We start from the raw sequence: 143789 nt of genomic DNA, 5'->3' as shown, positions 1-143789 counted from the left end.
TTTTAGAAGCCTCGTTCCGTAAAGGATTACCTACAAAAATGTAATTTACAGAGGATATCCGAAGGATGGATAACCCTTGTCTCCTTGATCGAAGGAATATCATAAAGTCACTTGACTTAAACTTGTTACAAAGTCATTTACTTAGAGGAATCTTTCCTCGAGAACCAAAGTTATAATTGACTTTAAACGGATGAGAGGTTGTACGTGTGTTGCTCTGTTATTGTCGTGGAGTGGAGGCGCAGGTTATGACCGTTGGGCGAATTAACCTTTGGCTATTTAAGGGGAAGGTTAGGGCAAAAATCCCTAATTCGATTTTTTCTTTTGTCATTAATTCGTCGAAATTTTTCCTGCAACTTTCTCCTTTTTCTTTGAAGTTTATTCTTTGTTGTTCTTGAGAAAATAAAGAAGGGACTTGTGATTGGAGTTAAAAATCTTCAGAAAAAGATATATGTGGATCTGTTGCTTACGTTAGTCGATGATGTGTAATGTCAATGCATTAAAGTACAAGCATACACGTGGTTATCAAACAAAAGAAGTGTCGAGTATTAATCTCACGATGACTAAGTTACCCTATTAAGAACAACTACTGCACTAAGTCAATAACAATGATAGAATGAAATGATGAACATTGTGATAGGAAATAATAGAGAAATAAGCACACAATCAATGTCACGCCAATGAATTGAAGGAAAAAGGATAATAAGAATTGATGAAATCTATGAACCAGTGTGGGCGAAGAATGGCAGAACGAGAGGTAGTACTCAGATGATTCAAAGCACTAGTATCTCTACATATTTCTTAGCATCCGACAACCATGAAAACACTGAAGACTCGCGTTATTAGAAATATGTAATGAAATGTGATGACAACCATGAATATATACACCTAAACTACCCAAGTCTAAGCAATTTCTTAAGTCAAAAGGCATCTAAAATAACACCTTTGAGGGAGTCATCTGGCAATATAAAACTTCTTATCATACCTATGTCTCGATTTTTCAGAATGCAATTCCTTTTCAATTCATGGCTGCTTATATTTCTTTGAAACTTAAGAGGATAAAGTGGACAAAAACAACAAAGCAATGCTTAATAGATTACAATGAAGAATACTTAGCTACAAAACCAAAGGAAACACAAACTTCTAATTAGTTAATCTTCCAATCTTAGTTCACTTAATGAAGAATACAATAGAAATGTCCTCACTTTATTAATGCTTTTATACTCTTAATTAATCAGCTTTGTTAATGAACATCATAATGAGCAGGCAAACCACTCATTATCTAAATTAATATCGAAGTGTATTTTATTTCTACTTAACTATGACTTTATCTCGACAATTATAAGTTCACTAAGACATAAAGATAAGCAACTTTTCAGTTTGTAGAACCCTTAATCATATGGGGGGGATGTTCAAAGTATTGGGCTACTCAAAATTTTGCTAACTCACCTGAATTAGACATTGTAAGACTTATATCATTATCGAAAATCATGAAAGTTCAGTGCATTCTTCTAAGTTAGACATTGTCTAGGCGATTCGGTTCAACTGGAATAATATATAAATGGTCTGAGTGATATCTCCTCATCATTGATACATAAAACGAATTATATGGATGCGGTTTGTCTTGAGTAACAACGTTAATCAGTAAGCCAGTAGTTCAATCCTTTCAAACACCTCATACGACTCAATAAATTGCAGATCAAGTTTTGCGTTTAAAGTAGAATACTTTCTTCCAATGTGACGCATTAAAAAAAAGACTTAACCTCCCATTATAAACTCAATGTTCCCAGCTTTAAATCTGTATAAGATTTATGTTGATGGAAAGCTATTTTCAATATATCTCAAGTTAATTGAATATTTTCTTCGATCTCTCTAAGTAAATCGGATCCAACTAATTTTTCCACCCTAAATTTGATCCAATACAAAAGTATCCTTCACTTATTAGGATTGTAAACAAGTCGAGTCGAGCTCGAATATTGCTCAGCTCGATTTAATTCAAAAACTTTAAAACTAATTAAGCTCGATTCGGCTCAAAAAACTAAGCTTGACTCGATTCGAAAACTAATGAGCTTAAAATTGTCAAGTTTGACTCGAACTCGAAATAAAAAATTAAAACTTGACTCGACTCGAAAGCTCACAAGCTCAAAATTTTGAAGCTCCACTTGAAATCAAAAATTGAAGCTCGATTCGAACTCGAACCTTAGATACATGAAAACCTTATATTATATTTTTTAAAAGTAACATATAAATATTAATATTATTAATAATTTAATTTAAAAAATTAAAATTTGAATATATTATTTTTTAGAGTAGTTAGCAAACTTTTTAAGTTTAGTATCAACTTGTTCATTTCAACTCGTTAAAAATTCGAACCGAGTCCGATCGAGTCCATTTGATTCAAGTGTTGATCAAATTTTGACCGGATCGATCTCGTCGAATGTTGTTTTGAATCATTTATTGAACTATCTTGTTTTTGTAGGCGTGAATTAGTATGGCTCGAGTTAGATCAGCTTCTATGTGATGAAGATGATATGAAACTGTTTCTACCCCATACACAATTGTCGTTTTGGAATACCATGTTGTATTTAATGCTCATCTGCATCAAATTCCACATCGACCTCTGCTCGAATCTCATCACGTTCATATTTGCTCAAGGAACTCCCCCTCCACCTTTAATGAAGTCGGGGAATCATCTTCAAGCTGCAAAGTTACAGCCTCAGACGTAACGGCGTCGTTGGAATCCTTCCTCGTTTTGAACTATTTCTTGGATGTTTGATTGAGCTTCAGTTTCCTTACATCAGGTTTTTGCTTCTGAAATTTCTTTGAAGAATCTCCCGCCATTTTCCTTCAAATAAAAGAGAAGAACCCAAAAGAACAAACGTCAATTACGAGAAGCAAAGGTACAGAGTAAAGTGCAGGTTTGTGTGGAGGAGTGAAGTGAAGTGTAGTGGAGAATAACGACCATAGTCGTTGAAGTCGAAATGAGACAGGATGGCTGTGAGTTTGGTGAGCAGCGAATGGGCGGTGGAGAATGAAGACAAATGAGTGGATAAAATGCAAATGGGTGGTGGAAGATACCATATCATCACTCACAAAGTTAAAGTAAAAAACATTAGAATGGCTAAAAAGTTTAATGTATAATTAAATTAATTTTTTAAATACAGTAAATAAAATAGGAGTAATAAAAAAATTCAGTTATTAAATAAAAAAGTAAATGAACTTTCTTTTTGATATTATTATTTTTTTCATTTTTCATTTGTAATTTTATGTTGAATGCATGAATAACACAACTAAAAATCACTACTTGAAAATTGACCATAAAATAGCTAGATTTTTATATAAATCTTTTTTTTACTGTATTTGTGATTACTTATTAAATACATTTTTCATAAATATTTGGGCGGAGTTAATCAAGGAAGTTATTCAAAGGACTGGAAACGAACAATTTAAAATGCTTAATAAAAACATAAGTATCTAAACTATATTTTGTTCAATTTAAGTGTCTAAAATATGTTCAACATTATTATTTTAAGTGTCTATATTGTAATGGTCATTAAAAAAATTATTATCTAACCTATATTATGTTTATATTTTTTAAATTTATTTAAAAATATTTAAAAAATTATTACTTTTAAAAATTGTTTTTTTAAATGTAATAATACCCCCCAAATCCCTAATTTAGAAACCCATATTAATGTCGGTCATTTTCAATCATCGCTGTTGTCATCGAGCTGTCACTCATATGTTGTTGTCCATCTGCTGGCCGACCATTACTTTATCGTTATTATAAACCCTTAAATTGCTAAACTTAAATCTTTAAATTTTCCTAAAATTAATAATATTTAATTTAGTTCCTAACTGCTTATGAGAATTTCGGCCACCAAAATCCACAATCAATTTATGCGAGATTTTGGTGGATTCCCCCAAAGTTACATTCAATTTCAAGTGGCGGCGCAATGTATGCAAGCGACCGACGATGGTTATTGATTAGGGTTATAGTTTTGAATATTTAAAAATTTAAAGATTTAAAAATTTAGGAGTTTAAAATGATGATAATGGTGATGACCGGTCAATAATAGACGATGACGAGTGGGTGGATGTTTGACGATAGTAGCAGAAATGGTCAGCAATGTCAGTAAGGAGATTGAAATTTTTTTAGGAATTCGAGTTTTTTCTCATATTTTAGAAAAATTTTATTTTTAAAAAATATTTTTAAAATTTTAAATAATTTTAAAATATAAAACACAACACATGTCAATAATACCGGAAACGTTAGACATTTAGTTCAAACGAAAATACTTTAGACACCTAAAATAAGCAAAAAGTATAATTCGAACACTGATCATTAAACCTTTAAAAAAATAGAGGGACAAGTTTTATGCAAATAAAAGTAGAGGGACTGAATCTTCAGATATTGATAAGTTTATGGATTACTTTTAAAAAATATCTATATATTTAAACCTAAACCAATAATATTAATCCATAGCCCAAATTAATTATCCAAGACTGAACTAAAACTAAAAACAACTCAACCCAAACCCAATTAACATTATTAAAATTAAATACAAAATAAAAATTAAATAAAAAATAGATAAGAAAAAAGAATAAAAGATCAAATGCCTAAAACCCAAACCCTAATTCTTTGCACTCAGCGCATAAAACCTCACTCAGTATGTCACACGTTTAGAAAACTAATACCCATCGTTTCATCTTCCGTTTCTTAGCTTTTGTGAGCCTTTCATAGTCGGAACTCTCAGCCTCTCATCGTAGAAAGATCTCACTTTGGGCTCATCGTCAAAGCTATCAATCGTAAGTACTAACCAATGAGTTTTTTTTATTGTATTGATTAACTCGAGGTTTATTAACATATGAATTGTTGTTGGTTTCTATTTAAGTATTTGGATTCCGTTTTAATTTCGTTTGTAAGGCTACTGCTGTTTTATTTGTGTAAAATGTTTTCGAGTTACTGTTCATTTATTTTTTTGGTAATTTCTTTGGTTTTGTTTTTAGTGTAATTCTGTTAGTTTAGCTAATGTTTCATTTTTTTGTTCTTGTTTTCATTATCATATAGATTTTCAGATTCCTGTGTGAACTTTAATTCCTTGTTTATAACCTTAGGAATTGCGAAATTCTCAGTAATATCTTCTTACTATAGAAGTTAATTAAGCTTCTGTGGTGTTGATAGGTAGAAAATGCCGAAGGTGAAGACGAACAGTGTAAAATATCCAGAAGGATGGGAATTGATTGAGCCAACGCTTCGTGAGCTACAAGCAAAGATGAGAGAAGGTAGAGTTTTTCTGCATCATGTATGTGTTCTACTTTGATTATCGAAACTCTTATCATCATTGTTATAAACTAATTTGTTAACTAATGGGATAGCTGAGAATGATCCTCATGATGGTAAGAGAAAATGTGAGACGTTGTGGCCCATTTTCAAAATTGCCCATCAGAAGAGCCGCTATATTTCGACCTTTACCACCACAGGAAGGAAATATCCAAGGAATTGTATGAGTTCTGCTTGGACCAAGGATATGCTGACCGCAATCTTATTGCAAAATGGAAGAAGGTTTGTCATTTTATCTATGCACCATCTTCTTATATGGGAATTACATGGATATTGTATGCGAGTGTATTTTATTGTTGAGCAAACAAACAGATATTAACATATGTTTTGGGAATATTTCATTTCATTCTTTTTCTGGAACTGATGGGGTCACAAATAATTAGACAAATCGGTTTAGGGTTTCAATGTTTCATATCAAATACTAGTTCAAATTTCTAGTACTGTTAAGCAAATCCATCTAGCATTTCATTGAATTGTAGTATTTGAATATTGATCAATTATTTATTTCATATCAAGGGTTGGTTTTTCTGTTTGAAATCTCAGAGATCATTTTATGCGTTGAATGCGAGCTTATGTATAGATGGACATATATATGTGCATTACATACATTCATATATCAGACACATTTGTGTAGTCCCTTTGTTTTCTTCTCTCCTGTGCTTGGTCTTTTCGAGTTTTAAATTTCTTCTTGTTGTGGCAGCTTTTTATTGTTTCTGTGTTTTATTTATTGCAGCCGGGATATGAACGTTTGTGTTGCTTACCTTGCATGAAACCAAGGGATCACAACTTCGCTACAACTTGTGTCTGCCGTGTTCCAAAGCACTTGAGGGAAGAAAAGGTTATTGAATGCGTTCATTGTGGATGCAAAGGCTGTGCAAGTGGAGATTAGGTTTGCCTTTTATTTCAGCTTCTTCTTCTTTGATTTTAAAAGGAGGAGTTTTAATGTATTACTGCTGTCTCCCTGCTATTAAATTTCTGCAAACTTGCCTTTCCCTGTTGTTGCTCTGAACCTGAAACTTCGCCGTTAAACCTGTGTCCTGGCTTTGTATATGTTTTTGTGTGGCTATTAATGGTTTATAAGATTGTGGATTAACTAACTTGTAGCTCTGCAATGATGAGTCAAAATGACTGTTTAACTGATTGATGCAAGGTGAGTGATTTTTTCCTATTAGGAAGAGTAAACCTTGTTATAAATCTTGATTGGTCAAATTTTGATGTTTGGTGTTTCGGTTGATTTGGACAAGTCATATCATGAATTTGGTATGTTTAACTTGTTAGAATAGATAAGAAGCCTAAAATGTCAAACATGACTATAGAAGTTATTAAAAAGCAACTAAAATAGTATAATTAGAATTTTGATGATCAAAGCATGTTGAAATGTTAAATTGATGTTATGAAGCATGTGATGTGATGGTTGAAGTATGTTCATGTATGTTCATTAATTAAGTAAACAATTAGGTGTTGGATTGCAACTTAATCATGCATGTTCATGCTGAAATCTGCAATTTTCCAAAAAAAGAGGGAACGATCTCTTTGGGGAAAAAATCGATCCCCGGCTACTGGAATGAAAAGAACTGATCCCTTTTCAAAAGGATTGATCCCTCAGGTTTGGATTCATGGAAAGAGGTTTGACATTGCTTTTAAAAGCCCAAAAGTCATGGGCAAGCAAGGGCCTTGCTATCACTGTGGAGTTACAAGTTGGTTCTTGTTTCTCCAGCTATATATAAAGTTTCAAGCAAAATGAAAAATGCATTTGAGTCCTTAAATCTTCAAACTTTTTTTCTTTTGTAAAATCAATATTTTTTTCTATATGATTTATATGCTTACATGAATTATGATATCATGGGAATAACAGTATGCTTATATGATTTTAGAACGACATACTATGTCCAACAGATTGAGTTCTATTGGATACTGGGGAATTGCAGAGCCTATGTTGTTGAATTATGTCCAGTTTCAGATTCAACATTAAATTGGTATTGATTTCCCATTGCTCCATAGATGTTATAAGCCTAAATATCAAGCCAAACTGCAACCCTCTATTCAATTCATACAAATGTATTTCCTTGTAGCAACATTGTTTGGCTCCTATATAGTTGCACTTTCCATTGAGTTCTTGATAGATTTCCTGCTCATTTTCTTTTCTCGTAAATAAGCCAGTGTTTAAATTCCAATGCGTATGAGCATGTTCTCTCATGCTTGCTCTGGACATTTATGTTACACTCTTCTTTGCTCTGAGCAAGTTCTTGATCGTTTTGACTCATCTCAAAAGGGTAATCTCCCATGTAAATTTAAGAATTTATGTTTTACACTCTTTGCAAATTTAGGTAGCTAATATTTCCAATGTTAAAATTCATCAACCAATCAAAATGTTAAATGTGACATCTTTATTAATTTTTGGTAATTTGTAGAATTGATCACTTTTGTTTAAGTTTTGTATTATTCTTCGTTAAATTCAAAAAATATAATATTTGACATTTCGTTTTTATTTAGGGTAAACTATAATAATGTTGTTTAATAGTTTATCCATTTTATTTTAATCACTGATATTTCAATTTTATCAATTAGACTAATTAAGTATTTAATTATTGTCAATCAAATACATGTTATTAACTGTTGACGAAAATGTTGATGTAATAGTTGATAAAATTGACATTATTATACATTTGGTATTTAATATTTATAATTTTACCAATTTAAATAATATGATTACTTTATCAAAAAGGAAAAGTAATATAATTACAGGTGTTAATGGTGACATGTGTCATAACATGATTGAAGGAATTTTTTTTTATTTAGTTTATACATGTCACCGTATGATATAAGGAAAATATATTGAAATGAAAGGGTTACTTGGGGTTTTGAAACTAGAGTTACAAGGAGAATATGGCAAGCTTCAACCTCAAGACCAACCCTTATTTTTGGTTTAAGTCCTGAAACATATGTTATTTACCTTGTATTATTACTAAAAACAAAAGTAATGATAAAAGAAATCAAACCTTGATTTTTTAGAGAATATATAAGCCCTAAAACCATTTAAACAAATTTAATTATTGGTTTATAAATAAATATATTTCATGTATATTTTAAAATGCAGTTAATATAAGATTTAAAATAATGATAAATTTAATAGTTTAAAATTCAATTCAATTGTATAAAAATAAGTTTAATATTTTAAAGCTAACTTTAATATTATAATAATTAAATATTTTTAAATTAAATTTAATATTATAATATTCTTTGCAAAATGGAATTTAATTTAAAATATATTGAATTAATTTAAAATTATGAACAATTTGATAGAATGTGTAAGTAATGAGGACTAAATGTGTAATTATATTAATTTTATTAACTGTCACGTCAACACTTCCATTAATGGTTAACGACTAGTGGTTTGATTGAATGTATTTAAATAGTTGGGAGACTTGATTGATAAAATTGAAGATCGATGGTTAAAATGAAAAGGGGTAATAGTTAGATATTCAATGGTATAATTTTTAAAATAATTATATATATAAATGGTTGTTAACTTTATCAAACAATTTAAGTTAACAAATATATAAAATTATTAATAAATTTTTAAATTTATTACTTAAATTAAAAAGATTTAATTAGATGATTATATATATAAATTATTATTAACTTTATCAAACAATTGAAGTTTTTAAATAATTTCATATATATTTTTTAATAAAAATAAAATAATATATATATATATATATATATATATATATGAAATTATTTGTAAAAGATTAAAAATATTACTTAAGTTAAAAAAATTAATTTAACGATTATATATATTAGTTGCTGTTAATTTTATCAAATAGTTTCTTATATCTTTAATAAAAATAAATTGAGTTATATATATATATATATATATATATATATATATATATATATATATATATATATATATATAATTATTAATAAAATTGTTACAACAACAACAATAATAATAGCAATAATTTGCATAGTTAAAGGTTTGTCTAAGTTGTTTAGTCTCTAGAATTTAATAATTAAATAGCTAAACTTAAATCTTTTGATTTTCCTAAAATTTTTAATATTTAAATTAGTTCCCGATTGTCTATGAGAATTTCGTCCACCAAAATCCATGTGAACAATCAATTTATGCGGGATTTTGGTGGGTTCCCCCAAAGTTGCATTCAATTTCAAGGGGCGACGCAGTATATGCTGGCGATCGAGGATGGTATCGATTAGAGTTAGGGATTTGAATATTTGAAAATTTAAAGATTTAGAAATTTAAGAGTTTAAAAAGATGATAAGGGTGATGGTCAATAAGTGGATGGATGATGACAGGTGGGTGGATGTTTGACGACGATAGCAGAAATAGTCATCAATGTCAGTAAGGAGATTGAAATAAAATAAATTAGGAATTCGAGTTTTTTCTCTCTCCATATTTTCGAAAAGTTTTATTTTTTTAAAATATTTTTTTATTTTAAATAAAAAATTCAAAAAATATAAAACACAACACATGTCAATAATGTCGAAAATGTTAGATATTTATTTAAAATCTAAAATACTTTAGACACCTAAAATAAGCAAAAACTATAATTCGAATACTGGTCATTAAACCTTTAAAAAATAGAGGGACAAGTTTTATGCAAATAAAAGTAGAGGGACTGAATCTTCAGATATTGATAAGTTTATGGTTTACTTTAAAAAATTATCTATATATTTAAACCTAAACCCAATAATATTAATCCATAGCCCAAATCAATTATCCAAGACTGAACTAAACTAAAAACAACTCAACCCAAACCCAATTAACATTATTAAAATTAAATACAAAATAAAAATTAAATAAAAAAATAGATAAGAAAAAAGAATAAAAGATCAAATGCCTAAAACCCAAACCCTAATTCTTTGCACTCAGCGCATAAAACCTCACTCAGTATGTCGCACGTTTAGAAAACTAATACCCATCGTTTCATCTTCCGGTTCTTAGCTTTTGTGAACCTTTCATCGTCGGAGCTCTCAGCCTCTCATCGTCGGAGCTCTCAGCCTCTCATCGTCGACAGATCTCACTTTGGGCTCATCGTCAAAGCTATCATTCGTATGCACTAACCAATGAGTTCTTTTTTTTATTGTATTGATTAACTCGAGGTTTATTATCATATTAATTGTTGTTGGTTTCTATTTATGTATTTGGATTCTGTTTTTTATTTCGTTTGTAAGGCTACTATTGTTTTCTTTGTGTAAATTATACAAATGTTCTCGAGTTACTGTTCATTTTTTTGGTAATTTCTTTGGTTTTGTTTTAGTGTAATTATGTTAGTTAGCTTCTGTTTCATTTGTTCTTGTTCATGTTTTCATTATTATATAGAATTTCAGATTTATTTATATGATGTGTGTGTTGTTTGTTTTTTGTTGCTTTAATAATTATTTTTCTTCTTTTTTTTCCAAAGCTTGTCGGCTCTACTCTTAGGATGTTTTCAATTAAGAATAAATTGTTGCTGTTTAGGGATTGGCTCGTAAACCTTTGCTCAATGGGTGTTTGATTCTTTTTCTTTTTCAGAATTTCAAACGAGAGGAAAATGAGTATGATATCTCAAAATGCAGTGTCTAGAAACAGAGTGAAGGCTAAAAGGGATGATGAAGTGCTCTCAAATCATGGAGATAGCAAAGATCCGGAGAATGGGTTGGAATCTGATTCCAAAATCTTAAAGTTGAAAAAGAGAAAGAAAGAAAAAGAAAACCAGATTGAGCATGAGCAGGAGAAAGAAATGAAAAAGCTTGAGAATTTCCTTTTTGGATCTATTTATTCCCCTGTTGAATTTGGGAAAGAGGCTGAGGAAAACGCACAAGCTGTCATTGCTGAAGATGGTTCTGCCTTGTTCTTTTTGGACAATTCTCCGAACGATGTGGAATTGTCCAAGGAAAGTGATAACGAGGAGAAGATTGGTAACAGGAGGAAAGTGGTTTGGGTGGATGAGGAGGAGGAAAGAACTGCGATAAACATAGCTAAGGTTAATAGGTTGAGGAAGCTGAGGAAGGAAGACGGTGAGAGTGTGATTTCTGGTTCTGAGTATGTTTCGCGATTGAGGGCTCAACATGCTAAGCTGAACCCTGGAACAGAGTGGGCCGATCTAGATTCAGGGTTAAGGAATGATCGTAGTTATGATAACGAATCATCTGATGAAGAAAAGGGTGTAGTGCCTGCCTCTGGTTATGGAAATGGTGAAGTTGTTGATGATATTCTTAGAACAAATGAAGATCTGGTGGTTAAGAGTAGGGTTAAATTGTTGCCAGGGCTTCTTGAGTACTCAAGACTAGTGGATGCAAATGTTGAGGAATCTTCCAACGGTCCAATAAATTCAGTTCAGTTCCATAGGAATGCTCAGTTACTTCTTGCTGCTGGATTGGATCGGAGGATCAGGTTTTTCCAGATTGATGGTAAACGGAATACCAAAATACAAAGTGTTTTTCTTGAAGATTGTCCTGTTCGTAAAGCATCTTTCTTACCTGATGGTTCCAAGGTCATTATAGCAGGAAGGAGGAAGTTCTTCTACTGTTTTGATTTGGTGAAAGCAAAAGTCGATAAGATAGGGCCATTGGTTGGTAGGGAGGAAAAAAGCTTGGAAGTTTTTGAGATTTCCCGGGATTCTAGTACGATTGCATTTTTGGGGAATGAAGGCTATATATTGTTGGTTTCATCCAAAACAAAGGAACTGATTGGAACACTTAAGATGAATGGAACAGTCCGCTCTCTAGCTTTCGCTGATGATGGGAATCAATTATTGAGCTCCGGTGGCGATGGAGAGGTCTACCATTGGGACTTGAGAACAAGAACATGCTTCCATAAGGCTGTCGATGAAGGCTGCATTAATGGTACGGCTCTTTGTACATCACCAAATGGAAGAATGTTTGCAGCTGGTTCCGACAGTGGGATAGTGAACATATACAACAGGGATGAATTTTTGGGAGGCAAAAGAAAACCGATCAAGACTGTTGAGAATTTGACCACCAAAGTCGATTTTATGAAGTTCAATAGTGATGCTCAAATACTGGCCATCTGTTCTACCATGAAGAAAAACAGTTTAAAACTGATGCATGTACCATCATTTACAGTATACTCTAATTGGCCTCCACTGAATAAGAACTTACATTATCCTCGCTGTCTGGATTTCAGTCCTGGTGGCGGTTTCATGGCAGTTGGAAATGCTGCTGGCAAAGTGCTATTATACAAGTTGCATCATTACAATCATGCCTAGAGTGGATCTTCACCTCTCTAATTCATTTGAAGCATCGTGTAGTCTTGTAAGGTGAGTGCATTCTGCTGCAATATTAGTTTCACCCTTTCGCGATATCATTCAAAAGGTACCGCCATATCCGATGGCTGAACAACATTTTCCTTTTTTGATGTTTTGGTTTTTTCCATTTAGCTTCGATTTTGGATACAATAGCTTAAAACAGGTTCTTATAGTGTGTGAACTTATTGGTATTTTCTAGTTTTTTTTCCTTCTCTGATGTAATGTCGCTTAATGGTATCTTCTTTTAACAATTTTGGCATGCATCATTGAATAATTTGGAAACTTCTTTTTTCGCATCATCTCCCCCATAATTTTGTCGTTGTTAACCGACTGAGGTTGATAAAAGGATTGGCAGGTTGTTTATGATTTCTGATTAAAATTTGTGAAATATAATTGTATCCAGTCAACCGGATATCTGGGCGAGAACCCGGCGAATGTTCAATGAACAAGCTTGAGTCTGTTCTTTGCCTAATGGAATCATGGGTGCTCAAATGCTTGGCCCATGCTAAGCAGTGCTGGAATACTGCCGTTTTGCTTTGGCCATTGTCTGTAAATACAAAAGATCATTTCTTCATCGGTAATGGTATCTAATAAGGAGGCATTGTAATCTAGATGAAAAAGTGGACGAAAAGTTTACAATGCCATTACCTTGTAAGTTCAAAAGCTCTAAATTACTTCTCAATCAACTCGTTGTTCTCTTTTTCCTTCAAGTTTCTCCAATTTCTATGACTTAAGGATTTGGGAAGAATCTTTTAAAGTCATTGATCACGCGCAAATACTATCATGCACGGTTATTTAAACAAAATTTTCAAGGAAAATAATAGTTCTTTAATAGTCAAATTCTCAAACCTTCAAAGGAAATAAGAAGAAAGAAGAGGGAGGAGAAAGTTGAAGGAGATGACAATATTAGCTCACTCTTTTTATCTCTTGAAACTACGTCTAAGGATGAATCTCGAACAAAACGTCGTACACTGAAATATGTTTGAAATACATCACTAATGTGATATATTTAAATACGTTATTAAATAAATTATATTTATTTAAAAAATATTAAAAATGTTTATTCATTTCTATTAAAAATCATGATTAATATAAGAGCTTAATTTTATTTTAAAATTAAACTAAAAATCATTTATCGTCAAATTCCATCCCCAAATTAGTGATCGTAAAGAATTTATATAAGGTATGCGATCAATTATAGGAACAAACGTAAGAATTTATGATAAGGGTACGAACTTAAAAAATTATATTAAAAATTTAGGTATTTCTTACATAGATTAAGCATGCTTCTAACATTTTGAATTTTATACACGAATTCTTCTATCTCAAGCTTAGATTGGTATCAAATATAATTACATTAGGATTAAAATTAAATTTTTATAGGGAATTAATCACGGAGACGTCCTTAAAATTTTTAATATTTTTTTAATAAAAACAAGTTATTTAATAATTTATTTTATTATATCACATTAGTAGTGTATTTAGACGTGCGGCGTTCACCTTAAAATTTTATACGAGCAGATGTCATTCCTACCAAGATTATCGGGGAAAATTTGAGCGACAGGAATATTTTCATGAAGCTTGGTTTCGAAACACTAAAGTGATCGCCACCATCCATTAAGGCAATCAATCTCTCATCAGTCATCACAATCGATGGCTATCGATTACATAAACTTCCTTAATGCACCAAAGATGTTGAATTGTTCAAACAGCTTCCATTTTCTCTCATTTTTCCCCAGCAGAAATTCCTGCATTGCTTTCCCTTTTGGATGATCCCAGGTGTTCTTTGCCTGTTCTGTGTTTTTGTTTCTGCATGAAACATATATAGAACTATATAAGCAGTAAAACGTTAATGGAGAAGCCGATGACTGGAAAATGTCCTTGCAGAAGCCAATCCTGGTACATTGTTTTCATCTCTTTTTTCATATGGTTCACACTGTTTTACCTGTATTCTTCGTCTATAACATTTGTGAGAAGGGGAGATAGTTTCCTAGACAACAATCGAACCGGTTTTATCGGTTCATCCGAGTCTTTACATGATAAGGCCATTGATGAAAGAAAGCCTATTAAGTTTTATATCGACAGGGATATTGATATCGATCGGTTAATTGCTTCGTTGATGTCTGACAATAATGAAACTGAAACGTTCGAGACAATCACTGGCAAACTGCTTGAAGAAGAATTGAGAAATGCAAAGAATGACAACCGAGGCAGGAGGGAAAGAGCCAGGCCCAGGCGTATCAGGAGACGAAACAGGATTAAACCTGCTGCTGCTGCTGCTGCCGCAGCTGCTGCTTTAGCCAAAATCATTGGACAAAAGATAAACAAAGTTGTTCCAGAACCAAAGAAACATAATGTGGTAAAATCCGAACCTCTGCCATCGTCGTGTTCAGGTCGATACATATTCATTCATGATATCCCCAGGAAATTTAACCAAGACTTGCTGGATAACTGCAAGTCACTTAGTGTATGGACAAATATGTGTGAGTCTGCATTAAACTTAGGTCTAGGCTCCCCTCTTCCAAGAAACGAAAAGATTTTTTGAAAACGGGCTGGTTTTCGACGAACCAGTTCTTATTAGAAGTCATTTTCCACAACAGGATGAAGCAGTACAAGTGTTTAACTAACGATCCATCATTGGCTTCGGCAATCTACGTTCCATACTATGCAGGCCTTGATGTTGGTCATTACCTTTGGGACCGTATTGGTTTTAGGAGAGACCATGATGCGGCGGAGCTTGTCAAGTGGCTTGCAGGTAGACCTGAATGGGAAAAAATGTCGGGTCGAGATCATTTCCTGGTTGCTGGAAGAATCAGTTGGGATTTCAGGAGGGACCCCAAAAATGTGTCTGATTGGGGCAACGGATTCCTGAATTTCCCCGAATCGAAGAACATGACAATGCTGGTGATCGAGTCAAGTCCTTGGAAAAACAATGACTTTGCGATACCTCATCCTACGTATTTCCACCCTTTGAAATATGATGATGTGTTTCAATGGCAGAACAAAATGAGAAGACTGAAGAGGCCGTTGTTGTTTTCTTTCGCAGGTGCACGAAGGCCCAATCGAGACAAGTCTATCCACAACGAAATTATCAATCAGTGCCTAGCTTCAAGGAAGAAATGCAGGTTCCTAGAATGTGATGATCAAAGCCAGAGGTGCCACAAGGAAAAAACTTTGATGAAGTTGTATCAAAGTTCCATCTTTATTCGATTCGATATTGTCTGGTTGCATTCCAGTTTTCTTCCATCCAGGTTCAGCATATGTTCAATATATATGGCATTTCCCCAAGGATTATACGCAATACTCGGTGTTGATACCATCCAATGCAGTTAAATCCGGCAACGCCAACATCGAAAAACTATCGCAAAGAATCCCAAGAGAGAAAAGAGAAGCAATGAGGGACGAGGTCGTACAGCTGATTCCGAGTGTGATCTAAGCAGATCTTGCATCGAAATTGGAAACAATCGAAGATGCATTCGATCTCACAGTTAAGGGAGTTGTTGACAGAGTCGAAATGATTAGGAAGCAAAAGAAAGATGGGAAAGAAGTGAACTCCGAATTCCCTGAACAAGAGTCTTGGAAGTACTTCACATTCGTGAAACTAGGAGGCCATGAATGGGATCATTTCTTCTCAAAAAAACTTGGGAAACACGGCACATGAATCCGGAAAGAAATGAGGTAAAACTTGAAGGGCCTCCTATGAATGAGATGCAGCTTTTCCTTTCAGTTCTAGCTCCTGAATATCCATGTATTAGCATAACAAACTTGAAGTAGAAGCAACTGTGAATCTTTTCTTCTGCTTATTGTAAATAGCAGTGATAGAAACCCAGATTTGCTACGTACCACTTGTTGAAAGTGGCTACAACGACCAACTACATTCCATTTTTCTTTGTTTTCTTCAAACTGTCTTTTTCATTTTGTTTGATTGGTTGCTATTTTCAATGAATGGTGACTCTTTCAATAGATTTATGTTTTTGATTGATGCATGGTTGCTAATGTGTCTTTAGACATGATCTTACCACAAATCTTGTTAAATGGTATGAGAAATTGGGTAATAAAATTAAGGGCGTAAATCAACGATAGATTCAATGAACTGTTATGTTCTCTTATTAAGCTAAATAAACGAGTATGATTTTTTTTATATTCATTTAATTAACAAAAGAACACGAACAAATGTATGTTCGTTTCATTTATGTTCACAAACAAGCTTATTTATTGGCTCGTTTATTGACTCATTCATAAGTTTGTATACTTGGTTTTCCCTTTCCTTTGTATTTTTACATTTTAAATATTAATGAATGTATAGACTAAATTGAACACGGATTGAACTTTAGAGTTCAAATTGTAAAGCTTAAGGAGATAACGACTAGTGGTGTAATTTCACTATTTTTTGAACATATAAACAAATGGACGAAACGAACATTTTTGCAAATATTAAATAAATATATTAGTGAACCTTAATGGAACGTGCTGAAGAATGTTAAATGAACATTCACGAACACTAAACAAGCTAAGCACGAAATCATCAAAATTAAATAAACAAACACGAGTATGATATTAAAAATTTAAACAAACTGATCATAAACACCTTTAAAAATAAATAAATTAATACAAACACATCGTTCAAAACCAGTTTATTTACACTAATGAATAAAATAGGCGAAAGAAGTTGATAAAAGGAACCAACATCATTGTTTCTTTTAATTTTGCTTTCGACAAAACAATCAGTCTTCATTACTCGATCATTCAAGACCTCCAATGAAATTGCAATCTGAAGTCTAAATCAAACCTATATTGAAATACTAAAGTGGTTTTATTTTTATGGATTTTACCTATTTATTTTTGGGTAAACTACGCATTAACTACCCATCTTTCATTTCGTTTGTACTTTGATTATCTAACTTTCAAAAATTTAATTTTATTACTTAACTTTTGAATTCATTTTTTTGTTACCCAACCATTAATTGAGTAACAACAGTAACAAAGCACAACTATCGAATTCAGCTTGTGGTGGTTCGAATGTAGAGTGTCTTTGAAGAGTTTGTCACATGGGTGGAGTCCCCATCGGTCATTTTGACTAAATATGATTGAATACTCATAAGTTTGATATGCGTCTAAATTAAGATCATGGTAGAATTTGCTTATATATGGAGAATGTTGAAACACCCGAAGATGTCTAAAGTTGGTACCTAAAAGGGTAATATTGTCTCTAAAAAATGCTATGGCATTATGGTTAGTTATTTAGGGTCTGTTTGTTTGGCTGTAATTAGTTTTTTGGAAAATGAATTACATTTAAAAATGTTGTATGATGTTTGGAAGATGTTGTTTAAATCTTTTAATATTAAATATTATTCATTATTAATAATTTAATAATATTATTTCTATGAAATTAATAAATAATATAGATTTTATTAATAATTTATTATATATTATTAAAATAAAAATATAATATCTTATATTATTATAATATAATTAATTATTTTATTATAATATTAAATATATATTATATTATTAAAAATATTAATAAATATATTTTAATATTTTAATAATTAATATTTTGATTAAAATGATATTAAAATATTTTATCTGTTGACCAGAAAAATGTTTTACGTTGACCAACCAGTTTTCCTCCAACCAAACACAGGAAAACATTTTTCGAAAAACGAATTACGTGAAACAAACACGGGATACATAAGACAATAAACAAATGATGACATGGAAACAAAAATAATGCAAAATAAACAATCAAGCAATGAAATGGATTACGAATGGTTTATGCTTGTGGTTTGAAATTTTCTAAGAAGCTAAATTAGAGCCAAATTGAAATTAAGTAAATAATTAAAGTCAAATTTTTAATCAATTTCAATTTTGAGGACCTAAGTGAAAGTGTTCTCAAAATATAGGGCCAAAATGTGAAATCTAAAACTTTAAAATAGACCTAATTGAAACCAATTGTGAAGTTAAGGCCAAGACCAAATTAAACTAATATGAATGAAGGACCTAATCGCAAGTTCCCTAAATGTGACATGACTAAAATGAAATAAATAAGAAATCATGTAAATAGGGACTAAATTGAATTAAATGCAAATGAAGGGGTGTTGAATGCAATTAAACAAAAAAATTATAAATCAATTTAACTCTCGAACTCAACTTAAAAACAAATTAAATCATTTATAACGTTATCAGTCACCATGGACCGTCACATCAACACTATTAATATTTAAAATAAAATTATAAATTATGATATTAATATTATAGCGGTGAACGACAAAAATTATTAATTAAAGATTCATATGAATTTTTTTAAAAATTTAAAAATCACATTAAATAAAAAATAATTCGAAGGTCAGGTCGATTCCCTAACAATTTTTTTTAACCATTAAATTTCTTTTTTCTTGGACATAGACGGTGGTAACAAAATCCAGAAGCAATGAGCAAAGAGGGAGGAATATATAATATGAGCCAGTGAAGCAGATATTTAAGCTCCACAAAACAATCACCATTCACAGCTTCTGAAGCCATAAAAATTTCCCCTCAAATCCCCAATACCAATAATTCCCTTTTCGTGGTCTCAAAACCATTTCCAGCTTCCCGTTTCCACACGCCAAATGTTCGCCTTGCCACGGCAGTTGTAATATACCCGCTACTGTTTCATGGCCAGCATGTCCCATTCCATTAGACCTCGCTTCATCGGAGGTTCCTCCGTTGTAAACCTACCCTTAGCCCGGACCAAACAACATCCGTTCTCGGTTCGCGTCTGGGGTTTCTCCGCCAGCGAGAGCCAAGGTTTCACCACCGCCAAGGAGGAAGGACCTTCTTGCCTATTCGTTGGCCCCATCGAAACCGCCAGTCAAGAAACCTTAGAAGCCCTTTATCGCCAAGTAAGAAACCTTATTTAATTTCTCTAATTTCAACAATTAAGAAATTGTTTACTGAAGTAATTAAAAACTGTTCTTGGAAATTATTAGGCACGAGATGCATATTACAGTGGACAGCCTTTGATTGTCGATGACATGTTTGATAGAGTAGAGGTAACTAACTTTGTGTAAATTTTGAATCTTTTATCAGCAAGCTATTTTTTTCTTAATTTAATTTTGACTGATACATAGTAAAGGTTTTTGCTTTTATATACAGTTAAAGCTACGTAGGTATGGTTCTAAATCTGTTGTTAAGTACCCTCGGTGCAGTATAAGGCGACATTCTACTTATGCAGATGCAGAGGTAATTCTTTTATGGATCATGTGTTTGTTCTATACATCATTGTTGTCTGGTTCTTATGCATATTCAATGCTTTTGGTTCATCTTATACGTATATCTGCTTAAGCCTAATACAAGTAAAACTAAAAACAAAACCCACTTATATTATATAGAACCCTGATTTGTTAATCTTATACTTATATATAATGCGTTAAAGGTCTTATATGATACGTCTGTATATGCTGAATGAGTTGCCGAAGTGGATTTTCAATAAGTTGTATTGTTATGTTGTTGGCAAATGGTGGTTAGGATCAGTGGTATGTTTTCTTTTCATTTTTGCTTGTTCTGGTTGAATATTGAGCTTTTTCTTGGATGTAGGGCAGGAAGATTTGTCGCAAAGTTTGGCATTAGCGAGCATATGGATCCTGATTTTTGCATTTGGCTGTACTTTGTGCCTTGTTCCTATCATTTACACAATTAGTTTAGCATATCAAGATCCATTCAGTTCAGATATGCCCTATGACAGCCAAGCAGCCAACTTCGAGTTTCTTTCCACTGTTAATGGCATTCTCTTTATGGGCATTGGGTTCGTGACTGGCTATCCACTTGCATCAGCTGCTGGTAAGAGTTCTAACATATTGATATTTATTTGGCTTTTGACGCTACTTTGGAGTCACTCTAATTCGTTCTTTCTCCAGTTCGGGTGCTTCAAAGATTGCGGAGAAATGATTTGGTAGCTCTGAAGGGGGCATGCCCTAATTGCGGGGAGGAGGTGAATCCTAACAATTTTTTTATCTTGCGTTTATTTTATGTTTCAGAAATCAGAAAGCACCATATCCTTTTTTGTCTTGACCTAGTCATTAGTAGCTTCTCCTAGAAGCCTAACCACTGTGAGGATTCCTGTTTGTCTTAACTGATTTATCATTTTCATGTAGGTATTTGCATTTGTGAAATCAGAAAAATTCGATGGTTCCCCCCACAGAGAGCAGAGTGTCATGTCTGTGATAGCACTCTAGAGTTTGGTGCTAAGACTGAGGTAATGTAGCCTGCTTACATTTGATACCTGAATGGTATTTTCTAGTCATGTTCTTTAACTCATTTAAATAGGGCCTAAGAAGGTAGTCAAGCTTTAGCAATAGAATACGGGTGAGTTTTCATGTATGTGTATTCAGACCTCTTCATGTTTTTTCTTAGAAATGCCTTGATAGAACTGCTTATATATCATCACATTTTAAGTTTTACAGGATTTATTTATATGTTTCCTAGTTTTTTTTTAGTGTTTAAATCACTTGAATCAGCATTCAGTTTTAGTCCTTGTTTTCATAATATTTTGTATGATCACATAGGGAATACCAAATGGTGAAACTATTCAGCTATTTTGATTGGGTTGTTGACCAGTACATTGTGGTTTTGCAGCAATCTGTGTCTAGACTTGGGAGAAAATGGGTATATGGTCGTATTTATCTCGTTTCACGAAGAGGTAGAAGTCGGAGATGGATGTGAGCCATCCATCTGCAATGCGTACACAAACATAACTGTTAATAGAAGCATGATTCTTCTCTTCAATTTTCAGTTTCTTTTTGCAGGAAATAAATCGACTACTGGACTTGTTATACTGCAGAATGAAGTATAATGAGACTCTTGAAAGTTATTTGTGTAGAAGACTTCACTATCTTAATATGAAAAATAAATGGTTATATTTTGCTGTTGGAGAATGTTATTGTAGTACGAAACAGCGATCCCCAGCTTAAGACGTTACCATCATTCAAACCTAGCTTTGATGATCTGCAAAATCAAAATCGTACAAGATGAATGTAAACGGTAATGGCTATCGACATTTTCTCGAGATATTGAGAGATGTATATATACATCTAGATTAAAAATAAATGTAATAAAACACGTAAAAAATAAAATTTAATCAAATACATACATAATAAATGTTTAAAATAAAACAAAATTTTGACATATTTCTTTAATTTTTATTTTGTATTTATCATATTATTCCGTAGTAAGTATTAAAAAAATTAAAATCGTAATAAAAAAAATTAAATTTATACTAATGTAATTATGCATAAAAGGGAACAACATTTTTAAAATAACTTGGTTGTTTAGAAAATATTTCTGTGAAAACGTTATCATAGAGTTTTGTTCTCTTATTTTAAATGTATGAAATTTGGACATTGTGTTAAATTTTAGGGCAATGTTCATTATTGTGAATGTATTAATTAAGATAATAAATTGCAAAATATAATAATCATGTATTATTAATTGGGATAGTACTAACATTTTCATTTTCTAATAGTACTTTCCTACGCCAGCATACTTTTCCAGTTTATACAAAAGCTTAAGTAGATCATCGTTCAAGCTAAGTATTGACATTTAACTTTTAATATGAGTCCCCAAGGAAATTTTGTTTTTGCCACAAAAAGAATGCATATCAAGGAGATGAGGCTTGCATTAGTTATATTGTGTAGAATGAGGTGAAAATCTAAAAAATTTCGTCTAATTTAACATTAAAAATCGACGAAAATGAGTGCGATTGAAAATGTTATAAAAACTATAATATTTTAAGTTGAAAACAACCTAAATTTATTAGGTTTTTTGATAACATTTTTTATCGCACTCATTTCCGCTATTTTTCAGCCATAAATTATTAAATTGTACCACAAAATCTGAATGAGTATTCAATCAAATGCTCCTTTAACATGATATGGTGCAAGCATTATCAGTTTATCCAAAATTCATTGCCTTGGTTTTTAAAATTAGGGATGGACGTAGAATCTTATATTAGAGAATAAATTTATAAACTTCTAAGAGATGACACTTATAAAATTTTAATGAATAAAAATAAATTTTCAATCGAAAATAAAAAATATGAATTTATAATTTTTAAAAAATATATGAATACTCATATCCTTAAACATTCCATATAAAAAAATATATGTATAGAAAATGTGGATTATAAAATATATTATTTTTAAATCTATTAAGTGACCTCAGTGATAAAAGATTATGTTGTTATTCCTAAAGATCATAGGTTCGAACAGTTGCGTCAGGGTGTGTGCGTGTTGTTAATTGGTTAAAATATTTTTAACAGATCATACCTTATAATCATGTTAGACTATTAAAAAAATCAAATCAAAGAATTGTAATTTTTATGATTTTTTTAAGGATCATTTTGCTTGTTTTTTTTCTACAAAAGGAAGGTTATTTTATTTTTTGAGCATGCCAAAGCATATATTAATTGAGTTCTATTTTTTAACTCGAGTGTATGAATATGGAAGTAATATGTTTTTTTGAAGATGACATTCATTTCAGGATTGCACTAATGTAATCAGGATAAATTATTTTTAAGATAATAATTTTTACTATAATATAACAAATTAATTTGTTAATTATTTTTCATTTAATTATTTTTAAGTCACTTCTAATATTTTATCTTACATAATATAATTTTACCAATATTTAAAAATAATTTACTGTTGTTAAAACTTGAATTTCAGAATTCAATCTGTCATGGAGCATGTAGGAGAAAAATAAAGGAGGTGCATGTTAATGGTCAACCAGTGTTTCTAGAGATCACATGGAGGAGATCATGGTTTTCAGAACTGGATCGGTCTGCGAACTGGTCGTGCTACTGGTTCAACCAGTCGTAAGAATCGGAAGACGTCATAATTATTTAAAGAATTAATTAAAAAAATTTAGGTTGAACCGGTTCACGGTCCGGTTCGACCGATTCAAAGCCGGTTCGAACGATTCCTTGCGATTCACTAGAACTGATTCAACCGGGGTATAATGGATCGGACCAGGCAGCGGTTCTCGGTTGAACCGGCCGGTCCGGTCCGGTTTTGAAAACAATGCTTTGGCATGCTCAAAAAATAAAATAACCTTCCTTTTGTAGAAAATCAGGTGACAAATCACGGAATAATATATATATATATATATATATATTTATTTATATAGGGTAAGTACAAAATAATATTTGTTGATAGATTCAACTTTTGTATACGTAGTGTTCGAACTCAAGACACCAAAAAATTAACAACAATTCCTTCTAACCATAAACTATTAACTTCAATAATAATCGACAAAGGCCATATTCAATCATCTCATCAATAATATATAACATTTCTCGATCTCATCTAACATCGAATATATATATATGTATCATTATTAACACCACATAAATATACACTTTATTTATCTTGCTACTAAGTTCATTTAAATAAATATTTAAAGTCGAGTAGTTAAATATATCGTATATGTATATAAGCGATCGCCACTAAGACCATACAAGCAATCACACTTATTTCACTAAGGTATACAAGTAATTTCCACTTACACTACTAAAGATAACTACAACATCCTTACGCCACCAAGGTCGATATGCAAATTATTCATTCTATGCGTTTGAACCATCGGTTCTAGTCAACTAATCTTATAGAGATATTTTTTAACTTTACTCTTTTAAACGTATTTAACTTTACTCTTTTAAACGTATTTTAACTTTAACCAATTTTGAGTATCATTAACCAAACTTTATTGACAGTAACGATACCCTCGCTCAGATATCAATATCTAACCTTTGAATATCGACAATTTTATTGGGTATCAATATAAATTAAGCCTCGAAATGAAACTAATACCACATGGTATCAATATCCTCATATGAGTATCAATATCAAGCCTAAGAGTATCCACTGTCCACATGGTATCAATATCCTCATATGAGTATCAATATCAAGCCTAAGAGTATCGATAATCATCTTGAATATCGATAATGATTTCAGGTTTAAAATGAATTTAATTATCATGAGTATCGGTACTCCCATATAAATATTGATACTTAACCCTTGAATATCGATACTAATTTCAGCCTCGATGTTCAAATAAATTTACCATTATCGGCACCATATAACTCAATATTGAAAGAATAATATTGATAACCTTTGAACGTAATATCTATGCTCCTCTCTAAAAAATATTCATATTTCTACTCTCATTCAAAGAGTAATGATAACACCTAAATGATATCAATACTATAATAAAAAATAATATCTTTTTATGCTCGGAAAGCACTCATAAATCTCCTCTACACATTATCATTAAGGTCATACTTCATATTTATGGTACAAGGAGATTCTATGTATTCATTTAACAGTAGGAAAATTTATATTTAACAATAAATTTATCATTCAGATCACGAAACATGCATATCACAGACATACTTTACTACCACAACACTCTCTATGTTTCCCAACTTACCTAGCACAATATGAATTGATTTTCATCGAATCTGATTTATATATATGGTGTTTGAACTCGTATTAAATTGTGTCAATATAAATACGACATCTTAAACTACCATATCATGATAAATATTGATATCATAGTTGAATAATAAAAGAAGAAAAAAACTCATCATTGATAAAGAATATTCTTTGATGTTTTTCTTTTTCATATTTTGATGGGACAAAATTCGTTTTTTTTAACTAAAAAATTATCGCTTCGATGACAATATCAAGAACATGTTGAAGGTGAAAGAAAATTGTTGAAATGTCATAGTTCAATGCCTTGTAATGAAAGATCACGTAACCTGAAAAATGGAAGAATTGGATCATGTTGAACTCAATTTCTCATCTCAATAAATAAAATATTATATAACAGTTTTATCTTACAATTTTTTGTGTATACGAGAGTTTGATTAGACATGTTCAGACGTTCAATGAACATCATAAATAATTTCATCTCATCTAATTAGAGATAATATACATATCTTCTGTAGATGTAATTGTTCGAATTCATAGCCTCAAGAGAAAATAATACTTCATTTTGAAACTGACACTTCATAAATCTTAATGTTAAATAAATTTACATTCTAAATGACTTCAAATTATTTTTCCAAGCTTAAGCATGATATTCTTTGAATAAATCTCTTATAGAATAACGTATACTATCTTATAGCGGTAATTGAATCTAATCTTTTAAGAAGAATAATATTTTTTTTATTATTGAAACTACTCAATGGATTAGATTAATTTGATTTTTACTTTTCGATTAATATAAGATGATTATAAGATAATATACGTTCAAAATTCTCTTAATCAATTGACAATGAACGTAAACACACTCTACAAACGTCATTGTTCAAACTCATAATCTCTAAAGAGATCGATACTCCCTTTTATCGTTAAGAATTTTGAATACATGTCTGGTTGAAAGTCAGACTGACGTGGACTTTGGACGTGCACTACCCAATAAACCACGTGCTGGACAATCTGATGCTTGTTAGTACGAGAAAGGTTATCTTTGGGCTCTTTCTGAACCAGGCAATGCAGAAAAGAAAAAACTGAGCGAAAATATCTGGTAATATTGATAACTACTTCATCCAAGATGGAAGCCACACAGATTTGATCTTCAAATGCACCAATGCAGACACATTTCTTTCATTTTGCTTGTTTTCTTATACACCATACATTTACTTTTACCCAAATAAACCATGACCAATTAGAAAAGACGACGAATTTTACAAGCAAAAAAAAATAATAAAGCAAGAGAAAAGGGGTTTATTTTTTGTAGGGGGTAACCTTTACAGGTAAGCCCCGTTTAGGCACTGGAAAGGGACCATACTGGATCCCATCTTCTTCTCCCACAACTTGCCACCTGCAGACAAACATTCAAGGGTTTTAAGAACAAGTGCTCAAATTTTCAATGAAAATGGCAGCACCAACATCTCTGTATTTGTCAAAACAAATATGTACTGAAAACAACATTGATGGCAACATTTACTAAATATTCACAGTTATCCTCAAGCAGCCTCCATTTCAAAGAAACTGGGACCTATATATATATATATTAATCGGTAAAGTACACAAATGGTCCTCCAACTATAAGACATTATTCTGTTGAGTCCACCGACTATAGACGTTGCTTTGTTTAGTCCTCCAACTATTGAAAATTACAAATTGATCATCCGACTATTAATATATTCCAAACTCATCATTTTTCGTTAAAAAATTGACGTCGGTATGAGTTAAACGTTAACATGCATACTGTGATATAATAAAATTTGATCTTAGAATCTCAAACGACTATCATATTCCAGTTAGCATGTTAACGTCCAGCTCAAACGACCGTCAATTTTTTAATGAAAAAAAACAAGTTTGAAATATATGAACAGTCATGTGATCATTTTGTAACTTTCAATATAGTTGAGGGACTCAATAAAATAATGTCTTGTACTCGAAATATCATGTTGTAACTTTTAATAGTTAGAAAATCAATAAAACAATATCTTATAGTCGAGGGACCATTTGTGTATTTACTCTTTTTTTTTAAAATTTCCAAGTTTAGCGGATAATCAATTGAGAATAAACAAGTTTTCAAATCTATGATATTTCAGACAAATGAAGAATAGACGACAAAGAAGCAAATGGTGTGGCGTAGAACTTGCAGAACAAAGCTGTGGTTTCAAATGAGATCCATGTTCTGTATAGCTTGGGAAACCTACATGAATGTCTTGAAGCCATTCGATCCAAACCTAACAGCTGGCTAAAATCCGTCATCCTTTCATAATTAAATCTACGGACGAACGAATGCAGGATTTTATATTAAGAAAACTCGTTATCTTAATCTGTTGATTAGATTAGAGATACGAGGAAGGACAAGATCAGAGGATTCAATGGTTTTGAATCCTGATGTGGACATCAGATTGTCTCAGAAACATATGTCTCAAAACCATGGACGAGTCCCATTCTGTTTTGTAATAGTAGTTCATGATTAATAGAGGGTCCCGCCCATGTTTTCCAGGTTGTCAACTAAGCAAATTTGGTTTGGCATTTCTAGTTCCTCTATATCTTCATTTAACCTCGTTGAAAATCTTAAATTACTAACTTTTTAAAAGTAGAAATATTATATTTTTATAACAATTCAGTTAAATTTTATAATTATTTCGATTGCAATTTAAAAAATTATCGTTAAAAGATTTTCCATTATAATTGAAATTATTATCAACAATATATTTGAAAATAGACATGTAATATTTTAAATTAAAAATCCGTCATTGTGTAAATTCGTAGTTATAACTAAAACTATAATAAAATGTATAACATCTTTAGTTAAAATCTATAGTAAGTTAACCTTAAGTTAAACTACGATACAACAGTACTAACCTAAATTTTATCTGTCAGACTTTTTTACTATCTGTGTAAATTTTTAGTTATAACTAAAACTATTATAAAATATATAACATCTTTAATTGAAATCTATCGTAAATTAACCCTAAGTTAAACTGTAATACAACAGCACTAACCTAAATTTTATCTATCAGACTTTTCTATTATATAATCCAGCATTGTTTTTCTTTGTTAAACACGTATACACATACAACTGAGTTTGGATAAAAGTCTTAAAACGCTGCTTTTTTTTTCTTTCCAAAGGGTTTGGTATTGTCTTTCATGGAAAATGGTCAGATAATGTTGCGCATGTTAGCCACCTGTAAGGGTTACATACCTACCACTGTGGAAAACGTATCTTGAAATCGGATTCAAATATCCAATTTGATTTACAAAACTCGATGTGAAATAAAATTCGGGTCACCCTGTCGTGACTCGTGTGTGACCATTAATTTAAGGTTTTTAATTTAGAATTTTATTTTGTTATATAATTTTATAATAATTTTGATTTGATTTAAAATATTGTTTTGTTTAATCTAAAAAAATTAGATTGTTAATAATATCTCAATTATAATCGATTTTGTCTTTTTCTAACCTTATATTAATGAATTATATTTTAGATTTAAATGGGTGTCCCTTTTTCCCATATGTATGGGGTAAGTGGAGGTAAGATAATAGGCTACCCCCAACACTAGGTTGAGAGCAGCTTCCGTAAGAGACTTCCGAATTATGAAATGCCCTCCGTGGGACTCGATCCCACGACCTCAAGATTAAGAACCTTGTGCTCTATTAATAATTAAAAAGGGGTATTTTATAAGGACCACTTACATAGCCTAAAGAATGGGAGTGATTAAAAAGATTTCGAAAACGATGAGTTTTGATATGATTTATAGTATTAAAATTTTAAATAGGATTTTAAAGTAGGATAAATAGGATTTTAAAGTAGGATATTTAATCTTTTAAGGTTAAATTAAGATTAGATTTAAATAAAATTTATTTTTTCGTTCGAATATAATTACTGGATTATTATTCTTTAATTTTTTATACCATATATTTAGATTCTTATTAAAAAAAATATAGATGAAATATGATGGAACCAAATTGAGTTTATTTATTTTTAAAATTAAATTTAAAAAAATTGTATTAAAATTAAAATAAAATTACACTTCTATAATATGGAGATCGAAATCAAATAGACCAATCCAACGATTCCACTGCCTTCTATGCTAAGGAACACAAAGCAAGAGGACCGCTCTAAGTTACCCTATTTTGGTTAAGTGTTAAAATTAGTCCATAATATTTATTAAAAATAATCATTTTAATTTATATATATTTTTTAAAATATTTTAACTAACCAACATTTTATTTCAAGGTAAACAAATATTTAATATTTGACTTAATAATCACTTGACCCTCAATTTTTTCTAGAGTATTTTAACTCTCTACGTTCCATTTTTAGGATAGAAGAGTCCTTATTTTGGAGAGTTAATTGTTCGGTTTTCATGCACATAGGAGACTTTTTATCTCAAAGTAAAATGTTGTGATGAAATATTCCAAAAAAATAAAGATCAAAATGATTATTTAATAAATTATTAGGGGTTTTTTTGACATTATACCTTTTAGTTAACTACGAGTAGACAAAACACTTTAAACAAAATCTTTTATTTACACCAACCTACGTGGCTTAGTTTTTCATCTTACGTTTTCAAGAAGAAGAAATAATGACGATATTGTTGAGTTGGAGGATTAAAAACAAAAATAAATGGTGAAAAATGGGAACCTGTAAGTAGTGGTGAGATGGTGGAGAAGAACCAGCATCTCAAGCTTTGCCAGCTCACTACCTGGACAAGAGTGAACTCCATTGCCGAATGGAATAAAGGTGTTGGGTCTCGGTGCCACCTGCAAAACATCACCAAAACCAACAAAACTTCATCATATTTTCTTTTTCTGGTTTCGACCATCATTGTTTGAATAGTAAAAGTAAATATTATTATTCTTATAAGATTCGAATTCGAAAAATTACATTTATAAGTTTGTAAGGAGTGTATAAGGATAATTAGATAATGTTATTAAACTAAATTGCAGTGTTACTAGCCTACAAGATGAGCTCACGTGCTTCTGAAACTTGAAAGATTTCACGAACCGCTAGAGAAGACAAATGAAAAGGACGGAACAGGAAGAGCAAAAATCAGAGAAACCATTGATAACCTTATATTTGTGTCAAAACCGGATAGTGGATGACCCACTTCACGAATCTTGGTAAGGGATTCCAAGTGTTTCAATTTATAGATATGTCTTGTATGGAAAGTCAACAAATATTGGTGAGTAAAAATACCGTCTTTATAATCTTAAAATATCAGTTTTATTTTTGATAATTTATTTATTTTAATGCAAGGCCTCACCTCGAATCTTGAAGGGTCGAATTTTTCAGGTTGAGGAAAGAAATCTGCAGAATGATGAATGGTTCTGAAGAGAGGAAGAACTTTCCAACCTTTTGGGATATGATAGCCTTCAAGCTCAACATCTTTCACTGCTTCTCTGAACGTGAATGACAGAATACTTGCTCTTCTTAGTGTCTCTTGAATCACCTGTATTTCAGTTTAGTTAATTCAGATATTTCGGTTTAAACTTGTAGGAACCAAGTCACCTCAATAGTTAAAGAAATAATTGTTATCTTTAGAGGTCTCAAGTTCAATCAAAACATCTATTGGATGTTTAAACGTTCATTGTCAAGATGATAATGTACCCTGGTAGTCAATGGCATGTGCCTTGTATCATCCCACGCAAGCCTGCGGTTTTCTTCAATTATTTGCGTTGAATATCTTCTTGTTCTCTCTGAAACATATTATTGAAATTGAATATATATATGACTGCATTCTTTTCTATTTTTCTGGTGAAATGATCAAACATGAGCAAGCTGATGAGGAGAAAAAAATTACTGTGACGGCTTCTAGTAAATCTCCATTGTCATGCAAGTACTTTAAAACCCAGGTTAAAACGCTTGCAGTGGTGTCATGAGCAGCAAAGATAACTCCAATAACATTATCAGCAATCTGGGAATCACTGAGTTGATCAACCTTGTGGATTTTGGCCCCCAACAGATTTCCCAGTAACCCGCCTCCTGGTTTATCATTTTCTCTTCTTTCTTGTATCAATCTTCTCAGGGTCTCATTCAGCTGCTTCCTAGCCTTTTTTTTAAAAAAAAAACAGAAAGATTCATTGAGCAAGTTCATCTTGAAAGAATCTGAATGAAGAAAGAAAAAAAATTACCTTCATTGCTTTATGGAAAGGAGTTCCTGGAAGATCTATAGGCATGGAATTGTAACCCTTTTCCAGGCATTGATAGAGCTGCTTGATTCCATTGATCTCATTGTCTCGTTTATGACCAAAGGCAGAAATCATTGCCACATCAAAAGCGTACTAAACATACAAAAAAGAAAAACTAATGATGCTCCTCCATGCGGTGATTAAAAGACAAAAATAGTTAAAGAAACCGACATACTCTCTTCATTTCTTGCAAGGTGTTAATGGTGGTGTTCTCCCAAGTGGGTAAAAATCTGAAAACAATCTGTTCAATCTCTGAAACCGAGCCTCTAATCGCAGAGGGTAAAAGAGAAGCCTGGACCAACTTCTTCAACCTTGAATGATAAGCACCTTGGTGAAAGAATAGTGCCTCAGGCCCTATCATTTTCTCTTTGCTCGGTGGATACGTCGGCTTGAAAAGATGAGCCTGTGTCACCAGAACAATCCTCGCTGCCTCGGGGCTTGAAATCATCACACAAGGACACCCCAATATGTGAGTTTTGAATATATCCCCGTACCTAATAAAACAAATCAAAGCAAAAAGTTGGACTTGTTTCTTTCTTATTTCTATTAAGTTCCAATTACAAGTAAGGGTGGTATTTGTTTTTATGTATACCTTTTTTGCCTGTTGGCAAAGAAGGAATTTGGATTCTGAGTGTAAAGCTTGAGAGTCTCGCCAATATAAGGCCAACCCATTGAACCAGGAGGAAGAAGTTTACCCTTGAGGTGGTGGCGCCATTGATGAGTGGACAACAACAGCAGCAGCACCAACGACAACAACAAGAAGAAAGAGGGGAATAGAATTGTAGTAATAATGGGAAATGGGAAGAGAAGGAGTTGCATCTTAACTGCGGATGTATAAAATAGAATGGAAATAAGAAAGAGGACAAAGTTAAAGTGTGTATAGGGAGGGAAAGGTAGGGACTTATATAAGCTGTTCAACGCTTGAGCTGTCTTTCTATTGCTGGGGCTCTTGCATCACACACGTCACCACATTTCTGGAACACTTCCCTATACCTCTTATATTTTTCTTTCCCATTTTTTAACCAAAATAATTATTTATCATATCCAATTTCATATTTTTTTAAATAATCTAATATAAGTACAGTACTGTATTTTTCCCGAATTTTTTAACCTACTAATAATATATATACCCTGCAAAATTAATAGTCAACCTTTTCTTTTATCATTGAATCATTTAATAATTTCATTTAATCTCATAATTTAAGAGAGGAGGTTAACAAATTATGATAACAAATACCTTTTTGAAAGCTAAAGTTGTAATGGAGGTAATTACTTTTTTAATAATTTTAGAGTGATTAAAAGATAATATTTATTTAAATTTCTTTTTTAATTATTTACAACACACATCCGCATACATAATTGTTTAAACATATAATTTCTTGAGAACAACGCTTATTTAACAACTAAAATAATTTGATGAGTTTATTTTCTCTCTATTTTTCGTAACATATATAAATGCAATATATATATATATATATATTATGATGTTCCTTTCGCATTCTTAAATTAAATTGTAATATGATATTAACAGATGTTAGATTTGGCGGAAGAGGATACACAAAAATTTCCAAAATACTTTTATATTGGTTGAGTTCACTGTAATTTTTAGTTCTGATATGTTTATATTATTTAAAAAAATAGTTTAGGACAATTATAAGATGATATTTAGTCATAATTTATTTTAGTCATTAATAACGTACGCATATCATGTAGATACAACTGCTCGAACATAGGATCTCTAAAAAAATAATATTTTATTTAATCACTAAAACCACTTAATGAACTCGATAGATTTATATTAAAAATTAAATTCGTTAGTCATCTAATATGTGATATGAAGATGTTTAGAGGTTATTTTTGTTTGTTTTTATCATAGTCTATCAATATTAAACCCTGTAAAACTTTAATTTATAATTCTGAATATTTTTAAAAAGAAATTTTTATTTTGAAAATTAAATACGAAAAATAAACTTTGATGCACAAAACCTTAATAATGTTATTAAAGAATGAAACAAAAATCTAGTGAAGATAATGTTGCAACGGTACTTTGGGTGTTCCGGGATCGCGTCTTGGATTAAAGTGAATAATTTTATCTTTTGGAGACACTATCAACTTTTTTGGATTAGGTGAGGTTAGATACCTAAATTTTACCTTTTGTTGAATCTGTCTTAACCAAAGATTCACTTGGAAGTGTTCTGTTGGGATTTTACGAATCTCAAATTGGACAACCGAAAATGTACGAGGGGGTGAATTGGCAAAATTTGTTTAGGGAGTAAGGAGAAAGAAAAGATAAACAATTTTGCACTGCAATTTATAGTGGTTCGACTTCTCAACTAAGTATATCTCCACTACCTTAACTCCTCACTAAGGATTTTCCAACAAATCCACTAATTTGTTCTTTCTTTTTCAATGACAAAGAGATAACCTTTACAAGACTCCCTAGCTTTTAACAAACTCAGCTAGAACCAAAACCCCTTTACAAGGAAAAAGATGTAAACAAAGAAAACCTCTAAAAAGAAAGTTATTTACAAAAAATAAAAGCTCACAAGAACAAAATATTTATAAGATAATAGGAATAAAGAGTGAAAAGTTCTTCTCTTGTGCTTGATTGCTTGGATATGTGTTCTAACTCTTCTTCAAGTGTCTTGAACTTGTATTTATATGTTGGAATGCGTTTGTGGCCGTTTCTAGCCATTGAAAGTGTTTTGGAGCCGTTGGGGATGTTTTTCTTTGCAAAATAAAACTGCCCAATGATAGGGTATCGGTACTCCTATAGGGAGTATTGGTACTTCCTTTGTAATATTTAAATGAAACTAGCCGTTGGGCCTGACGGTATCGATACTAAGCCTATGGTATCGGTACTACTATGTAAAATAGTATCAGTACCCCTTTAGGTATCGGTACCATTTTTGCATTCTGAAATTTGACCAATTATGGTAGTATCGATACTACCATATCACTTTTCTGGACAGGTCGAATATAACCATATCACTTTATTTTGATTTACTTGGGATCCAACTTTATCATTTGCAGAATTCATATATTGTTTGTGACAAGGTAATAAATGGTGGTTGAAGATAGGAATCATATAGTGGATTTCTCATTTTGTTTTCGCGTGTAACATGGACATTAATGGTACCGGTAACTCTCTATTGTTACCCAAACTCTTCAATTTCTCCATCGACACACTTACTATCATCGTCTTTATAGTAGCTTCAACACCTGCTTTCTTTTTATCATCATCTTTATAGTAGCTTGAACACCTGCTTTCTTTTAACCGGTAAAGTTTTATCTTGATTCGTTTTGTATTTCTTCGATTAGTATTGGAAAAGTAGAAAAGAAATGCAAACCTTGTTGCCTCCGCACAATGTTTCACGGTGGTCGTCGTTGTCAGCTGCTATCGTGGCTGTTAGCAATCTTTTAATGTCCTTGAGTTACCACTATTTCTCCAGACTAGCTCGCATGCATCGTCTCTAGTGGTGTGGGCATCAGCATCGGCCGCATGTATTTCAAGCATAGTATTAGGTTGTCGTCGCATCGTAATATTTTTCAAAGTCATTGGAACACCGCAACTGTATTCATAATACAAAAATACAGTTACTTTTAGGAAACAAATTATATCGTAATATTTTTAATATTTACAACTTTGATATTATAACTGCAATCGTGATCTAAATCATAATTTAGTACTGTAATTTCAAAGTAGTATATTGTTAATCCGAGACTCAACTTTCACCGGTGAGATTTTGTGCCATCGGTTTAGTTTTTTGGCATTGCAGTTTAGCTGTTCGTCGTTGGGCAGGGAAGGTGGTGGTGGCTGGTTAACCGCTGGTGTGGAAGAGTTGTAGACAGTGTCCCCAGTACCCTTGAGGTCGTTTGGATTCCAATCTCTTGCTGGGCTGCTCTTGAACGTAATAATAATGGGGTAAACTACACATTTAGTATCCCAATTATTTTTTTGTTTCAAAATCATATACCTAATATTACATTTTGGTTTATTTTGTACACCCACCGATCTTCATTGGCAATCAGTTGAAAACGAAAATTAAAACAATTTTTGCTGATGCCTTAAATCAATAGACAACCGACTTAAATAATAAATAAAATTAATCATATATTATTATAATTGAAAAGGAGTAGAATTTATATCTTATATAATAAATAATATCATTTATTATTGAAACAATAAAATTATTGACAAATAATTATATATTTAAAAAATAGTAACTTATTTTCCTATTGAAACCATATATCACGAGCAACTATTTTATGTGAATGTACTTAGGGTATAAATAAACATAAAACTCGATAAATTGTTCGTGTATTATTCGTATAACGTTCGTCCATGTTTTTTTTATTAAGTTAAATAAATGAGTTTGATTTTTTATGTTCATTTAAAAACAAACAACGTGAACAAAAGTGTGTTTGATTCATTATATTCACAAATAAACTCGTTTATTGACTTGTTTATAAGCTCGTTTATCGACTTGTTTATAAGCAAACAAGGTTCCCCTTTTTTACATTTTAAATATGGTGAAGGCATGGACTAAATTGAATTTAAGGTAAGTTTTGGAGTTCAAATTATAAAGCATAAGATAATTAAGAACTAATAATGTAATTTCACCATTTTTCTTTGACTTGCAAATAAAAGAGTAAAAAGAGAGTTTTAATTGTCGAACAATAAACGAATGTAAAATGGGAATGTTCGTAAACATTAAATGAATATATTCGCAAACGTTAAATGAACATTTTGTGAATGTTAATATGAACACGAGCACCTTCAAAAATAAACAAACAAACACGATATTGAAATTTTAAATGAACACGAACGAACATAAATACATTAAAAAACAAACAAAAAAACATAAATACAATTTAAATGAACACGAACGAACATAAACACCTTTAAAAATAAACAAACAAACATAAATACAATTTGTATGTCAATGAATAAATTAGTTTGTGAGAAATACCGATTTTTTTTACTAACCTAAATTTAAATAAATACTTTTATGAGTTTTTCGTTTTATGTAGGAGTATAAATGAATTAGACTTGAATAAATAAAGTTGTTTTCTCATTTGTTTGTTTATTTTTGAACGAGTTCATGTTCTTTTAAAATTTTAATATTGTATTTGTGTTCATTTGTTTATTTTTAAAGGTTTTTGTATTGAGTTCACTTAACATTCGTGAATATGTTCATTACACACTCAATTTTTACCATTTGATTTGCAAGAAGAAACAGTGAAATTATGCCTTAGTCCTTAAACTCTTTAGAATTCACAATTTAAATTCCAAAATTCGTCACATGTTTAATTTAATCTCTACTTTTACCAACATTTAATATATATATAAAAGAACCGAAAAAAAGAACTTATAAGTGAGTCGATAAACAAGTATTCAACCATTCCACCCATTCAATTTATAGTTACAACATTTTTTTATCAAGTTGTAACCCTTTCCACCCATCCGTATGGGTGCCGAGTGATACAGGTGCGCAACCTTTGTTTTGCTTATCTTTTGTGCTTCACAACTGTTCTATGTTATTGGTCGATGCGTATCCTGTATAATTTTTTTCTGATACTCCAGAGGATACTGGAGCACTGCATGGACCCAAAAACACAGAATAAGGTTATGGATGAGATCTTAGGGTCTGTTAGCATGTTGGCACAAGACCAGTATGGCAATTATGTTGTCCAGGTTTGTCGTTCTTTTTGGAAACTTATAAGTAATTAACCAAATCTGCTTAGTGGTCTTCAGTCATTTTTTGCTGTTACAAATGCTGATAAAAATTGTTGTATTTGTTTATTTTACAGTGTATATTTAAAATGTGCTTGTACTTATCATTTGGCATCGCTGTAGTATTTCTTATACTGCTCAATTGATGGAAGAACTGACCTCTTTCATTCACTTAACAGCACGTACTGGAGCACGGAAAGCCTCATGAGCAGTCAATTATAATAAAGGAGTTAGCTGGAAAGATTGTCCAGATAAGGCAGCAGAAGTTTGCCTCTAATGTTGTTGAGAAGTGCTTGACTTTTGCTGGTCCTTTCGATCGTCTGTTAGTGGTGAATGAAATGCTTGGTTCTACGGATGAGAACGAGCCTCTGCAGGTTTGTGCTGATATTTTTTTTTGGATAAATTTGAATTTATTACCCAAGAGCAGAATCTGCTCAATTTTACATAGTTCTTAGATCATCAGGACAATTTTATACAAAAGAATCAGAATCAAACAATGTCCCAATGCTTACAAAGATTACAATTAGCACTATCAATGGTATTTAAATTTCTACCTCTGAGTTGGATACCAACTATGTACTTAATGGCTTGAAGCAGTTCATGTGCACTTCTGGAACGTCCTTGAAACAATTTCTTGTTTCTTTCTTCCCAAAGAATGTAAATCAGGGCATTAAGAGCAATTTTCATTATGAAAGTAAGCAAAGATTTTCCTTTCCAAGTAGCGGAAGCCCATGCCAGAAAAGAATCCCAAGAGCGAGCTTTATAAGGGAGACCAGAAAGGGAGAAGATTGAATTCCACAAGTAATCAACCATAGGACAATGAAGAAATAAATGGTCCCTATTTTCCAAAGGATCATCACGGAACATGCATTGGCAATCATTGATAAGCCCTATACAAAGTAGTCTATCCTTGGTAGGAAGTCGATCAAGTAAAGCCATCCATGAAATCAACCTATGTTTTGGTATATGAAGGGGAAACCAAACAAGTTTCTGCCAAAAAACAAGGGGTCTCTTTACTCGAATATTATCCCATATACTCCTTACTGTTGTTGAAGCAGTGGACATAATGGAGTACGCTTCAGGCCTTAGATTGAAAATTTTCCTTAAACTCCAGCTGGTACAAGGTCGGATTTCTGCATTCCAAAAGTCGTTATCTTTAAGAACATAACTGTTAATCCAGGCCACCCAGAGTGAGCCTTCTCCTGCAAGGATTTTTTTTGATATGAAAGATCATACAAGCTCAGTTCCATGTCTTAAGGTCTTTAATATCGAGTCCTCCCTCAGCTTTAAGGCAGCAGACATTTTGCCAGCTTACACGAGCTCCAGTTGTTGTTCTGTCAGCTCCTTTCCAGAAAAGCGAGAGCTAACTGTTCAATCTTTTAAGAGCAGAGTGAGGGAGGAATAATTGCCTACACCAGTAATTGGTGATGCTAAATAAAACTGCTCTTATTAATTCCAATCTGCCTGTATAGGAAAGAGATTTAGTAGACCAGTGGATTAACCGAGCTTTAATGTTATCAATGAGGACCAAACAGTCATTGTCTAATAATTTCCTTGTAACTAAAGGAATACCTAGGTATCTCACCTGGAAAGACCCAATTTTAAAATCAGTTAGCAAATGGATTTCCTCAAGAACAGAGAGGGACATACCAGCAGTAAAAAGTTCACATTTAGAGGAATTAAGTTTAAGGCTAGACATTTCATAGAACATGTCTAAAACACTTGTAACCCCAAGAACAGATTTTACAGAAAATAAAGAGGTCGTCAACAAAGGAAAGATGAGTAAGACCAATTCTTTTGCACTTTGGATTGTAATCAAAGATATTTTTAGCAGCTGCCTAAGTTAAGAGTTTAGAAATAACATTCATGGAGAGAACAATAACAAAGGAGATAGAGGGTCACCTGTTATACCTTTAGCCCCTTTAAAGTACCAATTAAACTCCCATTGAAAGCAACAGAATATCTAGCAGAAGAGAAACATAATTCAATCCAGGTTATAAGGTGCTAGGAAGACCAATGGCTTCAAAGTTAACACCCCAACCCGTACCTGACCCGAATACGAGTCCGAGGGTGTCAACATTGACTTTTAAAACCTTGACACTTAAAGAAAATTCTTGGGAAATTTAAAACTTTATTTAAAACAAAATACTTTAATTTACATAGAAGAGACTACAAAATACAAACTCGATTAGAGTGTCATATTAACGACTTATTGCATGCCACACTCTATACACAACAAATACATACTTTGTCGATTACTTCTGATCTGATCTTCTAGTAAAAATACTATCCTTGCCACTCTATTCTGCTATTCATGTTTTGGTATACGTGTAAATCACTTACACGCTAAGTCATAGACTTAGTGAGGCATAAATAAACATTTAACAATAGTTTCATGAATATGCATCTTACCATTTGATCATATTTCAATATGCATGGATATATTTCCTATGACATATAACCAAGTCATGCACACATGAAACTTACCTTTATGCATCACTTTCACTTTAATTAATATTTCAACTGTCGTTGTTGTTGCCCATGTATATTATTGAGAATAGAGGTATGTGAGTATTGAGGTTGTGCACCAATGCTGCCACCACAGCTCGTATAAATTCCCTCGGCACCGAACATTTGTTCAGTATTCGTCCCGGGCTATATATGTCCGTAGGACCACTACGTCCCCGAAAGACTACAATACCCTCGACTCTTGGCATGCCAAAACCTATATAGCTCTCGTTCATATACTATGGGCATTTACGATGAATACTTTCTCATCACTTGTTCTTTTTTCTGTCACATACCACATGTATGTGTAACATGTATTTCATATCATATCACATGTATCATGTATTGCATATCATTAATTCATTCATTATTCATAACTTATCTCATTTCACATATATCATAGCATATATCAAAATCATATATATATCATATCATATATTTATGTTTCATGCTCTTATGTCTATGCATATCATATAACATATATAACCTATACCCATTTCATGTATTCATGCATATATAAGAATCACAAATCAATTAATATTTTAAGAGTCACTTTTTACCATAGTAACTCCATCACTAGCTCATCGCAAGCCAATGTTCAATAAATAAGTACAATTAAAATTGCACTCACCTTAGTCTTGTGATCGATTATAATCATTGATTATTCCGGAACTTGTTTAGGCTCAATATCTACATAAATATAACATTTCAAAACAACTATCAAAAGCCTAAACCTTAACTTGATGTTAACAACTTAAGCAGATTCTTGAACCCAATTTCATTTTTCCTTTAGGGGGAATCGATACCCCCCAGGGGGAATCGATACCCCCTGGACATACTGAAAATTTTCTGTTCTAGAAGGGGAATTCCCCTTCATAGGGAATCGGTTCCCTATGCCCAGAAATTGTATTTTAAGCCCGAAAATAATTTTCACTTAATTCTTCTATTTTAAACCTCTATCATGTCATTAAACTCAAATACCATTACTTAAACCAACTTATATTCATGAAAATCATCTATAACTCAAATCCTATTATTCATATGAAATTCAAGAATCATACTCAATTTCAATATGTTCTAAATACAATTCTAACACTTCATATTCCTTAATTAGCATGATGACAAGTTAAATTTAACTTCAAATTCAACTTATCAACTATATTCAAGATTTCATATAAAAACTCGTTTTCTTAAATCTCTTTAACTCTTTATCTTTTGATTAAGACAACTTAAGCTTCCTTAAGCTTAGTTACCATAATGATCAAACCTAACCTTTAATTTTAACAAATAACCAACAAAACAGAAAACCCTACCTTTGCTATGGCTTCTCTCGTATGGAAGAAAAAGAGGAGAAGAATATATATTCTTCTTACCTTTTTCCCCCATATATATCCTCCACATAACACAAATAATCATTTAATGGTTAATGACCATTTTGCCCTTTAATTCTTTGGAATTACTAAAAACTTTCAGGAATATTTCCGAACAAATCATCGGACTATACAAATATCCCACTTAAATCACCAAACTGAAGTTTTATGATTTAGTCACTAACCCGTATTTTGGGATGTTACAAAGTGGCAGAAATGAAATCCCAATGCATGGAATCAAAGGCTTGTGAAGATCAATTTTAAGGGAGAATCTAGGAGAGATGTTCTTCCTGTTATAGCCTCTAACCAGTTCTTAAGTGAGGAGGGTATTGTCTACAATACTCCTGCCTTTAATAAAAGTAGTTTGGTTAAGAGTGACTAGCTCAGGAATAAGATTGGTCAGTCTACAAAACCAGGATCTTAGTGATGGTTTTGTAAAACAGATCAACAAGAAATAGGCCTAAAATCCTTAACTTTATCAGGGTTAGGAATTTTGGGTACAAGAGCATAATTGTTGCATTGAAGGCTGGAAGGAGGAGAAAAAAATCTTGAAAGAATTGTTTCATGGCAGCATTAACATCATTGCTAATGATAGACCATGACTTTTTGAAAAATAAAGGGGTATAACCATCAGGGCCAGGGGATTTGTCATTTCCTTGACTGAAGAAAGCTTATTTGATTTCCTCATTGGAGATTTCCTTAACAAGATCTTTGAGTTTTTCAGCAGGTAAAGCGAGTTGAAGAATCTTTTAACAAGTTAGAATCAGAAGCTTTTACCTCGGGATCACTGGTACCAAAAGGTTGGAGAAAATAGTTAGTCACTCATGTGGACATTGAGTCAAAAGTTCTAGCCTGTTGCCTTGATCATCAATCGAGATTCTAATGGTTTCTCTTTTATGCTTGAGGGCAATAGCAGAGTGAAAACATTTAGTACATTTATCCCCCTCTTAAGATCAGTTTGGAGTTGAATTACCTTGTCGATGACATCCTCACCATTTAAGGATTTGATTTGTTGGAGTTCCAGCTAAGTTTTCTTTTGGTTGACTCTTGCAGTAAGATTGTTGTAACAAGACTGATTGAGGGTCCTGAGGCTAATTTTTAGACGTTTTAACTTAGAGAAAAGAATTTGCATTGGATTACCATGGATTGGAATTTTCCAAGACTGGTTGACCACACTTAAGAAGTTAGGTTGTTGAGTCCATAAGTTAAGAACTTGAAATGCTTTGGTATGTTGTTTTGAGTTTCTTTTGAAGCCAGACCAATGTCATACAGTGATCTGAGACCAGGAGCGGAAATTCGACATGAGAGGACTTAAAGGAATTAACCCAATTACTATTAACGAGGACTCTATCAGTTTTCTAGCGAGGAAAGAGTTCTGTTGTTTGTCACTCCAAGTGAACTGGGGACCAAAGAAATGGTGATCAATGAGTTCCAGATCAGAATAAATTTCTGGAAGTCTCTCATGTCTCAAGAAATAATTGGGCCCAAAAAATATATGTCAGAACTCTCATAGGATGCAGAGTTACATGAAGCCACCCTCGAGGATCCATGGACTTTGGCCAATTTGGAATCCAAATCACGTAAATGCTACCATAAGAGCTTCTTACAACTTCGTCATTGCTGCCATACACTGTAATGACTAGGGGAACCAAAAATAAGACTCTTAATGGTTTACACTGGTCAGAGGAGTGGATAACAGAGAAATCAAGGCTAGTTTCCATAAAATCCAAATTCTTCCGTTGGCTGCATAATCGTAGTTAGAGCAAGTTTCCAATTGGTGATTTTCTACTTAGATAATCTCAGCTTTATCTTCTTTGATTCTTATCTCAAACAAACAAAGGACATCTATTTTATTTTATAGCTTGTTTAGAACTCTTCCTTGTTTTTAGGACAAATCAGTCCTCGAACATTCCAAAATCCGATGATCATTGAGGAGGATCAGGGGTTGCCCCTTGACAACTACACTATTTTTACAATCCCTGATTTATCTTCTTTTGGATTAGTCATGAACTATAACATACACTCCTAAAGAGGAAGCTCGAGGTTTCTAGATTGGCCTCGTTAGCAGGGATAATACCTTCAGCTACACTAAGTAAATCAAATCTGTTTGATGAGGTTGAAAAAGAAGCTTTGGATTTGTCCTTGGATGACATACCTCTACCTCTTTTAGGAGCCTCATGAGAGTTATCTAATTTATCATCGAAAAGGTAAGAGTTAGAACAATGACAACATTTGGTTATCGTCTTTGTCAGTAGAAGGGATAGTTAAATCGATTTGAGAGGTTTCAACAGGAGAGCTAAGTATTCGATTCAATCTTACTATTATCAGAAAAATTATTTCCAGCATTTACCTTAGTTATAGTAAATCTTGAGGGAGATGTACTCATTTCTGTAACATTTCAATACCTCCAAGAGCTGGTTCAACCTTATCAACGTTAGAGGGGTCATTATTTCTTCTCCAAATTTGGGTTTTTTCTGGAGCTTGACTTTTCGTGTCTTTGCAGCCCTTCTCAAAGTGGCCGAAGATGTTGCAGATTCTACATCGAGGAGGCAGCCATGGAACTTCAACCATAACCGAAACAGAATGCCCATTGTTAAGGACCACTTCTATATATTGGGGATTATATCGCTAACCCCTAATTCGATGCAAACTTTGGCAATCAAGGTGAGATTTTGCTGATGTAATGGAGTCCATAGAAATAGGAGTACCTATGGCACTAGCAATATAACTCAGACCAGTACGCGAGAATAGCTCAAGGGGTACGTTATAGAGATGAATCCAAACAGGTAATCTAGCCAAGTCAAAGTTTAATCTTTTAAGGTCCGGTTCCCACTTTTAAGTATCAAGGGTTTGTTAAATATATGACATGGCCCGTTCTCTAGAACAGAACCCAGTTTATCGTGTTGAGTTAATCAATTGACTGAATCGGCCAAGAGGGGGGGTGAATTGGCAATAAAAATTTTGTGGAACTTTTGCAGAAAATTGAAAGAAATTGCACAGCGATTTAGAGTGGTTCGACTTATCAACCAAGTCTACGTCTACTACCTTAGCTATCCACACTTAGGATTTTCCAACAAATTCACTAATTTATTCTTTCTTTTGAGGCCAAAGAGACAACCTTACAACTCCCTCAAGAATATACCCATATTCTTGAGAACACTCTTTTCTCAAAGAGAAATACAAATTTGCAAACTTACAAGAAAAACCCAAGGCAAATATGTTTGCACAATTATAGAACACTCAAGAATAAATACAATGAGCACAATAAGTGTTCTTGAAAGCAAATGAATATTGAATGAAAAATAGGCTTGAAATGCTCAAACTTGAGGTTTGATGCTTCTCTTTGATTCTCTCTTGATTCTAATTGCTGATGTTTCTTGTTATTGATCAATGGCTCTAAGCTTGCTTAAATACACCTTGAATCACTTCTGAATGTTGGGGATGATTAGAGAAAATAATATAGCCGTTTTAGTGTGAAACAATTAATGGGGGGAATCGGTACCCCTATGGGGAATCGGTTCCCTAAATAAAATTCAAATATTTCGACCGTTATACAAGGGGGAATCGTACCCCATGGAGGGGAATCGGTTCCCTCCGAGCATACTGGAATTCTCGGAGCCACCATTCAGGGGAATCGGTACCCCCCTTGGGGGGGAATCGGTTCCCTCAGAGCAATCTGGAATTTTTGGCTTTGAAATGGTTCGAATACTTGGAAAATTATTTTGAAATTGTTTAAGTTTAAAACTTAATTTTACACTTTGAGTAAGGATTAAAATGATCTTTGAAAGATTTGGAGTAATGTTTTGATATTCGAATAATTCTATCGAATATACTTAGAAAATCATTTGGAAAATCTTAAAATTCATTTAACTTAATTTGTTATATCGAAATATCAAAATGTTTTCAACAATCTCCCCCTTTTTGAAATAACAAAACATTTTAGTAATTTTAAGATTTTGAAATCAAGTTTTGAAATTACTCCCCCTTACTTTAACACTTCTCCCATTTATCATTTAAAAACATTTTAACACTTCTCCCCTTTTGTTAAATCAAAAAGACATTTTAAAGAATTTAAAACAAGATTTTGAAATCATTTAGCCAATTGTTTATATATAAGCTGCTAAGATCACAAGCAAGAGAACGTTAGCCATTAGTTTCATAATCAATATTCATATTAATGTGAAATGGCAAAATTGGTCATATATCTAATCATGAAGTAAATGAATGCAATAATGAATAAATTTAATCACACCAAATAGATAATTTCAAACCATTCATAAATCCAAACAAATTCAAAGTCATCAATCCAAAAATTCAACATTCCAAAATATTCAAAATGTTAAAACAATAAGTTTGGAGTTCAAAGCAAAACATAGAATCACATATCAGGATCAGGATCAGGAGGAGAGAAATGAGCTCGCATAGCGGCCATTTCATTAGTGAGGTCATTAATACGCGCGTTGGTTGCTTCATTGTTTGCACGCATCTCCCGAAGAATTTCTAATTGTTGAGCTCCCCATTGTAGATAAGTAAACTCTATAGAAGAAAAGCTAAATCCATGGTAGCGTATCGAAAATCGAATGTCTCCATAAAGGATTGGAAATATGGAGGCATTTGATGCGTTTGTTGTGCTTGCTCTTCGGGCTGCTCCTCGGGCTGCTCAGGCTCATCTTCGGCTTCATTGATGTCTCGCATTAATTGCTCAAGCTCGAGATCTTCGTCAGCTTCGGGTTGAGCTTGTGAAGAACTAGCTCCCGGAGTATTTGCAGAAGATCAAACCCATTCACTGGTTTCCTTATCATTAATCCATCCCGCTCTCGTTAAGGAAAGAAGGTTAATTTGATTCTTAAGGGGAAAAACAACATCTAGACCGACTCTAAGCCCAGCTTTGGAAAACAGATTACTCAAAATGCAACCGTAAACAAGAGATGAACAGAGTTTCTTGTTAGGAACAAGATTTACGGTTTCAACAATTTCAGCAAAAATAATCTGAGGTAGGTTAATTTTAATATTGTTTTCAAAACAATGTAACCACCAAAGATCTAAGGCTCTAAGAGTAGAATAACGACCTCCGGATGGTCGAAACCACCAAGAAATCATTAGATGAAGAAAACGTTCATGAAGGTCTAAGACACTTGCACTATCCCTTCTTTATATGAGATCCTAAAACCCTGTGATTTCTAGGACCAGGATGATTGAAACATGAATTTTGGATAGTCAAATTAGGATCAATGGGATTAGGATTAGAAATTGGAATAGGAGGAGGATTTGGAGGTGGATTTGATTGACAGTGTGAGCGACTAGATGATGACCTAGCACGTTTAGGATTTGACATGGTTTAGGAAATCGGAATAGAATTGATAACCTGTAATTTAGAAAACACATGTATGCAATTTAATCAATCCCAAAACTCAATTGAGTCCTCAATATTTCAAGGTTCTCTAAATCAATCCTAATGGGCAAAGTTTTTTAAAAAAATCTTTTGAAAAATATGGTCTTGAGAAACAATATATGTATAGTTTTCATAACAACAACATAATTTAATCAAAACACAAAAATTTGAAAATTGACATTTTTTTAATTTCGAAAATTTAAAAAATTTGGAAAATTCTTGTGTTTTTGATGAAATTGGTTGTAATTCTATTTCTAATCACTAAACAATCATGCCCTCTAAAGTTCATCCTAGAACTAATTAAAACAAGTCCTATGTTCAAAATCAATAAAATAGGGAGTTTAGAAAATTTTACCTTGAAGGATGAGATTGAGTGGATTTTGATGTTGTTTGCACGATTTTAATGATGATTGCAAGTTTAGGAGATGATATTTGAAGTGAATTCCGATTAAAATCGATGATTTGAGGCAAGAATAGAGATAGGGAGAGAGTTTGGTGGCAAGGAAGAAAATATATGGTTTTGAACAAAAATAAGGGTTATGCCCATGTTTAACCAAAACCCCAGGGGGTATCGATTCCCCTGTGGGGGGAATCGATTCCCCTTCAAAGGGGGAATTGGTTCCCTCAAGGGGTGATCGATTCCCTCTGCACCAAAATGCTAAAATTCGATTTTAAACACCCAAAATGCTAAATTATTTCCTTTAGTGGTATTGGCAACTCATATTGAAATTAATCAGTTCAAACAATTCAATTAATCTTTAAACGATATTTGAACATAAAATTAATTTTTCATCAAGAATCATAAACTCCCCCTAACTAATAGCAATGAATGCAATCAAATATGAGGTAGGTTAATTTAATATTGTTTTCGAAAAATGTACCACCAAAGATCTAAGGCTCTAAGAGTAGAATAACGACCTCCGGATGGTCGAAACCACCAAGAAATCATTAGATGAAGAAAACGTCATGAAGGTCTAAGACACTTGCACTATCCCTTCTTTATAATGAGATCCTAAAACCTGTGATTTCTAGGACCAGGATGATTGAAACATGAATTTGGATAGTAAAATTAGGATCAATGGATTAGGATAGAAATTGGAATAGGAGGAGGATTTGGAGGTGGTTTGATTGACAGTGTGAGCGACTAGATGATGACCTAGCACGTTAGGATTGACATGGTTTAGGAAATCAGAATAGAATGATAACCTGTAATTTAGAAAACACATGTATGCATTTAATCAATCTCAAACTCAATTGAGTCCTCAATATTTCAAGGTTCTCTAAATCAATCTATGGGCAAAGTTTTAAAAAAACTTTTGAAAAATATGGTCTTGAGAAACAATATATGTATAGTTTTCATAACAACAACATAATTTAATCAAAACACAAAAATTTGAAAATTGACATTTTTTTTAATTTCGAAAATTTAAAAAATTTGGAAAATTTGTGTTTTTGATGAAATTGGTTGTAATATCTAGTTTCTAATCACTAAAAAATCATTGAATCTAAAGTTCATCCTAGAACTAATTAAAACAAGTCCTATGCAAAATCAATAAAATAGGGAGTTTATAAAATTTACCTTGAAGGATGAGATTGAGTGGATTTTGATGTTGTTTGCACGATTTAATGATGATTGCAAGTTTAGGAGATGATATTTGAAGTGAATTCTGATTAAAATCGATGATTTGAGGCAAGAAATAGAGATAGGGGAGGAGTTTGGTGGCAAGGAAGAAAAATATAGGGTTTTGAAAAAATAAGGGTTCTGCCCGTGTTTAACCAGAATCCCAGGGGGTATCGATTCCCCTGTGGGGGGAATCGGTTCCCCTTCAAAGGGGGAATTGGTTCCCTCAAGGGGTGATCGATTCCCTCTGCACTAAAATGCTAAATCCGATTTTAAACACCCAAAATGCTAAATTAATTTCCTTTAGTGGTATTGGAAACTATATTGAAAATTAATCATGTTCAAACAAATCATAATCTTTAAATGATATTTGAACATAAAATTAATTTTCATCAAGAATCATAAACTCCCCCTAACTAATAGCAATGAATGCAATCAAAAATTACTATTATAAGCATTTTTCATTTATTATTAAAGTGCTAAAATTATTTAAACACTCAGTGAAGATAGTTTGGTCAAACCTAATTCTCTCCTAAGTGTCCAAAATCGTTCCTTGTCTAAAGGTTTTGTAAAGATATCTACTAATCGGTGCAAGTATCAACAAATTCTAGAACTACATCTTCCTTAGTGACATGGTCTCTAATGAAGTGATGTCTTATTTCAATGTGCTTAGTTCTAGGTGTGGATGGGATTTTTAATGAGACAAATAACACTAGTATTGTCACACTTGATAGGAATGGTACCTACTTCAATTCCATAATCAAAAGTTGTTGTTTCATCCATAAAAACTTGTGCACAGCAACTGCCAGCTGAATATATTCGGCTTCAGTGGTAGATAATGCAACACAATTTTGTTTCTTTGAAAACCAAGAAATTAGCATATTTCCAAGGAATTGGTAAGTACCGAGGTGTTTTTCCTATCTAATTTGCATCCTCCATAATCCGCATCAGAAAAAGCATGCAAGCTAAAGCTAGAGTCTCTAGGATACCAAAGTCCTAAACTAGGAGTGTCCTTAAGGTATCTAAAGATTCTCTTAACAGCTAGTAAATGTGATTCCTTAGGACATGATTGAAATCTAGCACATAAGCAAACACTAAACATAATGTCTGGACTACTTGCAGTTAGATAAAGTAGAGATCCAATCATTGACCTATATTTAACATCTACACATTTACCTCCTTCATCTAAGTCAAGCTTTGTTGAAGAGTCATTGGAGTGTCATGAGGTTTCACATTTTCCAGTCCAAACTTCTTGAGCATATCTTTGACGTACTTAGCTTGATTGATGAAGATGACATCTTTCTTTGCTTGATTTCGAGTCCCAAGAAAAATGAGAGCTCCCCCATCATGCTCATCTCAAACTCACTTGCATTAGCTTAGAAAATTCTTGGCAAAGAACATCATTAGTAGAACCAAATTATATCATCAACATAAATTTGAACTACTAATAAATCTTTACCTTTATGCTTCAAAAACAATGTAGTGTCAACCTTCCCTTTTGAAAAACCTTTTCAATTAAAAAAATTGACAATCTTTCATACCAAGCTCTAGGAGTTTGCTTTAAAACCATAAAGGCTTTTGTCAATTTTAAAACATGATTCGAAAATTTGAATCTTCAAAACCTGGAGGTGTTCCACATACACTTCTTCTTTTATAAACCATTTAAAAATGCACTTTTAACATCCATTTGATATAATTTAAATTCATTGAAACATGCAAATGCTAATAACATTCTAATTGCTTCTATCCTACTACGGGAGCGTATGTTTCATCATAGTCTATGCCCTCTTCTTGAGTATACCCTTGAGCAACAAGTCTAGCCTTGTTTCTCACTATATTACCACTCATCAAGCTTATTCCTAAATACCCATCTAGTACCTACAGTAGATTTATATAGGCTTTCAACTAATGTCCATACTTTACTTCTCTCAAATTGATTAACTCTTATTGCATAGCCATAATCCAATGTTCATCATTTAATGCTTCTTTAATATTCTTAGGCTATGCATGATAAATGCAACATAATTACAAATATTTCTAAGAGAAGATCGAGTTGTTACCCTTTGGATGGATTCACCTATAATTTCACCATCCTTGACATAGTTGTACTCTCTTGGATAAGATACTTCCCTTTTCATTTTGGATTACTTTTGAAAACGTGATGAATTGTTCTAATGCTTCATCTTTAGTACTTAAAAATAGAACCCAAGTATATCTAGAATAGTCATCTACCAAGATAAATGCATATTGTTTTCACCCAAGCTAGTAGTCTAGTGGCCCAAAAAGATCTAAATGGATCAATTGTAAAACTCTACTAGTTGATACATCATTAATGGATTTCAAAGAAACTCGCTTTTGTTTTCCTTTAGCACAAGCATCACAGATTTTATCATTATCAAATTTAAGCTTAGGCAACCCTCTTACTAGGTCTCCTTGAATTAACCGTTGCAAAACACTCATACTAGCATGTCCTAGTCTCCTATGCCATAACCACTATCATGTCATCCTTAGCAACTAGGCATAAATTAGTCATATCAAAAGAATCTAAATGTACCATATATGTTTCTATTCTATGACCAACAAGCATAATCCGATTAGATGCAATGTCAATGACTTTACAACCATTAATTTCAAATAATACATTGAATCCTTTATCGCATAATTGACTAATACTCAATAGTATGCTTAATCCATTCACATATAAAACATTTTTAATTTGTATGGAAGAGGTATTACCTATTGTACCAATACCTTCAATATGACCTTTTGAATTGTCTCCAAAAGTCACTTTCCTCCATTTTTGGCGTTTAAGCTCAATGAACCGGCTTTTGTCTCCGGTCATGTGTCTGGAGCATCCACTATCAAGGTACCATGAATTTGAATTTGTTTCCCGTGCCTTGTAGCAAGGCTCCTTTCCCTACAAACATAGATTAATTTTATTTTTGGTACCCAAATTCTTTTGGGTCCATATTCATTAGTTTCCAAATCCTAGTCCCCTTAGGTATCCATTGTGTAGGATATTTTTATCTTTAGTAGTAATGAGTTCTTTAGGAACCATATACTTCTACGATTTTTCCATTAGAGGTTCTTTGGGGACCTCTATGATTGTAGTTTCTAAACTTTTTCTAACAAAGTTGGATTGAATTTCCACCTTTTTCAAAATTTTGTTCTAACTTATCAAAAGAAGTTTAAGATCATCAATTTCTTTGATGATCATGATCTTTGAAAGTAAATTTTGCAAATCTAAATTTTTCTTTTCAAACTCTTCTAGTTGATTTGCAAATCTTTGATTTTACTTTCAAGATCGTTGTTGGTTTTGGATATGAGTTGTTTTCATTTTCAATTTGAAACATCATTTTTATTTTAAAAATAATTTCTCATAATCCGAAGTCAACTCATTATTCCTCTAATAATCATCATAGGATAAATCATCAAAATCGATGAGTTAGAGGTTACCTTAGAATCTTCCCAAATTCCATCAAGCACAAGTTAGCTACTTGTTCCCTTCATCGAAACTTTCTTCATCGCTCCATGTAGCCACATGAGCCTTGTGCTTATTCTTTGATTGACCCTTTTTCTTCAATTGTGGGCAATCATATTGACATGCCCTGGCTTTTTGCATTCGTAGCAAATGATGAGTCCTCTCTTTCGGTTCATTTTTTAGGCCTTCATTTCGTTTGAATTTTCTTCCTGATAAGGTCTCATCATTTTTCTGAAACCGTTTGGCAAACATGTCATTTCCTTGTCATCGTCATCGTTATTCGAATCACTCTCATCTTTTGTGGATTTGAGAGCAACTCCAATGTTTTTCTTCTTCTCTTCTCTTTGGTGTCTCGTCAATCTTGTCGAGGTCCACCTCATCTATGAGCATCATTTCATGAGTGAGGAGTGACCCAATTAGCCCTTCAAGAGTTAAGGACGTTAAGTCCTTAGACTCGATGATTGTTGTCTTATTTGATTGTCACAATTTTGGGAGAGTAGACTAACTTCCTCACAAGCTTTCATTTGAAATGATCTCTCCATATGATTTGAGACCATTGACAGTCGTTTGAAAATCTATTCGTCATAGCTTTGATATCTTCATTTGGTTTCATCCTAAAATTTTCATAGTTATGCGTTAGAATACTAATTTTAGATTTCTTTACTTCATCGGTACCTTCATGAGTGACTTGAAGTTTGTCCCATATTTCTTTGGCGGTTGTACACGATGAAACTCTTACGTATCTGGTCCAAGAGCAAAAAAATGATATGGATGGCTTTGGAGTTGAGCTGGAACATTCTTGTCTCTCTCACTCCACAACCTTGGATGAGTGAGAGGTTTGATGTATCCTTCTTCTACAGCATTCCATGCTCCCATGTCACTTGCTTGAATGAAGTACATCATTCTATTCTTCCAATAGGCATAGTTAGCTCCATTGAAGAAAGGAGGCTTGTTGACGGGCATCGAATCGAGACCAGAGTCGAAGTTGAAGCGGAGATGATTTGATTATCGATATAACTCTTCCCGAATCGACTCAAGAGGCGATTAAACCTTCAAATGAGTTAGGCTCTGATGCCAATTGTTGAGTTAATCGATTGACTGAATCGGCCAAGAGAGGGTGAATTGACAATAAAAATTTTGTGGAAGCTTTTGCAGAAAATTAAAAGAAATTGCACAGTGATTTAGAGTGGTTCGACTTTATCAACCAAAGTCTACGTCCACTACCTTAGCTATCCACACTAAGGATTTTCCAACAAATTCACTAATTTGTTCTTTCTTTTGAGGCCAAAGAGATAACCTTACAACTCCCTCAAGAATATACCCCAATTCTTGAGAACACTCTTTCTCAAAGATAAATACAAATTTGCAAACTTACAAGAAAAACCTCACAAGGCAAAATGTTTGTACAATTCTAGAACAAAGAAAGAACACTCAAGAATAAATACAATTGAGCACAATAAGTGTTCTTGAAAGCAAAATGAATATTGAATGAAAATAGGCTTGAAATGCTCAAACTGAGGTTTGATACTTTCTCTTTGATTCTCTCTTGATTCTAATTGCTTGATGTTTCTTGTTATTGATCAATGGCTCTAAGCTTGCTTAAATACACCTTGAATCACTTTTGAACGTTGGGGATGATTAGAGAAAATAATATAGCCGTTTTAGTGTGAAAACAATTAATAAAACAGTTTGGAGCGTGGGGGGGAATCGGTACCCCCTATGCGGAACCGGTTCCCTAAGTGTAAAATCAAATATTTTAACTGTTATACAAGGGGGAATCGGTACCCCTGAGGGGAATCGGTACCCCCTTGGGGGGAATCGGTTCCCTCTGAGCAATCTGGATTTTTGGCTTTGAAATGGTTCGAAATACTTTGTAAAATTATTTGAAATTTTTTAAGTTTAAAATTTAATTTTACACTTTGAGTAAGGATAAAATGATCTTTGAAAGATTTGGAGTAATGTTTTGATATTCGAATAATTCTATCGAATATACTTAGAAAATCATTTGGAAAATCTTAAAATCTTAACTTAATTTATTATATCGAAATATCAAAATGTTTTCAACATATCGGAATTAGATGAAAAAGAAAAATGTAGAGATTATCGCCAGCGAAACTTACTTGGACGTCTCTGCCGCATAAGGATTTCTTCCACAAATTATCCACAATTCTTGCATTGTGGCAAATCTGGGAGCTGCGCCAAGGAATTGTCCCACGAGCGATTGATTCCATTCTGATTCCCGATTGCAGTACATCAGGAGGTGGGTGGATGATTTTGACCCATCGCGAATCAAATGGGGAAAAATTCAGGTTGTGACCTTCAGAACAGCCAAAGAGATTTCCTCAATTCATTGGGCTTTTACACATTTTTGTAGCTGAAGACAGAAGCCAAGAAGAGAAAGCAAATGCACTGGAAAAGAGTTCAAAACCCACCGGAGACACGTCGGGAATCCTCGGATTCCGTTAGGCCAGCTAACGTGCACCCAGAGAACTCTTATCGTGCGCCGAGATTGCAACGGTTATTTTCAAGTTTGTGCTGATATTCTTCTTGAACTTCAAATAAAGAAAATTGGATTGATTTGGACTGTATTATACTGATTGTTACCTAATGGTGTTTTTAAATATAGATGCATGTCGTTACGAATTCGACTTTTGGTTAATTTTCCCTAGAAAGAGTTTCTATAAATTTCATGTCAGTCCGGGATCCATTTACTGACAACTGTTTATCCATCCCAGGCAATGATGAAAGATCAGTTTGCAAATTATGTGGTTCAGAAAGTACTCGAGACTTGCGATGACCAGCAACGTGAGCTGATCCTTCCTCGAATTAAGGTCCATTTAAATGCATTGAAGAAGTACACTTACGGAAAGCATATCGTTGCACGTGTAGATAAAATCGTTGCTGCTGGGGGTATGCTTATGATATAATATTTTTTGTATCCACCTGTTTTATGTTTATAACCTTGTTTGTTTTCGTTTTCAATTTTGAAATCAAACTATATTATATCTCGTCATTTTTAGTCTTGTATCTACGAAAAGATAGATCGTGTTATTTGAGTTTAATTCGATTAAAGTTCAAATACTAAGTATTATCAATACTTGAATCGATGTATTTGACTCGAATTTTAATGAATCAAAGCGATCTATTTGATATTCATAAATAACACGAAAATATAATTTTAAATTTTTTATTTAATTTTTGAGTTCAGCTTAACATTAATCGAGTTAACTCCGCTAGTTTACAATTCTATTCATACTAAATGAAATGAAAAGGTAATTAGTGATTAAATTACATATTTTTATAAATTGACTGACTAAAATAGAACGTAATAATTGAAGGAGTAGAAAAAATTTGTTTATCCAAGAGAAAAAGGCACACACAGAAACACAAATTTCGTCCAAACATGTCTTGCATGAAAGAAAGGCAAAGTCCAGAAGTGGCAATGGAAATGTGAAGTTTACAAGGAAATTTGTAACCTAAATATCATCATCTCATCGATCCTTTGGCCAATCCCCTAGGCCCAGCTCTGGCTCTCACCTTCTTCTTCTTTTTCCCATTCTTTCTTGGCAGCCTTCTTTGCATACTTCTCAATCTCCCTCTTCTCCAAGAAATCTTGCACAGCTATGTATAAACCTGCAAACCCAGTTTAAAGCACTCAATCCAGACACAACTCACAGCTCAAAATCACAATTTGATGTTAAATTCGGGGGGGTGAAGCTGGAAAATTTGACAAGTTACCCCAACAGTGAGAATAGTTAGAGCAACAAAGGCAACAAAGAGAAGAGCCTGAATAACATTCGCAACGCCTTCATCACCTGTAGTGGACACAGTCTGCTCAAGTGGGGTGGAATCTGATGGAAGAACTTCTTGAGGAGTGGCCAAAGTTATCCAAAGTTTGCTGCTATTCTTCTTCTTACGATTATTTGTACTGTGAAAAGGGATGGGTTTTGTTGATAAGGAGAGAGAAGAGGGATTTTGGGAAAACTGAAATTTTGATTTGGAAAGGGAAGGTAATGAAGTTAGAGAAATGGGAATGTTGCAAATGGAAGCCATAGCTCATCACAAACTCTGCTCTGCTTCTTCTTAACTCCACCGTGGCCGAAGGCTGCCACCGGGTTTAGAGATAAAATGGCACTATTCTTAGTTATTGGAACACACTTGGGCTGATGGAAGTTTCGGCCTTCACCCTTGGGCATTTGATATTTTCAAAAATAGATATTTATATATCTAAAAATATTTAAATTAAAAATTATGTAATTAGATAAGTCATTATAATAATAAATTAAAATTTTTAAACTATATTAACATATTAAAAATATATATCATCATTAAAATATTATTATTTAATTAATTTAATATAATAATATAATAATAGTTTTAGCATGTATAATATATCATAATATAGGTCTAAAATAAATATTTTATATTTTTAAGGGTATTCCTTGACATTAATTTTAAATATTTAAATCTTAAACTAAGCTTAATAACTATATGTTGGTCTGACATGATGGAACTCTAATCTTTTAAGCAGACCTTTATATCATTATGAACCGATCAATTAATAAATCAAATATCAATGATGTAACTTGAAATTCTTTAAGGGTACCTCCATTTATACAAACGAAGGCAGTAGAGTATAAGGGGCTTTAACGGTTCACCTTTTATTGATTCATGCAAAGAGTCACAAATTATCTCCTTAGTTGGCATTCATTGGGGGCATCTCATCGAGGAACATCTCTTATACACTTATAGATTGATTCAAAGTCATCTCGAATCTCTCAATAGTAGAGGAATCGTGATGAGTTACCCTTTATTGATTCGTACATAGGGTCACAATAACAAAAATTTTCCTATCTCATGGGTTATGAGCTTCGATCAATGAGCTTCTCTCATTATATGAGAAAAGTCATGTTATTTAGAGGCATTTACATATGTCCTTAGTGTTGATCTAATGGTAGAGGATCAAACGAAGGTCTTTAAATAGAGAGATCTATGATACTAGGATCAACAGTTCTTCTCTAGAAAGATTATGCAATTTACCCTTTTTTGTTGGTAAAAACTATCAATTTCAAAGTTACAACTTTAAATGTTATAATTTCAAGTTTCAATCCATTCCTAAAAGGATTATTACACTTTCTCTAGTGGGTTCATCTTAATACCTAGCAGTTCACCCATTCTAATGTGAACAAAGAATCATTAGTCATGCTAGAATAAGAACAAATATGGGTGTTATGATATTTAGGAGGAATAGAGTTCCCCGAGACTTGCAGGGAAAGGGAAAGAAAACATGGGAAAACAAGTTATCCTTTTGCTCTTAAACTCACAAGACGACAGTTGTAGGATGACGGTTGATGCTAATTGATAAGAATTTAAATGGATATCATATATAATATTTATTATTTATTTATTACAGGTATAACAAAAATGATATTGATTCAGGAGTGAAACTTCTACAACTTTGAAAATGCAGTTTAGTTACTTCAATCTGATTAAGAAAAAATCATCATGGTTGTCCATGATCAGTATGTTGGTTTTTGAAAACTCAAATTGGTAAGCACTGTATCATGTGACGATGGTACCATACCATTGGAGGTGGTACAAGGTGTCGCCATAAATATCGAGAATTTAAGATAATATGTATTAGTGGAAGTTATACAGTTTGTACAATGGGACCAGTGACGAATTCACACATATAATAGGATGGGTAAATGTCCATTTTTAAATTCAAAGTTTTATATTATTAATATATGTCCATCATAAAATCTATTTTGACCTGCCACTCTCTATTGTTTAAGCTGATGGAAATGTTTTAAAAAAGTCTGGTAGGATAATAACATGTTGAGACGATCACTTTAGTTTATAAGCGTTTATTTTTGTCATTGAATTCAAAAAAAGTAATGTTTTAGTCATTTATATTGTTTTATAACGTTTTGATTATTAAGGAGTTAAATGTATTTATTTGATGACGTTTCACGTTAGTAAAAGGGGTTAAGTTTTAATTTAGTGACCAAAATATTATTCACTTTAACCTGATTAGGTTCGACATTGACCTATGGGAAAAACGTCAGCTAATAATTTTTTTTATTGACCTAAAAGCTAACATTTCAACGACAATTTCTCTTTCTCTTTTTATTTTCCTCCTAGTTTTAGTTAAACCAACAACCTTTTAAAACAGTGTTATGGTTGTTTAAGAGCTGTCTCAGATTTGCAGCTTCACAAAATCTTTGGTCCAATGGATCTGTTGTTTTAAAACAATGTTTTGTTGAGACCTTGTTTTTCTCCTTAAAATGGAACAATAATGATGTTTTACTTGGAGAATTTCAAGTGTTGTGAAAAACAAAATAGCCTCATAAATAACTTCTTTAACTATTTTTTACTCCATTTTTTCCGTTTCCCAAAACAATGCCTTCATTGACCATTCCCCTTCATGTCTCTCTCTATTTTTCAACTTTTTCTTTTTCTTTTATATGTCACCTCCCATTGCCATGCTTGTGCTTAACCATTGATACAGAGAGAGAGAGAGGGAGATTGAAAAGAGAAAAGAAGATAATTTGCTTTGGCAAGTATTGGAACAATGGAGGAGATTGGGAATATATTTGAGAAAGGCATAACTGGTATAAGCAAAACCAAAGTAGGGAAGCCACCCACCAGGCTACAAAAGCATGCCCCTCAATCTCTGAAGCTTGATCAAATGAAAGCTCCTGTTGCCAAGACAAGCCCTGACGATGCTCCAAGTCCGATTCCGCTGCTCACACCGCTCACCGAATCGCCAAGCCCGTTTCCGGAGACGGACGAATTCATGTTTCCGACACCAAAGGACATGAATGCTACAACACCAACATCGCCTGGGCAGAAACAACCGGTTGGGGCAGGGATTAATGTGGAGGCTTCCACTTTCTTACCTCGGTTCCGAAACCAATGTGTTCTTGTCAATGATGCAAAATGACTGCCTTGTACAATCATTAATGTCGAGATCGATGTGGTTCTTTCCTCCATTGTATATTTTTTTCCATGAAGACAAGCTTCTGAGTTATTTGATTTTTCTATTCACTTGTATAACATTCAATTATACAATTTTTTAATGTCTTACTCAGTGACGAAATTTAAGATTAAAAAGTGAGGGTTTAAAATTTTATTTTTTAAAAAAATAGTATATAGTTTTTATTTTTTATTTCTATTAATAAATTAAATTTAATACTTTTTCCAACAACAAAAAAAGGTGTGCAATTTCTACTCTTGGAACCTATATGTATTCACCCTGGTCTTACTTTCGCTTTAGAATAACAATTGTTTCCATGGAAAAATACAATAATGCATACATTTTGATAAAATTATTTTTCTTTAAAATTGGCTATTGACAATCTGTTTGTAAATGTTTAGGGATCAATGAAAAGTTAGATTTTCGGATATATGGTAAGAGTTGTGGGGATTAGTGTATATTCGATCAAGTCGAGTTAAAATTTTTGAATTAGTTGAATTAACGAGTCATATTTTATAACTTAAATTTTATTTAAATTTCTTTTATGTCGAATCAAATTATTATTTAAATTTAGTTATAGATATTTATAATATTATAATACTAATTAATTCTAGTTAAAAGGATTTTCTAAAATAAAAACACATTTTTTTTATATTTTTCACATACGATATACATATATCATGCAAAATTAAGAGACTCGACTCAAATTTAAAAACTAAATGACTAATTAAAAACTTCGAGTTATTCAAGTCTTTTTTATAACTCAATTTCTTTTTTGAAACAAATCAAGTTTATAAAATTATAAATAGTCAAGTCGAGATTTTTGACATCAAATTGAGTCGAAAAATTAATTTTTCTTAGTCGAGTTTTGGTTGCCCATAGGAAAGGCGATGTGATTCCAAGATGCAAATGTCTCAAGCATAACAAGTATAAATGGCATTGCAATAAGTTTATAAAGCTGCATGAAGCAGTCTCCAAGTCATTCATTCTAAGGCCGAAAAAGCTCTTCGTTTATGTACACAATACAACCAGAACCCAAGTCTTAAGGAAGGCGTTAAAAATATAGAATCCCATCCCCTTTCGCTCTAATAGTAATTCAAACAAAAACACCCCTTGACTTGCACTTTTAAACCACCTGACCTGCTGCAATATGATGCCCACTACATTTCTCTAACAAAATTAGAAGTCAAATTCCCCTGTTGCCTGCAAAATAGGATAAATAGTATCAGCCACAAAAACAAAATTGCATTCAATTTATAAAAGTGATGGTACTAAACAGTAAAAAGGAATGTTGTATATCATTCGCTGACAAGCATACCTTATTAAAGAGAATGTCCTTATTGTTTATATGCATGATACCATCCTTCAGCGTGCATTTCCATCTGCTCTTGGTACGAGTCACCTACAAACAAAAGCATGTATTATTTTCTGTCTACATGAGACCTCGTAACTTGTATAAGTACAAATTATTAATAGGTCATGGGAAGAGATGATGCAAAAATAGGAAAATCACCTTCTCAAATTGGGCCAAAACTAAATGTTGTGTGTTCAGCTCTTCTCCCTGGTCCACGTCGTCCAAATCATCTTCATCATCATCATCTTCATTCAGTGGCTCATCATCGTCATCATCCCCTGTGTCATTTTGGGGAATGGGAGCAGGAGTTGCAGCCTGAAGGTCTGGCCAGGAAACAAGAAAAGCAGGTCAACCAAAAAAAAAACAAGGTGCTTAGATAAGATGCAATCCTCAGCTCTTCCACAGATTAAAGTTACCATTTGGAGCCGGCGTGTTCACTACATTGTAGTCTTCATTAACGACTCCTTGATAATTGTATATCTTCAAGGTGAGCAAAGAAAATCAGAAGGCAACAGCTCAAAGTCAGTCAACTCTCCAATGACAGACACAGGAAACATAGAAAAAGGCCCATTCCATACAATATACACAAAATAAGACTAAGTTGCAGAATTACACAAAACAAGATTAGGAATTGATCCAACAAACCATATGATACTTACATTGGGAGTAGAAAGCATATCATCATATAGATCAGGAATTGGTCCATCCAATTGAGGAATATTTGTTGATGACGTAGCCAAGTGTGCTAAGATCTTGTTTTTTGCAGTGATTGCTGAGACACATCTATCCAGGAAATTACAACCCTTACTTCCCTGAGTTTAGAAACATATGATTAAAAAGGGTGTATAACACATTACAAATTCAAATTAAATATTGCAACATCAACTCTGTATAAAAGTGCTCTTTTGGTTTAATTATGAAAGAAAGTTTTCCTCTTCTTCAAAAAAAGCTTCCTCATAAATATTCATTAAATCATATCTTGGAGCCTGAACCAAATTGCTTTTGCATTTTAGTAAGATAAAAGGTAAGCACACACACACACACACACACAAGAATGGGGGGACAAAAAAAAAACAGCTTGTCAGAGGCATATCTAAGTATCGAACCATAATGGATGAAATGACATAGGCTAACAGGTATAAGGAATTCTTATAAAAGACCTCTTATCACACTGATCTTGAAGTCCTTGTCGTGTGTATCTGCAAAGACCTTTAACCTTTGATAATATTCTCCATCAGCTCAACTACATACTCAACAACACATGATTTGACTTTTGAGAATATTCTTTCCTGATTCATAAGTAACCTAAACCTGTACCTAAACATAAGACCACCATAACTCTGATACAGTCCAGAAGCAGAACTTCGAGGACGGTGAGATTGATCTACGTCAAGTACTAGTAATCAACTTAACAATCCGATGGTCTCCATTTAAATAGAAGAAACTAACCACTGCCCTACCAAATACCAAAGAGCCAATATCAAAGGAATATGAAGCCGTCACAAAGGAGAATGTTACGGAAGGCTTTTTTAGTTAAATATTCCTACTTGTACTAATTTAATCTTGGCAAGTATTTATTGCAATTAAAAATCCTTAATTTCAGCATCTTATTTTACAAGAATAAAGTCCTTAATTTTAGTTTCTTACTTCACAAGAATAAAACCTATAATCTATGTAACCTCTTTAAGAGGATGATTTGTAATAATAAATTAAAGCAGATCGGTTACAATTTATAGAGGTTTAAGACTCTCTTCCTAACGTCCAAGATTAGGAGCTCCTTTTGATAAGTTCCCTATATTAATAACCTTAGGTTCTTCTACCTGTCAACAGTTTGTCAAGGGATGTCAGATTGTAAGTCAAAAAGCTCTCAACTGCATAAGACCCGCAGCAGTGGTAACAGCCAATGGCTCTTAGAAAGCATGTAACTACCAAAATTCCAAGTTCTAATATCAAATCAACAGTTTGAATTACTATGATATTATTTTTATTAGTATGCAACTACATAGATCCAAGAATCCTTGTTCTTGCCCCGAAGGAACTTAAAAGAAAAAAAAAGGTTCTACAACTTTCTGGGAAAGAAAGACAAATCCATGATCAACAAACAACATCAACCATGATAGATAGACGCTAAATAAGAGGACAACTAACCTCTAGATTTGCAATTTCAGATGCAGAATCTCCAGCTCCATCTTGTTGGGGTATGTATCCACCATTTTGATATTGTGTAGCAAAATCATCACGTTTTCTCTTTCCAGAGGACATCATAAAGAAGTCCTGGAATTTTCTCCATTATTAAAATCAATCACCAACATAAGTAATACCAGTTTGTTTCCATGGGAACAAGGATTACTGAAGGAAAAATATCCCAAAGATTCAAAGCATCCTTTTTCCATGACCCAAGAGTACTCCTAAAACCAGTGAAAAGAAAAGAAAAAAAGACTCATTATGCAGTTTTAATATTAATCATAACAGTAGTTACCTGTGTCATGGGTTGATGAGATGTTCCTCTATCCTCCTCCTCCCGCCCTTCCACATAAGCTACAAGAAAATAGGTTGAATATTAACAAGCAATAGAGGTTAAAACATATTGCTAATTTAATACCTACTAACCGACATTAACATCAACACTTAGTGGAGTCCTTTGATTTGGCCAAGGAGAAGGAGATTGCTGCAGAAGGAATAAAAGAAGAAAAAATCAGCAAAATACACACAACAAGACGACAAAGGTTAGTTCTTTGTGGAGAGTAGAAATTTGCAACAAGCACAACAGTGCTGCCTAACGGAAAGTGGCACAAACAAAGCAGTACTTACCATATATGGGTTTGGCCTTCCACCTTTTACATCAGTATTGCCGCAATCATTCACAGGAGTAGGATAATCACTACTTCCAGTAGGGATGTTATACATAGAACCATCTGCACTTCCAAGCAATGGTGTAGGAACAGGTGTTTGCAATGGAGTCTAGGCAATTAAAAAATCCCACATCAAAAAATCACAGAACAAAAACATCCACTGCAATTCCTAAATTCATAGTACTTGAAACAGAACTAAATTACCGGAGGGAAAAGCATATCAGCTGTAGGAGTTTCGTACTCCTCTGTCCCTTCATAAGGAACATTAAGATCGTGCACAGGAGTAATTGCGCAACCGGGCATAGGCTGTTTCTGGCCAGAAGACCTGTGTATCGGACCCAATATTACTCCCGCTTGCATCATCTTCATTTCCCAAATCTAAAACCCGATGTCCCAGGCAATCAATTCACTACATCAGTTTCACATCAGTAACATAATCTAAAACCCTAGTACTTCAATTGGATCAAATCCAGACCCCAGAGGAGTACTACAAAAGGTTTCCCCCCTAACACAACTAAATCAAACTCTAAAAATCAAAAAAGAACATAAGGGGAAAAAGGAAATAAGAGAAGGACATCTTACTCCTTGGAGTTCGTTGAGGACAGCTTCACCAGGTCCACCGTTGTTGATGAACTCATCACGAACCTTGTTGATGACGTCCTCGATGACGTGGATATAAACCGAACTCGTTGTGGACGAGGCCATTTTCCCAGTATCTTCTATATCTTCAGTTCCTCCCCCCCCCCTTTCTCCTCCTCGGATTTTTCTTTGACAAAGAAATAAGTGTGGGATTTCTGGGAGGAAATTTCTAGGAGAAAAGGGATAGGAGCTTTGGATCCGTCGGATCGGGTGGAACTAGAGGAGAGTATGACGTTTAAAGAATCGGAGCTGAGAACAGAGAGAAAGTGAGAGGGGAAAAGAGAAAGAGAGGAGCGGACGAGGAAAGCAGAATAAAGAGTACAATATAAATAGGTTTGCATCCGATTAAAGGACGGAGGCCACGTGGGGTAATCTGAAGACCCCTTTCTTGGCTTCTCTACTTGCATTTCGTTATCTTTTCCTTATATAACAATAAGTGTATAAATTATATTGAAAGAATCTTTTATTAAAAATTAGTGTTTAATATTTTTTATATTATATTTTTATATATATGTTGTTAAATTATGTCGTTAAGTTATAGACTTATAACAATTTAAAAATTTTGTATATCTGACACATGTCATTTATCAATCGAATTTAATGATGTTAACGGTCTAAACACTTAAAATTATAAAGTTGAAAATATTTGACACATATTTTTAACGAATTTTTTTTATTTAAATTACTTTAAGTATAATTTGGATGAGTCTATTAATATAAATTTTCCTTATATTTTGTTATTTGTTTCGATATTCCTTATATACGAAGATATAAAATGATAAGAAATAATTGAAAGGAGAAAAATAGTATTAGAGAAGAAAAACTACAATAACAAGGACTGATGATTATAGTTTAAAGATGTAAGATATTAGAGAAGAGTGACATTTTCTTTTATTTTGGTATGAAATTTTAGAGTAATTACTTTGTTTAGATTGTATAGTCTTTTCTCTAATATCCATATCGATATGAATTCTAGATCTTCGTAATTAAAGATCCTATAAAATTGTAGGTCAAATCAAGACATAATTCCATTCTCTTTCATTTATGATCAAAGAACACTCGTATTTATATACAATGTGTATGAGATGATTTTAAGAAACGATAAGAGTGCGAATAAAAGTCAAAATTAATCATAATATTTAGTTATCAAAATAAGGAAGCATATATTAATATTAATTAAAAAATACAGATAATATATCATATATTGTTAGTGATTGAAATATATTTTAGAAATAAAAAAATTAATTATGTTAAAAACAAACCATAAATTGTTTATTATGAGTTTCACTTTTGTTCATATTTTTAAATTAGTTCTTAATTTTGACCTTGTGAACCAATTTATCAATTAAACATTTTTATTCATGAATTGAACTCCAACAATGAGAATAAAGAGACTACTTTATATGCAACCTATTAGTTAAGAGTTTTTTGACATACACAATTGTTTCAACTTTAATCATAATGTATCAACAATCTTCTTCTTTAACATGTCATATCTAATAATAGAAGTATGCAGATATAATTATGGTCGTACCTTTCGATTCTTATGTTACTTTTTCTTAAGGTCAATGTCGAATGCATCTCATCTAATCTTAGCATAGCATTATCCAAATCTATTTGCATAAGAATTGTCTGCATCTGCACTTGTCATAACGTGAATCTAATGTTACGATCCAATAACAAAATTTTATACTTTAAATATATTATTATCATGATCAACACAAATATGAATACATTGTGATACCATTTTTTATACTAAACAGAGATAATAACAATAAAAATAATGGTAAAATGAATGAGAAAAATAAGAGACCAAAATTTTACGTGAAAAATTTTAAATGAGAAAAAAACACATAAATGAGAAATTTCACTAATGTCAAAAAAAATATACAAAGTGATTTAAGACTTGGGTGTAATAGTCTATCTTATGTAACTTCTAACTTTAATCCTTATTATATATTTATGGAAATAATCACTTGATTTTAAAAGAAACCTGCATAGTAAGAGATCTACTTAAACTATGTTTATTACTCTTAATCAATGTTTATTACTATTGTATACATTTAAATTGTGTGACAGATGAATTTTTATTTTTATATTCTATTTATTTATCAATGAGTTACCTCACAAACCCTAAACCTTTTACCTGGAAACTATTGGTGATTTTCATACATGTCTTTATCCTTTTCTTTGCTATCTTTCTGCATATCGACAAACAGGGACGGAGCTTGGGGGCCATTGCCCCTAATTGAAAAAGGGATAAATATCTATATAGATCTTTAAATTTTAGTTTATTTTAATTTTACCTCTCCTATTTTTAATTTTTATTTATATTTTGTCCACTTGAATTAAAATTCGGGCTTTGTCTCTATCCACTACCTTATCTATGCATTTGCAATGATTGAATGCCATTATAATCAAATCCAGGTATTAGTGCATGCAATGAAAATATAATTTATATTACGAGATCTTCATGTGATGTTTGTAACACCCCAATTTTTAACTCTAGGATTTGGGAATTTTGCCCCTAAATCCCTAATTTTTATTTGGTGACTAAATTACAAAATTTGAGAGTTTAGAGCCTTATGAGATTATTCATCATGGTGGATCAGTTGCTTATCAGCTTGATTTTCCACCTGAGCTTGCCCAAATTCATGAATTCTTTCATGTTTCTATGCTGAGACGTTACAGAGTTGACCCGTCTCATGTAATGGATGTGGATGGGATAGAGATTTGACCTGACTTGAGGTTTGAAGAGGAATTAGTTGAAATTCTCGAGAGAGATGAGAAATTTATTCGGAGGAAAACTATTAAAATGGTCAAGGTCTTGTGACGTAACCGAGGTTATGATGAGTCCATGTGGGAAACCGAAGACGTCATGAAGGCTTAGTGTCCGCATCTTTTTTCTCCATGTAAATTTTGAGGTCTAAATTTTTATAAGGGGAAGAATTGTACTACCCCAAAATTTCCCCAATTTTAAACCTTAGGATTTGGGAATTTTGTCCCTAAATCCCTAATATATTTTGTGACTAAATTGAAAATTTTTAGAGTTTATGGAAAATTTTGTAAAATATGAAAACTTTAAGGATCAAAGGCATGATTTTCCCATTTTCTATTATAACTCAAAACCTCCCCCTTTTTCTTTTCCACCACGCGGTCCTCTGCCGCACTTTTCCTTCTTCTTTTGGCTTTGCTCAGCACCCACAGCCACTGCCCCTTTTTCATGTAGCTGCCGCCGCCCGTTGATTAAGGTAAGGTCGCCGGTCTCCTTCCCTAAAGGCCCATCTTCGTGACCCCGAGTTCGTTGATGAGGGGCTGTTTTTGGCTGCGAAATTCAAACGTTTTGGCTCACCACCGCTGGCGTTGGGCTTTATTCCGGCCGTTTAAGGTCACTGATAGCCGGGTTCTCGTCGGGGAGGCCATAGGCAGTCTGTTTCGTGGCCAGACAGCCTTGGCCGGCCCTTAAAAGCCACTGCCACCTTTCCCAATTATTTTTCCAGCCTTTTAAGGCCATGGTAAGGTCGACCATGATGTCATCGACCCTTGGGTCTATTGTCGGAGCGTTTTCGTCACCGTCAGTGTCTTTTTTCCCTATACTGACAGCCCCTGTATTCGAACCAAACCCTACTGATAATTTTATATTCGAACCGAAATTATTTATTCTATGTAGTAATAATTTTTTAATCTGGAATTTGTGAGCTGGAATCTGAAATTTGGTCAATGTTGTTTGCAGGAGAAATCGAACTGGAAGCCGAGTTACCGCCTCCTTTGCATTTACCCGCTAACGGACTCCTTTTGTCTGTAATATATTTTTTTAACCTTCATTTATCAATATTTCTCGAAGTAGTATTATTTGGCTGACGTGGTGCAAAGACGCATCCCAGAGACGCGATTTTTGGAGATTCTGATGACTTGAATACCACGTGTGGAAGGCGCTTTCCGGGGACGAGTCTTCCATTAAATATCATAAATGTCCCCATCTGTTTTCCCCTGTTGAGAAGCTAGATTGAGCTTCAATATTCAAGAAACATTGAATTCATTCTTGTTGATTTCAGTAACTAGATACATTGCTTTATAGCAGCTAATAGAAGTTTAGCACAAGTCTAGAAGCTTTACAACTAACACAACTAATTACTAACAATTCTAACTCCCTTAACTAACCTTAACTGCTTAGCCATTCTAATATTCCCTCTACTTTCTCCTCCTCCTTCAAAAAGGTAAGACACATCCTTCCGTTCGATATGAATCGGAAGTGTTGATGCTTCCTTCCGTTCGACTTGAATCGGAAGTGTCGATGCTTCTTTCCGTTCGACTTGAATCAGAAGTGCCGATGCTTCCCTCCGTTCGACTTGAATCGGAAGTGCCGATGCTTCCCTCCGTTCGACTTGAATCGGAAGTGCCGATGCTTCCTTCCGTTCGACTTGAATCGGAAGTGCCGATGCTTTCTTCCGTTCTACTTGAATCAGAAGTGAACTTTTGATGTGAACGAACATTCAACAAACAAAAAAAATCTAAAAAAAACCCTATTATATAACAACAATGTTTTGCAGCTTAACTACTAATAGTTTTTCATCCTCCTTGCGGTTGGGCATCAACTACAATAGTGATTGCAGAGAGCGACTTATCAAAACGATACCAACAACGGTTGGCCAAATGTCCGTTTTTGCCACACAACTGGGATTGGAAACGAGAACGACCTCTAGCACGACCACCACGAAAGGATTGAGTTTGACCACCTCGTGAACCAGAGATATTGACTGCACCAGAATGATTCACAGCCTCTAGAGCAGAAGCTTGAGCAACGTTAGTACTGATGCTCAGGCCATCAAATCGGTCAAAACTTTGCTGCTGAAGCTCAACATCAAGAAGAATCGATACAACGCCATGAAACGTGACAGGGTCTCGGCTAACTGTAATCACAACGACGAACGAACGGTATTCAGTTGGTAACCCACTCAAGATTGTAGGAACCTTCTCGTGCTTGAACACCAGACTCCCACATGCGGCCAAAGCGTCACAGATTTCCTTGACTTACGAGATATAAGAACGCATGCTCAGCTCTCCTTTCTTAACCGCTTTGAACCGGTAATGCAGATTCATTATGGTAGTGGTGGATTTACTCGCAAAAAATTTGTTTAAGGCTGACCAGATCTCCGTCGCGGACTCCGCCCCAACCAGCTGAGGAAGAAGCGATGGACTAACAGTTGACAGAAACCACGACGCTAAAGCATTATCTTGTGCAATAAAAACCTCATAATCTTCGTTTTCCACCACTCTCCCGTCATCAAGGATCACCGTCTGAGGCGGCAGCTGAACCAAGCCATGCAACAGCTTCTCCAATTGGTGACTACGAACAACGAGAAGAATCTGCTGTTTCCTCAACAAGAAGTTGAGTACATCAAGAACGATACTAATCATCTTGTTAGTGAACATCTTGGAGTGAACCACCGTCTCACCACCGGAGGTCGTCATATCCTCAGAACTAGCTCCATGAACCATGTTGTGAGCGAAAGAATCAAAAACGGAAGCACCAGGAAGTACCAGAATCAACGGCGAATGATACCATGTTGAGAAGCTAGATTGAGCTTCAATATTCAAGAAACATTGAATTCATTCTTGTTGATTTCAGTAACTAGATACATTGCTTTATAGCAGCTAATAGAAGTTTAGCACAAGTCTAGAAGCTTTACAACTAACACAACTAACTACTAACAATTCTAACTCCCTTAACTAACCTTAACTGCTTAGCCATTCTAATATTCCCAATTACCCTTCCTCCTCCCCTATATAAACTCCCTCAACCCTCCCTCATTCTTCACACCAAAATCATCTTCTCCTCTCTTATATAACTCAAATTCACCAACAAATTAAAAGTAAGACTAAATTGATAAAATATGTAACTATTGAATATTAAATGTGTAATTATACTAATTTTATTAAATTATGCATCAATATTTTCTTTAAATATTAATAACAAATGACTAGATTGATAACATTTAAATAATTAATTGATAAAATTAATAGATCGATAATAAAAAATAATAGATATATAACAATACGTGTAATATTATAATTTCATACATTTAAAAATACATTCGATAATTCTTAAATTATAATCGAAACACTTTACATAACATATTAATTATTTATAATAATAAAAATAAAATCTTTATTATTAAAAGAAATATCAACGTGGCATCTGACTCAGCAGAACCTAAATGGAAGGCGCGTCCCTGGGGATGCGTCTTCCACACGTGGCATCCGAGTCATCAGAATCTCGTGAAAGCGGGTCTCCGAAGATGCGCCTTTACGCCACGTCAGCCGAAATAATACTACTTCGGGAAATATTAGTCAATGGATATTAAAAAAGGAATATTACAAATAAAAGGTGTCAGTTAAGTAAATGCGCCAATTTAGAACCGACTCGTGTTACTCGAGTTGACTGTGAGAGATCCTATTTTTAATTCGTTAGTTTGGTTGGTTATTTTAGAATATTGAAATGTTTATTAAATTATTTCATAGGCACTTATTCGAGTCGATCCACTCTGTTTTGCGCTAAATATAAATATTTGATAGCTGGTTGTTGATATGAAATATTGATTTGTAAATTTGTTTGTTATGTGACATTGGTTGAATTTAATGCCATTCGGATAATGCCATGTGATAATGTTAATATGTTGCTTTCGGAAAGTATGATGTGCATTTGGAAATACTTAATTATATTGATATGTTGCATTTGGAAATTCTTGATAATATTGATATGTTCATTCGGAAATATTTAATATGATGATATGTTGAATTCGGATTATATGCTATGCATTTAGGAATTATGTAAATATTTTTACATTCGGATTGAATTGGAATCTATGTATATATGTTATAATGCTATGTCATATTGGATTTGGATTGATAGGGGAAGTGCATTGTTTTTCACCTAATGTGTTGAATTTCATTTCGGATTCAGTGGCTCTGTCTTTGTAGTAGACCCTACTTCGGATGACGATAGTAGTAAGAGTGATTTTGGGGAATCCACTCTTCGGATTGTGTAAAGTGTTTGGGTGTACATTCATTGCATAATTAACTAGAATGTGATATTTTGTTGATTCAGATTGTATGTTAATTTGTGATGTATCACCTGTGACTGTGACTGATGCACTTTAGAGACACACTAAGCTTAATAACTTACACTCTTTTAGTTTCTCTTTCAGATTTTCAATTTAGGTGATCTGGTACTTGAAGAATTTTCATCGCTTCTCAGAACCCTTTATTATTCATAGTATGAATTTTTTATTCGGATTTATTATTATTGATTATTTATATTCGTATTATTTTGAGGATTTATCGGAAATAATGATTATATAATTATGGACCTTGGATACTATATTTAAATTTTGGGAATTTTAAATAAATGTTTTGAATATTTATTACTTGTATTTAAAGAAATTTTACCTCGGATATTTATTTTGTTTTTCGAACTATTGATTGATTTCTTTAATTAGAATATCGGATTTGAGTATTTGATTCGAAGTTGGTTTCTTGATGATCAACTTACAATTAGGCTCCTTTGATCCGACCCAATCCTTCTGGGTCGGATGCAGGGGTTACAATGTTTCTTCTCCTTTCCAGTTATTCACCAAAACCTTGTTTAACCGACATTGACCTCTTGGTAGCTCATTTGATTAAAGAGTATGAAATGGTGAAACTTGGGTTTTTGCAAGTGTCCAGGCACTTGAACTTTCTGGATTAGTCTTTATTAATCTGGATTTCCAGCACGATTAAAGCTGTTGCCTTTGGTTCTGTGGGTCATGCCTATCCGAGTTTGTGTTGAGTGGATAGATGAAGCTTGAAACATGTAACTGTTGACGGTCGGATCTGTCATTTCTTGTTGGTTCGACATATAATATAATACCTAATGTGTTTCTCAATGACTGGTGTCCAATTTCCTTTAGTAGATAAAACTCTGAGTACGTGGCTCAATTCTATTTGCTACCTTTCAATCACCTTTCTCTTCTGGATAAAACGCAATTTCGATTGCCATTAGCCATAGAGATTGAGGGTTATGATCAGCTACATGGACCTTAGATAGCTGTAACATACAGAGGAGTAAAAAAGACTTGAATCGAAGGAGAGAGTCGCCATTTGAGATTGTTCTTTTCGTTCCATGAGCACATTCATGGCTCCATCTCTCACCTCGAATTCGTTTCTCTTAAGCACCACACCCCAGTCAAGGCTAAGCCTTAAGAATCCAAGGCTCGCAGTGTTTGCCAAAGGGTCTGTCCCCTTTTCTTCGTTTCAGCTCGGGAAAGCTAAACACAACCCTGAAGATGGTCAAGCTAAAGATTCAGGCAATTCTAGCCCATTCCAGTTCAATTTTGGTAATTTACCTGATGTGAAAACTTTGATCCCTATCGTCACTAATCCTTCTACCGGTCTGTCGTTTGGAAACGTTAGACGAAAAGATCCGAACACCGTGTTTGTCGCTGGAGCAACGGGGCAGGCCGGCATTCGCATTGCACAGACGCTATTGCGCCAGGGTTTCTCGGTACGGGCTGGTGTGCCGGAGCTTGCTGCTGCTCAGGAGTTGGCTCAACTTGCTGCACAATACAAGGCTAGCACTTAGCGATATTATTAGTTGATAGAAAATGTTACTTGAAGAAGATGATATACATATATATATATATATATATATATATATATAAAGAGAGAGAGAGAGAGCGCTAATTGATACATTTATGCATCATATAGAGCTGAATTTGATCTGTTAAAACTGATCCTTTGTCACTACAGATCATATCCAATGAAGAATCCAAACGCCTAAATGCTGTCGAATCCATATTGGAAGATGCAGAATCGATAACCAAAGCCATTGGCAACGCCAGCAAAGTTGTCGTCACGATAGGCCCTGGCGAGAATGGTCCCACTTCTGCAGTCTCCGCAACAGATGCCGTGCAAGTGATTCAAGCTGCTAAACTAGCCGGCGTAGGCCATGTTGCAATAGTTTATGATGGGAACGCCGGGAATGCGTCTACCTACAATGTGCTCGATGGCATCACATAGTTCTTTAGTAACCTCTTCTCTCAATCTCAACCGTTAAGTCTGCCCGAATTCTTGCAAAAAGTAATCGAAACTGACGTTAGCTACACATTCTTAAAGACAACCCTGACAGAAGATTACTCGGCAGAGAGCTCTTACAATGTTGTGGTGTCAGCTGAAGGAAGCGTTGATGCAAACGACTACAAAGTAATGTATGCAGTTTTTTCTGTTCCATTGGAAAAAAGAACTTTTCTTTCTTGATCAGAATCTTTGTTTGTCTTGATGCTCAAGATTTGTGAAAACTTTGTTTAGGTTGCAAAATCCCAGATAGCATCTTTAGTGGCAGATGTTTTCTCCAACACAGCCGTGGCAGAAAACAAGTTACACACATTCAATTTGTTCTTTCTTCTTCTTCTTAAAACCTTTGTTACGAGAGTTTGTTGGTAAGACGATTGATCTAAGGGGAGATATGAAACCAAATGTAGCATTGATTGATCCCATGAGTCTGGTTTATGTAAAAGTTTAAATGTTGCATGAAGCAAAGTATTTAAAGCCTGCTTGAAGTAGGATTATCTTCCTGGTTCAATTTTCGGTTACTTATATATCTTAATGGTTGCTAAATGAGACAGGTTGTGGAAGTTTCTACTAGTCCATCAGCTCCATTAAAGGGTGTGAACGAGCTTTTCAGGTACACTGCAATTGGTGTTAGTTTATCAATTTTATCTATCCTACTTGAACTCAGGTATCTTGTTACTTGCTTTGAAGTGGTATTCCCGAGGATGGAAGAAGGAAGGCGTATTCCGAAACCATGGCAAAGGCTAAAGCTGAAGAAGAGGCGATATTAGCTGCTGAGAAGGCTCGCGAGGCAGCTGATGCATCGAAGAAGCTGGAAGAGGAAGAGGAAGTGAAAAAGCTTTCGGAGCAAGAAGCGAGGGCAGCTACACTAGCTGAAGAAGCACAAGAGAAAGCACAGGCTGCAGGTGCCTCTGTGGAGGGCCTGTTGAGTAAAGCAAAAGACTTCAGCACAGGACTATCTTGGGAAAAATTCAGTTCCCAACTAGCGACCGCCGTTCAAAAGAGTCCTAATGGGGAGCAGCCTAAAGTTCAGATTGCCACTGTCAGAGGACAAGCTAAGGCTAGAAATCTACCGTCACAGAAAGCCAATGTTAAGCAAGCTCCAGGATCGTTTTTCCCAAAGGCAAAGGAGACTGCACCCAAGCCCAAACCAAAGGCACCAAAGCCTACGGTGAAAGATGCAGAGAAAACTGATGTGAGGAAGGTTTTTGGTGGCTTGTTTCAGCAGGAAACCATTTATGTAGAGGATGACTGAGAAAAAATACATTTGGAACCAATAATAGAATCACTCTTTAAGATTACTTTTTGTGCTTGTGCAAATAATGTCTAATATTTGAGTAATACTAGTTCGAGTAAATTGCATTGTACCTCATTATAAATTAGTCCTTAAACTTTTGAACATTTCAATTTCATCACCAAACTATGACCTTCATTCTAAATTAGTCCCCAAACTTTTTAAACATTTCAATTTAATCTCAAACTATGTGTATATACTAATCACATCTCTTGTTAATAAAATAGTTAGGCCAAGTTATATTATTATATGTTTTAAGAAGTAAAGTTTAGGTTAAACTATGGTTGAAACTAATTACATATTTGGATGAATTCGGGGATGAAATTGAAAGATTCAAAAGTTTGGGGACCAATTTAAAATGAGGGTTATAGTTTGGAGATGAAGTTGGAATGTTCAAAAAATTTTAAGGACTAATTTAGAATGAGTCATAGTTTGATGATGGAATTGGAATATCAAAAAAAATTTAAAGATCAATTTAAAATGAAAGTCATAGTTTGGGGACATGATATAATTAACTCTACCTGTTGGAAGGTGCTTCAAATTTAAGAAACACGCACTGGTTTAAGGTTAATGTTATTTGTTGTTGTTTTCGTTTTCTAAAAAAGCACCTGTAATCAACGCATATATAATCCTCAACTGAATGTGTGGTGTAAAAGTACGATAATTAATCTATTCAGTGACTGTTATGATAGTTCGATGTCTTTTTTGAATCAATTCTACACAATGTATGACTATATATTGACAAAAATATTCTTTTATGACTGAAACTTTATATTCGATACTCTATTAGGACGATCCAATCCGAATACTATATATAACATTAGATACTAAAATGACCTAAATACATACTCTCGTTTCTTTAAAATTATGATTAAACAAAGATTTATTCATTCATGTAACATAAACATACAACGAAATAACATACATTATTATCAATCGGAAACAAACTAAAAACATGTAAAATCTTACGGAAGATAGTGAATTTACTTGGAAATATTTCCATCATTTCACATTTATCATGTTGAGTCATGGTGAAAAGTGTAATTCAATATTATCTTTCTTGAAGCCAACATTCATATATTACTCTTTGGGACGACTAGATCATATAAAAATAATTAATTTTAGGGTAAATTATAAAATTAATAACTAAACCTTCTTCACAGTCATATTTTGGTCGCCATACTTTAAAAAATTTCAATTTAATAACTAAAACTTTATACATTGAACTTTTTTGACACTATGTCATTAACTTTGTAATGAAATTATGACTTGGCTTAATTAAATATTTTTTAATTCTGAAAATACATGTAATAAAAAAAGCTATATATTCTATATATTCCAAAGCAAAATCACCAAAACAACAAATCCCTCTATGTCAAGGTAGTTACGAGCAACCTCTAGCCACTCTTTACATGCAACTTATTGGCCATTAATAACGCAACTATTGACTTATGCATGGAGGAGGACCTCTTTTGCATGGGAGTGACAAGGTTATCAAAGTCCTCCAAAATAAAAACTCATCTTACTAAATTAGAATCTCAATGTTTATGTAATAAACGTATAATTGGTGGTTTTGATTTGTCAGAATAAATTAAAGAAAATAGTTACAAACTAAAAACAAAAATAATGAAAAATCAATTCTTAGCGAGCTTCCAATTCAAATATGTTTTTTTTCATTCGACTGTAATTTTGATCATAAGCTTAAAGTTGGATTTTCAGTATCCAATTAATTAATCACTTATTCGAAAAAGCTGCATCAAGTATAGTTCCCATTTTATAATTGATTAGCAATCTTATTCGAAAAAGCCGCAACAAGCATTCGAATAAAATCTTACCATTAAAAAATGGACACGATAGCGTATCATATTATATTCAATGATAGCATTAATAAACATGAGAACGACTAAAAAAATAACCAACCGAGATAGCTACAATTAAATTAATATTGTACCTTTATTTCCCTAGGGACTATCATGCACGATGACAATCGCTCATGACAATTACGGATCACAAACTCATGGATAAAAATAATAAACTCAATATGGAGTTAAGACGTCAATTTAACTAATATCAAGAATTCATAGATATATGAACAAGAAATGAAGATTATTTGGATTAAAGGAGAAATACTAGTTTAGCACAAGCCTCACAAAATTACATCGGAATCGTTTCACCCTTAAATCAACAATAAAAGCTTAGACGCACATGATAGGATCAAAATACAAGAAATAGAAGAAGAAGTTGTAAATGTAGAAGATGAGATATCCCCTAAAGGCCTCTTTATATAGAGAGCTAAATTCTTATAAATAAATAAAAAGGTAAATCCCCTTTAATAGAGTCTAAATCCAACTAAAATAATCAAATATTCGCTTAATATTTCGCAAGCTGTGGTACTATCATACTTTGGATATATTAAAGCCTACATCTCTGAAAAGCCATAATATTACTTGAAAGGTAAGCCGAACCTCCCTAGAAAATCCAGCCAATTGATTGGAAGGTTTCAAAGTGTAGTTTATGTTATGTAATAAGGTCTGAGAAGTTAATCAGAAACGAGTTTGCTGAAAACCTGTCGTTAATGGCTGTCAGCTTTTGACAAGAATCACTTGTTTATAATCTTCTGTTTGGAATAATGTGTAACACATTAGTCATGGGTGAAAATTCCTTTACTAATCATTATTGTTTCATATTTTCATTGTTTTCGCTTCCTCATTTATAGAACCAAAGCTAAACCCTAGAAAAGAACGATTTGCTCACAAACTAGAAGCAATTGAGAAATCCTTACTAATTATATATAAATATCACAAAACATGATATTTTAAGTCTGAACAAGCTAAATTCTGTTAAATACATGAACAAATTTGAATAAAAAACAATAAATACAATCATAAATGTTTGTGGCTTTACGTTATATCCATGAAGAGTTTGAGGGTAAGTATAGATTTAGGTTATATTTATATCATCCAACAATTTTTAAAAAAATAATAATAATAACAAAGGGAGGGGGGAAAACGTACCATGAATCCATGATATGATATTGATATTATTTAGAACTTAAAAGAACTTTTTGAGTATCCTTGGTGATGATGAATCCTTAGGTTCAGGTCCCAGCCTAAGTTCAAGGTCCACTTCAGATATTGACGAACTCTGGTTCGATGAAAACTCTTTCTTGATACCCTCTTGAACTTGATTGCCCGGATTTTCATCGAATAAAGGTAGTTTTCGGATTCGAGTGATTTTGTCTATTTGGCTATCATCATCATCATCATCCTGAAGAACCCAAGGCCACCTTCCATGGCTGCTTTCGTCTTTACTAGTTGTGGAGCTTGGATGTTTCGGAGAATACGAGGGGATGGTCTTCGAGATGTCCGAAGATTGTAGGGCATTTTCATGAGTTGGAGAAGCATGTTTGAGCTTAGCTTTGTCTCTACGATGAATATTCATGTGGCCACCCAGGGCTTGTGCGTTGGAGAAACCTCTCTTACAAAAGGTGCAGTCATAGGATCTTGCTCCTTGTTCACCCGAGGATGCCTTGTCTGGTGGAGGCTGATGATCATCCTCCATTGAAGCACTTGGAGAAAGAAAAATGAAAGCGAGACGTGGTCAACTTGAAGATAGGGAAGGTGGTTTTATTTATAGACTTTAAAAATGAAAATGATCTGTAATTTTCCTGGATTTGGACAATTTCAATTCCACCAAAGGACAAATTAATGGAAACTTTTATATATTTTATCGTTCTTCTATGGAAAGATGGGTTCTTTGATTAAAAAAATATCTTAATAAAAAAAGCGATTGAATTATATTTTTTTTATTTAAGTAATTAAAGTATTTTTGTAAAATAGATATCTAACGTTTCTAACGTTATTGTTTTTAATTTTTTATCAATCACGGTCATTAAAAGAAATTGTTATCTTACATGTGTCACATTTTATATTTATTTTAAAAAAATTTACTTAAAAAAAGCTTAAATTATTTTTTTTAAATCTAATTTTTTTTTTAAGATTACAAAAAAAAATCTTAAAATCCTAATTTTAATTCTCTTACCACTGTTGACCGTCACCAACGCTGTTAACCGATTGAAATCTCAACGTCGCGTGACCGACCGAACACCCAACGATCGAAACCCCTTGCTTCTGCAACCAACATCCTCTACGACACTTTCTCCCGCCATGCGTTAAGGATGCAATGAAATCCGGTTCGATAAAGTGAAATACGACAAAATACGGTGACCAAGGCAGCAAGAACATCGATCGGTGATGGTAAAGGAGTTTGAAATTATGGTTTTTAGAGTTTTAAAGTCTTTTTTTATATTTCAAAAAAAATTGAGATTTTTTTAATTATAATTTTATGTTTTTTAAAATAAATTTTTGAAAATTATATAAACACGACACATGTCACGTTTTAAGCGGTTAAAGAATTTTTTTAACGGTTTTGATGGACTAGATACCTTAACTTAAATAATAATGTTGAAAATGTTAGATGCCTACATTAAATGAAAAATACTTTAGACACTTAAAGTAAATATATATATATATATAGTTTGAACCTTTATTTTTTTTTTAATTAAGAAAAAAATAATGTTAAAAGAATTCTATGACTTAGTAACAAAGTTAACTAATAAGTAAAGAATCTTTGCTTTATAAATGGTATCAAAACTAGACTTAAAAACCAATGCAAAGTTCATTGGTGATCTGCGTATAGTTATAGTTGTTAATAAAATCCAACCTTTTGTTTTCTAATACGTTTTTAATATTTTTAAGCAATTCAAGCATTTTTCTCCATGAATGTGGCCGTCCTCGTTGCCAATGCCAAGTCGGTCCTACATTGTCCCATTAAATTTTTAAAATTGGAGTATAGACATACAAGTAGATCAGAAATTTTGACACGGTCTAAAAATGGGTAAATTATATATGAAAATACTTGTACCATCATAAATTATATATCATATGTACGAGTGTTTATAATAATTAATTTTTTAAAAATATATATTATCTTATATTTATTATAAATTTATATAAAAAAATAGTTAGATCACAAATTTCATCTGCCTCATTTCATATCAGTAGCACCGTACGTCCTTCATGCATGAATATCATTGGTTCACGAGTTTATTATTTACTTTTTTTTTTAAAGTTAATTTCTTTTCACTTAATAAAAAGTTCGAATAAAAGAAAGTTTTTATTGAATCAAACTGAAGATTAAATTTACATACTCTTTTAGCTGATCTAAATTAAAATAGTTTTGTGTCCAGTTTAAGGCTTTTTTCGTTTCTGTTTGTGCACATTTAACAACCCTAATCATCCATTAATAACCCTAAAGTTATTTTTAAGTGTTAAAAGAATTTTTGCTCGAAGTAGGTGTCTGACGTTTTTTCCGTTACAATTTTAGGTGTTTATGCCGTAATGATCGTTAGAAAAGATTGTTATTTAAAATGTATCGCGTTTATATTTTTTGAAATTTTTAATTTTTTTAAAATAAACTGAAAAATATTATTAATTTAAAAAAAACCAATTTTTTGGTGAAATTTTAAAAAACAAAACCCTAAAATCTCTCATTCTAACCCCCTATTACCAACTGTCGTCGGCCATCACCGGTCACCTTAACCATCGTCTAACGAGCACCCACTCATTTTTTGATCTCTACTGCCGACCATTTCTCTTGCCTTTGTCCAAATCCCTAAATCCATAAATCCCAAAACTTAAATCTCTAAATCTAAATTGGGATGAAATTAAAATATTCAAAAGTTTGGGGACAAATTAAGAAATAGTGTCATAGTTTAGAGATGAAATTAGAATGTTTAAGTTTAAGGACTAATTAGAATGAGAGTCATAATTTGAGGATGGAATTAGAATATTCAAAAGTTTAAAGACCAATTTAAAATGAGAATTATAGTTTGAAAACATATGATGTAATTAACTCGTTAATAACACAAAATTTTTAAATGAACAAACACAAATAAAACTTTAAGGTAGACATCATCATAAAATATAGATAATTCATCGAATTTCAATGTTGACCTTCGAATAGTTGTGGATCATGCACTAGTTTAATAGCAAGATCCTCATATGCATAGAGGTGATATTTAAATTACAATTGCAATCGTGTTTTCAAATGTATTACATATACGATGATTATGAACATAATGAACGCTATTACAATAATTATAAATATCATGATCATATAATATTGATATAAAATAATACCATTACTGTTATATAAAAAGTATTATTTTGATAACAAACTGTTATTTAAATCCAAGAATAATTTCAAACAAAATGGAAAGTAGAAAGGCCTTTCTGTTGCATTGCATGCACTCGCCAAATGTAAACAAACCCGTGTCTGCATCTCAAACACTACGCTTACATGCACTGAACTATCTTCACCACGTAGCACCCCCCCTCTCTCTTTACTTCAAATATACATTATTTACATACGTGTCATCTTATTCTTCCCATACTGCATATAAACCACTCGTCACTTCTTCCCCAGCCCACTTTTCCACACTCCACTATCTCTGCTTCCATTCCGTTTTTTGTACTAATTTTTTGAACTAAGAAGAAAAAAAAGGCTGAGCTTTTCATGTTAATAGTTTGGTGGTTTTAGTTGTTGGTGGTGATGGCGGATATCTGCTGCGGAGTTATGAGCGAAGGCGAAGCATCAGCACCACCGTGCGAACCCAGTTCACGCCAAGCCAGGAGACGTAGAATGGCGTTTAGAAGGTTTAAATTCGTTGATTTTGCACCTTCCGAGGCTGAGAATAGCCGGAAACGCCACAAGTTCCAAGCTTGCGCCGCCGCGTATGTTCTAGACCGTGAAAACAATGGAGATAATTCTTCCAGCTCCGATGTAAAAAAGAAAAATGAAAAGGTAGTTAAAAGTCACACAAGTTTATCGCATTTAATGCCAGCAATCGCAATCGATTCTGAATCGTATCCAAAATTTGGCGTTGCTTCGGTTTGTGGACGTCGAAGAGACATGGAAGACGCCGTCGCTATTCATCCGTCGTTTCACTGCAAAGGCCAGGACTCCGCCACCGTTGGCTTCCACTATTTTGGTGTCTACGACGGTCACGGTTGCTCTCACGTACGTATCTTAAAAAAATAGAAATGAAAATAAATGGAGTATAATCTCTTCTTCTTTTTTGTTGTTGAAGAAATTGAAATTTTTTGGTTACTGTTTTATCAGGTGGCGATACGGTGCAGAGAGCGTTTGCATGAACTGATGAAAGAAGAGTTGGAGAGTGAAGACGAAGAGTGGAAAGGAGCGATGGAGCGTAGCTTCAGGCGCATGGATAGGGAATTGATAAAGTTGAAAGAAAGTATGGAGGCGGGAGCTAACTGCCGGTGCGAGTTACATTCTCCGGAGTGCGATGCCGTTGGATCCACCGCCGTTGTTGCCGTGGTAACGCCTGATAAGATTGTTGTTTCTAACTGCGGTGATTCCAGAGCTGTTTTGTGTCGTAACGGCATCCCCGTTGTTTTAACGTCCGACCACAAGGTTACCACTTTGTACTTACCTCTCTCTTTTCTTTTTCAAAGCAAAAGATTTGCTTATATCCTGTTTCTGTTTGGCTCCGGAGAAAATTTTGTTAACACAAAAGAAATTGTTGGTTCCTTTTCATGCGATTAAGGTCAGATAGTCTGACGTGAAATAGGTAGCTTTATTTATTTCTTTTCTAGTTAACCAAACGACTAGCTTTAAGCCAGAACGTAGGAGCATTATCTTCACGCACAGAGACCGATTATTTTTTGTCTAATAGCATTTTAGGTTCCCAACAATTTAAACAAAAGTTAAATTTGATCGTTCCCTCCGATTTTTTAGATTAAGTCTAATACTTAATGAATCCTTATTATTTTGAATTTAGATAATTTTTCTCTCCTAATATTTGATCCTAGCTCTGTCGATGCTCACGCATATCATTGATCCTAGCTCCGTCGATGCTCGCACATATCATTGATTGATCCTAGCTCCGTCCATGCTCACACATATCATTGATCCTAACTTCGTCCCATCTCACACGTATCATTCGTCTTAGTTCCGTCCTTGTCCATGCACACGCATATCATTGATCCTAGTTTCGTTAGTTTTGTCCCTATTTACGCATATCATGCGGAAGGAATTGGAGGGATCAGAGTTGTGCTTTGTTTAGAATTATCTTTATTAGCTCTGTCCATGCATGCTCACGCTTATCATTGATCCCTCCGTCCATGCTCACTCATATCATTGATCTTAGCTTTGTCCCTGCTCACACATATCATTCATCTTAGTTCTGTCCTTGTCCTTGTCCATGCATATGCATATCATTGATCCTAGTTTCGTTTGTTTCATCCCTATTGACGCATATAATGCTGAAGGAATTGGAGGGATCAGAGTTGTGTGTTTTGTTTAGAATTATCTTTATTAATATTATGATAAAACAATGTGTAATTATGTTAAAATGGTAACAGCCTGATCGTCCAGATGAACTGAATCGGATACAAGAAGCAGGGGGTCGGGTCGTTTACTGGGACGGTCCTCGGGTGCTTGGAGTCCTCGCAATGTCCAGAGCCATAGGTAAAATAATCCAAAAAGACTGAACTAAACATAGTAACTTGCGCTTTTTCTAATGACCGGAGAGCATGACAAAAAGAATTGTGTGGCACAGGGGATAAATATTTGAAACCTTACGTGAGTTGTGAGCCGGAGGTCACGATTACGGATCGGACGGCGGAGGACGAATGCCTGATTCTAGCGAGTGACGGCTTATGGGACGTGGTGTCGAATGATACGGCATGTGGCGTGGCGCACACGTGTTTGAAGGCACAGGCGCAGGCGCAGGCACAGACACAGGGGTGCAGCATTGGAGAAGGGGGAGGGATCTGGGACAAGGCGTGCACTGACGCCTCTATGTTGCTCACGAAGCTGGCCTTGGCCAGGCATAGTACTGACAATGTTAGTGTTGTTGTGGTGGATTTGACACCTACCTAGCCATTTCCACTTCAAATATTTTTGTTTTAAGCCTTTATTAGACCAAGACATACGTAAGGTTGTTCTTTAGATCAAATGATCCAATACAAAAAGAAATCTAAATTTCATTGTTGTTTTTGTATGCATAGATTAAAGGTACAATATTAAAATTTTAATATTTCCCTCATATGTATACATTTTTTCTAGTAAAAATCATGATTGATTATTTATCAGGCTTTTTATGTCATCTATTAAAAAATATTTTATTTTTTATTATAACATTTATGTTTGATTTTTTTTATGATTCACATTTTTTTTATTTTACACACGTCACCTATTAGTTTTTTTATTTTTATTTTACACAAGTCAGTTTCTTTTCTAAGTTTCTTTTTCACGTTCATTTGAACTAGATTAACGAACTAGATGTTAATCTGTTATCTCATGAATTTGTTAATTGAGATATGAGGAGATTATGAGACCATATTTTATTATATCTCAGTCAATAGGTTAACTTTCAACTTAATTTGTCATAAATTTTTTTAACAAAAAATGAGAAAAAATGAACTTATTATATCTTTCAACTTAATTTGTCATCAAATTTTTAATGAAAAATGAGAAAAAATGAACTTATTATATCTTAGCCCGTAGAGAAAATGAATTTGAAACGTAATGAATAGTCAAATGATCATTTTGTAACTTTTAATAGCCGAGAAATTTAACAATACAACATCTTATAATCGGGATCGTTTTCTAACTTTTAATTATCAAATGATTTAATAAAGCAATATTCTATAGTAAGAAATCATTTGTATACTTTATTTTAATTTTATATTCAATTATTTAATAAATATATATATATATAATTATATTAAATTACTTAAAAAATTATATTAAAACAATAAAATTTTAAAATACCTAAAAAATTATTTTCAAATAATAAAATTTGTGAAGCTCATAGATTTTTTTAAGTCATTCACTATTAAATAAAATTCTTTAAATGTTTAAATTTTTTTACTTAAATTTTTTGAATATGTATTTATCGAGTGATGAAATACAATGTTAATACATACATTATTATTGTCAGTTTAACTTATGTTTATATAATTATGTATCTTTGACACATACCATATCGAATATATTAATTCTTTTTTAAAAAGATCCATATAAATTTTATTATTTGCAAAAAGGTGAAGATTCACTTTGAAACAAAAAAGAGATGGATAAATTTTACTATTTGAAACTACGAATAATGTGGTGAGATAGATCCATCCAGTTTTTCTTACCTTACGTGGTAAAAAAAATTGTAAATCTCAGAAATAATTTGAAATGAGAGTTAGCATAAAAATTAATATTTTAATGGGAATATCTGGATAAAAGAAGAAGCTATTTACCACTTGCCTGTTAAATGTAATATTGATAAGGCTTTGGAATTTCGGTCGCAGGTAGAGATGCACAAAAATCGGATTTTAATTCGATCCGGATTGAATAAAAACCGATCCGGTTTTTTTCCAACTCAAAAACCGAATTTTAAAAAAACCGGATCAGATCCTAACTGGTTTGGAGGGTCGGATGATGTAACCGGTGTAACCGGTTTCGGTTTGCAAAAAAACCAGTTTTTTTAAAAAAAACCGGATTTTTTCGAATAAAAATCCAGTTTTTTTAAAAAACCGGATTTTTTTTCGTATAAAAAACCGGTTTTTTATCCGGTTTGAAAAAAACCGGATTTTTTCGGATAAAAAACTGATTTTTTATCCGGTTTAAAAAAAACCAATTTTTAATCCGGTAAAAAAACCGGTCGTTCAATTTTTTTCCAAACCGGTTATACTATCCAGTTTTTAAATATCCGATCCGGTTTAAAAAAAACCGGTTTTTTCAAAATCCGGTTTCGGATATTTTTTAGACAAAATCGAATATTCAAATTTTGTGTACACCTCTAGTCGAATGCAAAGTGATAGAAACCAACTGAAACGTCATGTGATAAAAGGACGAAAACGTAACATGGTTTGCTACGTCACTTGCTGCTAGACGTCGATTATAGGGCTGACATTAAAACACACAGTTGCCACCATTTTTGTTCAAAAACAAACCCTAAGAGAAGGGAAACTTTTGCCGTTACGGAATTCCAATGCCAATAGATTTCACGTCTAATAAAAAAAATAAAAGAGGTGCCATATGTCAACCATGTCTTTATCTTGTGATTTCATATGGCTATAAATAGTTTAAACAGATAAAGGTTCACACTTGACATGGGAGAGGATATGGTCAGCATCTTCAAAGAACTCCAACACCAGCGTGACCTAATCTTTCAACTTTTCTCCTTGAATCACAAGTGGGACTGCAACAAAATATTAAATAATACAACCACTGTCATGATACAGTAAGCAGTTGGTTTAGTAAAAGTGATAGATTTAACTTACATCAGCAATTCTACATAGGAACATGTACAAGTCATTATGTCCCTCAAATGAACTTGGACCTTTTATCTGCTGGCTTAAGAATTTGGAATGAACACATTAGGCTTTCATCAACACTCATCATTGCACCGGCATTATCGAATTCGCCACAATAGTTGGGAGCGGAAAATATAGTGACGAGTTGTCTGTCAGCGAAGAACTCGTATCCATCTTCAACGACCTGAACGAAGCATTAGGGTCAGCTACTACACTTACACTCAGATGCATAAAGAATGAAGTAAAGAGTAAACACTTCTAACCTGATGGGCACGGCAAACAAGGTCCATATCATTTTTCATTAAGAAGTCGGAGACTCTATCTGGGCCATAGGTGAATGAGACTCCTCTATCATTCATACCCCAGCCTTTGATATCCCTACCAGGATCTGACCAAAGTAAATCACAAAGCAAACCAGAATCGGGAACATCAGTCGGTCGGGTTATACTCCTAATTTGATCCAAATTTTTAGATCAGGGGAAAGACCACCATGCATGCACAATATTTTGTCATCTATTAGAGCGGCCACTGGAAGACAGTTAAAACAATCAGTAAAGGTTTTCCAAAGTCTCACATTGAACCTTCGTTTGCATTCATCGTAAAACCCATAAATCCGGTTAATAGAAGCGCATTCATGATTCCCTCTCAAAAGAAAGAAGTTCTCAGGATATTTGATCTTATATGCTAGCAAAAGGCATATTGTTTCTAGACTCTGCTTGCCACGATCAACATAGTCCCCGAGGAATAAATAATTAGCATTAGGAGGAAAGCCTCCATATTCAAAAAGCCGCAGAAGATCAGCATACTGCCCATGAATGTCCCCTGAAAGAAGGAATTTAAGAAAAAGAAACAGATTGTTAAAATTTCTATTAAGAAGTTAACAGATTGTTAAAATTTCTATTAAGAAGTTAAAACCAATTCTCAGAATTAGGCAGATATAATTCCAGAACTGATGTTCAGAGTAGCATGTCGGATATTAAGCTTGCGTTCTAGTTTCTTCACTTTTAACATTTTGATATTGATGCCACCTTCACATATATTGAAAGTGAAGTTCGTTCAATTACAACCCTAAGTTGTGGGACCAATAGGCAGCATATTTCCCATACTTGCTTAGGCTTCTTAGCCCTATCTCTTCATAATGGAACCACCAAGCAAAACCAAACGAGTATTATATCATCTGCATTTGGTACTATCCTTCGAAAGTTAGTATTGAAATAAAAAAGATGAGCAGTCATTTTGTCCTATAGGTACTTACAATGGAATCTGTCACAATGGTATAAAGAATTCATTACATTTGATTTTCATAAAAAACTTCTTTAGCTTTCAATATATAAGAACTTCGAGTTTGGCCAATTTTTTTTCCCAACATTAACTTTTCTGTAGAAGTCAAGCCATCATAAAAGCCCCATGCATATAACAGGAGAAATGAAATGCAACAGACCAAAACAGAAAATCTAAATCTTGCGAGGGAAATATTACTATCATTACATAGACTTGCAATATTCAAAACATAGAGTTGTAAAAAGAAAAGGTAATAAACAAAGATGTTTGCTTCCATGTTATTTTAACTCATTTAAAGGGTATATATTAATTATTTATCCTTTCTATGATTCTATCCCTGAAAAGGACAATCTGATATTCGATTTAATCATCTAATCAAACCCATAAAATCAGACAAATATCATGTTTGTTGAGTAATTCTTTGCAACAATCTTCTTAAACCCTCTTTAGATTCCATCAATGAACATAGATGATAACATAACTTTTACCTCATTTTGTGTTCTTATACACCAAGGTTGTCCAAGTCTAAGAGAAACATTTCTACATAATGCCAATTCTTTTGCCTACATTATTTGGTTAAATACTCAAGTAAGAGCCTAACCTTTTAGAAGTTGTTCAAATAAGGGATTAAGCTTTCAAAAGGGTTCAATAAGGGCCTAACCTTTCAAAATAATTGAATAAGGACCTAACATTTTCAAATTTACTCAAATAAAGTCCTAAACTTTCAAAAATGTTTTCAAATAAGGGCCCTCATTTGAGCATATTAGAAAAAGTTATATCCTTATTTGAGCAGATTCGAACAATTTAGTCATTTATTTGACTTTTTTTTAACGTTATACCCTTATTTGAGCAAATTCAAAAACAGTAGGCCCTTATTCAACCGTTTTGAAAGGGTAGACCCTTAATTGAGCAACCTGTAAAAGGTTTGGTCCTTATTTGAACATTTAGCATTTTTATTTAAACTGAAGACTTCCTTGATGCTATGGCTCCTTACTAATTACGTGGCTCTATCATTTATACAATTTTCTCTTATCCCATCATGTAAACAGCCACTAACATATATCATGCTTTCCCAATCCATCATCTACAATAGACCTTTCTCCACCTAGAGGACTTTCCAGCAGACGCATCATCAAGTAAGATAAAGACAAGCAGCAAACCAATTTAAAGGATCCTTCTATCTAAATTTCAGCCTATGCCAACCCTCCCCCTCAAGCATTAAAAGGCTATAAAAATCTAAAAGAAGCAATCCATCAACGGTTTAATTTTCACATACCATCAATCTCATGCAATTCAGGTGATATGCATAGCAGAGTTAATCCATATACCACAATTTCAAACAAAAACTCAGGATAAGAAATCAATTATACCATGAATGAAGACATAAACATCAATGTTAAATTAATGAAATTTAGGCAAAATCCTTCAATGCAGCTCCTATGGCTAAGGACATATAGCATTAAAAATATTCAATAAAAAAAATCTCATGCTTTCCGTTATCCAATCAAATTTCCCTAAAAAAGGAAATAAACTCTTCAAGGCTTTCAACTTTCCTACATATAATCAAAATGTAAACATCCGAAGCCTAAAACTAAATATCCAAAAACCCAAAACATAAATTCCGATCAATTTTCCAATTCAAAAAATGAAACAAAATCGTACCACAGATCTTGATGGGAGCTTCAAGTTCAAGAAGATTAGGCTGTTGAAGGAAGATTTCTCTTGCAACGGTGCAAAGCTGACGGATCTCGCCTTCCATCAGCTGCAATTGCTTCCCTGGCTTCGCATGCTTAAACTCCAATAAACGACATATGATATCATCCAAAAGAGAAGGGTCAATCGAAGTAGATCCCATAATATGAGCAAATAATCAAAATCTCTAAAGCCTATACTCTGCTTTTCTCTTCTGGGCTTTTTGAACTGAGTTCTCCTTCGGGGATTCTTTGGAAAAAAAAAGAGAGGCGGAGAACAATGTGGCCTGAGTTTTCTTTTCTTTAATATTTTTTTTTGTGTGTGGGAATAAAAATAACATTTCTATCTATAAATATAAAAAATATAAAAAATATTGAAACTATTTTTAAATAATTTCAAAATAAAGACGGAAGCAAATGGTGACTGCAACACCGATGTGGCGGAGAAACCTATTTCACTATATCTATGAATCAAATATCCACCGGAGTCGATAAATTCGCTCTTTTCCATTGTTTTTATATTAAGGCTTTGGAAACGCCATTGGTTTTGTGATAAGGTGTATACGTATACGTATACGTATGTGTATACATATACGTATACGTATACGTATGTGTATACATATACGTATATGTATACGTATGTGTATACGTATACGTATACGTATGTGTATATATGTGTATGTGTACGTATGTGTATGTGTATGTATGTGTATGTGTATATATGTGTATGTGTATGTGTATGTGTATGTGTATGTGTATGTGTATGTGTATGTGTATGTGTATGTGTATGTGTATGTGTATGTGTATGTGTATGTGTATGTGTATGTGTATGTGTATGTGTATGTGTATGTGTATGTGTATGTGTATGTGTATGTGTATGTGTATGTGTATGTGTATGTGTATGTGTATGTGTGTGTATGTGTATGTGTATGTGTATGTGTATGTGTATGTGTATGTGTATGTGTATGTGTATGTGTATGTGTATGTGTATGTGTATGTGTATGTGTATGTGTATGTGTATGTGTATGTGTATGTGTATGTGTATGTGTATGTGTATGTGTATGTGTATGTGTATGTGTATGTGTATGTGTATGTGTGTATGTGTATGTGTATGTGTATGTGTATGTGTATGTGTATGTGTATGTGTATGTGTATGTGTATGTGTATGTGTATGTGTATGTGTATGTGTATGTGTATGTGTATGTGTATGTGTATGTATGTGTATGTGTATGTGTATGTGTATGTGTATGTGTATGTGTATGTGTATGTGTATGTGTATGTGTATGTGTATGTGTATGTGTATGTGTATGTGTATGTGTATGTGTATGTGTATGTGTATGTGTATGTGTATGTGTATGTGTATGTGTATGTGTATGTGTATGTGTATGTGTATGTGTATGTGTATGTGTATGTGTATGTGTATGTGTATGTGTATGTGTATGTGTATGTGTATGTGTATGTGTATGTGTATGTGTATGTGTATGTGTATGTGTATGTGTATGTGTATGTGTATGTGTATGTGTATGTGTATGTGTATGTGTATGTGTATGTGTATGTGTATGTGTATGTGTATGTGTATGTGTATGTGTATGTGTATGTGTATGTGTATGTGTATGTGTATGTGTATGTGTATGTGTATGTGTATGTGTATGTGTATGTGTATGTGTGTGTGTGTATGTGTGTGTGTGTATGTGTGTGTGTGTGTATGTGTGTGTATGTATGTGTCTGTGTATGTGTATATGTGTATGTGTATGTGTATGTGTATGTGTATGTGTATGTGTATGTGTATGTGTATGTGTATGTGTATGTGTATGTGTATGTGTATGTATGTGTATGTATGTGTATGTGTATGTGTATGTGTATGTGTATGTGTATGTGTATGTGTATGTGTATGTGTATGTGTATGTGTATGTGTATGTGTATGTGTATGTGTATGTGTATGTGTATGTGTATGTGTATGTGTATGTGTATGTGTATGTGTATGTGTATGTGTATGTGTATGTGTATGTGTATGTGTATGTGTATGTGTATGTGTATGTGTATGTGTATGTGTATGTGTATGTGTATGTGTATGTGTATGTGTATGTGTATGTGTATGTGTATGTGTATGTGTGTGTATGTGTATGTGTATGTGTATGTGTATGTGTATGTGTATGTGTATGTGTATGTGTATGTGTATGTGTATGTGTATGTGTATGTGTATGTGTATGTGTATGTGTATGTGTATGTGTATGTGTATGTGTATGTGTGTGTATGTGTATGTGTATGTGTATGTGTATGTGTATGTGTATGTGTATGTGTATGTGTATGTGTATGTGTATGTGTATGTGTATGTGTATGTGTATGTGTATGTGTATGTATATGTGTATGTGCGTAAAATACAAACATATCTCTGATTATAGTGTCCGTGTTGTTTTGTTAAGTTATCCGATTATTAAAAATTTAAAAATGATTATATAATTATTTATATGTTTTAAACCTGTCATTTTTTGTTAAAAAATTTACGACAGTCTGAGCTGAACATTAACATACTTATTATATATGATAAAATTTGATCTTATAATTTCAAAAGACTATCATATCTCAATCAGCATGTTAACTTTTAACTCAAACGACCGTTAACTTTTCAGAGAAAAAGGATGAACTTGAAATATATGAATAATTGGATGACTATTTTATAACTTTTAATAATTGAGAGACTGAACAAAATAATTTTCTATAGTAATGGATCTATTTATATACTCTACCCATGTATATATATGAGCAAACTTTCCTCAAAGATAATTTTTATTTTCAATATGTCTTTTATTAAGTATTGATATGAAAAATTATATTTAAACTCTTAGATTCGATTTTTTTTTTTAACATTCTTCAAATGAAATCTTAAAAACTCTCGTCAGTTTAATAATTATATTAAAATCTTCTGTCGTTGGTCATCGTTCCCATCATCGTCAATCACTATCAGTAGTTGAATCTCAAAATTTTGAGTTTACCCATTTTAGTTGAGGTTGAATCCAATATTCGTTTTCTTGTTAAAAAAAACTTAAATCCTATAAATCTAATTAAATTTATCAAATTCAAAAGACCATGGTTTTCGGAATCGGATCGGTCAGCGAGCCGATTGTACTATCGGTTTACTGGTTCAATCAGTCGAATCGGTCGGAAGAATCGGACGACGTCGTAATTAATTAATTGTTTAAAAAATTAAATAAAAATATAAAAATCATTTAATAAAAAATAATTTTTTATATCACAAGCCATATTCAAGGTAAATTATAACATATATAAGTTAAAAACCATAAAATCAAGTGAAACAATATGATTCAAATCAACTACAACATAATATTTAAGGTAAAATATATTAAATAATAAATATAATTATATAACTATAATAAAAAAATAATTTTAGGGCTAAAAAATCATACCAAACGATGTCGTTTGGTTTAATTTAAAAAAAACTCACATTGCTAAGAAACATAGAAGAACATCAAAAGTCTAAAAAATAAAAATATGAAAACAAAACAATTTCACATTACTAATACTTGATTATATTAACTTTCGGTGTCTACAAAGTTTTTTGCTCAAAGTAGACGCTTAATATTTTCAACCTTACGCTTTTAAGTGCTCACGTCGTAACGACCGTTAAAAACTCGTTATCTGACATATGTCACTACCATATATTTTTAAAAAATTTATTTTTTAAAAAATAATATATTATTTAAAAAAAAACCCTAAATTTCTTTAAAATTATAAAAAAAACTCAAAATCCTTAATTTAAAACCTCATTTTCCATCGTTATCGCCTTTCCGATCACCGTCCACCTAATGATAGACCATCATTTTTATCGTATCTCAAATTCTAAATTTAGTGGATAAGGATCCTAAATATCTAACCTTACATTTAATGGGTGGAAGATTTAATTGGGGATTAAAAGGGGAGGGGGACGAAGGAAGCTGGGGGCTGGGAGGGAGGGGATGAAGGGGGTGGGGGTGGGGGCGGACGGGGGATGAAGGGTGTTTGCGCGGGGAGAAGACGAGTGAGAGATTTTCTAAGATATTTTTTTATTTTTTTAAACAAATTTTTTAAAAAATATATAAACATGATTTAAGGAATGTTACAGCATAGACACTTAAAATTATAATATCGAAAATGTTCAACACTTACTTTAAGAAAAAAAATTAAATCTAAAGTTAGAAAAATGTATAATTTAAACACTTATTATTACATTAAGCTAATTCAAATAATTAACAAATTGCATACTCTTATATTACGAAAGGAAAAGGTGATTAACCAAATATTAGATTTTAAAATTTATTAAAATCAATGTTTTAAATATTAGGAAAACTAAATGATTAATTATTACTTTTAATCAGTATTTATACATATTGATTAATTAAAACTCAAACATCTTGTACTAATCAAGTCTCTAATTAAACTATTTTACTCAATCATGCCTCAAATAAAAAATATTTATTAAAATAACATCTATTCGCAATTAATTCTCAATATAACATTCATTTAATCAAAAACAAAATTCTATAGGAAGTGCTTATTATGTACATGACAAAAGCACTTTATGTGGAAAAAAAGTCTTTTGTTAAGGTAGACTAATCTTTGCAAGACACTTCCTATAGGAAATGTCCTATAAACCCTAAAACAACAATTTCATAATTGGATTAGTTGTTTAGGGTTATATTTTTTATTATTAAAAAAGTCCTGAAGTATTACATTTTTGCATTCAAGTCTCTAATTTCTTTTTCAAAATAAGTCTTTAAGTAAATTATTATTTTATTTCGAATGTCTAGGATTTAAGGATTTAAAATTATCTTTTATTATGATAAAAATATAAGAACATATTATATTATAGATTATATAATAATATATATAATAATATACACATTTAAGATTTATGATGGTTAAACCTTAACGTATATAGAGATCATATGATGCTTTAGAAAAACATTAGTATAATGAGAGTTACTAGATAGTGTAAAAAGGTTCAACTATTATTAACTATCTATACATTTATTAGATTAGACTTGCTTTAACCGGATGAGTTTAGTGGAGTGGTAACAAGAGGATCGCTTCTCTAACACCAATGTCAAAGCTTAGTGGCTCTTTTTGAATATGGTGATATCATTTGTGTTTTCATATACGAGAGGGAAGTTGTGAGTTACAAACATAGACGCAAAAGCATGCTTCTTTTATATTGATTGATATTTCTTTTATTTAGACTCTTTAATTCATCATTTAATTACCTTGTAAAAAATAATTGATTTCGTGATATTTTATTCTTCGTGGATCGATACTCAACACACAAAAATATATTTACTTTATTATTTAAAAATAATAGCATATGTGCACACATGTCTAGACATCTAACTATACACATTGCATTAGACGATGGTAGATTTAAAAAAATGGTAAATTAAACGTCACATCAACGACTGTCCCCATCTGCTCCGTCGATTAATCCCTGTCTAGATCTAAAAGCATTTAGATTCTTGATAAGGTCTTATTTTAGACAAGTTCAAACTAACTAGTTTGTGGGAGTAGGAGGGGCACATATTTTTTTAAAATTTTTAATAATTTTATCTTTATGACACGGTTTTAAAAGAAAAATAATAAATATCGGTGTTCAGCGACTAATACTAATAATGTCACTATTGATCACAAAAATGAAGGAAAAAAAATTAGGGTGATAAAAAAATAGAACAAACCCTAATGCCTCAATAACATCTTCAATTATCTTTTCAACTTGATGAAAATGATATGACCAATATAAAATATGATATTACAAATATGATAATTTTTATTAATTAAATAAATAATAATTGTCTTTCGAATTTAAAAACTTGCTCTATACTAATTTAAAATCAATCAAAATTGTCAAGATGATTAAAAATATGTTTTGAAAAATAATTAAAATTATTCGAATAATTAAAATTTAGTGAGAATTTAAAATTTTTGAAGAAGTGAAATTCGATTTTTTTTTAAAAGAAAACTTAAATTTCAATTTAGCAAAAAAAAAAACTTTAAGGGGGTGTTTGGTTCAAGGATTGTGGGGAATTTCACATTCCCATGTTTGGTTGGCTGGGAATCTCATTCCCAATAATGTTTTATTACCAATAGTAGATTTTTTTGGGTATATTACCAGGAATGTCATTACCTCCCTTCCCTTAGGTATTGTAACATTACCTGCGTTTTGGACTAAAATGCCCTTAAATTTTTATTTTTTTCAAAAATATCATTCTTCTGTCATTGAATAATAAAAATTCTACGAAGGTTAAATTAAAAATTTATCCTTAAATTATTTTAGATTTACAAAAAAAAAGTCTATAATTAAAATTTTATATGAAGTTCAGGGGTTAAAATCTTTTTTACCCTTTCATTAAACATTTTTTATATTTTTAATTTTGTAAAAAATTTATATAAATATTATGAATTTAATTTTTTAAAGAAAATATATAAATATTTTACAATTTGTAATATTATACAAATATATAATAAGGACAATTTGGTCAAATATACATTACAATAATCTTTTATTCCTTTAACCAAACACGGTAATCTTACATTCCTGCTAAACCAACCAAACACAAAATACAACATTCACAGTAATCTTATTCCCTAGTAATCTTTTATTCTCATTGGTAATATTTTATTCTCACTAGTAATCTTACATTCCGTGAACCAAACGCACCCTAAGAGGTTATACCATGACCCCATTAGGCCATTACCGCCCGCCACTGTAGGTTCAAAATATATTTATAACAAAACATTTAAAAATCTAATGAACAATTAAAAGAAAATTACTTAAAAAATTGTAATGAACTTCAAATAAATATGTAGCAACACCAAAGAATCTAGTGTGGGGACGGGAGTTCAAGTTTGATTTATATATTTATTAGATTGTGTAGAGATATGATTATGCTACATAATATAAAACTCTTAGTTTTTTTTTACATATTTAAGATTGTTGGGTGACTGAAAATAGATGACTGAGATTAACAGTAGAAAATGAGAATATATTCACTAAAAAAAAATAATGAATCAATCTCAACAATCTATTTTCGCTCGTACAAACGTCCTAAATATGTGTAAAACAAAATAATTGTACATTGTGTAAGTGAATCTTAAACATATATCATACATATATATATATATTGAAGTATTTTGACCTCTAATATTTTATTTTAAGGTAAAAAGATTACAATATTGGATTAAAATCACTTTAGATTTTTTTTTCGGAGCATTTTGGTTCTAATATTTCTTTTTAAGAGAAAAAAAACTCATATTTAGAACGTTGATCATTTGTTAACTAATTATTTTCATCCACATAGAGGTATTTATGATTGAAAATAAAATAGTAGGGTCAAAATACTCAAAAAAAAAAATAAAAGTGAAAATGACTATTTAATCTAATGTTAAGAACATTTTTATCATTATACCATTATGTTATCTGTCAATAAATATATTCGAACAATTTTTTTTCAACTGCATTATTTGAAAAATTCAGCCAAATATTTAGAGTAGGTTTTATTTTTTTTTTTGGTATAAAAATATTATGAATTAGGTCATCAAATTTTTATTATTTGTTTCAATCAAACTACACATCATTAAATCAATAACGACCAGATTGATGTGGTGGTTTTAATTTTTTTTTAACAAATCCTTTGTATTGTATATTAATTCAATTTAATCCTAGTTTAAAATTAATTCAGCAAATTTAGCACTTGATATTTATAAATCATTTTAATTTGCTCCTCACTTTAATTTAATAAATTTAACTCTCAAATAAAATAATAGCACATATTATCATCTTACTAGTAAATATTAAAGAAAATTAATTCAGTGCCTATTGTCACAGACTGCCAGCCCAAGACCGAGCCCAGTTCGTTCAAGGCTGCCAGAGACTATCTTTGCCATGTTTTGGGCCTTCTAGAAGACCCAGCAGAGCTGGCCCATCAACCTTGGAGAGAGAAGAGGCATGATAATTATTTGAAATTATCTTAGAGATAATTCCCACTAATTATTATTTAATTTAGAGTTATAGATAGAGTAGGGCTCTTTTCTGACCGTTGATGTAATTTAATCTTAACCGTTGATTGTAGGGGGCTCCAACTATAAAAGGAGGCTCACCCCCACCTCATTTACTCACTTCAGATTGAGGAATACAAGTTAGCATTCACTCTAAACTCTCTCTTCTCCATTTGAGCGCCCATCTCTCTATTTTTTCCCATTTCCTTTATTTTTGCAACGTTCTAAGCATTCTCGCTTAGTGAAGGTTTGGGTTACTTAGCCGAGTTTCGACCTAGAAAACGACTAAGGCCGCACGAGCTTGCTAGCAGCAGTCTAGCCCCGTGACAAGTGGTATCAGAGCCTATTTTCTTTTTTATTTTCGTTGGTTCGAGATGGCACCACAACATGGTGAAGCGACGGGTTCTGATGGGAATGAAACCCGCAATGCTGGAAAGAAGAGAGCACCCTCGAAAGATGTTCTCACGTCCATCCAGGAGAAGGTTACCAGGCTCGAGGGTTCCATGACGGAAGCCAAGGTAGTGCTGGATGTGCTAGAGTCTGTAGACCTTGAAAAGCTGGGGTCGTTAGATCTCGATAAGCTGGAGTCCTTGGAGAGTATCAGGGAGGAGGTTCAGGATTCACTCAACGATTTGGATGTGAAGGTAACTGATCGAGGTGATTCCTTAGAAGCCATGGTAGTGGCTTTAAGGAAGGAAGTTGAGGAACTCAAGAGTAAGGGTTCCGATTCTGAGGTGGTCGAGCTAAAGAGGGAGGTCGAGTTGCTCAAGACCGAGCTATTGGTGTGTAAAGCTGCGTTCGGGAATAGCGTAGCCACGGTTGCACCCAAAGCCTTGGGTGACATCCCTAAGCCGGAGAAGTTCAAAGGAACCAGGTCCGCCCAGGATGTTGAGAATTTCCTTTGGGGGTTGGACCAGTACTTTGCAGCCACGGGCATCACAGAGGATGCCAAGAAAGTAAGCATCGCTAGTGTTTACTTGTCAGAGGTCGCCCTCATGTGGTGGCGACGCAGATGCAACGATATGAAGCGTGGGAACGCTGCCATCGAGACCTGGGTAGAATTCCAAGCTGAGTTCAAGGAACAGTTCTACCCAGAGTATGCTGAGGATGAGGCGCGATCCAAGTTGAGGCGTCTCAAGCAAGAAGGGTCACTGAGGGAGCACGTTCGAAAGTTTATCGAACTAATGCTCCAAGTCCCAAATTTGAGTGAAGAGGACGGGTTCTTCACCTTCATGGATGGGTTGAAACCATGGGCGAAGAACGAGCTAAGGCGACGAGGAGTTAAGGAGCTCTCGGTTGCCTTAACGACGGCCGAGTCAATCATTGAGCTTGGCGTCAAGAAGGTGGACTCCAAACCAAAGCCGAAGTTCTGAGGTAGCAGTGGTGATAGGGACAAGGCGTCCAAATCCGACAAAGATTCGAGTGGCAATGGGAAGCCCTTGAATGGTAAGCACTCGGATAAGAAAGACAAGCAAATTATCCAGTGTTACAACTGCAAGGGCCAAGGGCATTTGGCGAGGGACTGTCCGCAGAAGAATAAACTCTCGGCCATCAAGGAGAAAGATGGGGAGGAGAGTGAGACCCTAAAGCTTGGATCCATCCTTAGCACCATGGAGGTCAAGAAGGGTCGAAAGAAAAAAGGGTTGATGTTCGTTGACATCACCATTGCTGGCCAGAAATTGAGTGCACTAGTGGACACCGGTGCCTCCGAGTTGTTCATGTCAGAACCAGTTGCCAAGAGACTTGGTCTTTATGTCGAGAAGGCTTGTGGTTCTATCAAGACCGTCAACGCCAAAGAGGTTCCGATTGCGGGGGTCGCAAAGGGAATTGAGTTAACTGTTGGAGGTTGGTCCGGAACGGAAGCCATCAAGGTGATTCCTCTTGATGACTTCGACTTCGTGCTCAGGTTAAGTTTCTTGGACCGAATCAATGCTTTCCCAGTACCTTTTGCCGATTGTTTGTGCATCCTGGATCCAAAGCAACAGTGCATTGTTCCAGTGAGCCGAGGGCCCGGAGTAGGGGCCAAAGTTCTATCCGCAATTCAATTCTCGAAGGCGGTGCGTAAGGAGGAACCGTCCTTCTTAGCTGTCTTGGTGTGTGAGGAGCCAACCACAACCAAGAAAGTTCCTGACGTGGTGAGCCACGTGTTGGCAGAATTCCAAGATGTGATGCCTGCCGAGTTGCCTAAGAAGTTGCCTCCAAAGAGGGAGGTGGATCACAAGATTGAGCTTGTGCCGAATGTGGAGCCACCCGCTCGAGCTCCTTACCGAATGGCTCCGCCCGAGTTAGAGGAGATGCGCAGACAGTTGAAGGATCTACTCGATGCCGGGTACATCCGACCATCCAAGTCCCCCTATGGTGCCCCAGTGCTATTTCAAAAGAAGCACGATGGTTCTTTGCGGATGTGCATCGATTACCGGGCTTTGAATAAGCTCACGGTGAAGAACAAGTACCCGATTCCTCTCATTGCGGACTTGTTCGATCAGCTTGGTGGTGCAAGGTGGTTCACCAAGTTGGATTTGCGATCGGGCTATTACCAAGTCAGGATAGCCGAGGGAGATGAACCGAAGACAGCCTGCGTGACTAGGTACGGTTCGTATGAATACCTTGTGATGCCCTTTGGCCTCACGAATGCTCCAGCCACTTTCTGCACCCTGATGAACAAGGTGTTGCAACCTTTTCTGGATCGATTCGTTGTTGTCTACCTCGACGACATCGTCATTTACAGCAAGACGTTGGAGGAGCATGTTGAACACTTGAAGCAAGTGTTTCTGGTGTTGCGAGAGAACGAGCTCTTTGTCAAAGAGGAAAAGTGCTCATTCGCCAAAACGGAGGTTCCTTTCCTTGGCCACATTATTGAAGGTGGCAAGATCTGGATGGATAGGGACAAGGTTCGAGCCATTGATGAATGGCAAGTGCCAACCAAGGTGACGGAGCTGAGATCATTCCTGGGGTTGGTCAACTATTACCGGAGGTTTGTCAAAGGTTACTCAAAAATCGCAGCCCCCTTAACCGAGTTTTGAAGAAAGACAAGGCGTGGGATTGGGGCCCGAAGTGTCAAAGTGCCTTTGATGAAATCAAGCTTGCTATGATAAGCGAGCCAGTTTTGGTGTTGCCAGATCACACCAAGCCCTTTGAAGTTTTCACCGATGCATCCGACGTTGCCATTGGTGGGGTCCTGATGCAAGAGGGACATCCGGTTGCTTATGAAAGCCGGAAGCTCAATGAGACCGAGAGGAGATACACGGTCCATGAGAAAGAGATGACTGCAGTTGTGCACTGTTTACGCACATGGCGACATTACTTACTTGGGTCCAAGTTCGTGGTGTTTACAGACAATGTTGCCAACAGTTACTTCTTAACCCAGAAGAAGTTGTCACCGAAGCAAGCTCGTTGGCAAGAGTTCCTTGCCGAGTTTGACATGTCCTTGGAGCACAAACCTGGGAAAGTGAATTCCGTGGCCGATGCCTTAAGCCGAAGGTGTGACATGGAGTTTGTGAGTTTGCCGATGGGACAGTTGCGGGAGCGCATCAAAGAGGGGTTGTCACATGATCCGATAGCCCCTTCATTGATTGAGCTTGCCAAGGGGGGCAAGACTAGAAAGTTTTGGCTAGATGGAGGCTTGTTGTATGCTCGAGGACACCGCCTCTATGTGCCACAATTTGAAGGATTGCGAAAGGAGCTCATGAGGGAATGCCATGATTCCAAGTGGGCGGGACATCCGGGGATCCACCGGACTTTGGCCTTGATAGCGGAGCACTATTATTGGCCGCACATGGGCAATGATGTCGAAGCCTATGTGAAGACCTGTCTTGTGTGCCAGCAAGATAAGATAGAGCAAAGGAGACCAGCTGGATTGTTGCAGCATCTGCCTATCCCTGAGAAACCATGGGAAAGTCTTTCCATGGATTTCATTGTTGGTTTGCCTGTTTCCGATGGATTTTCTAGCATCATGGTCGTGGTGGATAGATTTTCCAAGTATGGGACTTTTATTCCAGCTTCCAAAGTTTGTCCAGCCGAGGAGGCCGCTCGTCTTTTCCTCAAGTACGTGGTGAAGTATTGGGGTGTTCCAAAGACGATTATCAGTGATCGGGACACAAGGTTTACTGGGAGGTTCTGGAAGGAGTTGTTCAAGTTGATGGGATCAAGCTTGAACTTCTCGACGAGTGTTCATCCCCAGACGGATGGGCAAACCGAGAGAGTGAATGCACTCGTAGAGACCTACTTGAGGCACTATGTGAGTGCCACGCAACATGACTGGCCAAAATTGTTGGATGTAGCCCAGTTTTCCTACAATTTGCAGAGGAGTGAAGCGACCAATCAGAGTCCATTTGAGATTGTTATCGGGCAGCAGCCGCTTACACCAAATGCGGTTGTGACTGGGTACCAAGGGCCAAATCCAACAGCATACCAATTTGCCAAGGAGTGGCAAGAACAACATGAACTAGCCCGAGCTTGTTTGCACAAGGCCGGGAAGCGAACCAAGAAGTGGGCAGATCGAAAGCGTCGGGATGTAAACTTTGAGGTTGGTGACCAAGTCCTTGCCAAATTAAGTGGTATCTTGCGCAACCCATATCACAAAGGGCTTGTGCGAAGATACGAGGGGCCATTCAAAGTTTTGAAGCGAGTAGGCACCATGGCCTACAAATTGGAGTTGCCTTCGACCATCAAAGCTCATCCGGTGTTCCATGTGAGTTTGTTAAAGCCATACCATCAGGATGAGGAGGAGCTAGATCGAGGTAAGTCACACCGAGCGCCAGTCGGGGTAAAGGTCTCATACGAGAGAGAAGTAGAAGCTATCCACGCAGAGAGAGCCGTTCATGGAGTGGGAAAACGACCAAGGCATGAATACCTTGTTCAGTGGAAGGGACTTCCGGAGAGTGAGGGAAGTTGGGAACCTTCCGAAGCCTTGTGGCAATTCCGAGATAAGATTGACCAGTTTCACTCTAGTCGCGCAACGAGGGCGTCGCTAGAACTAGTGGGGGAGAATGTCACAGACTGCCAGCCCAAGACCGAGCCCAGTTCGTTCAAGGCTGCCAGAGACTATCTTTGCCATGTTTTGGGCCTTCTAGAAGACCCAGCAGAGCTGGCCCATCAACCTTGGAGAGAGAAGAGGCATGATAATTATTTGAAATTATCTTAGAGATAATTCCCACTAATTATTATTTAATTTAGAGTTATAGATAGAGTAGGGCTCTTTTCTGACCGTTGATGTAATTTAATCTTAACCGTTGATTGTAGGGGGCTCCAACTATAAAAGGAGGCTCACCCCCACCTCATTTACTCACTTCAGATTGAGGAATACAAGTTAGCATTCACTCTAAACTCTCTCTTCTCCATTTGAGCGCCCATCTCTCTATTTTTCCCATTTCCTTTATTTTTGCAACGTTCTAAGCATTCTCGCTTAGTGAAGGTTTGGGTTACTTAGCCGAGTTTCGACCTAGAAAACGACTAAGGCCGCACGAGCTTGCTAGCAGCAGTCTAGCCCCGTGACACTATGCATAAATTATATGTTTCAATGAATCAAATATTAATTCTATATATAATATGCTATTAAATAATTATGCTATTAAATAATTATTGGAATTAATAATTTAAATATATTTAAATAAAAATAATAATATATATATAAAATAAAAATTAAACTAAAATGAATTATTATTATATATTTAATTTACTAACATTATTACAATTTTAAATATATTATCTTTTTAATAAAACAAACAACTCTACTTACATAAAAAATTACATTGATTTAAAGTTTGAATCTCATCAACAACCCTAACATTAAAAAACCATTAAATTTTGTAGACCAACATCCAATCCTCGAGCATAGGATTGTAAATGAGTAGAGTTGAATTTGAGTATTGTTGAACTCAATTATTCTCGGGAATTTTAAAATTAAGTTTGACTATACTCGAAAATTTGTGAGTTTAAAATTATCAAGTTTGATCCGAATTCAAAATAAAAAAATTAAAATTCAACTCGAAAGTTTAAAATTTTAAAGCTCCACTCAAAATAAAAAATTGAAGCACAACTCGAACTCGAACCTTAAGTACATGATAACTTTATATTGTATTTTTAAAAAAATAACATATAAATATTAATATTATTAATAATTTAATTTAAAAATCTAAAATTTTAATATATTGTTTTTTTTGAGTAGTTTGCAAGCTTCTCGAGTTGAGTATAAAATAATTAGTTTCAACTCGTTAAGAATTCAAGTAAAGTACGAGCTCGAGATAAGTCCATTCAATTCAAGTATTGATTGAGCTTTGACTGAATTAATGTTGAACAACCCACGGTCTGTCTCATCTCATTTATAATGGGTGTCATCTCTCTTATCTCAAAAAAGAAAAAAAAAAAAATCCTTGAGCCGTCGGATAGTTGGCATATACAACAGCTTAGTAAGCAAAATCCATTCCAGTTGCATTTGCGCGCGTGAGGCGTAAGCATTGTCACAGAATGCGGACCGTCCATATTCTGTGGAAATGGAATCTCATGAAATCGGAACAAATTAAACACACTCCTCTTTCTATATATGTTTTCTCATGCAACTAGCAGGCCTTCAAATTTTGTCATAAAATTGGAAGGGAATCACTCCCCTGATAGTAACTGAGATTCTTATATCGCATTTTTCCTTTAATAATATTCTGACCTAACCCAATTCATAGAAGCAACAACAGTCTCCGTTGCAATTCAAAGTTCATCTTCATCTACCTTCGGCTCTGGGTTCTCAAGTAAATTTTTGAGCTTTTACTTCTGTTTTTTTCTCTTTCTTGTGTGTTTCGGATTTGGGGTTTTAGTTTCTTTTTGTAGACTTTTAGTTTTATGGCCTTCTTCCAAACTGAAACTGTTTTTTTTTTTTTTGTATTCTGAAACTAGGAACTGTAAATAATTGAATTAAGTAGCTTCGACATGCCGTTTGTTTGCGTTTTCTTGGAGATGGGGTTGACGAAATTATGGAGGACGAGGTTTAGAGACATCCAGTTATTAGACAAGAAAAGTATTTAGCTTTGAATTTTTGTTGGATATTTTAAAAAATGATGACTGCTCAAACAAGGGAAAATTTATCATCCAAAGTGGTTTCCTAATGTTGATTTAGAAGAATTTCAAGGAGCAATTTTTAACTATATTTTACATTTCAAGATGTATGAATCAATGAAGGTTTCTCCTGGTAATTTTTAACTATATATATATATATATATATATATATATATATATATATATCATTTGGTAGAGATGTCAGATGATGTGTATTCGTTCTTTGAAGTTTTGTTTCTGCTTTATTCATGGAGAAATTGTCCATAAAGTGTGTAAAGTTCTCTTTTTGGATTAATGTGTCCAGGTAGATGGAAGATGGTGAAGTATTTGAGATGCAACTTTTCTCTGAAGGAAATAATGTGATTTTGATGCCCCGGAGTCGAAATTCTGCTCTGTTTGTTTATTTTCCGGGGAAGTAAATACTATTTTGGAATCATTAGAACGAAGGAACTCGGTAACCAAACTTTCCGGGCTCATAGTTTTCTATGTTATGGTTATGTTAGTAGAGATTATTGGTGGGGTGAAAGCCAACAGCCTTGCAGTTATGACAGATGCAGCTCACTTGCTCACTGATGTTGCTGGATTCTCCATATCTCTTTTCACAGTCTGGGCTTCGGCATGGACGGCAACGTCGTACCAATCATTTGGATTCAATCGTCTTGAAGTCCTTGGTGCTCTTCTATCTGTGCAACTCATATGGCTTATATCTGCTCTGCTAATATACGAGGCAGTTGACAGAATTCTCCATGAACATGGCAAGGTAAATGGTGCACTCATGTTTGCAGTTGCTGCTTTCGGATTTTTTATCAACTTGGTTATGGTCCTTTGGCTGGGTCATGACCACACTCACCATGCGTGTGGGGGAACAGATCAACATCAACAACATGACCATGACCATGACCTCGACCACCATCACCACAAACATGACCATGAGAGAGGGAAGCCTAGTGAGTTAACCGAGGACGAGGAGACTAATCTGGTGCCCAGTAGTACAAAGACAAACAAGATATTGAACATAAATCTCCAAGGGGCTTACTTGCATATCATGGCAGACCTAATTCAATCCGTCGGGGTGATGATCGCCGGAGCCGTTATTTGGATAAAACCAGAGTGGTTAATTGTTGATCTTCTCAGCACACTCATCTTCTCTACATTTGCTTTAAGCACCACTCTACCCATGCTTAGAGATATTTTCACCATATTGATGGAAAGGACACCAAGAGACATTAATATCGATATGCTCGAAAGTGGTATCAAGGGCATCAATGGAGTCCATAACATTCATGACCTCCACGTATGGGCGATAACCGTTGGGAAACTTGTGTTGTCCTGTCATGTTGAAGCTGAGCCGGGAACTAGTTCTAATGAAATACTCAGACAGATCAGTGATTACTGTGAAAAAACATACGAAATTCGTCACATAACTATACAGATCGAGTAGTCTTTCGGTAAGTTCCTTAACAAATCTTGCAATTTAAACAGCTTTACATTTTCTTTTCTATACTTTGTCGGTGAATGTAGATTGAATCATCGAAGATTGCTGACCAACTGTTGCAATTGCTTCGGCTTAAATGATATATTAATGAGTTAATGACTTGTAAACACTTGACTTGTCTGTGGTCCTTTCTTGGAGTTTCCTGATGCACCAGCGACACTCATGGTGGTTCCTTGGCCGGGAAAAGCGGGTTAGCCGCTGCTTCCTTGGTTACCAATGGTTTTTTTTTTTGGTTGGAACATGGTAGATCTCATTCAATATAACTTGGAATGTCCCAGTCATGTTCAGTCTACCCGTAACATACATTTCATTTGAGCCCCAGTCATGTTCAGTCTGCTTAGTGGAAGGGTTTATGGATGAATTTTCTTAAGACAAATTATAATATCCTTAAAATTTGATTTAATATTTTTTTTATTTCCGACAATCGAGAAATATCTACCGATGATAATTTTGAATTTATAATTATTGAAAATAAAGTGTGATTAGATTCGAATAAGTAGTAGTTGAAAGGAATTAAACCTAATTGGGATCAAAGGACAAAATTATGAATTTTTCAAAATGGGAAGTTTTGGATTAAATTGAATTGAAGAATGAACTACGAAGTTGCATGTAAAATAAACCCAATTTCCTTAGCTTGGTGAGTCATCAAGACATGAGGCTTGTGCTTATATCTAAGCTAATTTCAATTTAATTGAGATTGAAAGTTTTGACAAATAGCGGGGCAAACCCACAGTTTTGTCAATGGCAAGAGAGAAGTGAAAATTTGCTTTCTTTCTCCTTCCAAATTCCACCCCAATTGTCGCCATTGATGTCCCTTCAAAGCTTGAGTTTCAATTCCATTTTTAGTTCATAATTAGTGGTCAAGTTTGTTTTGAAGTTGGATCCTTCTAATATATCATGGGGTGATAACCTTCCCTTAAGGTAAGCTACTAAGAATTTAATTCTTAAACCCTAAATGCAAGGGATTTTATTTAGGGTTCACCAGGTTCTAATTTTAGCTCCTTAAACGAATTAATGAAATTTTGATATGAATATGATAATAGTATATTAGGCAATTTTTTTTCTGAATAACGTGTTGAAACAAATAGTCATATAGGGTTCAAGAAAAAATATTTCTTCAATTAAGATGTTTGATACGGTACTCATTGAAAGTCGTTTGGACCATACGATGACTTTGGAAAATCGCATAGATTACGGGATATCTTTTAAAGCTTTATACATGCACAATAATAGGAATAATTGGTGGAGCTTTAGAAGTAGTATTGTGGTCTAGACGACTTCCAAAAATTATTGTGTGGTCTATACGATTTTCAGAGACCATCGTGTGATTTAAGCGATTTTCAAAGATCATTGTATAGGCTGGGTAGCTTCTATTGTGTGATTCATGTAACTTTCAACAAATATGGTAACAAATACCTTAGGTGAAGAATAATTTTCCCTGCACTCTATATGGTCAAATATTTTTCAATACACTATTGAAACAATTTTTCTATATACACGTTGTTTGTTAATTAAAACCCCAATTGAAAAAGTTGAGAATCGAAGGTTAGCAGAAGCAATGTGGTGATTAGGGATACTCCTTGAGTTAGGGAGTTGTAATCATAACCGAATCAAATATTATGAATATCATGTGTGGGGGTAAGTTTTTGGTAAGCTAGTTAAAGTATATATTATGATAAATTGAGTTGTTATTGACGAGTAATATGTGTATGATCATTCGAACATGTTATGATTTATATGTATTAAGCATTATCAGGGGTCTGATATTTTATTCTGATTAATGATGAAGTTTAAGGCTCAATATGGTATTAAAATCTAAGTATCATTACAAGTTATTATAAAAACAAGCGTATAATTAGTTGGGTGTCAAATACATGTGTCGTATCACAGAATTTATTTGAGCTCATGTATATGTTTATGTATGATTTTAGTCATTTTGGCAGTATTCACGGGATGTGTATGATTGGTCTTTGGGTTACTTGTATAGGACCGGTTGAATTTAAATTATTAATATTTATTTTCGTATCCAAATATTTTAATATCAATATTTATATTCTTATAATTAAAAATATCTTAACTAACAACCAAATCTATTATATCACGTATATATATTTAATATTAGAATTTAATTAATTTTATAATCCAATTAATTTAAAGTAAACAATTAAAATAAAAAAAAATTGAAGTCTTTAAGTAAAATTGAAGTTCAAGGAAAGGGATTATATGATGGAAGGTTTCTGTTTTTAGTGTATTTTCTTAGGTTAACTTGAGTTCTTTTTTTGTAGAGTAAGGTCCCATCTTGTTTTTTGTTTTGAGTTTTTCTTCATAGATTAACTCGGGTTCTTCGGAGGGTAAAGTCTCCATCTTGTTTTGAGTTCCTCTTCAAATGTTAGCTCGGTCTCCTTTTCAAAGGATTAATTGAGATCATGTTTTTTATTTTGAGTCTCTCATTAAAGGTAGTGGTTCTTCTTCAGAGGGTAATATCTCCATATTATATGGTTGTAAGGAGACACGATATTACGAGAATCTCTTGTTATGATATTCGGATGACAGGTAGTTAACCTATTGATTGAGTAATTATGTTTGATATACCTTGTAGATTGGAATGCTTATGTTTGTATGTTGTTGTCTGATTTAGAGGACCCACTAGGCTCTATAGTTTATCTTATCTTTTATACTTTTCCTTTTGAATTATTCTATAATTTAAAAAAATGATTTAAACATTGATTTTACTATTTAACTATAACTCTTGCATGCATAATTTATATTAATCCAATTATTAAAATTTTTAAATGATTTGACAAGCACATTTTATATATAGGAGTCACTTTGATAATCATTACAATCTCTACGATCCAATCGTAATATAAGTCACTTGTATCTAAGTACATAACATGTATCGACACGTTTAATGATATAGTATCTAAATACACATTTCATTAACATAAAAATTATTAGTTAGGAATCAAAAACTAAATTTGCATTCAATTTGATTTTTATAAAAACAAGGATAAAGTTATATATGAAAGAGATAATATAAATCATTCAGTATCATTTTTTGACGACTAAAGTTGGAGGGATACCAAGTCATTTACTTGAATTGTACATCAAAACTTGAATAACAACCACATAAATACTTCTTTAATGATAAACCTTAAACATGTTCATCTTAAAATTTTATTTGTATTCGTTTCATATAAAAAAATTATATTATTAACGTATGCATATCTACCCTAAAAAATATTTGTAGATCCACTGCCAATGAGACCCAAGATGAAAACTTAGCAAACACTGTCAGCCGTTATTTTCCCAAGAAGAAACTCATCAATCTGAAGATATTTTCCAAGGAAAATTTTGTCAATTCTACCAGCTCTATCTAATTGGGTGAGCTGACACATCAACTTTATCTCAATGATTGAGCTATTTTTGGACTAGCAACAGAGTTGTATAAGTTTTCTCTTATATAATGGCTGTCCCTTTTTTCCCATATGTATGGGGTAAGGGGAGGTAAGATAGTAGGCTGCCCCCAACACCAGGTTGAGAGCACTCTCTTAATGGTATGCAATTTGATTATAAATTATAATATATTGGAATTAGAACCCCACCTCATTCCTGGAAAAGCAATGGGAATTTTGACAAATTTTAGATGCTGGATAAGAGAGTGCTTATTCTTCATGGAAAAACTTAATCCTTTTCATATTTCTCTTCAAATTGAACCCGAATTTTAGATGGACCGAGTTTATCCATTAAAGGACAGATGGCAGTAAGCAATTAGCCGATGCCAAGTGGACCCCTGGTGGCACTTATCCGTTATGTTTAAGACATATTATTTGCAGTGCAGAGGAAACTTCATTTCAAAATTTTGCCATAAAATATAGTAACACATCATCATTATTGGTTGATGATGATGTGCACATGGGCTGCACTGCAAATGGCTATTTGTTTAGCCATTTTATGGGAAATTCTATATATTTGATGATTACTGAGACAGTTTGAGATATATCCTCCCATATACTCTGGCTTTCCCATAGTCTATTTGAGAAGAAAAGGAAATGGAGAGCAAGAAAGAAGTTGGTTCGTCATCCTCATTCACTGCTGATCTTTTTGGTTCCAAACAATCATCATCATCATCATGCAAAGGGATTTTCAGTTCAATTTTTCCACCTCCATCAATGGTATAAACTGTTCAAAAAATGGTAGATTTCATTGCAGTTCAACAAGAATCTAAAACACTCCCTTTCTTCTTTTATGACAAGATTTAGTTCATGTGTCTCGTTTTGATTCATTTTCTTTATTAAGATTTCTAGTCTGATAGGAGTTCTCATTATTCGAAATTTCAGGCATTAGAATCATGGACGAAACAGCCTTTACAACATGGAATGCAAGGTTAATGAACAATGATATTTTGTTTTCACATAACTGAGTTGACTGTGGAGAATATATGGTGGAGAGAACCGTAACAGCAACTACAATGTCGTGTTGCAGCTGCAATTTAAATCTCCGGTTTTTACTTGCAAGATAGTGTCCTGATTAACATGATCTGATTTTGTTTTACTCATATAATGTAGCTCCACTTGCTGAGAGTGCAACCTATAGCATAACCAACAAGGAAATGAACTCTGTTTTCAAGGAAGAAAGGATGGAACCATGCCATTTAAGTTCATCTATTTACTATGGAGGCCGAGACAATATATGGTCATCCCTCAAGTACCCAAACTTCTACATCATATCCTACTGTAAGTTTCGAGATTCATCGAATCTGATCCCAGGAAAAAAAATGAAACCTACTTTGTGATCCATGCATGAAAGTAATTGTGTTCAATATTGTGAATGAATAGTTTAAGAAAGATGGAGAAGATCCTAACGGAAGCAATTCACAGGATGCTTCTAGGGGAAACTGGTGGCAAGGTACACTTCTTTTCTAATGCAACTATGAATTATACCATATCGATATCTCGAAACTCGACTTTGATTTCTGCAGGTTCACTTTATTATTAGAGCCTAGCTTTTCAGTGCATAGCACTGTCCATCAGTTTCCCAAGGTACTTTTCATTTCAAAACTTTAACTACTTTTCTTTCACAACCTTACCCTTTCATTTACTATTTGTTTTGAATCTTGACATTTTGCAGGAATTTTTCATAAAAGCAAGCAAATAATCATGGAAGATATAAAGTATAAATAAGTTTCTGACATGGACAGATCCTACATAGGGTTCTGTAATATGACATGTTTTCATAATTTTATCCGGAAATGAATTTTGAGAAGTCTCCATTATAGGCTCTTCTCTGGGTAATTTCTATTTGGCTTAGGAGAATGATTGCTTCTATAAATATAGATACCAATGCTTGAGATGCAATTTTCCAGTATTCATAAAGAAGGATTGCCCTTTGCAAGGAAAATAAATTAAATGCAAGACTGAAATAGAATATCAACATATTTCTAGTGGCAATGAGCAAGAAAAAGTTACTTTTACTGATATCTGCAATTTCACATGGTTCCAAGTGCAGATATGAGATGAAATTCTTCTTAACACACCGTCACTAGCATTTCTTGCCTAAATAAGCCAAGACTATGTAGATCCAAATGTCCCTGTCATGCCGTCTATATTTGTACCAGGCTGAAAGAGATTACAGCCCATAAATTCAAAGAAATAAAATAGGTTTAATTAAAAAAATTCCATAAAAAGTTATGTAAATTGTTCTTCAGTAGTCTGCAGAAGCTCTTGAATGATATTACAATGAAGGTTTCTTATGAAATTCAATGCCAAGTAGCAGCTAGATTTGTTCGGTTCCTTGCTTGAGTATGCAATGATCGAATGGTCTTCCAGTCGCATCTTGAGTGTGAAATTACTTCCATACAATGGCCCGCTCAAGTTGTTGGCCTTGAACTGTAAAAAACTAAATTACTAGTTGGATATATTAAAAAGGTTGAATTTGGAGAAGTGGGAAAAAATACCCTTAATATTTTATTAAGTAACTATTTTGGTACTAATTCTTTTAAGTGCTTCGTCCCTACATTTTATTTGGAGGTAAAATGCCTTAGGATTGGATGAAAACTATTAGTTAATGAACAGTAAAAACTTATCGTTGACAATATAATTGTTCATAATCAGGTATCCGTATGTTCGGGTACCGAAATATTGACCCGTTACCTAACCAACTAAATTTGGATGAGTACCCAATTCATATTTATTTTATTTTTATTTGAATAATATTACTTTTAAAATTCATATAAAAAACATAAACTTAAAATTTAAAACTATAATACATAATCCACTCATATACTTTAAAAATGCAAATTACATAATCTAAAGATAACACTTAAAATTAAAAAAATATAATAAAGAAATGTAAATAAATTTGGAATGTTCTAAAGTTAAAAGAAATAATTCAAAATGTTATGATAAAATAATTTAAGAATTTAGAATATTAAGATGAAGAAATTTAGGTATTGAGAATGAAAAATCCAATAAAAAAATAGGGAATCAAGTTACTGGTGAAGTGAATTTTGTGATCCAGTTCTGGCCCGTAAACCTGTGAAGAACTGTGATGGGTCAGATACTTGACCCGTAAATTCATGTATTTACGGTCCAAAACTAGCGGTTGTTGGCAGTCGCCGTTGGTCGTTGCTGGAGACCAAAATACAAGGTCGGACGTTTTTGGTCCTCTAGTTAGAAATATGCGGTGGGAATATTCAAATGGTGAGCCATTCGCTGCAAATATAACCCCAACCGTTCGCATTTTAATGGTCCTTTCCCCGAGACATATTGCACCCGTCAATGGAAGGAGTACATTCACTGGACGGATCTCCAAGCTGAGGCTCAGATCATCGGAATCTAAAACCACCCAAACTTAGCTAGCCTTTTTTTTTATCTTTCCTTCTATTTTTGCTTTGAGCTAACCTTGATTTCTCTGGTTGCAGGTGGCGGCTGGAGTGCGAAGCACTGGCGAATCTAGAAATTTATAAATAAGATCTAAAATTTTAATTTTCTTTTTTTTAAAATAATGGATGTAAATTTTTTTTATTTTTTTATTTTTTTTAACATATTATACTAAATTTTATTTATTTTTCTTAAATAATATGATACACTTGACCCGAACTTAGTGCATCCGACCCTAGTGTGAAGGAGGGGCGGTCTTCACCGTAGTTGTTGGACTACTTTCAAGGCCATCGCCGATGATCACTGATGCAACACAAGTATCCCAACAAGTGATTTTCCTTAAAACAAAATAAAATCATCTCGATTTATTAATTCGGTATTCCAAAAATAAATACAAGACATTCACTTGATATAAAACAATTCAGAAATATATAAATCCACTTTAATTTACTCTTAATAAATATTATACTTCGTAAAATATTCGATACTATATTTAAATATTTTAATTTCATAAATTATTTAATTAAATACTTTGGACTCTCGGATTAGATTTGGATACACGATTTGAGTTCGTGAAAGGTATTATCACGTCGCTCGATTTTGATTTGCGGTTTGTTGGTGGTATTTTAATAGTTTCATCTCCTTTCGGGGTTTATTTACCGATGCGATCAGATCTATTCGTATCTATATTTTTTCGAGTTTATTTGGTTTAATATTTTTCTTATATGGTCATCGTGATCTTAAGTGGTTAATTTTTTTGTATTTAGAAAAATATCTTTATTATATGTTTACATTACTGTTGTGATTTAAACCTTTATTGTAATTTAAATATTTTTTATTTTTAATAAAATTAATGATTTCTATCATAAAAAAACATAAAGTATGTTTTTATTTTACATAATAAAGTACGTTTAAGTTTATTTATTTTTATTTAAGAATTAAGAGATAGTACATTATTTAAGTAGGATACTTCTTTTAAAAAAATATACTAATAAAAAATATAACTAATATTTAATTAAATAGTTACTTTAATTGTTATTTTTCATTTTAGAACATTTTGGTTTTCAATGTTTTATTTCGGACAAAAAAACCCTAACATTTAACTAAATAAGTACTTTAATTCTTATAATTTTTTAGAATATTTTACCCATCAACGTTTAATTTTAGAGTGAAAAGACTCGCACTTTGGAGCTTTAATCTTTTGTTGACTAATAAATTTCATCCTCATAAGGGCTATTTTGCATATAAGGGCCAAAATATTTGAAAAAGAATATGAACTAAAATGACTATTAATTCCAACAATAGGGGCAATTTTATCGTTAAGCCGAAACATTAGCCTGCTTGTTAGATCAGAATCAGATTGAGGTTCAGATTGAATTTTGTAAAGTATTTTAACCTGTAAAATGGATCTAGAAGGGCAGTAGACAATGATGGAGTTTATTTTCCACTCAAAGTGAAGACAACTTGAGCCAGCAGCTATTGACTACTGAAAAAGTAGATGCCTCCAAGGAACATAGCTTTAATGTTGTTAGAAAAGTTGGTCCATTTTGAAGTGCAAATTCACATTTAGAAAACGTATAGAAATAAACAACTCTCAATATCCAGCCATCTCCACATTTTCATTATCCACTCCATTGGCCTTTGAGTCTTCAGCTCCACTTTACCATTAACTTGCTGCACCAGGAAAAAAAAAACCAAAGCAATGGAGAAGCAACAGAAACCCGGTCATTTGGTGCTTGTTATGGTACCCTTTCAAGGCCACATAACACCTATGCTCCAGCTAGCTACTATCTTACACTCAAAAGGCTTCTCAATCACTATAGTTCACACAGAATTGAACTCTCCTAACCCTTCCGACTACCCCGAATTCACCTTCGTATCGATACCAGATAAGCTCACAAAATCTCAACTTTCTGGTAAAGATGCTGCTGGTCTCTTTCAGAGTCTCAACAAGAACTGTGCAGCACCATTGCAACAATGCCTCCAAAAGATAATGAATTCTCAGGGTCATATTGCCGCCATCATCTATGATACGATCATGTTTTGTGCTCAAGCTATTGCTGATGATCTTAGGCTACCAGGGATGACTCTGCGTACGAGTTCTGCTACAATGTTACTATTATATAACGCCTTTCCTGAACTTGATGAGAGAGGTATAGATCTTTAATGTTTGGTTGCAACAAGTTCTACACATGATTATTCAGATGCATGCTAAATTTTGTATACAATTCGGAGAAGAATAATCTCCTAACATTTGCGTTACAGATTTCATTTCAAAGATTGAATCGCCAGAGCTTCAACCTCTTCAGCTTCAACGCTTTCGCGCATTACTATTTCAGAATCCAACCGAAGCGATGGTGGAATTCAGAGCCACATTCTTGAATGCTGTGATGTGCTCATCAGCTATAATTGTGAACTCAATGGAATTTCTTGAACAAGAAGCAGTGCCAAAGGTTAAAAAATTCTTCCCAGCTCCAACTTTCACCATAGGACCATTACACAAATTAGCTCCAACGATATGCAGCTCACTGTTAACTGAAGATGATAAATGCATTTGTTGGCTTAACAAACAAGCCCCCGAATCTGTCATCTATGTGAGCTTCGGTAGCATAGCGAGCATCGATAAGGAGGAACTAATCGAGGCAGCTTGGGGGCTAGCCAACAGTGAACGACCCTTCCTTTGGGTGGTGAGGCCTGGTATGGTTTGTGGCTCAGAATGGATAGAACTATTGCCAAATGGGTTCCAGTAGAGTGTGGGACAAAGGGCTTGCATTGTACAATGGACGCCTCAAAAGGAAGTGTTGGCTCATGATGCAGTGGGTGGATTTTGGAGCCACTGTGGCTGGAATTCAACTATGGAGAGTATTTGTGAAGGGGTTCCGATGCTATGCAAGCCTTTCTTTGGAGATCAACACTTGAACACAAGTTACGTCTGTAATGTTTGGAAAATAGGGATGGAATTGCATGAGCTAAAAAGATGGAGCGTAGAAAGAAAAATAAAAAGACTGATGGTGGATATGGAAGGTAAGGAGATCAGAAAGAGAGCTATGGGTTTGATGAAGGAAGCTGCTCTTTGTTTAATGAAGGACGGCTCTACAAGCTGTTCTTTCAGTGATTTAATAAACCAGATATCATCAGTTTCAGACACTTGAAACTGATCATCCTCGAACTTTTAGTTTATAAAGTATCAGAGCCGGTCCTGACATTTTAAGAGCCCTAGGTCAGGAGTTGATGACAAGCAGATAAGTGAGGGCCCACATTTAATTTCCTTTCGAATCATTAAAATGGGACCTATTGAATCACTATATTTTTGAGTTTTTTTTAATAAAAAATGACGTTTAAAAATATTTTTTAATTATTAGAGCCCACTAAATTATCATATTTTCGAGTGTTTGAAATAAAAAAATACGTTTAAAAATAATTTTTAATTATTAAACTTAACAATATTTTTAAAAATGACCCCTTTAAACTTGGGGCCTAGGCGGTCGCACCTCTTACCTATGCCCAGGGCCGGCCCTGTAAAGTATGGCAACTGCGTTGCTTCTTATTTTTATTTTTACTTTTTGAAAATAAGCTGGGATAATGAGAAAGCACACATATTTGCAGCATTGATGTATTGTTTTGTTAAACATCCCACATTATTAAAAGAGATATTTGGGGATTTAAAAAATAAAAAATGAGATCCAAAATTTTAATATTTTTATTCAAAAAAATTGGGTATGTAAATTTCATTATTATTTTTTACTTTTCATAACAAATTGAATTAAATTTAATAAATTTCTCAAAATAATAAATATACAATTGAATCCCATATAGATTATATATATCCGCCCCTAGAAAGAAGATAAAAGGAAGTCCTCCTATAGGTCAAGAGAGAAGGGATCGAAGACGCTACTCCTTCAATTCTCAAAAAAGAATGTTAAAAATAATTTTGTGATTCGAATTTTTACACTTACTCATTAAAAATATTACTCAAAATTTTTAAAATTCTATTTTTCTCTAGCAGATACTTGGGATAATAACCATTTATATATTTCCAAATTAAGATACAATAAAGTGTAGAACTGCGTGATGGACATGATGAATATTTATAAGAAGAATAAATTACATAAATGATCATTCATATTTAATTTTCTTTTATTAATATTTCAAAAATAATAATTTGATCATTGGCATTATTAATTTATAACAAATAAATCACTTATCGTTAACAACCATTACTAAGAGTAACAAAAAAATAATATGACGCATTAAACCGGTTGTTTGACTGATTGTTTGACTCTCCTCTTTAAATACCACATTCTCTAAAATTCTTAATTTAAGCTTTTCAAATTTAAAGTAGGGTAAACTGCTTATTTGACCACTTAACAAATAATAGATAATTTTTTTATTAATTTAGGGTAGTTACAAAATAGTATCTATTCTAAAGATTCTTAAACGTTTGACAATGAAAGCTCAAACATCTTTGTAGTTTTTGGTGCTCGAACTTGAGACCTCTAAAGATATCAACCATCTCTTTAATGACTGAGATAACTTAACTCATGATAAAATAATAGAGATTGATTAAGTATTTAATCTCAAAAATTAAAAAGGATAAAAGTTTAATTTTACTTGATTAAATCATAAATTTTGAGATGGACAAAAACAATTTTCATTCTCTGCGTGCCTCAAAACAACAAGGTAATTTTTTAAGTATACTTATCTGTATTTGATTTATTAATCGACTAATCTGGATCGGATACTGCAGGGGCAAGGGTGACCCTCTCAACCGAAATTGCTCCATTCGTGAACGTCAAGATTCGAACCCCTAACTTTTCTAAATGATTTAGTATCTCATCTCACTAAATCAATTATTTGTTGATAACAATTTAGTAACTTTAATTCCAAACAAAAAAAATGGATGTCCCTTGTTCCCATATGTAATGGGGTAAGGGGGAGGTAAGATAGTAGGTTGCCCCCAACACTAGGTTGATAGCAGCTTCCGTAGAGACCTCCGAATTATAAAATGCCCTTCATGGGACTCGATCCCACAACCTCAAGATTAATAACCTTGAGTTCTACCAACTGAGCTGGATGGTCATTTCTTTAATTCCAAACAAGAATGTTGTCAATGAAGAAAAGTTAGCAACATGTAGAAAGAATACATATTTTTTTTCTTTTATCTCTTCCAAGAATACATGCAAAAAATTAGAATTTGCGTATAGCTTTGAGACTCCTTAAAATAGAACCCCACCGTGTGGTTATTATTGAGAGGAGATAATTGGTGTCATACTTTTTTCCTAGACAACCTTTTTATAGATAAGTGGAGATGGAGAAGCAAAGGTGGTTTCTATGTCCATTCGAGGGGACACACGCACCTTTCAATACCTCAGTACCGCACTCTTCTTCATGCCATTGGCCACAAACTCAAGGTAGCCAATTTCAATTTCTCTTGAGTATTAAGAAAAAGTAGATGTGGCTTGCTTGTTTTTCTGGAAAAATGGTCAAATTTGGTGTGCTAATTGGACTAAACGTACCGGGGGGGGGGGGACTGCTTTTAATATGCCATTGACCTTTGAGTGTCCAATTTCATTTTTCCATTAACCTCACGAAAATTTGCCACACCGAATCAATGGAGAAACAACGAAAATCAGGTCATTTGGTGCTTGTTATGGTACCCTTTCAAGGCCACATAACACCCATGCTCCAGCTAGCTACTATCTTACACTCAAAAGGCTTCTCAATCACCATAGTTCACCCTGAATTGAACTCTCCTAACCCTTCAGACCACCCTGAAATTGCCTTTGTTTCGATACAGGACAAGCTCACGAAATCCCAATTCTCGCTTAAAGATGTTGCAAGTCTCACGCTGATTCTCAATAGAAACTGTGCAGCACCATTACAGCAATGCATAACAAATATATTGCATTCTTACGATCATATAGCCGCTGTTGTCTACGATACACTCATGTTTTGTGCTCAAACTATCGCCGACAATCTGAGTCTACCGGGGATAACTCTTCGTACATGCTCTGCTACAACGTTGCTATTATTTCCTGTCTTTCCTCAACTTGATGAGAAAGGTATACTTCTTTATTGTCTGGTTGCGGCAACTTGATGTTAAGGCAGAAGCAATCGGACATGCTGTTTGTCTGTAATGTTAAACTGTTCCAATCCAATCCACTAATAATCCAAGTGATTCGGTCAATATCCTAAACTCTTTAAATTTGTCTTACAGATTTTATTTCTGAAATTGAATCGCCAGAGCTTCAAGTTCTTGAGCTTGAACGCTTTCGTGCATTATTATCACAAAATCCAACTGAAGCTGTGATGGAGAGTAGATTCGCATTCACGAATGCGGTGAGGAGCTCATCAGCTATAATTGTGAACTCAATGGAATTTCTTGAACAAGAAGCACTGTCAAAGGTCAAACAATACTTCCCTGCTCCAATTTTCACCATAGGACCAATACATAAATTAGCCCCCAAGGTTTACAGCTCATTGTTGACTGAAGATGATAAATGCATCTCTTGGCTCGACAAACAATCCCCCGAATCTGTCATTTACGTGAGCTTCGGTAGCATAGCCAGCATCGATAAACAAGAACTGATCGAGGTGGCTTGGGGGCTAGCCAACAGTAAACAACCCTTTTTGTGGGTGGTTAGGCCTGATTCGGTTCGTGGCTTGGACTGGAATGAACCATTACAAAACGGATTCCAGGAGAGTGTGGGAGAAAGAGGCTGCATAGTGAAATGGACACCTCAGAAGGAAGTGTTGGCGCATATATCAGTAGGTGGATTTTGGAGCCACGGTGGCTGGAATTCAACCATTGAGAGCATTTGTGAAGGGGTGCCAATGATATGCAAACCTTTCTTTGGAGACCAACACTTGAACTCAAGTTACATATGTAAGGTTTGGAAAATAGGGTTGGAACTGCATGAACTAGAACGCGGGAACATAGAAAGAACAATAAGAAGACTAATGGTGGATATGGAAGGTAATGAGATCAGAACGAGAGCTATGGATTTGAAGGAGAAAGCAGCTCTTTCTCTGATGGAAAGAGGTTCTTCAAGCTGTTCTCTCCATGATTTAACAAATCAGATTTCATCAGTTTAAGAGACATGAAACTGAACATCATTGTTGTACTTTTAGTTTGTCATTATCTTTAAGCTAGAATATAGAAAAATATCAAACATTTGCAGCATAAATGTAGTCTTTTGTTAAAACATTTTGCATTGTTAGAAGATGAATCCTTTAAGAAAACCATTGTTTCAACATACAAATCGACAACATATAAGAAAACTATCTCAAATTGTTTCATCAGAAAATGAGAGAAGTTGATCAACCAGAAATCTGGAAAGCTTTGACATCTGGTTTATTCACAGTAAGAGTTAGAACCCCATTTTCCATGGAAGCTTTCGCCTTATCCATCTTTACATTCTCAGGCAGCCTGAATCTCCTCATAAGCTTCCCACTGCTACGTTCAACCCGGCGCCAGTTATCGTTCTTGTCTTCCTTCTCAACATCTATCAATCTCTGTTGCTGTTCTGTCCATGTCTCGATGCCCACAATCAGGGAGAGTAGGAGTCTTGTATTTCGGTACGCTACGTACAGAAATTGAATTTTCTTTTATCATTTTGATTAGTTACAACTTAGACAAAAAGTACGAAAATTTGGATCTAAACATTATTTAACGATCTAGGATAACTTCTACAATTATCTATGAAACTAACGTAATGTTGATGCGGTATATTAGTTGACTTACTTGGCACTATTTGATCATATAAGCTGACTTATCTTGATAACCATTTTAGGTAGTTGTAGATCCCTAAGTGCGGATGAGCACTGAAATATGAAATATCTTCATAAATGGATGTCCCTTCTTCCCATATATAACGGGGTAAGGGGAATTAAGATAGTAAGTTGCCCCCAACATCAGGTTGAGAGCAGCTTCCGTAGAAGACCTCCAAATTATGAAATGCCCTCCGTGGGACTCGATCCCACGACCTCAAGATTAAAAACCTTGTGCTCTACAATTATTTATTTTACTGATTATACTAGTTCTGAAATTTTATTTGTATTCATCTCGTACAAACATATTATATTGATAATATATATAGAGGAGGGGAGAGGTAATATACAGTATATGTCCCCAAACTATGACTCTCATTTTAAATTGATTCCTAAACTTTTGAATAGTTCAATTTCATCCTCAAACCTCAAACTATGACTCTCATTTTAAATTAGTCTTTAAACTTTTGAACATTATAATTTCATCCCTAAACTATGATTATTTCTAAATATGTCCCTAAACTTTTGAATATTCCAATTTCATCCACAAATTCATCCAAATATGTAATTAGTTTCAACCATAATTTAACCTAAATTTTATTTTTTTTTCAAATATATAATAATATAACTTGGCCTAACAGTTTTATTAACAAGTGATGTGATTAGTGTATACATATAGTTTGGGATGAAATTTGAATGTTCAAGAAGTTTGGGATCCAATTTAGAACGAAGGTCATAGTTTGGGGACGAAACTGAAATGTTCAAAAATTTGAGGACCAATTTAGAATCAAAGTCATAATTTATGGATTAATTTAAAATGAGAGACATACTTTGAGAACATATGATACAATTAACTTTTATATATATATATATATATATTCACCCTAAAAAATATTTCTAGATATATCATTAAATAAGCGTAAGCTTCAACCAACTGCTATAATAGTGGTAAGCTAGTAAATAAATGCTAGGTTTTCTTCTTTTTCTTTAATCTTGGAAGAAAGGCACGGGATAAAGCATAAATATTCATTAGGGAAATGTAAACAATATGAATGATAGACATAATCACTTACTAAAATAAACTGATAGGAAAAGAAGTGTTGAAATCTTTAACGTCTTTAAAATTTCATGTTTAAGTGCAAATTTCTTTTCTATGCTTTTAGTTAATTTTTTTTTATAATTTTTTTGGATAAATTGAATTTTATTATCCAAAAGAGCATAGTTCTGCTACAAAATACAATCAACCAATCTGAACAAAAGAATTATACACAGCCTACTTACAAAAGACAAAGATTGGTTATGCTATACCCCATGTAATACAAAGGTTATAATTAGTTCTATCAGCTCTATTAATATTTTTACCCTTTAGTTGTATCCGCACAACTTCCATAATTACATTAAGCAATTCCTCGGTTGATCTGTGTCGACCTTGGAAAATTTTGTAATTCATTTCCTCCCACAATGTGTAGATATAGGTTGTCCAAGAGATCTTCAAGATTGTGATGAGTAAGGATTTCCCTTTCCATATTGATGAAGCCCGAGTAACCATATCTTCCCACGTTGAGGATGCATGCTTCAAGTCGTTAAGCGATAGGATGGAGTTCCAAAGACGAACAACAAGATAACATTGACAGAAAAGATGGTTTCTTGTCTTCTGTTCAATGCTGCAGTTTACACAGATCCCTTCAATGGTAATTCCCATTTTGAGTAACCGATCCCTTATTGGTAATCTGTTCAACAAAGTCATCCAAGCAATTAAACTGAATTTTGGAATGTGCAAGGGAAACCAAATAAGATTGTGCCAGGGTACTTTCTCTCTTTTGGTTCGGATTGAATCCCAAATGTCTCTTAGCTTAAGTGAACCTGAAGAAGAGAAGATGTTGAGAGCAGTAAAACACAGTTTTAACATTCTTTTAACACTCCAAATCACGTTAGAACCTGCAACATAATTCCAAAACTCTTGATATTTGAAAACATAATTTTTTAACCATGCAACTCAAAGCGAGTCATCACCCGCTAAGATTTTCCTAATTAGATCAATAGTACATGCTTTGTTCCAGGTATTAGTGTTCTTAAGGTTAAGACCACCTTCGACTTTTGAGAAACAGATAAATTCTCAGCTTACTCGAGCACCTGCAGCAGCCTTGTCTTCACCTTTCCAGATAAATTACAGTATAGTATTTGTTTAAAATTTTTCTTAATCATTGACAACACACACCCAATACAACTGCTTGAACCTAAGACCTAGCATTCCCTTTTAACTATTAAGATCACTTAATAAGTTATTTAATAAAACTTTATACGCTATTCGTTATTCATTTTCAGTTCATTTATTTACTAATTTGTATATATTATTATAATGTTTGATATTTTAATTACATACATAACCTTGTAACAGTTCTCAAAAGTAGGCTTTTGTCTACGAAAGACAACAAATAACTTTATGATCTTCGCTTGAACCACATAATTAAATTAACTATATATATCTAACAATAAATTGTATGCTTAATTAACAATTAAATATGTCGATTTTATAACATTCACGAGTATGTGGGTTCGAGGGCTCTCGAGTATAATTACTTTCTATTTGAAGGCTAAAAGTTGTATCGACAATTTAAGTATTATTATTTATGCCTAAAATATCTTAATAGATTAACTTTTTAAATTTTACATGTTTAAAAAGAATAAAGTCAGATTTAATATCGTAAAAATTTAAAATTAAAGGTGAAAACAAATTTTTTTAGAAGAAACGACGATAAGTTAGTGTCAATTTCTAAGTAGCGCATAGATTTTGAAAGGTTATATGGATTAAAAAAATAACCTTAACGAGATATCCAAATATAAGGTTATAACCTTTCAAAGTTATACAATATATTTGTAGTTCAAATATCAACATGATTTATTTTTTAAATATATATTTTATTTAAATATTTTTTTCAACTACTTAAAAATATTAGTGATTAATTTTAAAAAATTATAAAGTCAAATTAAATAGTTTAATATACTAATAAAAAAATTGGAAAAAGAAGGAATATGATACATTAAACATATATGTTAGCTCTAGAAAAAGGGAAACAAAAACAATGATGATGAGATATGATACGATAGAGACAAACCCAACAACCTCCTACATGTGAAATAAAACGATAATTTAATGTTTTATTGCAAAAATTAATGTAAATAAAAGAAAAGGGATGAAAGCGAGTGAAAAACCCAGTTACACAACCTTCCATGGTTGCGATTGAAGGCATTTTTTTTAATTACCCAGTTTCTTATTTATCTTGCTTTCAGTCTTCTTTCCTTGTTTCACTGTCACTCAACCAATTTCTTTCCTTTTATTGGCCCAGATCTCAGCTACCCATTTCTCATATTCGGTCCCTAATGGCAGATCTCAGGTTTTCCTTCGCTGAAACTTTTCTTTGCAGTGCTTTTGCTGCTTGTTTTGCTGAGGTAGTCACGATCTATGGTATAAAATTTCTATATGCTCTTTTCTTTTCTGTATGTTTTGTAAATTATATGCATATTTCTGCTTTTTTATGGTTTCATCTGAAGCTTATTGCATACTATTACGCCCGCCTTTTATAGTTGTTTAATTCCCTGATGATGATTCAGTTTGTTTTGTCCTTTAGCTTCTTGTTTCTGGGTATTTGATATTTTATCAGTTATACAATGTTAATGGGTTTTGATTGAATGTTAAAAAGTACTGTGCTGTAAAAAAAAAATCATCAAACTTTGTGGGAATTAGGCCATATGGTACTAGCTCAGCTAGAGTTTAGATGCTTGGTCATTTTGTAAGGAATGTATGTTCAATTGCTACTATTTCAATTATAAATCTCCATAAGTGGAGGATACAATTGGCAGAATTTTTTTTTAAATTTTTTGTACTGATTTATCCGCGGATATATTGTTAATCAGTTTTATATAGTAGTATTAAAACATTTATATGGAACACTTGTTTTCATATAATTGATGTAATGTGGCGTTATATATGCTTCAAGTATTAATTGACTCATTCTTGTTCAATGCTTCAAATTGTTCACTTAACTTGTTCAATGCTTCAAATCGTTCACTTAACATTCAGAGAGGTGTTTCCCATACTTGCTTTTATTTCCTTTTATGCTTAGCTTTCTTGTTTTACATAAACATTTGTGTTCATGGTTTTGCAGTTCTGTACCATTCCTTTGGACACTGCCAAAGTCAGACTCCAGCTCCAAAAGAAAGCTGTTGGTGATGAAGTTAATTTTCCAAAATATAGTGGTTTGCTGGGTACTTTGGCTACCATTGCTAGGGAAGAACGTTTGTCAGCACTTTGGAAAGGAATAGTTGCTGGTTTGCATCGCCAATGCATTTATGGAGGTCTAAGGATTGGGTTATATGAACCTGTAAGGCGGTGATACGGCCCAAATTAGCTTGTTCCGGATTATTTTCAGTAATAATCTGATATTTATGTGTAAATGGACAGGTCAAAACTTTATTAGTTGGCGCTGATTATGTTGGGGATATTCCTTTGTACCAAAAAATTATTGCAGCTTTATTGACTGGTGAGTCAATGGTAACTATTTTGCCCCACTAAACTCTGTACATCTTCTTTTTAAAGTTTTATACCTCGTTTTGTCCATTTGTAGGTACTGCACTTATAATAAACCAGTCTTTTTATTTGTTATAAACATAATGCTTTTTTTTTTTGCAATAAACTCTTATAAAAATCTCTTACATCAACAGGTGCTATAGCTATTACAGTCGCTAATCCAACTGATCTTGTTAAAGTTCGGCTGCAAGCGGAACGAAAATTGCCTGCGGGGATTGCTAGGCGTTATTATGGGACTTTGGATGCTTACCGCACAATAGTTAGAGAAGTCAGTTTTCTCAGAATAATACTATCCTTTTTTCTTGAGAAATTAGTTTGCTTATCATATAAAGTTTTCAATAATCAGGAAGGACTAGCGGCTCTGTGGACTGGTCTTGGACCCAACATTGCACGAAATGCCATTGTAAATGCTGCAGAACTAGCCAGTTATGATCAAGTGAAACAAGTAAATTTTCAATATTAAGAAAATAAATTTGACGTTAATCTTTTTAATAAAGTTGGTACTATGCTTCCTAGCATGGTAGTTCTGAGTATGTTCTAACTTCTACAATCTTAATATCATGCAGACAATTTTGAAAATTCCAGGATTCTCGGACAATATCCTAACTCATCTTCTAGCAGGTCTTGGTGCAGGTTTCTTTGCTGTCTGTATTGGTTCTCCAATTGATGTGGTAGGTCTTGGATCTGGATTTCATCAAATTTTGCCTTATTTAAGTGTTTGGTTGGAACCTAGAGTTATGTCTGTCACTTGTCTCTGTCATCATATGATTTGGGTTATGTCTGTCACTTGTCTCTGTCATCATATGATTTGGGTTATGTCTGTCACTTGTCTCTGTCATCATATGATTTGGTTTAAGGGAAAAACAGTATTGAATGAATAGAATTAGGGCTGAACAAATGAAAAAGAAAGAAGTTGGAACTTTAGAGAACATAGGCTTATAAATTGAAACCCTAAAGATGTCCAATCTTAGCTGTCCATAATATCTTATAGTTAATAAATATTACTGAAGTAAAAGAAAAATATAAATAACTAAAGGTCCTGCATCATCAGTCATAAAATTAGATTTTGTTATAAGCTTGCTTTTCTGTTTCTGCTTCAAAGTTTTGCCTCTTTTAAACCAGCTTTTTCTGAAAGGTATTATTTAATGGAACTGTTCTGATTGGTTACCCTTATATAAGAGATAAGCACCACTGGATATTGCTGAGCTATTGTGTTGTTACGTGCTAGAGTGGAATGGTGTTCTGGGTTGGTGTCGTTAAAGAAGATGATGTTCCATGGTCACGTGTAATACAGTTTAAATTGCAACTCTTTCCATGTTGATACTTCAGTTTTAGTCTATTTTTCTTCTAAGCATCACAGGAACACTCAAGGTTTGCTTATAGAAGATTGTAGGGCTCGATATCACTTAAACAAATGTAAAAAATTTATGTGGGATGTATGGATGATGGACTTGCTTGTTATGTTCCAGGTAAAATCGAGAATGATGGGAGATACTGCCTACAAAAACACTCTTGATTGTTTCTCTAGAACTTTGAAGAATGAGGTACGTTGATTTTCTGGTTCTTTTATCTAGATTCCTTATCTGTCTTTTTCCTTTGGCGTTATTTTCTTTATAATTGAAAGTATTGTAAGTGCCAAAACTTGTACCTGTCTACCTGAACTGTAAATGTTTGCATGTTTCTGGGCTGAAAATTTTTACCTTCAGCATTATTACCATCCCTCTGTTTAGTTAACTTCAAGCTTTGTAAAATATCTGGCTTTTGCGGTTCATTACATGTTTATTGCTAACCTTTCTCAAAGAGTCATCTTGTGACAATTTGATAGAAACGAACTTTTCCCTAGAAAAGCTTTGTTATATCGAATAGTAACTTTGGTAATTGATGCATCACAGGGATTCCTTGCCTTTTACAAGGGTTTTGTTCCTAATTTTAGCCGGCTGGCATCCTGGAATGTGGTTATGTTTTTGACTCTTGAGCAAGTAAGATTTGCATTTTTAGATTCAATCTTTTGTCCCTTTTTTGTACTTAAAATACATGTATCCATGCGCATAGTTATCTCCTTTGACCATTTTGCAATAGGATTTCCAGTGTCATCTCCACGTCTATACATACTATAAAAGTAGTATCCAGTTGAATGATATTGCTGAACTTAAGATTGAGCATTTCTTTGATGAGGAAACGTAGTTCAACTAAAGTAATTAAAAGGTTACCCCCCCCCCCCAAGAAGGAACCTTTAAAAGTAATTTGAAGGATATAATATTATTTTAACTTCAAGAAAAATTATATTTGTAACTTTAATTTGATTTTCCCGAGACGTAGTGAGGGTATATTCTAGTTTAGTTTAAAAACACTAACATCTAGATTTGGAAATGTTCCATTTTTATTGGCTCAGTCTTACTTGTGCGATGTTATGTCTGGCACCTTGGTGATTTTGTTTTTTTAAAAAGGCTAGAACTTCATTGATCAAGAATCCAAGATGACCTTTGCGAACATTTCATCTATCATCAGTATAGATTTCATTTATACTAGGTACTCGGACTGAAGTATGAGTGTTTGATACCAGACGCATATAAATTTAAACTTTTTTTATTTATTTTTCATGAATTTAGAGCATGTTCCCATCATGTTGACAATCTTCATTACATTGATGACAGGCCAAGAAAGCATTCCGGGGGGAAATATATTATGATTGATTTTAGTTTGCAACCAGGAAGACACACTGCTTGCTTATTGTCCCTTGAATTCTCAAGGAGTAATTTTTTTTTAACAATGAATAAGGTATGCATTGCATTGCCTTCTTCCTTTTCCTTAGATAAAGTAGTGTTATTGTAACTGTTTATGTTACCCAGAAATCTTTCAGTTTTTCTTTTCTTTTCTTTTTCGGATCATACTCTTGTACCTATGTCTGAATTCTGAAGACATTTTGATCACAAAAAGTTAACAAAAATGAAGAGTTCGGGCAACATAGTCAACTATGAAAATTGGCAAATATTTGCCGCATTGTATTTGGAATCATGCAATATCTTAACGGTTGTGGGGCATTCAACAAATATTTGCTTATTATTGAAGTAATTTATTTAAATTTAAGTTGTATGGACTTGATTTGCTTTGCATTGCCTGTTTGTTAGTGTAAGGAACTTGGTTGAAGGTTTCTCTTTGCTTAAAGAGTATGAATTCACTTTGGCAGGTAGCTTTGGATGCCAACAGTAAAGGTTCATCAATTGTTATTTGGCAATTCGTACTATATTGGTATTATTTTGTGTTATGTATTTATGCATGATGTACAGTGTCGTGTTAAAATTGCGAGTTACATTTAATCCAACATCATCGTTTTACACTAATTTTTACCATTTCAAACGACTGTTGTCCAACTACAATCCATTGTTTCATTTCTTTTATTCTTAATAAAGTGATGAAATTTTGAGTATTTTAATTATAAGGATAAATATCAAAATTGTACATGAATTTTGGTCGAATGTGCAATATGATATATATATAAACTTTGGTTAGATAGATATTGAAAATTTTGATTTTCATTTAACTATACACATTTTAAAAATAGGGTAAGATATATAAATGGTCATTGAACTTTTTTGGGTGCTTGCATCTTGATCATTTAACTTTTAAAATGTGTTATACAATCATTGAACTTTTATTACGGTCACTGTTATTAAGAAAAATTGATGTCACAGGTTAAAGTTTTCTCTAAAAGGTTCGAGATCGTTAACAGGTCGTATTACTTTGGCTAAAAGTGTTAAATTTGCTTTACCTTCTTATGCTATGCAAATATGCTATCTTCCTAAATGTGTTTCTGACAACATTGAGTGGCTGATTTGAAACTTCATTGGGGACATTATGAGTATAAGTGGGGTGCACCTTGTGAGATGAGAGGAAGTTTCCAAGCCTATAGATATGAGTGGCTTAGGCGTGCGACAGTTACATCGGCAGAATGAAACCTTTCTTAAGAAATTGATGTTTCGATTGATATCAGTTCAAGATTAGCTTTAGGCTAGGGTAGTGCGATCCAAATATAAAGTCATGAAACCTGCGCCGGAAAACATCCCGAAGAGGGATTGAGAATGGTCGCACTTTGATTTGGAAGGAATTCCGAGAGGGCCTTACATGAAATTTGGGAAGCGATGATTTTAGTTGATTTTTGGAATGATGCAAATACCAAAGTTGAACATTTTTGAGAATGTAAGATTGCATGGTGTAATAATATCAAAATTTCTATCGTCGAGTTTAAAAACAGTTGGGATGAACATTTTTCTATGGTCTTGGTTTACCTATAATAATAACTTCCAATAAAGTATAAAGATGACACCGTCTAATAAGTTGTAAGTGTCAAACACTGTTGTGTTGGACTGAATTTTCCCAGGATAGTTAATTAAATAATCAAATGCACTGCACTCAAGAACTGGTATATATCAAAATTATATATTATCAAGTGTTGTTGAAACACTAGTAAAGTTGGACAATAAATAATATAAAACTTTTAAATAACTTCAAAATATCACATACAAAATCCAATGTCATTTGACTGGTACTTAATATCACGTAATAATCCCGATTTAGTAGTTTACAGACAGCTAAAAAAATCAATTGATTCGGTGCAACACCTGATTTTATGTTAGAGGTAAATTTTTAAAAATTTTAAAAGCTTGTAAAATTTTATCAAAGTAAAAATATATAATCAATAAAAAATAAAAAAATCCAAAACTCTTAAGATAACGATTTATATCTCTCGATCCATCTCTGATTTGATGCTTCTCCACAAGCAAAGTATGTTTCTCTATCCCAAAGTTTCCACTCTATTGGAGCAACTCAATCATAGGCATAGGGAGTCAAATTAAAAGCGTCAGATCATAAAGTCCTTTTCTTTAACTTGTGCATTAAAAAAAAGAGCCAGTTTTCTCAATGTCGATCAACTGTCTTTAACCACTTTTGTTTGTGTTTTATTTGGAAAATAGGGTCACCAAGAATTCCAACAAAAGTGGTATAAACAAATGGTTTTAATGAAATCGATGGGTTTAGTTTTTCGAATTTCTTAATTGGATGGGAGTTTTAATGATTAGGAATTTAGGATAAACTACACACCCATGAGTACTTCATCACGGTTGGATCATAATTTAATCACTGATCTTTCAATTTTATCAATCATATTATTTAATTATTTAAATATTTTCAATAAGTCACCAATTGTTAACCTTTAATAGAGGAGCTGATATGATTATTTAAAAATTAGTATAATTACATATTTAGTCTTCAATATTTGCACATTTTATCAATAATTTTAATTATATGACTAAATTGATAAAATATGTAAATATTGAGGATTAAATGTGGAATTATACTATTCTTTTAACAACCATTTCAGCTAGGGATGGGCATGAGTTGGGTTGGGTCAGGTTTTTGGTCCACCCGACCCGACCCGAGAACAAGAGAGCCTCCACCCGAGACCCAACCCGACCAAAACAAGGTTTCACCCGACCCGACCCGAAATAATAAAAAAATTATTTTTATTCAATAAAAACAATGACTTAATTGAAAAAAAAATATATATAGAGGGGTATTATTGTAATTATCCCTAAATATATAGGGTAAAATTATATATTTTTTCCGGGTCGGGTCATATTTTTTCACCCTAAAACCGAACCCGGCCCAAACACTGCATAAAAAAAACCCGACCCGACCCGAACCCGATTTTTTTTATAGAAAAATCCGACCCGATCGGGTCGGGTTTAAATGCCCATCCCTAATTTCAGCTCCTGCTAACGGGTGGTGGCTTGATTGACAATACTTAAATAGTTAACTGGTTTAATTGACAAAAATAAAAGATGGGTAGTCAAAATGGAATCTACACATTGTTAAGTTGCATTGGGTGTAGTTTACCCTAATAATTAAGTAACATTGATGTTTTTTATTTGAAGTCTATAAATAAATCATGTATCGGCTAATACATTTATTTATAAAAATATTTATCAATAATCAGTTGATCTAGTGGGATAATATTAAATTTCTTTAAGTAAGGTCAGAAATTCGAACCAAGACATTTGTGAATGGAGCAAACTGAGTTGGAATGGTCATCCCATAATGGGCCTATCTAAAATTCAATTTTAATTAATACAAATGATTAATTAAAAAAAAAAACTACTAGCCAGGGATTTCTTAGTTAATTGCGGTTGAAAAGCATTAGTCTTTGCCATTACCTACTTAAAATATTTTGCATGGTTTTCCATAAAATATATACTTGCTATCAACCCTACAGCGACCATTCCGTGGACTAAAAATTTCCTAACTACTCTTCCTAAACCTTCCTCATTTCAATCACTTTATATATATATAACTTCAATCCTACCCATCTCTCTCAAAATTAAGCATCATTTCAATGGAATTGAAAACCCTTCCATTTGGGTTCACCATAGGTGCTGCAGCAATATTTGCTTATGCAGTTTGGTTCTACCTTCTAACCAGGAGGCTAAGTGGTCCAAGAGTATGGCCTCTGGTCGGTAGCCTACCATTTCTTTTCATGAACAGGAGGAGTATCCATGATTGGATCGCTGGTCATCTTCGAGCCACAGGTGGTTCATCAACCTATCAAACGTGTACTATTGCCATTCCGTTTTTGGCACGGAAGCAAGGGTTCTATACTGTCACTTGTCACCCGAAGAACATCGAGCATATTCTGCGTACCAGGTTCGATAATTACCCCAAAGGGCCTCATTGGCAAGCTGCATTTCATGATCTTTTGGGGCAAGGGATCTTCAATAGTGATGGGGAGGCTTGGCTCATGCAGAGGAAAACAGCAGCACTTGAATTCACAACGAGGTCACTCAGGCAAGCCATGGGTCGGTGGGTGAATAGGACAATCAAGAATCGTCTATGGTGTATTTTGGACGAAGCTTCGAATGAGGAGAAGCCAGTGGATTTGCAGGATTTGTTGCTTCGTTTAACATTTGACAACATTTGTGGTCTTACCTTTGGTAAAGATCCAGAGACACTATCTCCTGGATTACCTGAAAATTCATTCGCTATTGCTTTTGACGCTGCTACTGAAGCTACTCTCAAAAGGCTTCTTTACCCAGATTTATTATGGAGATTGCAGAAGATTTTTGGGATTGGACCAGAGAAAAGATTAAATAATAGCCTCAGGGTTGTCGAAAACTACATGAACGACGCCATTGAAGCACGAAAAGAAGCTCCCTCAGATGATCTACTGTCCCGTTTCATGAAGAAGAAAGATGTTGAGGACTCCGTTCTTCAACGCATTGCTCTAAACTTCGTCCTGGCTGGCCGTGACACCTCTTCCGTAGCCCTCAGCTGGTTCTTCTGGCTAACAATGAACCACCCAGAGATTGAACCAAAGATCATCGATGAAATATCAACGGTTCTCCGCAACACCCGTGGACCAGATTCCAAGAACTGGCTCCAACACCCTCTCACGTTCGATGAATCCGAAAAGCTGGTATATCTCAAAGCAGCATTAGCCGAAACACTTCGTTTATACCCCTCGGTTCCTCAGGACTTCAAGTACGTGGTCCAAGACGATGTCTTACCGGACGGCACGTTTGTTCCCGCCGGCTCAACCGTGACATATTCAATCTATTCAGTCGGAAGAATGAAGACGATATGGGGAGATGATTGCTTGGAGTTCAGGCCTGAAAGGTGGCTAACACCAGAAGGTGACAAGTTCGACCCGCCAAAGGATGGTTACAAGTTTGTAGCATTCAATGCTGGACCGAGGACTTGTTTGGGGAAAGACTTGGCTTACCTTCAAATGAAGTCAGTGGCGTCCGCAATTTTGCTGCGTTATCGGCTTTCGTCGGTGCCTGGACATAGGGTGGAGCAGAAGATGTCTCTCACACTGTTTATGAAAAAAGGGCTTCGTGTGTACTTGAAGCCGCGTCTACTTGCATGAAGATGGGCGCATTTGTGGGGATTAATGGAATTTGTCTTTACTCTTATATCATATACAGGAAATTAGAACATGGTGGATCATTCTTGTTCAAGTCGGCTTTGTGGGGGAGTATATGGTTTGATTTAATTTGATTTGTTTTGGTTTCATCATTTCAAACAATACTTGTTTGGGTGGTTGAATCTCAACACAGTTGCTTTATGGGTTCATTTTCTATACAAAAAATATATATGAAATTTCAATCATTCACCAATCATCAATTAATCCTTTTATGAATTCTCTTAAACACCTAAACATTCATTTATCCCAAATATTTCTAATATTCTCCTTAATATTTTTTATCTTCTACAATTTCTAAAACTTCTTAAAATGGAAATCTTCAAGAATGTTTCGTCCCAAAGTATAGGTTAAGAGTTCGAATAAAAAGTAAACAGATGCGAGTGATCAAATTGAAAAAGATTTAAAAGGTGATATTAATAAAAAAAAACTTCTTAAAATGGAACCTATACATAGAATCGTTGAAACCGGAGGGATTAGATAGTTAATAACCCCTTTCGAAAACAATATATATCATTATATACATGCTGACCAGAAACTCTATTCACTTCTTTAACGTAGTCATAGATAGAAGTTAATGTCACTTCGCAAGACTGAACAACAATAGATTTACAATAACTTTTTGGATGAGACCTAAATATTTTTATTTGTTTTCCTTTTTATTTTTCAGATTTGAAGACGAATACTTTTGAAGAATGAAGAAATGATACATGCACTAAGATCCATGATCGTGATGGACTGACTCTCGCATAGGTTCAATCAGAAGAACAAAGTCACGACAATTCTAAGTTGGACTAAGTTCACTCATACAAGACTTTGCAAACAAGAGCATTCAAACCTTTTTGAAGAATAAACAAATCCAGCAAGTAAAAGATATATTTCAAGAAGGAAACCCAACGAGGAGGAAGCCAAAATCACTTCACTATGAACTTAAGAGAGATTGGGTCACAAATACACTAGTGAGTCAGCAGACTTGAGGTGACTTTTTGAATGGGATTTAGGTATTTATTGATCAACACGTCTTCTAAAAAAACAATATGATATCTCTTAGTTTTTCAACGGTTATTGAAACACATCAATCTGATGTGGAGAACTCAATATACGTCCATTTCAGCAAATATATCATATGTAGAAATTCATATACTCGATTAATACGAACTTATATTAATATTACGGATTTTTAATATTTTTATTGATTATTTGTAATATAAATTAATATAGGATGTTATATTATCTTTTAGGGTTAAATTTATTATTTTATTATTTATTACGAATTAAGATAGAGTTAAAACATTATCTTTAATTTATTATTATTTTATTCATTAGTTTCTTAAAACCTTGGAACTCTTCTCCTATATAGAGGAGGTTTCATTCACTATTGTAAATCAATTTTTCTTGATTAACAAATACAATGTGAGTACGTTAAAAAGAGAGTCGTTTCAGATATTTTTAGGACTTAGTAAAAACTCAAATATAAGCCCTATAAAATTAAAGTATATTATGTTACTTTGAACAATCAATTTAATAATATATTAATAAATCATAGAAAAATGATTAAATTATGTTTTTAGAAAAAATAACGAAAAGAAAACTAAAATGGTTACCACGTGGTTTGTTAAAGAAGATTACGCGCTTTGCCCTTTTCGAATCCCATCGTTTAACTTAGCTCACCGACCATTTTTAACCATAAAATTAAATAATAAATAAAACAAGCCTAGAAAGAAAATTTTGAAATCCAAAATCATATCTTTTTCTCAGTTGCCGACTCTTCCATTATCAATTCCAAAGGCTGTTTTTATTTCATTTTTTCTTCTAATTTTAATATAAAACCCTAACTTGTTTATGTGTACTGTTTCGCGCATTGAAGTTCAATTTCCCTATCAACATCAGAAGAAACCCTTGATTCCACAAATTAGGGTATCTCAAACGCTTTAAGATGCCGGCCACCGCAGGGAGGGTTCGTATGCCCGCGAACAACCGGGTGCATAGTAGCGCCGCCTTACAAACCCATGGGATTTGGCAGAGTGCAATTGGATATGATCCTTATGCGCCCAATAAAGATGATTCCAAATATTCATCGGGTCAGGTGACTGCCGCTGCAGAACCCGATGGTGAAAACGCATACGCTAGCTTTCAAGGGCTTTTAGCACTTGCCCGAATCACTGGTTCGAACGCCGATGAGGCTCTTGGAGCTTGTAGGAAATGTGGGCGTGTTGGGCATCTTACTTTTCAGTGTAAGAATTTCGTGAGTTTGAAGGAGAGTAAGGAGAAAGACCCCGAAGTGATCCAGGCCGCGGTTCTGAATGGACTGGATAAGTTGAAAGGAGGGAAAGTAAATGGGAAGGAGGTGGAGGGCGAGGACGAGGAGAGTGAGAGTTCGGATTCTGATGTCGATTCGGAGATTGAGAGGATTATTGCTGAAAGATCTGGGAAGAAGGTTATTAGCAAAGGGAGGAAGTCATTAAAGAAAAAGACGAGTGGTGAGGATGATAGTTCGGATTCAGATCTTGGGGAGAGAAAGAAGAGAGGGAGGTCAAAGAAAAGGAGTAGTAGGAAAAGAGCAACTCGTGATTCTGATGATGAGAAGGAAAGTAGGAGGAAAAGGTGGAAAGAGAAGAGAAAGAAGAGGGATGAATCTTCAGATGAGGATGATGATCGACGTCATACGAAAAGAAAGAGTAGGAAGGAGAAGAGGAGAAGAAGAAGCCATAGGCATCCTGATGATTCTGAATCATCGGATGTGTCTGACGATTCTGGTAAACGGCATAGGAGGAAGAGCCAGAGGCACGAGTCCCCCTCTGATTCTGATGTTAGTGGTTCGGATGATTTGCGGGTTGGAAGAGGTGCAAAGAGGTCTGAGAAGAGCAGCAGGAAACGCCGTCACGAAGACGATGAGTAGAGGCTTGTTAGAAAAAGTAATACTTGTTCATCAATCCCCCAAGCTATTGATGGCTTTGTCAGTACTATCCCTGGACTATGTTTACATATAAGATTCTATATAGTTAACAATTTAGCATATTTTAAGGTGTATTTGGAACTTACTTTTATCTAGGGCTGCCTGCGGTTTTTCCTCTTATTCCAAGTGATTGTTTTCTTCTAGAAGTTATTGATATTGGCTTTGGTTTAAGAAATCGATAATGGTATTTTCAGAGGTTCAATGATGGGGTGTTCTGCATGATTGATTTCACAGTTGCTCATCAGTTTTGGTATGATATATATTTTTTATGTAACAAATTAGCAAATAGAAGAGATGAAGAAAACAGAATGTTTGATTGAGGCTTTACTACGTTTACTGATATCAAATGATAATTGTGGAAGTTTTAGTGTGGAAGGTCTCAAGTGAGGAGGTTCGAGCTCTGCCTTGCAAGATGCTGAAAGGGATTGGATTACTTTGGGTTTTCATGTCTTCCTTGAGTGACCTCCAAATTTATCTCTGTATCTTTCTAAACATCAATAAATCACTGCCACCTTGCCTCCCACATCTCTATATCCTTGTAGAGCTACGTTTATTTATATATTGCCCTTAAATTGCCTGCTATCCTTTGCTTAGAAACCTCTCTTGCATCAAATAATGTTTGAATACGTCACTTCTTCCTTTTCTCAAATGGAATTCTCTGGGAAAATTTATAAATCAACATATGACTGCATATGTTACTTCGTTTTGCTTGTTAAATACCTATCAAGCATCTTTCGTGCCAGTTAAGGTCAATGGCTGAAGAATCTTTAAACATATTGTTTATTACTAGATTTATTTTGCAATGAGTTGCAAATCATTCGTTTAAAACCGAGATACGTACCACTTTTGAAAGGGATTCAACGTCTTATATTCTGCTTTTTGTCGATTTTGCAGTGATTCAAAAGAATGGATATAAAGTTTGTGCTAGAAGTTGTTGATGTATTGGAGGACAAGATTCTATTATTCATTTGTTATCGTGCGTAATATTCAAAACATGTTGTAGGTACGCCTCTTTGAAACCAGAAAAAAAGAAAGATGTAAAAGAATTTGCAGTATGTCTCGTGTTGCTGGGGAGGTGTTCAATATCCTGTACTGAGCATGGGATACTAATATAAGATTGTTATGAACAAGTGCTTGTTCTTTGAAGTTGTTGCTGTTAAATTTGGTTATCTTTTTGTCATCTTTGTGTAGGCAATTGCTGGGGATTTAGTGGGAGACAAATCAATCAAATTTCATTGTGAATCATATTCACTTCTATGAAATGTAGATTTTAGTATTTGAAGTTTCATTAAGTTTATTTAAGTGATACGTACATTTTATGTTGTTAAATATGAAATAATATAACAGATATCTCCTATCTATCTTAATACGTGACATTACACAATGATATCCATGTCTTAGCAATACTTGGTTACTTGTAAACTCGTGCTACTCATCTTAATAAAAAAATTATATCACAAAAATAAATTTATTTTTTTATTATTAGATGATACAATGCCATATATTAACAAAATAGGGCTGTGAAAAAAATATCATCAATCGAAAATTTTGATTATTACTTTTTTTAATAATTCAGATTAGATCTTTAAAAAATAGATCGAATAATTAAATTTGATACGAATCGGCTAAATTTTAATTATAGATTATTTAAAAATTCGATAAACTTTAGACCTTTAGAGTCTAGATAACTTTCAACTTAATAAGTAACCTACGAACTCACTAAATTGTAAAGAATTATTTTTTATTAACTTTATAAAATCACAAATTATTATTTCAATATATTTATATATTACAATTTATAAATATAAAAGGTAAACATATTAATTTAATCATCATATAATTAATCATATACTTTAAATAGTAAAAGTTTAATTTTATTATATTACAATATCATAAATTTATAATCTCACAATCTCATCAATTGCAACTTACAAATCTGGGTTCATAATATATCAAGTAATAGCAGGTCGAGTAGTATTATTTATTTAAAAAAGTTAACCTCAGGTTCAGATTCGTATTATATCAGATGCAAGTCAGGTTCAGATCTAAAATTACTAGGTTCAATTCATGTTCATGTCGTTTTTAGGTGGGGTTCAGATCTAAAATTACCAGGTCCAACTCAGGTTCAGGTTAATACCAATTTGGACTCGAATCGATTTCAAATCAGTATCACCTCGAGTCACATAAAACTTTGACTCAAATCGTTTCAATTAATTTTTATGTTTGATCAGATTTTTATATCCATATAATTAATATCATCATGTAGTGTTACATGTCAAGTTATGATTGGAATGGATTAACACGTCACTTTTTATTTAATGTTCTTAATGACAGGTATCACTTTAATAGATGTATACTAAACTCCACGTGTTGAAACTTTGAAGTGTACCACATTAGAAGATGAATTTAGTGTGGTTGGTGCTATTATACCAGTCCAATTGGATTGCAGCAAGCTCACTCAGAATCTGTCAAATGGAAATAAAATATCAGAGGCGGATGCTACGATTTCGTAGGTTTGTTTGTTGATGGGATTTCGGGAACTGCATTCAAGCAAAACTATTTTCACTTTCTAAGAACTAGAAGATATATGCACACATCTTTCATAAAACAGAGTTTCTTAAATTCAGTAAAGAAGAAGAAGAAGAAGAAATGCCATCAGGCAGGTTTTTTGGTTCATTGTCAACACCAAGGGTTGATTTTACAATTGACACCGGCAATCATATTCTGAATCACACTATAGATGGTTTCTTGAAGATTGGAACTGTAATTTATGCTTCATTTTCTTTCTTCCTTTCCTCTTTGTTTTAGAAAAATTTTCTTTGGCATTTCCATCATGTACCCCATCGCCATGGCTTCATTTTCAGGTTGCGGCTACGAGGTCAATTGCAGATGATTCATTTAAGGCCATCAATAGAGGTTTTACTCACTTCTTTTTTCCCAAATTGTTTTTGGAGTGTTTGTTGTCGTATCAACTTCTCATGTGTTTCTGCAGGGAAGATATCAAAACACTGTTTGGAGCACTCTGTAAGCAATTCCTTTTCTGTTCTTTAGCTGCATTTAAATGGATGCTTAGGATCTTCAGCTGTTATTGTCATATCAAGTACAGCATAAAAGCTGATAATTGTGAAATGTTTGTTGTTGCAGGTCAAGAAGATGTGCAAAGAGGGTGCTTATTGGGGTAAGTATATGAAAGTGGTATTTAAATAGCGGTCCGTTATTGGAACAACGGTTGTTATAAAGCGATAAAGATGTCATTCGAAACCGTTATTGCACAACCGCAATTTAAATATATGTAATGAAATTACATATACAACCTTCCCATCTATGATTATGATTTCTATTTTTGCCTACTCTTTGTTACTCATAGGAACAGTAGCTGGAGTATATGTGGGAATGGAGTATGGGGTAGGGAGGATCCGTGGCACAACGGACTGGGTATGTTCACTAGACTTGACCCTAAATGTTCACTGTTTTTCACAGTAAAGGAGAAGATGGTGCTGCCATTAAAAGGATTCAAGATCCATTTTGATCATAATATCGATATATAGTGATTTAAAGTTCCATTCTTATATATAGTGATTAAAGTTCCATTCTTTTCGGATTTCACATTGTGTTACAGAAGAACGCCATGATCGGAGGAGCCCTAACAGGGGCTGTCATCTCGGCGGCCACCAACAATGACAAAGAACGAATTGTATCCGATGCACTCACAGGAGGTGCAATTGCAACTGCCTCAGTGTTCCTGAACAACATGTGAAAACAACAGCAAAACTGATTTTGCTTATTTTCTTGCACATCAAGTATCTCTAAGTAGTGTGATCCCATTTTTCCCTTCATTTTCCTTGGTGAATTTTTCTGGTTGTAAGAAAACAAGGTTGCAATGATTAAAATAACAGGATCATGCCATTGATCTCCTTCACCCACAGCTTCGTTTCCTCTTCTTACCTGTGTACAGATTTTGAGCAATGAAACAAAGGAAGTGGTTGAATCCAGCTTCTGTAAGATCAATGATTTTCCTAATAAGCTGCACAAATTTGTCCAGAATATACTTTCAACAATAATCTAATTCCCACAATGGCATACCAATTTGACCAAATGTTCAAGACATTCATTCTCTTGAGAAGGATCAATAGGAAAGAATAAATACAATTAACAAGTCACAAGGATACATGCTTTATATTTTATCTTTGAAACTGATCAATAAGTTTCAGTAAGCTATAGGTTTCAGCATCTGGCCTCGCCCCTCCAAGAATCATCCTTTTCAAAAGGTTAGGATCATATATTTTAGCCTTCACATAAGCCTTGATCAAAGTATTGTACACAAAAGTATACCGGGAATAGTTGGCTTTTTTAAGCTCTTCAAACAACTTCTCAGCATTCTTCACATCACCGTTTTCAGCAAAAATTTCTACCATTGAAAAAGTGTTCTCCATCCATGGTGTTGAACATCTGACTTTGTTGGATGTTGTCAAATTCATCCCCTTTTCTAAAGTCTTCAAGCATTCCTCCACCAGTCCCGCTTTTAAGCAACCCAGGGCAAGTTGTCGAAAGGTAATGGAATTTGGTTTGCATTCATTCATCCTCATTTCTCTGAAAACCTCAGTTGCTTTGCTGAGAAGCCCATTTTTGCAGTATAAAGATATCATTGAATTGAACTGCTCGGTTGATTTCAACCCTTTTACTGATTTCATTTGTAACCAAAGCTCTTCAGCTTGACATAGATTTCCTATCCTACCATATGCTTCAATTGCCAGAATATAACTTTTCAATCGAACATGAGGGAACTCTTGCACAGTGCCCCAAGTTCTCTCTATTTCCTTCCCTTTCCCCAAATACCCATACAATATTATTAGGACGTCTAGCGTTGACCAGTTATTCCCAGTCATGGCCTCCTCGACGGCCTCAACATAAGCTTCAGCTGCTGTGTATAGCCTTGCCACTGCATGTGCAGTAGCTAGTATGCAGTAAGATACCTCATTCGGATAAACTTCTACTCGCTTCATATCATTGAAAGCCTTTACCAACCCTTCAATGTTGTGCTCATTTGCCTCCATTTTCATGAGAATATTGTAGGTGGAGACGTGCCGAACCACCTTATCTGCCTTCATTTGATTTAGAATTTTAGGAATGGTCTTCCTACGTCCTGAAGATGAATGGAGGATTATCAGACGGTTGAAAACCAAGTATGAGATGGGGTGTTTTAATTCCCTCATTTTCTTCATGTACTCCAGTGAAAGCCTTATGAGGCCTTTATCCAAGCATGCAATCACAAGATTATTGTAGAGCAACTCATTCTGAAACTCCTGAGGGACACAAGTAAATAGCTTTTCACCTTGTGATATGCCATGGAGTTTAGTTGTAAATTCCAATAGGTAAGAGTAGTCTAATTCTTTCAGCCGATACGGTCTCTCTCTAATCACCCATTCCATCACCTAGTAAAAGTAATCAAATTTTGAGAGTTAGATTCACCTATTCCCCAACATCACAGGTACAAACGCTCACAATTCCAAAGGGTCAAACAGAATGCCATCTTGGTTCCAAAGCTAACAAATTTATACACAAACAAACACACATATACATTTATTTGTACGTATGAAAAGTGCTCAACGGATGAAAATGAAATGTCTTCATTGTTCTAGCGTAGTAATCAAACATGGACAAGCTAAGAATTCAAAGTTGTAAATAAAGTTCCTCAGCATTTAGGTTTTCTAAAGGAAACAAGAAATAAAATATTTACATGAAAACGTGCTTATTCGTTTGAAATACTTGAGATTAAGCCTCTTCAGTATTCGAAACTAAATTTTCTCTCTTTTTAACATTTTAGCAATCAATAAATAAAAAAATATTAAACTAAATTCTGAGAGAGAAAATTACCTCAAGAGCTCGTTTGTTCAATTTAAATTTCCTCAAACGATTAACGGCGTGAAAAATATCACCCCTGTGAACGGGAAATCCATCAGCCATCCAGCTTTTAAACGCTAACCCAACAGTTTCTCCTTTAGGGAGTTTCTCAATTCTCAACGATAAGCATTTGGGTTTTTCTTGTTCCGATTCCGAAGTTTGTGTTTGAAGTTTATCAGCTGTTGTGGAACACAGAAACTTGAGAGAAGAGGTACTACCAAGTGTTCGATGTATTGCTTGAAAGAACCTACTGTTTCGCAGCAAAACCAGCGTTTGCATGCTTCGGCTCTGAAGAGTAAAATTTTATTTTTTCAGCTTTTTTGGGTAAATATTGGGCTTTGAAGTTAGGCCTCTTTCAAAGACCGAAACTTGTAATTTCAAAGTAATTAATAATTATAGGTCTAATGGTAAAATTGTGAAAAATATATATAAAAAATCTTAAAGTTTATAAAAGAATATAATTTTTTTTGTTAGGTGCAAGGTTATTTGTAGAGATTTGCAATCACTGGATTTAAATAATTGACTATAATACTAAATTAATATTATCAGATTGGATTTATCCCGTACAATACAAAGAGTAGAAGAGTTTCTTATAGAACTGAAAAAATAAGTATTAAATATACAAAAAGTCTCTAACGCATGTCTGTTTTTTCAGTTTAATGCCTAACGTTTCTTTTCGTTACTCAAATTGGGTCATGCAGTGACGGACCGTTAGTTTTATACGTTAAGTGACACGTGTCACAATCTGGTATTTTTAAAAAAGTTATTTAAAATTTTTAAAAAAAGTTATATATTTTTTAAAAAAGAAAACACAAAAATTTTCAAATAACCCTAAAACTTTGAACACCTTCATTTCAACCTATTAACCTTTAACCCTGTCACCGAACCACCCTTATCTGACCGGTGGTGGTGTACACCGCCGCTCCCACCGAACTCGACAGCAACCGACAACCTTAACCCGACCCTCAAATCACTCGAAATCGGTCACCGTCGAGTTTAATCTCAAGGAAATCATTCGGTCGCCCACTTCCAACCTCGGTCACCGCTCGTCGGGAGTCATCACCGCCTAGCCCAGTGGAAGCGCCATCCCGGACCGGTCATAGCCCAGTCATCCACTTGCCTCTAGTCGTCGCCATTCGTGGTGGAGTGGCGTTTGAAAGTCCGACGAAAAACCCCATCACCGTTAGATTTTTACGATTTTCGGCCGAAACCACCGCCTTTATGCCTCACTACCACCGAAGATGAGCTCGTCGGTCCTGTCAGACCAAAACCCAACCGGTTTGGTAAGCCACCGTCGTCGAGAGGACAAGCTTGGAAGAGGGGCGATCGAACGGTTAAAGGTAAATGGGTTGAAATGAAGCGTTTTCAAAGTTTTGGGTTATTTCAAATTTTTTGTGTTTTTTTAAAAAAATATATAATTTTATTTTTTTAATTTTAAATAAATTTTTTAAAATTACTAGATTGTGATACGTGTCACTTGACGGAAAAAACTAACGGTCCGTCACGGCGTGACCCATTTTGAGTAAAGGAATGAAACGTTAGCCACCAAACTAGAACGAAAAAACGTTAGGCACTAAACTAAAAAAACGGGCATACGTTGGACACCTTTTGTATATTTAAGCCAAAAAAATAATTACATATATTTGAGACTATGATATATTTATGATGGGGTATATTAGAATTTTTGATGAAATGTTTTTATCTAAGTTTATTAAAATTATTGTTTTAAGTATAAATAGGAAGGGTTTGTGTAACATCCCGAAATCCGGGTCAGTGACTAAAATGAGAATTTTAGAAATTTGGGGATCAATTTAGGAAAATTGATAGTTCAAGGATTTGAATAGGAATATTTTATTATTGGATAAAAGGGTAAATATGAGATGATTATAAGGGTATTATGGTAATTTAGCTTTGAAGATATTTTATCTCCCTTATTTAGGGAGATAACACGTGTGAAAGAGGAAAAAGCTTCAGAAGCTTATCTTCTTTCTTTCTTCTTCTTCCTCTCGTGGCTCCAGCTCCCAAAGGTAAGTTGATTTAATTGGTTAATTTCTGGAATTTATAGGTTGAGTTGGAATAATTAGGTGTTATGTAAGCTTAAAGAAAGCTTATATAAGCTTAAAACACCAATAGGAAAGAATTAGAAAGGAATTTCTATTAAGAGTTTAGAAATGAACTTTTGTTATAGAAAGGTTTTTGAAGTTCTAAGAATGGATTTGACTTGTCAATGGGTTAATTAAGAAGTTAAAGGTGATAAAATTGAATTTAGAACACATGGAAAATTTGATGAAATTCTTTAATTCAAGAATTATGGTGAATTATGAGAGATGGTAAAGTGTTATAGTGTTATAATAAGGTTTGCATATGTATAGATAAGTTTTAAGGTATAAGGAGGGATTAATAAGTAGAATTTGGGGTCAAAATAAGACATTTTCTTGCTCAAGAGGTAATTTTTGGGATGTGTGCATCGATGCACATTCAATGTATATCGATGCACTCTCAAATAAATGAGCATCGAATGCCATTAGTGCATCGATGCATGAGGAGTGCATCGATGCACCCCCTTAAGAGTAAAACATTGAAGGTGATTTGTGTACCGATGCACGGGTAGTGCATCGATGCACATATTAAGGGATGCATCGATACATGGTAGAATGTATCGATGCACTTCAATAGGAAATGAAATAAATCTTTCTTTCAGTCTAAGAAATTATAGATTATAGTATATCAATGGGATACGGATAGTATAAATATATGATTGTGTAGACATCGATCGAAAGCAAAGTTCGGATAGGTCGGCAGAGTAAGATACTCAAAGAAAACAAGAGCTTAAGAATGTTCATTGAGACCAGGTGAGTACATGATAGTAAGTATACGTTATGTTAAGGAATTAAGACTTGTGATGAGTCTAATTCTGATATTATATGACATGAGTACTAAAGCATAAACATGTAGTGATATGGTGTTAGATGTATGGTATATGAGTAAATGCATATGTCTAATTGTTGAATGCATATTTATGTGTGAACTATGTAAATGCATGTATTCACGATAATAGGTCATTTGATCATGAGATATATGATAAAATATATGTGAAAATAATACGACTCATATGTGTTTCTATTAGAATGT

The 143789-nt window shown here is 33.7% G+C and overlaps 14 protein-coding genes and 7 pseudogenes across 19 annotated transcripts; 15 read left to right on the top strand and 6 right to left on the bottom strand.

Moving 5' to 3' along the window:
* Nucleotides 1-4629: 4629 nt before the first annotated feature.
* LOC120116293 lies at nt 4630-6407 on the top strand (annotated as a pseudogene).
* A 3838-nt stretch (nt 6408-10245) lies between these two features.
* Nucleotides 10246-12778, top strand: LOC120116333 (U3 small nucleolar RNA-associated protein 18 homolog). The gene is made up of 2 exons (XM_039136843.1): nt 10246-10415; nt 10878-12778. Exon 2 carries the CDS (start codon nt 10897-10899, stop codon nt 12571-12573), a length of 1677 nt encoding a protein of 558 aa, XP_038992774.1. The 5' UTR covers nt 10246-10415; nt 10878-10896; the 3' UTR covers nt 12574-12778.
* A 1686-nt stretch (nt 12779-14464) lies between these two features.
* Nucleotides 14465-16311, top strand: LOC120116301 (annotated as a pseudogene).
* A 2794-nt stretch (nt 16312-19105) lies between these two features.
* On the top strand, nt 19106-21511 carry LOC120116332 (annotated as a pseudogene).
* A 4648-nt stretch (nt 21512-26159) lies between these two features.
* LOC120116330 (abscisic acid 8'-hydroxylase 2-like) lies at nt 26160-32114 on the bottom strand. The gene is given in 9 exon segments (XM_039136842.1): nt 26160-26472; nt 29764-29882; nt 30386-30571; nt 30730-30791; nt 30794-30818; nt 30923-31171; nt 31254-31403; nt 31486-31804; nt 31903-32114. Coding segments are annotated over 9 exon segments (1287 nt in total). The 5' UTR covers nt 31983-32114; the 3' UTR covers nt 26160-26375.
* A 2538-nt stretch (nt 32115-34652) lies between these two features.
* Nucleotides 34653-54346, top strand: LOC120116300 (pumilio homolog 2-like). Its single transcript, XM_039136821.1, has 6 exons — nt 34653-34718; nt 35113-35235; nt 36667-36801; nt 36898-37008; nt 37227-37421; nt 54155-54346. Exons 1-6 carry the CDS (start codon nt 34653-34655, stop codon nt 54344-54346), a joined length of 822 nt encoding a protein of 273 aa, XP_038992752.1.
* A 652-nt stretch (nt 54347-54998) lies between these two features.
* On the bottom strand, nt 54999-55521 carry LOC120116359. Its single transcript, XM_039136871.1, has 2 exons — nt 55158-55521; nt 54999-55052 (listed from the first exon to the last, which is right to left on the bottom strand). Exons 1-2 carry the CDS (start codon nt 55470-55472, stop codon nt 55041-55043), a joined length of 327 nt encoding a protein of 108 aa, XP_038992802.1. The 5' UTR covers nt 55473-55521; the 3' UTR covers nt 54999-55040.
* Nucleotides 55522-59463: 3942 nt separating this feature from the next.
* LOC120116329 (transcription initiation factor IIA large subunit-like) lies at nt 59464-63531 on the bottom strand. Its single transcript, XM_039136839.1, has 11 exons — nt 63187-63531; nt 62809-62982; nt 62564-62713; nt 62363-62420; nt 62232-62290; nt 61901-62026; nt 60412-60564; nt 60169-60232; nt 59912-60075; nt 59717-59800; nt 59464-59601 (listed from the first exon to the last, which is right to left on the bottom strand). Exons 1-11 carry the CDS (start codon nt 63307-63309, stop codon nt 59578-59580), a joined length of 1179 nt encoding a protein of 392 aa, XP_038992770.1. The 5' UTR covers nt 63310-63531; the 3' UTR covers nt 59464-59577.
* Nucleotides 63532-71361: 7830 nt separating this feature from the next.
* Nucleotides 71362-73646, top strand: LOC120116325 (annotated as a pseudogene).
* Nucleotides 73647-76639: 2993 nt separating this feature from the next.
* Nucleotides 76640-77206, bottom strand: LOC120116299 (transcriptional regulator TAC1-like). The gene has a single exon (XM_039136820.1). The coding sequence runs from the start codon at nt 77204-77206 to the stop codon at nt 76697-76699; it is 510 nt and encodes a 169-aa protein (XP_038992751.1). The 3' UTR covers nt 76640-76696.
* Nucleotides 77207-80257: 3051 nt separating this feature from the next.
* LOC120116327 (probable protein phosphatase 2C 24) lies at nt 80258-88189 on the top strand. Its single transcript, XM_039136838.1, has 6 exons — nt 80258-80418; nt 80521-80725; nt 80828-81139; nt 82090-82195; nt 82287-82598; nt 88143-88189. The coding sequence occupies exons 1-6, from the start codon at nt 80258-80260 to the stop codon at nt 88187-88189; spliced, it is 1143 nt and encodes a 380-aa protein (XP_038992769.1).
* On the bottom strand, nt 84760-88198 carry LOC120116328 (annotated as a pseudogene).
* Nucleotides 88199-102541: 14343 nt separating this feature from the next.
* Nucleotides 102542-104684, top strand: LOC120116324 (annotated as a pseudogene).
* A 3866-nt stretch (nt 104685-108550) lies between these two features.
* On the top strand, nt 108551-110260 carry LOC120116355. 5 transcript variants are annotated; one of them, XR_005515540.1, is made up of 6 exons: nt 108551-108764; nt 108930-108975; nt 109158-109325; nt 109428-109497; nt 109571-109631; nt 109720-110260. XR_005515540.1 is itself a non-coding variant. In XM_039136869.1 (4 exons), the coding sequence occupies exons 1-4, from the start codon at nt 108642-108644 to the stop codon at nt 109430-109432; spliced, it is 342 nt and encodes a 113-aa protein (XP_038992800.1). In that variant the 5' UTR covers nt 108555-108641; the 3' UTR covers nt 109433-109713. The 5 variants fall into 5 exon arrangements, 2 of the variants coding, with proteins under 2 accessions (XP_038992799.1, XP_038992800.1); XR_005515538.1 differs by having other exon boundaries at nt 108555-108764; nt 109428-109631; nt 109720-110256; XR_005515539.1 differs by lacking the exon at nt 109720-110260 and having other exon boundaries at nt 108555-108764; nt 109571-109713.
* A 2822-nt stretch (nt 110261-113082) lies between these two features.
* On the top strand, nt 113083-115074 carry LOC120116323 (annotated as a pseudogene).
* A 1963-nt stretch (nt 115075-117037) lies between these two features.
* On the top strand, nt 117038-118707 carry LOC120116322 (UDP-glucose iridoid glucosyltransferase-like). Its single transcript, XM_039136837.1, has 2 exons — nt 117038-117532; nt 117688-118707. Exons 1-2 carry the CDS (start codon nt 117082-117084, stop codon nt 118563-118565), a joined length of 1329 nt encoding a protein of 442 aa, XP_038992768.1. The 5' UTR covers nt 117038-117081; the 3' UTR covers nt 118566-118707.
* Nucleotides 118708-122370: 3663 nt separating this feature from the next.
* Nucleotides 122371-126693, top strand: LOC120116321 (mitochondrial uncoupling protein 2-like). Its single transcript, XM_039136836.1, has 9 exons — nt 122371-122690; nt 123407-123622; nt 123703-123781; nt 123963-124096; nt 124175-124273; nt 124395-124499; nt 125298-125372; nt 125721-125807; nt 126483-126693. Exons 1-9 carry the CDS (start codon nt 122472-122474, stop codon nt 126519-126521), a joined length of 1053 nt encoding a protein of 350 aa, XP_038992767.1. The 5' UTR covers nt 122371-122471; the 3' UTR covers nt 126522-126693.
* Nucleotides 126694-130216: 3523 nt separating this feature from the next.
* On the top strand, nt 130217-131938 carry LOC120116312 (cytochrome P450 86A1-like). Its single transcript, XM_039136828.1, has one exon. The coding sequence runs from the start codon at nt 130217-130219 to the stop codon at nt 131744-131746; it is 1530 nt and encodes a 509-aa protein (XP_038992759.1). The 3' UTR covers nt 131747-131938.
* A 1594-nt stretch (nt 131939-133532) lies between these two features.
* On the top strand, nt 133533-135959 carry LOC120116320 (CAX-interacting protein 4-like). 2 transcript variants are annotated; one of them, XM_039136835.1, is made up of 3 exons: nt 133533-133590; nt 133655-134715; nt 135651-135959. In XM_039136835.1, the coding sequence occupies exon 2, from the start codon at nt 133737-133739 to the stop codon at nt 134697-134699; it is 963 nt and encodes a 320-aa protein (XP_038992766.1). In that variant the 5' UTR covers nt 133533-133590; nt 133655-133736; the 3' UTR covers nt 134700-134715; nt 135651-135959. The 2 variants fall into 2 exon arrangements, with proteins under 2 accessions (XP_038992766.1, XP_038992765.1); XM_039136834.1 differs by having other exon boundaries at nt 133655-135959.
* Nucleotides 135960-137102: 1143 nt separating this feature from the next.
* LOC120116354 (outer envelope pore protein 16, chloroplastic-like) lies at nt 137103-138556 on the top strand. The gene is made up of 6 exons (XM_039136867.1): nt 137103-137519; nt 137621-137672; nt 137749-137780; nt 137901-137934; nt 138124-138191; nt 138376-138556. The coding sequence occupies exons 1-6, from the start codon at nt 137406-137408 to the stop codon at nt 138511-138513; spliced, it is 438 nt and encodes a 145-aa protein (XP_038992798.1). The 5' UTR covers nt 137103-137405; the 3' UTR covers nt 138514-138556.
* Nucleotides 138557-138771: 215 nt separating this feature from the next.
* On the bottom strand, nt 138772-140961 carry LOC120116319 (pentatricopeptide repeat-containing protein At1g07590, mitochondrial-like). The gene is made up of 2 exons (XM_039136832.1): nt 140631-140961; nt 138772-140188 (listed from the first exon to the last, which is right to left on the bottom strand). The coding sequence occupies exons 1-2, from the start codon at nt 140934-140936 to the stop codon at nt 138938-138940; spliced, it is 1557 nt and encodes a 518-aa protein (XP_038992763.1). The 5' UTR covers nt 140937-140961; the 3' UTR covers nt 138772-138937.
* Nucleotides 140962-143789: the final 2828 nt, after the last annotated feature.

This window comes from Hibiscus syriacus, unplaced genomic scaffold (genome assembly GCF_006381635.1).
Source record: "Hibiscus syriacus cultivar Baekdansim isolate YM2019G1 unplaced genomic scaffold, ASM638163v2 tig00110293_pilon, whole genome shotgun sequence".
NCBI lineage: Eukaryota > Viridiplantae > Streptophyta > Magnoliopsida > Malvales > Malvaceae > Hibiscus > Hibiscus syriacus.
This window is presented reverse-complemented; position numbering and strand designations above follow the sequence as displayed.

What these genes read in the sequence shown, in the direction of transcription:
- LOC120116359 (XM_039136871.1), bottom strand. Translation starts at nt 55,472, where the DNA reads ATGGCTTCCATTTGCAACATTCCCATTTCTCTAACTTCATTACCTTCC.
- LOC120116320 (XM_039136835.1), top strand. Translation starts at nt 133,737, where the DNA reads ATGCCGGCCACCGCAGGGAGGGTTCGTATGCCCGCGAACAACCGGGTG.
- LOC120116319 (XM_039136832.1), bottom strand. Translation starts at nt 140,936, where the DNA reads ATGCAAACGCTGGTTTTGCTGCGAAACAGTAGGTTCTTTCAAGCAATA. An exon ending in TGAACAAACGAGCTCTTGAG is followed by an intron (nt 140,189 to 140,630) that starts GTAATTTTCTCT and finishes TACTTTTACTAG; the next exon opens with GTGATGGAATGGGTGATTAG.
- LOC120116329 (XM_039136839.1), bottom strand. Translation starts at nt 63,309, where the DNA reads ATGGCCTCGTCCACAACGAGTTCGGTTTATATCCACGTCATCGAGGAC. An exon ending in ATATGCTTTCTACTCCCAAT is followed by an intron (nt 60,233 to 60,411) that starts GTAAGTATCATA and finishes CTCACCTTGAAG; the next exon opens with ATATACAATTATCAAGGAGT. An exon ending in AGGACATTCTCTTTAATAAG is followed by an intron (nt 59,602 to 59,716) that starts GTATGCTTGTCA and finishes CCTATTTTGCAG; the next exon opens with GCAACAGGGGAATTTGACTT.
- LOC120116355 (XM_039136868.1), top strand. Translation starts at nt 108,642, where the DNA reads ATGGAGAGCAAGAAAGAAGTTGGTTCGTCATCCTCATTCACTGCTGAT. An exon ending in TTTTTCCACCTCCATCAATG is followed by an intron (nt 108,765 to 108,929) that starts GTATAAACTGTT and finishes TCGAAATTTCAG; the next exon opens with GCATTAGAATCATGGACGAA. An exon ending in TTTACAACATGGAATGCAAG is followed by an intron (nt 108,976 to 109,157) that starts GTTAATGAACAA and finishes CATATAATGTAG; the next exon opens with CTCCACTTGCTGAGAGTGCA.
- LOC120116327 (XM_039136838.1), top strand. Translation starts at nt 80,258, where the DNA reads ATGGCGGATATCTGCTGCGGAGTTATGAGCGAAGGCGAAGCATCAGCA. An exon ending in AATAGCCGGAAACGCCACAA is followed by an intron (nt 80,419 to 80,520) that starts GTTCCAAGCTTG and finishes GGTAGTTAAAAG; the next exon opens with TCACACAAGTTTATCGCATT. An exon ending in ACGGTCACGGTTGCTCTCAC is followed by an intron (nt 80,726 to 80,827) that starts GTACGTATCTTA and finishes CTGTTTTATCAG; the next exon opens with GTGGCGATACGGTGCAGAGA.
- LOC120116299 (XM_039136820.1), bottom strand. Translation starts at nt 77,206, where the DNA reads ATGGAGGATGATCATCAGCCTCCACCAGACAAGGCATCCTCGGGTGAA.
- LOC120116312 (XM_039136828.1), top strand. Translation starts at nt 130,217, where the DNA reads ATGGAATTGAAAACCCTTCCATTTGGGTTCACCATAGGTGCTGCAGCA.
- LOC120116333 (XM_039136843.1), top strand. Translation starts at nt 10,897, where the DNA reads ATGAGTATGATATCTCAAAATGCAGTGTCTAGAAACAGAGTGAAGGCT.
- LOC120116300 (XM_039136821.1), top strand. Translation starts at nt 34,653, where the DNA reads ATGCAAACCTTGTTGCCTCCGCACAATGTTTCACGGTGGTCGTCGTTG. An exon ending in TGTCAGCTGCTATCGTGGCT is followed by an intron (nt 34,719 to 35,112) that starts GTTAGCAATCTT and finishes GTCGTTGGGCAG; the next exon opens with GGAAGGTGGTGGTGGCTGGT. An exon ending in ATGGCAATTATGTTGTCCAG is followed by an intron (nt 37,009 to 37,226) that starts GTTTGTCGTTCT and finishes TTCACTTAACAG; the next exon opens with CACGTACTGGAGCACGGAAA.
- LOC120116321 (XM_039136836.1), top strand. Translation starts at nt 122,472, where the DNA reads ATGGTTGCGATTGAAGGCATTTTTTTTAATTACCCAGTTTCTTATTTA. An exon ending in TTGCTGCTTGTTTTGCTGAG is followed by an intron (nt 122,691 to 123,406) that starts GTAGTCACGATC and finishes ATGGTTTTGCAG; the next exon opens with TTCTGTACCATTCCTTTGGA. An exon ending in TGTTTTTGACTCTTGAGCAA is followed by an intron (nt 125,808 to 126,482) that starts GTAAGATTTGCA and finishes CATTGATGACAG; the next exon opens with GCCAAGAAAGCATTCCGGGG.
- LOC120116354 (XM_039136867.1), top strand. Translation starts at nt 137,406, where the DNA reads ATGCCATCAGGCAGGTTTTTTGGTTCATTGTCAACACCAAGGGTTGAT. An exon ending in GTTTCTTGAAGATTGGAACT is followed by an intron (nt 137,520 to 137,620) that starts GTAATTTATGCT and finishes CTTCATTTTCAG; the next exon opens with GTTGCGGCTACGAGGTCAAT. An exon ending in AACACTGTTTGGAGCACTCT is followed by an intron (nt 137,781 to 137,900) that starts GTAAGCAATTCC and finishes TTGTTGTTGCAG; the next exon opens with GTCAAGAAGATGTGCAAAGA.
- LOC120116322 (XM_039136837.1), top strand. Translation starts at nt 117,082, where the DNA reads ATGGAGAAACAACGAAAATCAGGTCATTTGGTGCTTGTTATGGTACCC. An exon ending in TCCTCAACTTGATGAGAAAG is followed by an intron (nt 117,533 to 117,687) that starts GTATACTTCTTT and finishes TTTGTCTTACAG; the next exon opens with ATTTTATTTCTGAAATTGAA.